This window comes from Pelophylax lessonae, assembly GCF_965119305.1.
Source record: "Pelophylax lessonae genome assembly, chromosome: 2".
Classification (NCBI taxonomy): Eukaryota; Metazoa; Chordata; class Amphibia; order Anura; family Ranidae; genus Pelophylax; species Pelophylax lessonae.
This window is the reverse complement of record NC_138769.1, coordinates 294,834,642-294,978,820: the sequence shown is the minus strand read 5'-3', so window position 1 is coordinate 294,978,820 and position 144,179 is coordinate 294,834,642. Positions and strand designations below refer to the sequence as shown.

Here is a 144,179-nt window from a genome sequence, read left to right as displayed (position 1 = left end):
ATCTTAAATTGTACAAGGCGATCGCATAGGGAGATCAGGGTCCGGAATGGGATGTCCCACACGTCATCCTAGTCCTCATTATCTAGTTCCGGTACATCCTGTTTCCGGTGCAACCAAAGCCCCTCTAAAGGACGCAGGGATGTCATTATTAAATGAGAGTATAAACGGGAGATGGGCTTTTTGTGGCATTCTGTGCGGAGGATCTCTTCTAGGGCCCACTGTATGATTGTACAAGAAAAATGTGGAAATTGAAAAGTGAAAGCGTGAGAGAGCTGAAGGTAATGGAAGAGATAATGTGTTGGAACATTGTATGAGGTAGAGAGTTGTGCCAGCGGAAATAAGGATTGTTGTGAAACTACATGAGAGATAGTTTTAATACCATGTTTGGTTCATGCATGTGGGTCTGGGAGCATGTAAAAGTGGGGTAAGGAAGGATTTAGCCACAATGCAGCATCAGGGGAGGCAGCCGACTTTTGGTAGTTTTCAGATGTCAAGCCAGATTTCCATGCTCCAATAGTGGTGAGCATGGAGGGAGTCAGTTCATAGGGAGCCTGTGGGCCACTAAAAACAAGACACTTGAGAGCTTCCAGCGACTATTGTCGCTTCTAGGAGTGTGGATGAGTTTGAAAGGTCTGGATTAAACCACCATGCAACTATAACTATTTGGATAGCCAGGAAATATGTATGGCAGTCAGGGAAAGCCAGGCCCCCCCTGAGAGTATGGTCGCATCAAAGTACTTAGTTTGTATCATGGTGGGTGTGGGCCCCAGAGGAAAGATGTTAAACAACTGGTTTACCTTCTTAAAAAATGATTTGGGTATCCAGTGTGGAGAGTGACGTAGTAGATATGTAAATTTGGGGACTACTTTCATTTTTATTAAGTTTATGCGGCCCAGTAGAGATAATGGTAGATTTTCCCATGATTTCAATTTGGTTACATAGTTAGTAAGGTTGAAAAAAGACATCAGTCCATCCAGTTCCACCTATGATGTGTGTGTGTGTTTGCTGTTAACCGTACATTGTATACCCCTGTATGTTGTGGTCTTTAAGGTGCCCATCTAATAGTTTTTTGAAACTATCGATGCTCCCTGCTGATACGACGAATTCCACATCCTTACTGCTCTTACAGTGAAGAACCCCTTACGTATTTTAAGGTTAAACTGCCTTTCCTCTAGTTTTAGTGAGTGGCCACGTGTCTTATTGTATTCCCTTTCTCTGAATAGTTTGTTCCTTATGCTAGGGTCGCCAGTACAGTATTTGTACATTGATATCATATCCCCCCTCAATCGTCTCTTCTCCAGAGAGAATAAGTTTAGTGCTTGTAGTCTTTCCTCATAGCTGATGTCCTCCATTCCCCTAATTATTTTTGTTGCCCTTCTCTGGACTCTCTCCAGTTCCAGCACATCCTTCCTGAGGACCGGTGCCCAGAACTGGACAGAATACTTCAGATGTGGCCGGACCAGAGTCTTGTAGAGTGGGAGAATAATCTCTTTATTTCTGGAGTAAATCCCCTTTTTTATACATCCCAGTATTCTGTTGGCTTTGCTTGCAGCGGCTTGGCATTGCATGCCACTGCCAACCTGTTGTCTACCAGTACCCCCAGGTCCTTTTCCATCCTAGACTCACCCAGAGGTTTCCCCCCCAGTGAGTAGCTTGCTTTCTGGTTTCTGGCACCCAAGTGCATTACTTTACATTTTTCAACATTAAACCTCATCTGCCATGTATTTGCCCACTCCATTATTTTGTTCAGGTCCACTTGTAAGGTTTCCACATCCTGAATAGAAGATATTGGCATGCTTCGTTTAGTATCATCCGCAAATACTGAGATTGTACTAGATATCCCCTCCTCTAGATCATTTATGAATAAATTAAACAGGATTGGCCCCAGGACAGAACCCTGGGGGACTCCACTTTCCACACCTGCCCAAACCGAGTACTCCCCATTAATCACCACCCTTTGCACTCTCCCCTGGAGCCAGTTCTCTATCCAGGTACTCACCTTATGGTGCATACCTACCATCCTTAGTTTGAACAGTAAGCGTTTGTGGGGAACGGTGTCAAAGGCCTTTGCAAGGTCCAGATACATTACATCCACAGGTTTACCTTTATCTAGGTGGCAGCTCACTTCATCATAGAAGGTTAATAGATTGGTTTGGCAAGAATGATTTTTCATGAATCCATGCTGATTACTACTAATAATACCATTTTCATTACTAAAGTCTTATATGTGGTCCCTTAACATCCCCTCCAAAATCTTGCAGACTACAGATGTTAGGCTGACTGGTCTATAGTTACCCAGGATATATCTCTGGTCTTTACTTGTTGTAGAACCGGAGTCAAATTCAAGGGGAGGAAATCCTGAGCCTGTCAGGAGATTAACACCCCCAAATATCTGAATGAATCCACCCATTGTAATGGAAAGTTCGGAGAGGCTGTTAATTTAGCCGATGGATCTATTGGGTATAGTAAGGATTTTGACCAATTGACCAGTGACTTTGAAAAAGTCATTCAGAACCCGTAGGGAACCCTGTAGAGATGGCCCCGCATCAGTCAAAAAGAGGAGCATATCGTGAGCGTACAGGGTGACCCTCTCCTCCGGCAAACCAATGCGCAGCCCCTTGATGCATGGTGAGGTACGTAGAGCCTCAGTTACCGGTTCGATGGCTATGGTGAAAGAGAGAGAGGGCAGCCCTGCCTAGTGCCCCTGTGTAGCTCCAGAGGGGGGGAGAGTCCTCCTCCCAGTCTGACTGAAGAAGTAGGATTTTGATACAAAACCTTGAACCAGTTTATGAAAATTAGAGGGAACCCCATCCTGCGATGCGTCTCCCACATGAAAGGCCTATCGACAGTGTCGAAGGCCTTCTCTATATCAAGAAAGGCCACCACACATAATCCAATATTGAGCTGTGGAGCGTGTATGTTCGTGTGCAGTCTGCAAAGATTAATATCTGGATCTGTGGGGCATAAAACCTGTTTGATCAGGGGCTATGACAGATGGCAGCACGGGATGAAGTCTAAGGGCCAGGAGTTTTGTCAGAATTTTGAGATTATTATTTAGAAGGGCTATGGGCCTGTTGGAGGTACAGGATTTAGGATCCTTAGGTGGTTTGTATATCAGGGTTAAGTGAGCATGTCGCATGGAGGCGGCCAGCACCCCACCGGTCAGGCACTGGGTAAAAAGGGAGGTTAGCAGCGGGGTTAATAGCTCGCCGTGGGCCTTATAAAAGTCCATAGGGAGGCCATCGGGGCCCAACGCTTTCACCGGAGAGAAGGAATGTATCATGCTGAGGATTTCGGTGGTGGTAAAAGGGAGCACCAGCGCCTCCCTTTCCTCGTCCGACAACCATACAAGGGCCAAGGGATCGAGCAGATCATATAGGTCATCCAAGCGGAAATCAGATTAAAAAAACACTTGAAGGTCTCCAAAGCCTCAGAGGGGGGGGGGGGGGGGGAGAGACAATCTCCCCCGCACTGTTAACAGACTTGTATAAAGTACTCGAAATTTCTACTTGAGTAAAAGTACAAGTGCTCGATCAAAAAGTGACTTGAGTAGAAGTGGAAGTGCTCGCAGAAAAAGTTACTTAAGTAGAAGTACGAAAGTATTCAACATTTTTTTTACTTAAGTATTGCAAGTAGTTTTTTCAAAAAAATTGCTACTTAAGTACTAAAAGTAAAAAGTACCAGTAGTTTTGAAAAAAAATTTCTACTCAAGTACTGAAAGTAGAAGTACAAGTACTGTGTTATGTAGTTATTAAAGAAAGAAGTCAAAAGTTTGAACATCATATTGTTTTTTATTATCTCAAATGATTTATTCAAATGATTAACCTGTGTTTGTTAGTAGTTTCTTGATGCACTTTAAGTGCTGTAGCACCATTTATTTGTTTGTTTCATATTTTCTTTTTATTGGAAAGATTTGGTATAGCAGCTTTTATTATACACAGCCTTTATTTTCGTATGCGCTGATTTACAAATGACATTATACACATTTTTTTGAGCTTTATGCAACCTGCCATCTACTGTTCTGGCAGTGGTAATTTTTTTAAAAGTAACGAGTAACTATGCAGCACAAAAAAAAAATACTTGAGTAGAAGTATCGAAATCATCAAAAAAATGTAGTGAAGTAAAAGTAGAAGTAGGAGAAAAAAATTCTACTCTAGGAAAGTACAGATACCGCATTTCGGTACTTAAGTACAGTACTTAAGTAGTTCTACTTCGTTACTATACATCTCTGACTGTTAACAACCTCCGGGATTAATGTGAGGGGTTGGTCGTGCTGTGCCAACATGGCCAACAATCGGCCGTTTCTATCCCCTTGTTCAAGCCTGGTGACTTTGGTTAGATGTAAATGTAGTTCTCTCTGGGAGGCGGATAACAAATCGAAATTTAGTGGGGTTGGCTCAGCATTGTAAATTTCAGTCTGTTGTGCGATTGCTTGCTGTAGGGAGCGTGTGGTGTCTGAGAGGTTTCTTTTGACCGCTGCAATGGAAGATATGTATTAACCCCTAGCATAGGCCTTAAAGGCGTCCCATAGCATTTCTGGGGAGGAGGGTCCTGCATTGTGTTACCAGTACTCAGATAGAAGAGGTGGGATTTTGTCCATTAAATCTGGGTGATTAACCTATTGGGGACTGAGGCGGCACAATGGCACGTTTCGGGTGGTGGGGGAATGAAGTCTAATTGCCAGAGGGCTGTGGTCCGGTAGTCCACTAGGTAGGTAAGTCGCCTCCAGAACATCAGCGAGGAGCGAGTGATTGGCAAAGGCAAGGTCAATGTGGGAGGCCGTCTCATATGAGGTGAAGTAACAAGAGTAAGTTCTGGTAGATGGGTGCCTTCATCTCCATACTTCAGTCAGTCCCACTGACAGGGCCCAGTCAGATAAGTCAGAGGAATGGTATGTGAGAGGGAGAAGGGTGGGGGATGTATAAGGCTCCAATAACATATTTCAAAGCCCATAGGTTGAGAACCAGTATTACATATTTTCCCAGGGGGTTCGTGTGGATCTCATCAACTGTACAGAGAAGCGTCTTGTGAATCAACACCGATACCCCTCTTGCATATGTGGAGTAGGTAGCATGAAAAGCTTTTTGTATCCATGACTTTTTAAGGGCCATAAGTTTGCTCCCCCTGAGATGCGTCTCCTGAAGGAGAATTCGATGAGGGGATTCGGATTTTAAATATTTGAAAAGTAGTGCCCTTTTAAATTTAGAGTTTAACCCACGAACATTCCATGAGAGGATCGTGAGGGGTGGAGTATCACATATAGTCATAACGTGCAACCAATGAGGGGAAGTAAAGTCGGATGGTTGGGAAGTTGGAGCTGCATCTCTTAGGCACCAAACCCTGTAAATTACAACATCAGCAAATAGAGGCATACATCAAAACAAAAAAACAAGAACAATAAAAACATGAACCCATTGAGCACCGAAGTGCATACCCTGCCCTTGAGCCGTGCCACCCCAGAACCTAGGAGTGGCAAGACCCAGGGCCTAATACCGATAACAAGAAAAAAAAACTTAACTGGGGATAGTAAAAAACTATGTCCAGGTAGCGTAACTCAGTGTGTCTCAGGGGGGGGGGGGTGCTTAGAGTTGTGGCTGAGGTAACCAAAAGGAATGAGGAGGGAGGCTGTGGCTATATACGCCGGCTAGGCCTCTATCAGTTCCAGGAGAGGGGTGTGATCTTGGGACGGCTGGAGCCTTGCTGCGCAGATAACAGCGAGCATGGGGTAATGATAAGTAGCGGGCCACGGGGGGGGGGGGGATAAAAGGGGAGATGGGGGTTTAAGAACAGGGATACAGGTGAAGAAGCGTGGAGGAGACTGGGGTAGGGGGCTAAAGGAGTGGAAACTCAGCAAGAGGAGAGGGGAAGAATAGAAAGGGAGAGGGGGGAAGAACCCCTAGGGCTGTCACTTAGCTGGTGAGTAGGTATCATATCGGTGTCAAGTTCGTGAGTAAGGTAGGCGGATGATCTCGTTGTCAGCATGTGTCTAGCCATGTGGAGGCTGCCTCTGGTGTCTCAAAGAAGAGGGTACATTCTCAGTCGATGATCTGCAGCCTGCATGGATATAGCAAGCTCAATCTGTTGCCTTTTTCCCTTAGTCTCCTTCGGATGTCTGTGTAGAATCTCTGCCGCTACTGCACCTTCTGCGAGTAGTCAGGGAAGAAGAGGAGTTTGGTATTTTCATACTTCGCTTCTGGTGTCGCCCAGGCTGCTGCCCTAAACCCAGAAGTGGGATGTGATGTACGGGTACCTTGTTTTGCCTGTGCGGGTCACCCGTCCGCAGTACATTGCGGTCAGTCCACATGTTGTTCAAAATTGCGTTGCACCAAAACGCATTGTACTTTGTTACATGCTCGTTATCAAAATGCGTGGGGGTGTCATTAAGAATTAATGGCACCATCACACATCTGCAATAGGCCCGCATGCATTCCCACAATGCACAAGGGCAAAATAGCCTAAATCCCTTACCTCAATATCATTTATAAATTAGTTAAAAAGTAAGGGTCCCTACACTGAACCTTGGGGTTCACCACTAATGACCTTAGACCATTCAGAGTATGAATCATTATTCGCTATCATATGAATACAATCTTAGGCCTCTTTCACACAGGCGAGCCGTTCAGATCCGCCTGAAAAACGGACAGGCGGATCTGAACGGAAGCCCCATGCATCTCTATGGGGCATCGGATGTCAGCGGAGACATGTCCGCTGACATCCGATCCGTCAAATCTGGACAGATGGAAACCCTATTTTCCATCCATCCAGCGGATGGGATTGGGATCGGATGAGAATGGACAGACGGTCCGTGCCCATCCGATTCCCCCATAGAGAACAGCGGGTACCTGACAGCTGTGTCTCTGCACACAGAGCAGAGACACAGCTGCCATCCGCCTGCTCAGTTGGGGATCGGCAGATCGATCCCCCGCTGATAAAAACGGAGTCCGCCGACGAACTTCTATGTGTGAAAGGGGCCTTAAAAAGAAGAAACAATGTCTTCAAAATAATAGACTTCGACTCTTTGAGGACACGTGGATGTAAGTCATCTGGTCAAGGGGCTTTATTCACCTTTATTTTGTCTAAATGTTTCTGGACCTTATCAAATGTGAGCTATTGGTGTTCTTTGAGACAATGTCAATACTATCCTCATTATGAACTTTCAGCATCCCCAATTTCCTTTCTATACACAGAGATGAAGAAATTGTTTGATAAATGTACCTTCTCTTGTTTGGCACATCCTTGTTTTTAACTGTGCATGTGAGCCACATAGATTTTACTTTGATCTGTTTTATACTTACTGCCCATGGGGATATATTTTGAGTAATATATATATATAGTGTGTTTGCTTACAGTCAGTTTGAAACATTCCCTTTTATATTCTGTGTTCTTCAATGACAATAATTCCTCCCAATCTACGTATATCTTGGAGAGAAGTCCTCAGCCTTGAAAAACTTGCTTTCTTACAATTAAGTGTTTTTATCTTTCCAGTATGTGCTTGTTTTTTACAGCTAACATTAAATTAGATCATGTTATAGTCACTGCTATCCATATGTTCCTTATTATGAACACTAGTAATAAGCTCCACAATGTTTGAGATTAGCAGGTCCAACAAAGAATTACTACTAGTAGGGGTTTATAAACTGTACCATAAAATTGTCTTGTAATAGGTTTATACATTTCTGCCCTTTTACTGTCCTAGCAGTGTCATTCAAATTCGGGGTAGGCAAAGTGTCCCATTATTATCACTGGCCCAGCCCTTGCAGCCCCTTATATCTGTGTATGATGTTGAGTCTCCACCTCATCATTAACACCAGGGGGTCTGTAACAAACTCCAATAATTAGTTTTGATGTACGCACACCCATATGCATCTCCACCCTTGATGCTTTATCACCATTAAGCTTTCTAATAACATCAGCAAGGTCCTCATTCACACTCAGTTTGTGATCACTTCTTACAGAGACAGACGCCGCTGCCTTTTCGTGGATCGAGGAGCTTAGTCATTTGTAACTTTACCAGGAGTTAATGCCACGGAAGTTACTTGGTAGTAGCTTATACCTTTGTAGATGTTGGAAAATATGCTATTGGTAACGTACAGTAAAGCATTTAACTTGCCAATTCTGGCCTAGACTGTCATTATAGTTTAAGTAGGGATTTCTCTTGATCACAAGCCTGTGTGCCAAGGGGAGAAATGCTGATTACCCCCTTTTTTAATTAGTTGCCACGAGAGATAGAGTAATATCATTTAAAATTCTTCATATGGATTATTTATTGCAACATAGATTACACATAATATATACCCAGTGTTGGAGCTGCGCTCGTATTCCTGTTATTTTTTCCAAATATTTTGGTCCTGTCCCCATATTAGTCTAGTTTGGTCTGAAATGACTAGTTTTATTCAGTTAATGAGTACCATTTTAATTCCTTAAAGGGTGGCTGTGTGCCTCCTGGGTTTAGTACAAGCACGGGCATTTACAAGACCGACTAGAACACTGATTGGTTTACTGCTCTTTCATGCCAGGAAAGCCATAGTTTACAGTGGGAGTCAGTGGGAGTCAGACAAACCCCTGTCCCTCAATTACTGAAAAGCTTGAGGCTGGGCTTACACTGATGCGAATTGGATGCAAGTTTCCCCGCATCCAATTTGCATGACAGGAGAGTGTAAACGGCTTTTAATGGAGTCGGTTCACGCACCTACTGGGCGGCCGCGGTCCGCATTAGAAAAGGTGCGAATTCAGGCAAAAATTTGAACCTGGTTCACACCTGAATCAGTGAACAGGGAGGACCGAACCCCCTGCTGTGATCTTCGGCTGCATCAGTGTGAACCCAGCCTTAGTGAATTCAGTTGTCTAACTTTACAAATTGACCTATATATATATATATATATATATATATATATATATATATATACACCAATATTTCTAGAGGGTGTCTGAAAAAGTTCCACGAGATATGAGATATTTGGCTAGGATTATTGTTCACAACTGATGCTAGCCCTGACCCTTTTGTTAGGGGAATATTTTGATGATCTGCAGCTGTGGGCTATTGAAGGTAATCCTTGCTTCTCAATTGATGGTTATCTATTTTGGATCTTTTGTATTCTTCTAAGTATTTATAAATGCGAGGGTCCTGCTGTGATATTTGAGTCATTTATTTTGATTTGTGAATCCTTCTCAAATTCAAATGCTCTGCTACTGTATCCTTTAGCTGCTGGTGTCATTGTTCCTCCTTTTTACCCTCCATGTGAGGTTGTTGAGCTTTGCATTGTATTTTTATTTTTTTCTATTGGTGTGTTCCAAGATAGGGAATGCCCAGAGGCTCTGTTGTGTAATTTTGCAGTAATGCAGGATGCAGTAAGTATTTTTGTCATCCAAAAATTCATAATCGGCTGTCGAAAGCACTATACTAAGGATCCCAAAAAATAAGCAGATCGTTCGTAGGACAAAATCTTACTTCTGATTTTCTTATCGTGTGTACGGGCCTTTAAGCTGGATGCTCATGACTACGACATCTGTGACAACATACCTAACAGTGATCAATACAACTAAGACAGGATGGAAAAGGGAGTGAAAGATGTCCCTACTATTGCAGTAGCAAGGACAGTACCCATTTTTTCTTCCTTCCTCCTCTGTATTGACTACTATAGTACTGGTATAATTTAAGGCGTTACGTGCCTATACACTGGAGAGCTTTACTGCTGATAACCAGCTCATGTATAGGAAACTGCTGATTGCCAAACTATAGGATATCTGCTAAGATATTACATTTCTGCAACTAAATATTTGATTTAAAGTCTAACAAATGCATGCAGCTCTTAAATAATCACTTCCAATGTCCACCAAATGGGCAGCAGGGCTGCCATCTGTTGGGGAAAATATGGGGACGGTCCATAAACATGCAAATTAATTGAGGTTACATAGTTAGTCAGGTTGAAAAAAGTCCATCCGGTTCAACCAAAAAAAAAAAAAAAAAAACCCAACCATACAATCCCATATACACAATCATATACCCGCTGTTGAGCCAGGGACCTAAAAAGAAATGTTTAGTACCCATTTATATTATATACACCTGGGAAAGAATCCAGGCCTTTTTTAAAGCAATCTAGTGAGCTAGCCAGAACTACCTCTGGAGGGAGTCTATTCCACATTTTCACAGCTCTTACTGTGAAGAAACCTTTCCGTATTTGAAGATGAAATCTGTTTTCCTCTAGGCGTAAAGAGTGCCCCCTTGTCCTCTGTGGTGACCTTAAAGTGAACAACTCAACACCAAGTTCACTATATGGACCCCTTATGTATTTATACATGTTGATCATATCCCCCCTTAATCTCCTCAAGAGAGAATAAATTCAGTTTCTCTAATCTTTTCTCATAGCTGAGGTCCTCCGTGCCTCTTATCAGTTTGGTTGCCCTTCTCTGCACTTTCTCCAGTTCCCCGATATCCTTTTTTTAGAACTGGTGCCCAAAACTGAGCTGCATATTCCAGATGAGGTCTTACTAATGATTTGTACAGGGGCAAAATGATATCTCTCTCTCTCTCTGGAGTCCATGCCTCTGTTAATACAAGAAAGGACTTTGCTTGCTTTGGAAACAGCAGCTTGGCATTGCATGCTATTATTAAGCTTATGATCTACCAGAACACCCAGATCCTTCTCCGCTATGGATTCCCCCAGTTCCCCCAGTTCTACTCCACCTAGTATGTATGATGCATGCATATTCTTAATCATTAAGACAGCAAAAAAAGAAGAGTTTTAAATTACAACTAAATATAAAGAAAATTGAAAATGTATTTAGTGGTTGCCTTCCAAATGTTAGGGAGTGTTATAATGTGCTGTTGTCAAATCTGGTAGAAGGTTAGCACTTGCATATCTGTTATTTAAACATCATTGCAAATGGAAAAAGATTATTTCTAATACAATTACCACTTATCTAGAAGGAGAAGTCTTGGGTGGCTTTGGCAGCCAAAGTTGCATGTGGTGTCACTCTACTTCTGCGAAGATTCCTGGGGAAAGATGTGTATGCCAAATCTCACAGAAAGACACTCAAGCTCAGTGCAAGAGTATTTCCAGGAGTTTGCTGAAATGAATGCGACATCAGCTTGGCCTAGGCACCACAGTTTTCGGAACACTGGGAAAGGTAATTATAAAATCTAACTTTTTTTCTTTACAGGTGCATGTTGAAAATATTATCAATCAGGAATTTTTAGAGTTGGAAAGGACCTGGACATTATGAGAGGACCTTGCAATTTATAGTAAGGTCTTCTTTAACTAGCAGCATACTGAGAGCAACATGCTGTTAAAGGACTATTATTAAGGAGAAGATAAACCTTTTAAAAGCAAAGAGATATGATTGTGCATGCATTCTTGGATTAAAGGGCAGATTCACACTTAAGCTTTTTGTTGCGGTGCATTAATGTGTGTTACATCACGTTAGTGTGCTTTGCGTTATGGAAGCACATTCATTATGCACTACAACAGACAAAAAAAAAGCACGCGGCCCTTTTTCGCAATGCATAGTATGTGTTGGTTGCTTTTGTTCATTGCATGATGATGCCATTCACAATGAATGGTACTGCAACACACCACACATGGGGCAGTGTTTTGCTGGGCATTGCAGGGATGTGCAGTAAATTGTGCATTTCTGTTGCATGTTTCCACAACTCACAAGTGTGAATGGTCCCAAAATCTTCCTGGCTACCCTGGCAACTCCTGCCTTCCACTATCCAATTTTTGCAGCTGGATTTAGAATAATCATTTATAACTGGTGGATAATAAAGACATATTGATATTATATCCTGTCTTATTTATTTTATGGTATATAGTGTTCCATAGAGTATACAGATCCATTCACACTAATTCCTGCACTTTAAGAAGTTTACAATCTAAATCCCTTCTGTGGCAAAAAAAATAAGTTGGCTAAACCTCAAACTGAATAAGAAGGTAATTCAAATGGAATATTGGGGTTGATTTACTAATACTACAGGATACCTGTTAGTTAGCAAAGTCTATGCAAAATCTGGTGCAGTTCTGCATAGAAACCAATTAGCTCCCAGGTTTTTTGGTCAAAGCTTAAAGGATAAGTTCCCCATTTGTAATATGTTACATGTTACACCCATATTCAGGGTGTAACATGTTACAGATGCACCCGCCCTCCCCCTCATTCCCCATTCTGACCGCTAGCTTGGGATCTTTTCCCGCTAACTGTCACAATCTGCAAAAAACTCTCCGGCCGCGTCATCTATTCACAGTGTTCTTTGAATAGGAAAAGGACAAGGTTAGACAGCCTTTGTGGCTTGTAGTTCTCAATTATCAACCATGATGCTGTTGAGCACTGTGGTAGTTCTCTAAGGCTTCCTGTCACGGTGTAACTGCCTGGCCATATCGGAGGTATGGTCAGACAGATACACAGACAGTCTACGGGACTGTGGAATTACACCCACGATCTGCTGATTGTGGGTGCAATGATTTACAGGTCCATTAAAAATAAAAACACACAAATGCATATTTTGTTACCTGAAAAAAATGTGCATTTATTTTATTTTTTTTATAAAGGTGAACTTATCCTTTAAAAGAGAAGTATAGCTTTTTAACAAAAAAAAAAATCATACTCCCCTAGGTGGATTCAGCATCAGTCACCCGCTGTCTCTGTAGTGAGAACTGAGCTATCAAACACCGCTGATCACTCAGTTCACCCCCTCCAATGTGAGCAGAGCCAGACTGTCAGTCTCCGGCTCTCTGCTCTGCCCTCCAGTGCTCACTGGAGTGCAGGGCTGGGGAGGGGCTGGCTCAGCCTCTTAGGAGATCGCTGAGAGGCTAATCCAGGTGCAGGTCCAGGCTTATGGATAGATCCCGACCATACTTTAGAGAAGCTGAGAAAGAATTTATGAATGAAGATGCCTAATTATAATATATCTGTCCCACTGCTCCTGTTTAGCATTAGCTTGCTATACAACATAATTGATGACTGTCCTTCGGTGACTGCAAGGATATCCCAAGGAGCACCTCTAACTGCTCCATCATTTTCTTTTCCTTCTCTCGCTTTTTCAATCACATGATGCACATGCTTGAGCACGGTATATATATGGACCAAAAATCAGCTGGTTCAGCAGGAACCGTCCGAATTTTGGTTTGTGTGTACTACTGTTTGTTCAAAAGAAGCCGGTTCAACGTCTGGCTTCTGTCGAATACCCGTGCTGGAAAACCAGCATTCGATCAGCGCTTACAATAATTGCAGCGCAGATCTGTGTATGCTGTTGGAGGGGGGTGGGTCCCCACTGTCAGAATACAATAGAACAGCAGAAATGATCCCCACATCAATGTCAGCAATGTTGATGTGGGGATCTGTCAGTTTTTATTTTTCATTTTACATCTGATGCCCAGACTAGCATTAATGAACAAACCTGTGTTGACACATGACATGAACAGACTGGCATTGATGGTGGCCCTGGCATTAACACAAAAGTAACATTATGAATTAAGTGCTGGTTGAATTTAAAAAACAAAATGTGTATACCCAGCTTTAAGGGCCATACACACTATAAGATTTTCTGAAGACTTTTTCCTTCAGATTTACCTTTTCTATGTAGTGCAAGGGCCTGCCAGATGCATACAAATTGAAAGTGTTTAGGTCTGACCTCATATTATATGGTTTTGGTAAGTCTAAAGGAAAAAGTCTTCAGAAAATCTTCATGCTGATGGGAAAAGGTATTTAGCAGTTTATATTTATCATAATAATTGCATTTCCATGTTCTGTGTACTGTGGGAGACCAGATATAGTGAATGCAGGCTCCTGGGTTTAGTAACACTTTAACAACTTGCTTATCGCCCACCGCATATATATTGCTGAAGGCTACCTTGGCTGTGCAAATCAATGTACCTGTACGGCGATCCGTGGGAGCGCTCCTGGGGGCAAGCGTTGCACTCATAGAATGCGTTAAGAAAAAAAATCCTTCCTGACTTTACAACTCCTTTAAGTAATCGCTCAGCAATGCTTCCAAAAATGCTTCAGAGTCATGTGCTGCTGGGATTGAGGCCTCGTTAACACTATTGGGCCATACACACTATAAGATTTTATGAAGACTTTTTCCTTTAGACTTACCAAAACCATATAATATGAGGTCAAACCTAAACACTTTCAATTTGTATGCAGTCTGGCAGGCCCTTGCACTACATAGAAAAGGTAAAGCTGAAGGAAATCTAACCATCTAAAGTTGGATAGTGTGTATCCAGCTTAAGCATAGCTGAAACTTGCGTTCCCACTCACATTTTTCACGTGGAAACGCATGTCACGCATATGACAGCCCTTTCACTTAAATAGACCGTCCTATGTGCAATTCTCCCTCCAAAGAAGCTCAGGGACTGAATTGAGTCAGGAGCAATTTTGCACTTTGCATTTTTTGTGCGTTTTGTTTTTCGACAATCACAGTGAAATCGTACTGCAATCGTTTTGCCATTTTTGCAGTGATTTGGAAATGCCCATATGTGAACAGGGCCTGACAGTTGCTGCAGCCACCAAGTCCGTACACACTGCATACAATAGGCTGTCAGCAATGACAGCTATTCATGCCTGCTTATAGCAAGTGTGAACAGGTGGTGATTGAGGCTGGACGCACTTTGTGTCCACACACCTGTCAAATCCAACAGCAGGAGTAGGTAGGTTCTTGCTGCTGGGATTTGCAGCCTGGCTAAATCACTGTGAATGAGGTCTAATTAGTACTGATTGACTGCTGATTCATTGAATAGACAAAGTTGTGAGCTGATTGGTAATGATGTCCACACTAACATTAATGAACAAACCAGTATTGGCACAGGACATGGACAGTCTGGCATTGATGGCATCCCTGGCATTAACACAAAGGTAGCAACATGAATTAAGTGCCACAAAGGAACCAACCAAAGCAGACACCGATGGATAAAGTGATTTGCATTGATATTAAGGATGAGATTGCTCATCTAGCAGTTGCCTAATATTTGTGGATTGGCCTTTGTTAGGAGGAAATGTATTGTAGAAAACCTGCTTGATTGCTAATGATACCCCTCTGAAAAGCCAACACCTGTATTTCACATCACCCCACCCTTGTAAATTAGAGAAGTTGCTGAGGTGAGCATACATATTAACAGAGCAAGAGGCTACCCTGAGGTAGTGCATGCACAACTGTCTGTTGTCTGTTCTCTGTTTATTTGCAGGTTTAAACAGATGGGCAAATATAGATAGACACCGATGGGCAGACTGGTTTATGTACACTATGGGGTTGATTTACTAAAGGCACATAGACTATGCACCTTGCATTGCAGATTAAATGTAAATGAGATTAAGGTTCACTTTGCAAAGAATACCCAATTGCATGTAAGGAAAATAAAAAAATAACAGCATTTCTGCTTGCACATGATTGATGATGACAGATACTGCAAGATATGTGTTATTCTAAATGAAACCCAGACAAATGTAAAAATGCTCTTTTTTTAGTAGAGCAGGGGGTGGTGATTTACTAAAGGCAAATCCACTGTGCACTACAAGTGCACTTGCTGTAGATCTGAAATGAGGAGAAGCTCTACTGATTTTTATCATCCAATCATTGCTGTAGCTCTAAAATTAAGGGGAAGCTCTGCTGCTTTCTATCATCCAATCATGTGCAAGCAAAAATGCTGTTTTTTTATTTTCCTTGCATATTCCCCTCAGATCTACAGCGACTGCACTTCTAAGCACATTTGCCTTTAGTAAATCAACCCCATTGTCAGATTTTTATGTCTGTTGGTATCTCTGTTACAGATTTCCCCTTCCTTCCTGTATGGTGAAACTGTTCTCAGCATTACAGGAAGTAAATGTAAATTTCTTTAACAGAGCTTTGAATAGCAGTAAAAACCTTGCAGGAGTTTAATACCTCTCTTCGTCTTGTACAAAACCAAAAAAAAAAAACATTTTGGTTTGATATACGCTTTTAAAATGCAACTCCAACACAGCCATCCACTTGCTTAATTCTTTACGTAGTACGTCAATGACAAGGCGCAATTGTGTAGGTCATTACTCTTGATTAGACGTAAAGCCGCAGTATGGCCAAAAACTATTTCTGTACATTTGCACAGTATAAATACATTTCCCCTGAATTATTTGTGTTTCAACTTTGGCTGCTGAAGTGTTTGTTTAATGTCTTTTTTTTTTTTTCAACCCGCAGTCTCGTGTCAGAGCCAAACGTCTGGCACTGAGACATGTAGTTCCTGTTGTACTACGGATGTTACAGAGGATTGTTCGCTCGACACTTCCTCTATGCAGAAAAAGACTTGCATTATTCACAGAATGCAAGGTGTTCTGTAATTTGAGGAGAAAGACTGTGATGTCTATCCACACCTCTTCCGCTCAAAGCCTTAAAGAGGTTGTAAACTCGTTCAAAAAAAATTGTTTTTTTTTACAACCTGCAAGAGAAAGACATAATGAGCTAGTATGCATCGCATACTAGCTCATTATGAAATACTTACCTTAGAACGAGCCCCCGCCGTGCCGCTCTCTTACCTGTATGACGGGTGACATGTTCAGTCGCCCGTCTTCCGGGATCGCGGCATCCGGCCATCTGATTGGCCGGAGCCGCGGTGACGTCACTCCCGCGCACGCGCGGGAGCCGACGGTCACGGCACGGGGCTCTGAAGGAACGGCACGATCAGCCATTCCTTCAGAGCGCATGCGCCAGTGACGTCACTGGCTGCATTAAAGGTAAATATCTCCTAAACCGTACATGTTTAGGAGATATTTACAGTACCTATAGGTAAGCCTTATCATAGGCTTACCTATAGGTACAACTTCCTGAGGAGGGTTTACTTCCTCTTTAAAGTGGAATTGTAATCAGAAAATGAAGTCCTGCTAGAATAGATCATTTCAGGCTGGCCCCTTTTGTAGGTCTAGCTATGTAAAAATTAGAAATAAGTACCTATACTGTTTAAAATCCAGTAATGAACTGTTTAACCCTGCTCTGCACATGCTCAGTTGCTGTCCATTTGTAGGCACTACTGAGCTTTTAGAGACTTGAAATGGAATTAGGCCCTCCTATCCTTTACAGCCAAGATGCTGCGGCTGTACATGCGATCAGCTATGACAACAGACATTTGATGGTTTGACAGTTTGGTTAAGGACACAATCAAATGTGACCGTTTGCATTTCCAACATTCCAGGAATGTAACTGTTTTATGAAACCGGTAAATCGATGGGTTAAGTCCTGCTTTATGATTTCCTGCTGGGGCTCTGGGCTTCAGCAAAATGGCGGCCACCAAGAAGAAGAAACAGGAGCAATGCTGGAGGCAATTTATAACACACACTGATTTCGGTAGCATAATTATTAATGTAGAATGTACAGTATCTCACAAAAGTGAGTACACTCCTCACATTTTTGTAAATATTTTATTATATCTTTTCATGTGACAACACTGAAGAAATGACACTTTGCTACAATGTAAAGTAGTGAGTGTACAGCTTGTATAACGGTGCAAATTTGCTGTCCCCTCAAAATAACTCAACACACAGCCATTAATGTCTAAACCACTGGCAACAAAAGTGAGTGCACCCCTAAGTGAAAATGTCCAAATTGGGCCCAATTAGCCATTTTCCCTCCCTGGTGTCTTGTGATTTATTCGTGTTACAAGGTCTAAGGGGGGAATGAGGAGCAGGTGTGTTAAATTTGGTGTTATCGCTCTCACTCTCTCATACTGGTCACTGAAAGTTCAATATGACACCTTATGGCAAAGAACTCTCTGAGGATCTGGAAAAAAAAAGAAGTGTTGCTCTACACAAAGATGGTCTAGGCTATAAGATTGCCAAGAACCTGAAACTAAGCTGCAGCACTGTGGTCAAGACCATACAGCGGTTTAACAGGACAGGTTCCACTCGGAACAGGCCTTGCCATAGTCAACCAAAGAAGTTTAGTGCACATGCTCAGCGTCATATCCAGAGACTGTCTTTGGGAAATAGATGTATGAGTGCTGCCAGCATTGCTGCAGAGGTTGAAGGGTTGGGGGGTCAGCCTGTCAGTGCTCAGACCATACGCCGCACACTGCATAAAATTGGTCTACATGGCTGTCGTCCCAGAAAAAAAGCCTCTTATAAAGATGTTGCACAAGAAAGCCTGAAAACTGTTTGCTGAAGACAAGCAGACTAAGGACATGGATTACTGGAACAATGTCCTGGGGTCTGATGAGACCAAGATAAACTTATTTGGTTCAGATGGTGTCAAACGTGTGTGGCGGCAACCAGGTGAAGAGTACAAAGATAAGTGTGTCTTGCCTACAATCAAGCATGGTGGTGGGAGTGTCATGGTCTGGAGCTGCATGAGTGCTGCCAGCACTGGGGAGCTACAGTTCATAAAGGGAACCATGACTGCCAACATGTACTGTGACATCCTGAAGCAGAGCATGATCCTCTCCTTTCGCAGACTGGGCTGCAGGACAGTATTCCAACATGATACCGACCCCAAACACACCTCCAAGACGACCACCACCTTGCTAAAGAAGCTGAGGGTAAAGGTGATGGACTGGCCAAGCATGTCTCCAGGCCTAAACCCTATTAAGCATCTGTGGGGCATCCTCAAATGGAAGGTGGAGGAACACAACCACCAGCTCCGTGATGTCGTCCTAGAGGAGTCCTATTGAGTCTCTATGGGGCATCCTCAAACGGAAGGTGGAGGGAGTGCAAGGTCTCTAACAGCCACCAGCTCCGTGATGTCGTCATGGGGGAGTAGAAGAGGACTCCAGTGGCAACCTGTGAAGGTCTGGTGAACTCCATGCCCAAGAGGGTTAAAGCAGTGCTGGAAAATAATGGCGGTCACACAAAATATTGGCACTTTGGGCCCATATTGGACATTTTCACTTAGGGTTGTACTCACTTTTGTTGCCAGCGGTTTAGACATTAATGACTGTGTTGAGTTATTTTGAAGGAACAGCAAATTTACACTGTTATACAAGCTGCACACTCACTACTTTACATTGTAGCAAAGTGTCATTTCTATAGTGTTGTATGTTCCTTGCTACAGAACATTATTTTTTATCATGTTGTCATGGGTAAAGTTCCACTTTAAATCATTTTTAGCCATACTTTGGCTTTATTTTTTATGACTCCAGGGCTAGTTATAGCAGTTTATTAATTCAGTAGTATAACTGCAATTGCTTGCTGTTGGCACCCCAAAACATCCATCAGCAGGCTGGACACTTTCAGCTTCATTCCTTCTGCTTCTTAAAGCAATTGCAGAGATAATGCTTCCATATTATCTATAGCTAGTTCATGTAATACATTTTGTGTTATGGAGTGAATGTTGGTTCTAAAGTTTAACTCCTTTACAACCACTTCACATATATTCGCATTAAGGAAGTGGGCATTCTTTCTGGGCACCACATATATACGTAACTGTGTGCTGCAAGCACACTCAATTGTATCCCCAGCACTGAGACTAAGCTGTCACCAACAGCTCCTGGTCTCGTAGTAACGAACGGGAGTCAGGGGTACCGCCTCCCAATCATGATTAACCAATCACAGTGATCACTCTTGTGAAAACCCACCGCAGTACTGTTTCTCCTCTGTGAAAAGGAGAAAGATACATTGTATATTTTCCCCTTCCTAGAGGAGAGGTTTGTGTAAATTTAAAACTCAAAAAGGCCTGTTTCAAAAGTGGGAGCCAGGGGTACCAGCATTCAATCATGTGATTACTGTGATTAGCCAATCACAGTGATCACTATTGTGAAAACCTACCGCAGTACTGTTTCTCCTCTGTAACGAGGAAAAAGATACATTGTATATTTTCTCCTTGCTATAAAGATAAAATAGGTAAAGGCTTGATGTAGTTTAGTGAGTTTTAGTGTAAGAGGGACAGTGTTAGTGTGTTAAGCTGGGCATAGATGGATCGAAATTATTCCGGTTAGGCACGGGCTGACCAAATTTTAATCCATGTGTGGCCACTCCCACTCAATAGAAGTGGATCTAACGATTGACTTCTGTCGAATGGGCTTGCCTGAATTTTTCTCTATTAGCAGCTGGGGCCAGTGGGATGCAGCTGCTGATCAGTGTATTCTGACAGCGGAGGAATCCCGCTGTCAGAATACAATGGCACAGCGGGGAGGATTCCTCCATCTACCTTGTTTGTGTGAATGAAGGAATCCATTCTTTTTTTACGATCAGCCTGCTGGCTGATTAGAAAAAAAAAAAACAAGACATCTATGCTCAGCCTTAGTGTCAGGGTCAGTAAATTTTAGGAGGAAATTTTTTCCTATATTTAGTGTGAGTGTTAGCATCAGGGTCTGGACAAAATAAAAAAAAAAGTAATATGTGAACTATTGTTTTTTGACCCTACTACAGGTACAAAGAACAAATAACCTAAATGGATCACTGAGATCACCGGGAGTAGGAGAATTTTTGGGGGCATTTTTTTTTTGGTTGTGGGTCATGATAATTGCATAAAAATATTCAACTTAGTTTAATTACTTCAAGTCCGCACTGTTTCGCTCCCTTCCAGTCCAAGCCATTTTTCAATGTTCTGCACTGTCATACCTTGAATGACAGTTACTCATTCATGCAACACTGTACCTAATGATTTTTTTTATCATTTGTTTTTAGAAAGATAGAGCTTTCTTTTGGTGGCATTTATTCAACACTAGGGTTTTTACTTTTTATTATATAAAGGAAAAAAGACTGAACTTTTTTCTAAGTTTCTGTTATAAAAGTTTGCAAATAATCTTTCTTCATATATTTAGGTCAAAATCTACAGAATGTATTCTGCTACATTTCATTTGTGAAAAAATAAAATAGGTGTATATTATTTAGTCTGTGCGAAAGTTATAGTTATGGTATAATATATATTTGAAAATTGATCAGTCCTTATTGACTGCTTATCTCAGTTCTTAAAGACCCTAAAGTGCCAGGACAGCACAAACACCTCCAAATGACCTCTTGACAGTCCAAGGTATTTAAGGAAGTACAATCACAGAGAGCAAGGATTAGTAGGATCACTAAGGCAACACTTTATTACACAAAGCACACTTACATGGTAAAAGCTCTTGGCCCAACCTGGAGTGGAAATATAAGATGGAAAAGCCAGTATTAGAAGAGCTGATCAGACAGCAATACAGCCAGGTGCCAAGAAAACGCCAGAAAGGTTTCGTCATTTTGGATCCCTTCCCTTTGAGTCTGATTGATAAAGGGGGGCGATACTCCTGAAACGCATTGTGGCCCACCTACGTCCCATATACATCCTGACGTCAGTCTCCCTCCTATTAGTGAGCGGCTCCACTTGTGCCCATAGATTCCACCGGTAAGTCTGCCTGTGTGCTTTGTTTATTAAACTGTTGCCTTAGTGATCCCACTAATCCTTGCGCCCTTCATTGTGCATCCTTACATAATCCAGGATCCCTCTCGGATCCATCCTCCGGAGCAACAGAGGATTCCTTGGGTCTACAAGCAATTTCATCCACTCTCTACTTGCACCCCACCCTCCATGTACTTATAAACTTTCTAGCCACACTACCGAGCTCTGAGTAAGCTGTGTACACACAATTTGCACTGTTGTCAGCCCAAGGTATTTAGTAAGAGGCATGGTAAGTTTTTTGAAGTTGTAATTTTTCATCACTATTTTTTTTAAATTGAAAAAAATTAAATTATTTTTTCACAAATTTGTCATTTTAATAAGTTATTTCTCACACGCAGCATAGACATAATTACAATTCCATCCCAAAACACATTCTGTTACTCCTCCCCCATATAAGCATGCCTTATGTGTGAGACTTTTTTACAGCCTTGACACAGGCTGTGTTTTATTGTATTTTAACACACTGAATGCCTACTATAGTCTGGAGGACTGAAGGAAGCATCCAGTTCTAAAGCACTCAGCCTCTGTTTACATCTGTGATTGCTGTGCTTGGAATTTCATTGGTCCTGTACCAGGAATTTGTTGCTACAGACACAGCTGTTCTGTCCACCAGACTTCTATTCTGATTACTTGTGTTTATGTTGCCTAAAATAACATTTTGGGTTTTCTTGATTCACACAAGTTAGTTATATTCAGAGCGCAGGCGCCATCTACTGTCCTTTTTTTGGTATAGCTTCAGTTGTTCTGCATAATTACATGTTGTAAACTCAGAATGTGTTTAATAAAGTTGTTAGTAACCAGGAGCATTCTGAATAGAATCTCTACAGGAAGTGAATCAGCCACCATTTTGAGAAGATACAGCAGGGCAGAAGACATGTTTTTTTCAATTTCTCGCCATCACCCCTGAGAGAGCTTAAAAAGTGAGTTCTTGTTATCCCATCCTGTATTTTAGAGCATTGTTTCTTTATTGTATGCAATTTTGTATTTTATTGATGTTTGTTTTTATCAATTTGTAGTTTCACCTTGCTTGTTCTAATAAATTTGAGATCAAAGAATTATGGTATCTGAAGTTTATGGAGCAGGAAGGTTTAGCTCTGTCCTAGAGACAGAACAACAGCATTTACCAGGCTCCCTGGTGCATGCTCTGGGATCTGCCTACAAGCCTCTGATGCAGGAGTACATATTGGTACATCAACTCACCTCAGTGCTGCTTCCGTTTAGCCGTTTATATACATGGTTGGGACGGGAGGAGGTTATTTTTTAATTTTTTTACTATTATTTTGTGCTAGTTTTCCATTGATAATACAACATATTCAGTAATATATGCATTACCATTTAGCACAAAATGAAATCCCAGTAGGGACCTGTAAAGCATTGCACCCACAATCAGCAGACCATGGGTTTAATGCCATTGTCCTGCAGACTGTCTGTATATCTGTCTGCACTGTCCGATACGGCCAGGCAGTTACACTGTGACAGGAAGCTCAAAGGCTGTTTGTACTTTTCCCATTCACAAAACTCTGGCCGACCACGTTTTTTTGTTTCAGATTGTGACAGCTAGTAGGGGAGAAGATGCCCCACGAGCTGTCAAAACAGGGATTTGGGGGAGTGCATATGTATCATGTTGCACCCTGAATATGGGTGTAACCTGTTTCATGGTGTAGTGATGTGATAATTTCTTTGCCCATCTTTCAAGTGTGTGTTCCTGTTATGCAGTGTTTGTTTTGCCCTTTTTCAATATGGCAACGGTGTGCTCTTTATCTCTCTGCAAGAAGGATGAGGTCATCAAAAAGGGCAGAGCAAGGAATGATGGGTAAGACTGTGAAGAAAAGAGACATGAGGAGACAGACATGTTCCTGCTGGAGAACAGACTTGTAAGTGCTGTAACATCCCCTCACTGAGACACACAGAGACACTGCTGATGATTTCATGTTCCTGAGGAAAGTATCTTATGCTGTATGGTTCACTGAATGTTATTTCTTCAATACATGGACATTTAAACACTCTGCTGTGTGGATTACTGTCTATATGGATATGTTTTCTCAATTGGGATTTCACTTGCTAATCACAAGCCCTGATTGAGTGGAGGCACTGGCACTTACTATAAATCCTGTCCTGATCACACAGATTATATACTCTGCTCCTAAATACTACACAGGTGGCGTCATCATACCCCAGTAGCCGCCAAGAGTGATTAAAATAGCGCTACATTTGGAGGCACTGCTGAGATACAAATCTTGGATCAGGACATTAAGGAACGACCATGTCATTGTTATCTACAGAAGCTGTGAGGCAGTGGGCCCTGGAAGAGGGACTGCCACCTAAAAGGACATTTGCTATTTCATATGTACCTATCCGTGTGAGCATCCACAAACTGCAGGAGGCGCTAAAAGCAAATGAAACCTTGCGGTATGCCGCTCCTGTGGATAAAAGAGAGGAAGATGAGAGTTATGAACTGTATACCCATTATCTCTGTCTCAGTGAGGTGGATTTAAATCCAGTTAAAGGGCCCTTTTGTATATATCCGAAAGGGGCTGAAGAAATTGGTTGTGCTGTAGTATTTCCAGTAAGTTCACCTCCAGTAAGGCGGAAGTTACCAGCCCTGCCTGATAAGTGTGAACCATTGAATACAACTGCTGCATCAGGAGAAACTGTAAAGCTGACTGCTGCGGCTGTTAAGCAGGAAACAAATATTGAGCATCTGTTGCTAAAAGTCACTGAAGTCATTGCCCAGAATTTACATGCTGATTCTTATCGCAAATTAAAGGCTTTTTCAGGAGTGCTACCTGTCCCTGTTGGAGAAGAAAGCTTTGAGGTGTGGAGAGATTTTGCACAGCAAGTGATAGAGGAATGGACCTGCTCAGAGGAAAAGAAAAAACAGCGCATCATGGAAAGTTTAAGACCACCAGCATCCATTATCATCAGAGCTTACAAGGAGACTCATGTGAGTACCAGTGCTCAAGAATATATTGATATTTTGACAGATGCTTATGGACTGCACCGTGACCCTGATCAGATGCTTGCTGATTTTAAACAGACAAAGCATAAAGAGGGAGAGGATGTTTCTGTGTTTGTGAGGAGACTAGAAGTACTACTGGGGAGGTTGCTCACTGACAAGGTCATCTCTCCTACAGATGTTGACAGATTAAGGACTGCTCAAATAATAAAGGGGCTACTGCCGCATCACCCAATATCACCAGTTCTAAGAGTGGTTTTGAGGGAGAGGAACTTTACTTTCACTGAAATTATGACTGAAGTAAAGAGACAGGAGTCTTATATTATTTTTAGTACCCCTTCCAAGAGCAAAGTTAAACAGAATTCTGGGGTGGAGCCCACAAATGAGACTGTTGCTAAGAACAAAGAAGTGGGTAGACTCCCACAGCCTAGAGCTCTATCTGCTGATAAAACCTCCAGTGATAAGCCTCTCTTCCACATTAAATGTTTCCGCTGTGGACAAGCAGGCCATACAGTTCGTCAGTGTCCACTGCTTACTGACAGTTCTGAAATTCACAGTAAAGCTGGACATATGTACCAAAGAAAACATGGAAGATCAAGAAAACAAACGTTTACCAAGCTACCTGGGGTAGGCCGCAGATGTACTTTCAATTTGTTTGTTAATGATATACCCACTACTGCTCTGTTTGATACTGGTTCTCAGCTGACAATCATATACAGGCCCTTCTATCAGCAACACTTAAACCACCTCCCTTTGCAACCTGTGGACACTTTGCCTGTTTATGGTGTGGGAGAAAATCCTGTTTTTATGGATGGTTGCCTAGAAGTCGAGCTTCGCATTCCTGGCGTGATAGCTGAGGAGGATCCCCCACTTAAAGTTATTGCTTATGTGAGCCCTCCACCTGGGGGTAATGAGTATGCTCCTATGATTGTGGGTTCCAATGTTGAAGCTGTTGAGGCTGCTTTCATACGGTTTCTTCAGCCTCAACAGGGAACTCCCCTACCTTCACTGCCTGTTGCTCCAGAACTTCAAAATATCTGCCAAACTTTTGCTCCTGATCTTCCTGGAGGGTGTGTGGGAAATCCATGGCGTCCCATAGAGCTTCCAGCAGGGGGAGTGAGAGTGTTGCGGGTTTATGTGGAAATCTCACCAAGTGCAAATGGTAGTTTCTTTTTGCTAGAGACTGATACAAAAGAGGCTGCAAAGAATGGCTGGGAGATAGTACCAGAAAGGAAAGACTATCGTGTAAAATGTCCAAGAATGGATGTTGTTACTGTTCGGAACATTACCACACACCCAGTTATAATACCAGCCTGGAAAGAGGTAGCCTATTGTTACCCAGTGGAAACCATTAGCTCCTACACTGCTAAAGTCAAGGAGAAAGAAACCAAATTAGACTTTCACTTGAATGATGCTGATAGTCCTGCAGAGCACCAACAAGCACTAGGAGAGCAGCTAATGGAATACAATGATGTTTTCTCTACCGATGACATGGATGTTGGGTGTGCAAAGAGTATTCAGCACAGTATTCGCCTAACAGATAGCACCCCATTTAGAGAAAGATCCAGGCGCATACCTCTTAAAGATCTGGATGATGTTCGAGAGTGCTTGCACAAAATGAAAGATGAAAACATCATTGCTGAGTCTAAAAGCCCGTATGCATCCCCAATAGTGGTAGTCAGAAAGAAAAATGGTGGAGTGCGAATATGTGTTGACTACAGGACTCTAAATCGGCGAACAGTCCCAGATCAATACACGCTACCTCGCATTGAGGAAGCTCTTGATGCCCTGCAAGGCAGTAAATGGTTCACAGTAATGGACTTAAGATCTGGTTATTACCAGGTACCAATGAGTGAGGAAGATCAAGAAAAGACGGCTTTTATTTGCCCCCTGGGATTTTTCCAGTTTGTTCGCATGCCTCAGGGCATTAGTGGTGCACCTGCAACCTTTCAACGTCTAATGGATCGGACCCTGGGAGACCTTTGTCCCACTCAATGTATCGTCTACCTTGATGACATAATTGTCTTTGGCTCCACTCTGGAGGAGCATGACCAAAGACTGTTTAAAGTGCTAGATCGTTTGGGGAAAGAAGGTCTGAAACTTTCACTGGACAAATGTAAGTTTGCTCGTTCTTCAGTAAACTTTGTGGGTCACATCGTATCTGCAGAAGGGGTAGCAACTGATCCTGCTAAGGTGGAGGCTGTGGTAACCTGGCCCCGTCCCACAAATCTGACAGAACTGAGGTCCTTCTTGGGATTTTGTGGCTATTATCGTCGATTCATTAGAGGCTATTCCAAGACTGCTCGGCCTCTTAATGACTTGCTCAAAGAAACCCCTGGCATGGACACAAACCGCAAAACTCATTTCAGTGAGAGATGGACTTCTGCTTGTGAGGAAGCTTTTCTACAGCTTAAGAAAAGTCTTACAGAAGCACCAGTGTTGGCTTATGCAGACCCACAAAAGCCATACATTCTGCATGTGGATGCCAGCTATGATGGATTGGGAGGAGTCTTACATCAAGAGTACCCAGGAGGACTTAGGCCTGTTGCTTATATAAGTCGCAGTCTAAGCCCAGTAGAAAAGAATTATCCTGTTCATAAACTGGAATTTCTTGCCCTGAAGTGGGCTATTGTTGAAAAGCTGCATGATTACTTGTATGGAACTCAGTTTGAGGTGAGAACCGACAACAACCCCCTGACTTATGTTTTGACTACAGCAAAGCTAGATGCCACTGGTCATAGGTGGCTTGCTGCCTTGTCTAATTATCAGTTCACTCTCAAGTACAAGCCTGGTCCCAAGAATATTGGGGCTGATGCTCTTTCTAGGCGCCCTGGATTACCCATGAACTTGGAAGAAAGTGACTGGGAGGAAGTACCTGGGCCTATTGTGGCTGCCTATTGTGCTACAGCTGCTGTACAAGGAGACAATATTGTTTTCTCTGACCTACGAGCTATTGATTCCCTGGGAGCTGGTGAAGAGTGTATTCCAAACATGTATTGCTGCCCCACTGCTTTAGGGGTGCCAGAAAACATCCAGCTGCAAAAGAAAGACATGATCCTTCTACAAAAAAGAGATCCAATAATCAGACATGTCAGAGAGTCTGTTTTCCGCAAAGATCCTAACTACATGAGAAAATACCTACCTGAGCAGAGTACCTACTATTTTAAGGAATGGGAGAAGCTCAAAATAATTGATGGACTTTTATACAGGGTACATTTGTTTCATGATCATCCTGGAAGGAGACAGCTAGTGCTGCCTCAAGTCTATAGAAACTCTGTTATGAGAAGTTTGCATGATCAACATGGGCATCTAGGAGTTGAAAAAACCTATGGATTAATCCAAGACCGATTCTTTTGGCCACGAATGAGGGAAGCTGTTGTGGACTATTGCCGCCGTTGTGTGAGATGTCTGCAACGGAAAACTCTGCCTACTCGAGCTGCTCCTATGGAACACTTGAAAAGTTCTGGTCCCATGGATTTAGTGTGCATGGACTTTTTGTGTATTGACAATGACAGCAGTGGTGTGGGAAATATTTTGATTGTGACTGATCACTATACTCGCTATGCTCAAGCCTATCCCACCAAAGATCAGAAAGCAGTAACTGTAGCCAAAGTGCTGTGGGAGAAGTTTTTTGTTCACTATGGATTGCCAAATCGACTTCACTCTGACCAGGGGCGGGACTTTGAAAGTCGCCTAATTAAAGAGCTGTTAACATTGCTTAACATCAACAAGAGCCGCACCACCCCTTATCATCCAGAGGGTGATGCTCTCCCTGAACGTTTCAATCGTACCTTGTTGAACATGTTGGGTACTCTCCCTAATGGTGCTAAGCAGACCTGGAGCCGACATGTTGGAGCTATGGTACATGCCTACAATTGCACCAGACATGAATCCACTGGCTTTTCTCCTTATTTTCTTATGTTTGGGAGAGAAGCCCGTCTCCCTATTGACATTCAGTTGGGCGTGTCTACTGATGGAGTGGAACAGAGAAATCACTATCAGTATGTGGCACGACTTAAACAGAGTTTGAAAGAGGCCTATCAGATGGCTGAGGAAAATGCTGCGAAATTAAATGCTGCCAATAAAAGGCGTTTTGATTCCAAAGTTCGTTACAAAGACTTACAACCTGGTGATAAAGTGTTTCTCCGCAATTTGGGACCCTCAGCCAAACATAAGTTAGCTGATCGCTGGAGAAATGAGTTGTTTGAAGTTGTGGAAAAACTGCCTAGGATTCCAGTATACAGGATTCGAGGACCTGAGGGTCGGATCAAAGCCTGGCATAGGAATCATTTGCTTCCGGTACCACAAAGTGCAACTGTTGATGAGGAGCCACAATCTGACATTGCTACAGATTCTAATGATGTGCCTTGTGGCAACAGCGGAGACCAGAGTGATGACAGTGACTGGTTTACACCTCCACCAGAGTCTCCTGCACAGGTTCCTTCACCTAGCATTGATGGGGGCCTTCCTCAGAGGGGAGGTTTGAACCCAGCTACTCCGGCTTTTGAACCAACAGCCCAAAATTTTATGCCTACAGTTCCAGGCATAGTTGGAGCACCAAGTTTTCCCACTAATGCTGTCCCAGAGTTTTCTGGATTTATGCCTGAGGGGTTGAGGAGAGGAGATCGTGTTCGACGTCCTCCACCGGTGTTTACTTATGACACTTTGGGAAGACCCTGCTATGCTGTGCAGAACTATGTACAACCTCATGTTCTGACGGACATGATTGCAGCTCATTCTAGACTGGTTAGCATGATGCCTATTTGTTTTTAACCATACTTTCTTTGCAGCTAGCTCTGTAATAGATTGCTTCTGGAGAAGTGGTCTGCAGAAGGCGACAACGATGTTAATTTTTGTTGTTATTTTATGTGTATATCCTTGCCGGGTCGGAAGGATTTTCAGCAGGAGGAGAATGTAGTGATGTGATAATTTCTTTGCCCATCTTTCAAGTGTGTGTTCCTGTTATGCAGTGTTTGTTTTGCCCTTTTTCAATATGGCAACGGTGTGCTCTTTATCTCTCTGCAAGAAGGATGAGGTCATCAAAAAGGGCAGAGCAAGGAATGATGGGTAAGACTGTGAAGAAAAGAGACATGAGGAGACAGACATGTTCCTGCTGGAGAACAGACTTGTAAGTGCTGTAACATCCCCTCACTGAGACACACAGAGACACTGCTGATGATTTCATGTTCCTGAGGAAAGTATCTTATGCTGTATGGTTCACTGAATGTTATTTCTTCAATACATGGACATTTAAACACTCTGCTGTGTGGATTACTGTCTATATGGATATGTTTTCTCAATTGGGATTTCACTTGCTAATCACAAGCCCTGATTGAGTGGAGGCACTGGCACTTACTATAAATCCTGTCCTGATCACACAGATTATATACTCTGCTCCTAAATACTACACAGGTGGCGTCATCATACCCCAGTAGCCGCCAAGAGTGATTAAAATAGCGCTACAATGGTATAAAAGGTGAACTTATCCTTTAGACTCCATTCACACTAATACGACTTGTCAGGCGACTTGGTCAGCCTGACAAGTCGCGGACCGCCGCGGTCCATTGTGTGGTACAGGAACGGTTCTAATAGGAGCAACACAAGTCGCTCCGACTTAGAAAAAGGTTCCTGTACTACTTCGGGGCGACCTGGAGCGACTTGCATAGACATTCATTTTATGAAGTCCGTGCAAGTTGCGCCGAAGTCGCGCTGCACGCGACTTCACAGGTCGCCCCCGAAGTCGTGCCGCTGCAGTGTGAATGCGGTGTTAACCACTACTCTCTGAATATGGTGTTTTAGCCAGTTTTCTATTGATTTTAAAGCCTGTAGACAAGAAATCAGATTTGTTTTACTTTGAGTGATAAAGTGGTTGTAAAGGCAGAAGGTTTTTTACCTTCATACCTGGCTTCTATGCATGAAGATTAAAAACCCTCTGTGTGCAGAAGTCACTCCAATACCCATCGTAATCCAGCGATGTGCACAAGTGTCTTAGCTCTCTGGGGACTCTCACTTTTTGTTGGTCGAGACAGCAGCCAGAGCAAGTGGTTTGTTCTGGGGGCACAAGGGAGCAGCCAGGAGCACTGAAGGAGGAGCCGAGAAGAGGATAAGGGCTTCTTTGTGCAAAACCATTGCACAGAGCAGGTAAGTAGAAAATATATAAAAAAAATATATTTGTTTTTAAAAGCTTGACTTTAATTTCACTTTAAGATTTGTATTGACCTTGGTCATGAAGGGGTTAAAGCGACCCTGTCAGGGTATCAACAAAGTAAAAAAGACACAAATCTGTCTCCTTCAGAAACAAATAAAAGTCTGCAGCTACAAATAATACCGCAACAAAGTCAGCCGGAAGTGGGAGCAGGTACCTGTCAAAACCAGGTACCCGCTCCCCCCGAAAGGTGCCAAATGTGGCAGCAGAGGGGGGAGGAGACAAACAAGCACCTTTTGGGTGGAGCTTCACTTTAAACTTAAAGCAGTATTAAACCTAAAACTAAAAAATATTGCTGCTTACCAATCCTTAGATGTGATAGCTTCATTTTTTTGTCTGATTTAAAAGCCCTCAAAGCTTTTAACCTTGTGTAGAGCATAAGGTGGGGTCACTGCTATGTAAATCAATAATGTATCGAAAAAAATAATAATAACCTGGCTCTGGCTGTACTCCAATAACTACAAAATATTATGATCAAAAATTACAATTTCCAAGAACAGTCTGGCACCATTAAGTAGCCATATCAATATTCCTAAATCTTCATTAAATACAAATTCCAAAAAAGACACACAACAAACACAAACATCATCCTTAATAACACAATTGGCCAGGTGGTTCATGCATGTTTCCCCTTAACGGTGTTTATAACACATAGCAGTTCAAATGGTGGATTCCAGCCATGGCCTAGGTTTATAAAGGTGATTTTTAAATTTTACGTTTTTAAAGCAAAGATGGTCTCAGGTTCAAGCATCCACAGAAAGCTGTATACTTAGCCAACCAAACTTCAAGATATCAGTCTAAAGAGAGCTGGAGCAAGTAGGTGAGTGAAGAAGAAAGCCTAACCAGTTTAGCCAGTCAAGCTGGCTACAACAGAGACATTAGCCTCTGGGCTACAGCTGGACTCCACCATTTAAAATATGTGTTATAAACACTGTTTAGGGGAAACATGCCTGATGAGGGTTCAAACTAAGTTTCCTGTATACAAGGAACTACCTATGTGATATACATTTACAACACAGGTGGGGGCATGGCTGTTGTATCCCCCTTTTTCACACAAGCATCTTGGTGGACATTTATTGCTTAGTTACACTGCCATTGAATGTGCAACCTCTTTTGAAGTTGTTCAGTGTTTATACCTGTTATCTTGTTATTGTACAGTATCTCACAAAAGTGAGTACATCGCTCACATTTTTGTAAATATTTTATTATATCTTTTCATGTGACAACACTGAAAAAATGACACTTTTCTACAATGTATAATGGTGTAAATTTGCTGTTCCCTCAAAATAACTCAACACCCAGCGATTAATGTCTAAACCGCTGGCAACAAAAGTGAGTAAACCCCTAAGTTACAATGTCCAAATCGGGCCCAAAGTGTCAATATTTTGTGTGGCCACCATTATGTTCCAGCACTGCCTTAACCCTGTTGGACATGGAGTTCACCAAAGCTTCACAGGTTGCCATTGGAGCCCTCTTCCACTCCTCTAGGACGACATCACGGAGCTGGTGGTTGTGTTCCTCCACCTTCCATTTGAGGATGCCCCACAGATGCTTAATAGGGTTTAGGTCTGGAGACATGCTTGGCCAGTCCATCACCTTTACTCTCAGCTTCTTTAGCAAGGCAGGTGGCGGTGGTGGGCGGTGGTTGTGGTTGTGGGGATCTGCAGGCAGGGGGCTTATGGGAATCTGTAACAAGGGGGCCCCCCAGATTCCGGACCCCCTCCCTATGTGACTGAGAATGGGGTACATTGTACCCCTACCCATTCACCCCAAAAAAGGCAGTGTAGTGTAAACAATGACAAGAGACGGTTTTGAAAAATCCTTTATGACGATGCGTGACAACACAGGGGGGCGGGGTATCCGGGTGACATCATCGGGTGGCTACGCCCCCTGGCTATATAAGAAGCTGCAAAGAGCGGAGCCGGCATACTCACGGGAGACATCATTGGAGGGAGAAGACTGAAGGGAGAAGATTGGAGGAAGATTTTTAATAAAGGACTTTTCAAAACCGTCACTTGTCATTATTTAGGGAACCATTGATTTTCACATTAAAAAAATGTATAACGTGGCCTAACATTATATAAGCAACATTATGCAACGTTAAGCAGCTTTTAGCAGCATCAGATGTTTTTACAGTTCTAACGCTAGTCCTCTAGAATGCACTGGCCCTAGGTTTTTTTTTGCAGCTTGAAAATGCCCTTGCCACTTACAGCTGCAAAACGTCTGTGTGTGCATGAGGCCATAATATAACATGGAGTGCTCCTAAAAGCAGCTGCAAAAATGCCCTGTGTGCATGAGGCCTTACAGCAACAATCCAAGAGAAGTAGGGGAGCTGAATATTGGAATAGCATAGTACCATTACATTGGTTGTAAAATCATTAGTAGCATTTATAGGTGTGGCGGTCCAATAAACCCAGACAGGGATGTTAAAAGGGGATCAAATGTGGAGGTCCTTCTCATCTGCCATTTAGGCTCCATTCACATATGTACGGCCACGGGTCACAGCATGGGGTCTGGTGCGTCCCTGTTCACCAATTCAGGTGTGAATCACGTCCAAATTGTTGCCTAAATTTGCAACAGATTTGAACCAGAAGACGCACAGGACCCTTCTTCAATGCAGACTGTGGCCGCCCGGAGAGGTGTGAACTGGTTCTATTGAGAGCCGGTCACACTCTCCTGTCATGCGATTTGGATGCGGAGAAATCCGCATCCAATTCACATATGTGTGAACCCGGCCTTAAGCATTAGGTACTCAAGCCATTCTCTTTAACCCTACCACTAGTTAATTGTCTGTACCTCATTAGATAACAATTTAAAAAAAATGGTCCTGCTGTGCTAAATAGGATCTGTCACATGCATCAAGTTCTAATTAGTACCCTTGAATGCTCCCTCCAAATGATAATGTTCCCAGTGCTAATGGATGCCCTCCAACACCAAATGAAATATGAAATCTTTGTCTTTATGGTGAAGTGAGTCTCCTAGAAAACCATGCCTCCTAATCAAATTAGCTACACTATTTATATGAATTAGTCACACCCACACTTCACCTGCCACTACTTAAAGCTAAACCTAACTCACCTAAACAAGATTTTGTTATTTTGTTCTTCCCTTCTGGAACTCTGAGAACCTCTGCGCACACATGGTTGATTTCCGTCTATGCAAACAAATGCCACCAAACCCATCTACTGGAAGCTAGCAGCACTTGTTTGCATGCATGGAAACCCACCTCACATACACAGATGCACTTTACTAGCTCTAAGTCTTTACTAGCTCCCAAATACCTGGAAGAAACCAGCGGCACATCCACGCACACACTTTTTTTTTAAAGAATAGTGGCATGGAAGAGGGGGGTGGACATGCAAGCGTGGTTTGGTTTTACTTTACCCTCTCTTGTAAACTTCTCCCTGGGTTGACTTATCTGTATTTAGCACTGCCCCCCTAGAGGGCTGCTGGATATTACACTTTAGGTTTTCCCCTGGGTTACCCGTAGCAACTGTTTGCAGAAAACGTAACACTTTAAGTTCTTGGCTCAATCAAAGATTGGTCCAGGAGATGTTGTTTTTGTGGTTTTATTTACGTTGGGATGGGAGAAGGGATGAGTGGGATAATCCAACTGTTAACTATTCACAATGCTAAGGACTTTTAACTTGAGAATGCGGCAAGGCCGCTACATCATCCTGTCCCTTGAATGAGGAAGAGATAAGTGGTACTATAGTATTTCTCTTTAGGGCACTCCCCTAGTACCCTCTTTCTCTCTGTGCTAGCTGACACCCATCCACTGACTCTACACTCCAGAGTGGTCCCCTTCCTGGGCAAACCCCTGGGCAAGTTCCTCTGTACTCACGACACTGTTTTAACAGATTCTCCAATGCCCCAATTCCTGTAGTCAGCTCTCCTGGACCTCTGGGTTCAGCCTCGCACCACCAGTACACCAGGCCGACTGCCTGTGACCACCATCAACTGCTGCAGAAGAGGAGTCAGCCACCACCCTCCTTCTGGGACTCTGCTTCCCGCCAAAGACGTCTACCTCATGTGCCCGTGGCTTTTTATACCCTGTCCCATAATGCACCACTGTCTGTGCCAACCCCCTGGGACAGTACCAAAAGCCTGTGAGTCATTGGTCAGGTTTCCTCTAGCATCCAACATGCCTCCCCATTGGATCAGCTGGGGACACTCCCTAGACCAGATGAATCACACACTGGGCACACTAAGCAGGCCTAACTACCATTCCTGCCTCCTGATAAGCAGAGTGCACAATATTTTGCCTGCTGCTCTTCTGGTAAGCAGAGAAAGCCAAAACTACACTCTCTTACCTAGCACCTGACTAGGAGGGTGCTACATGTATAAAGTTGGTAAATAGAGAGGGGTGAAAATCCCCTGGGGCCACTTTTCTGGTTGTTCCTGTGGGCCAGACATTCTTGTTTCCCTACTGTTTGTTATAACCTCAATAAAGAGAAACAAGAAAGTTGCTGCAGTCTAAGTGGCAAGACATCTGATATGCACATACGGTACTTGTTATGTCAGTAATGAAATACCAGGTTGGAAAGCAAGGACAAGAATGGCAGCCGTGTGCTTGCCACCTGTACTAATAAGTCAGCAGCTTCCATACTTCTATAGAAGACCAGGACAATGGGCAGGAGGGAGGGATGCATCTTCTGCTGTCACCGACGCTCTAGTGACTAACATTCTTCTTTCCTTATAGGGTCTTCAGATCACCTAACCAACTGACTGAATATTCCAGAAGATTAACTGTCACAAGACAGGAATTTAACCAATTAAAATAATGTAAGTGTTAAACAGCCCATGCAGTGCACAGGCAGGAAGTGAGCGGGGGCCTCCTGTCTATCCCGCTCTCAGTCTTGCTTGTTCCAGTGTCCTCTCTCTGTTCTTTTCAAAAGGCTGCTGGTGAGAATAACTTAAACCAGTATGGCGCACCATTAAACCTTGAACTTTGTTGGTTGGATGTCTGGTGGTCATTGCTGACTGGAGCAGGCAGTCTTCCAGGGGGTTTATACATACAGAATGCATAATAATTTATTTGTTATTAAGAGATCAATAGGATTTGGTAAGGAGGTTGTGTGATCTGTGGTGGAGGATTCACGCCGAGAAGCATTTACCTGTTTTTCTTGTTCTTTGCACCCATTAGAAGAGATTTGTGTAGCACCCCCTGGCATTGCTAGAGTTAGAAATTTTGTGTAGAGTAGGTAAATTGTCGGGCTTGGCTGGCAGCCAAGCCTGTGTGTTAATCTGGGTCAGGTGAGTTACTCAGGGCATCTCTAGTGACTCCCCCTGCTTGCTGGAAATTTGGAGAAGATTTTAGAAGCAGAGAGATGGGAGAGATCTAGGAGGAGCTGTCTGGAGTATTCTGAGGGCCCTGGCCAATCCCCAACAGATGGGTTGGCAAGGTGTAGGCCCCCTTAAATTCTCTGGGTCAGCCCAGCTGGGCAATGTGGAGTTCAGGTGGAAGATGGAGTGTTAGGCTGTCGGAGGCCTTTGAGAGTAACCTCCTAGTCTCGGGGAGTGGGTGAACTCAGGCATGGGCTCAGGTACGGAAGGGACTCCTCTTCCTGTCACAAGCAAGTAGAGGACATCAGGAGGACACTGCTGGGCAAATATTCAGGGAGGAAGACAGCCAAGAGGGCTGGTGAGTGTTACAGTTACAAGACTGAGAGGCATGCCTGAAGAGGCTGGGTGCAAGCAGTCTGGGGTGGATGCAGATTTAGTCTGGGAGGACTGTGGAGAAGTAGCCAGGAGGGCTACTGAAAGGGGCAGCTGCACCTAGGTGGGCTGGCAGTGCCTGAAGAGGTGGTACTGGGAGCAGTAGTCACAGGAGTAGACAGCTGGCACCAAAGACCTCTTTTTTTTTTGCTACACTTCCAAAAGGGGTCCGCAGTCCCTGCCTGCAAAGGGCATTTACTCTGGATCTGACTGAGATTGTGTTGGATCAATTTGTCAGTGTTAGCTGGTCCTGGGAGATGTAGTTGTACAAGCAAGATTGTGCTGGAGGTAGAAGGGAAGTGTGTATATACTGGATGCATATAGTTTGTGTCCCTGAAGACTTCTGTGCTGATCAAGTGGGCATCCCATAATAATTCTTACCCCATCCAAGTTCAATTTCCCCTAATTTTTTTTATTTTTTTTGGTTTGCAGAAGCACTTTTGGAAAGAATCTTTCACTTATCTATTTAGTGATCAGTGTATAATGACAGCAGATAAGTCCCCCCTGTCAGAATACAATAGCACAGCAGTGAGGATTTCACACAATTGAGGTTGCTGGGGGAATCTGTTTGCTTTTTGTTTTGATAAGCCATTGGCTGAAATTTTTTTAAAAATCCATACAATGGTTGTAGAAAAAAAATTAGCCCCTTTTAAACTGATCACATTTTCTTTATTTGCAGCCTGAAATGAAGACAGATACTGTTTTTGTTTTATCCAGCTGTATTTATCCAGTACAACTTATAACATCCAAGTGAAGGATATAACACCAATATAATCAAAAACAGAATCACTGAGTTAGAAAACGGATCACCCCCTTGTGACAGTATTTTGTTGAACTACCTTTAATTACAGCCTTTAGTCTACTGGGATATGTCTCTACTAACTTTTCATATCTAGACTTTGTAATATTTGCCCCATATTTCTTTGCAGAACTGCTCAACTTCCGTTAAATTTGATGGTGACCATTTGTGGACTGCAGTCTTCAAGTCATTCCACAGATTTTCAATAAGGTTTAAGTCTGGACTCTGACTAAGCCATGCAAGGACATTCGCCTTTCTCCTTCAACTACTGTGTGGTCATTTTTGTTGTTTGCTTTGGGCCATTGTGATGTTGGAAGGTAAACCTTCTTTGCATTGGCAACTTTCTGGCAGAGGGCAGCAGATTTTCCTCAAGAATTTGATGGAATTTTGCCCCATCCATTTTTCCTTCTATCCTGACAAGTGCTCCAGCCCTGCTGAAGAGAAACACCCCCCTACCAGGATATTACCACCTCCATGCTTTACTGTAGGAATGGTGTTATTTGGATGGTGAGCTATATTGGATTTCCGCCAGACACATTGTTTGGTGTTGAGGCCAAATCATTCAATTTTAGCCTCATCTGACCAGAACATCTTTTTCCATGTGGCCTCAGAATCTTTAAGGTGCATTTTGGCAAAGCTCAGTCATGACTGCATGTGGACTTTCCTAAAGGAGTGGCTTTTTTCCTGCAACCCTCCCATACAAGCCACATTTGTGAAGCATTTGTGATATTGTTGTCACATGCACACAATGATCACTCTGTCATAAATTCCTGCAACTGCTTCAGAGTTGCTATAGGCCTCTTGGTATCCTCTCTGATCAATTTCCTTCTGACTCTTTTTCATCCAGTTTGAAGTGATGTCCTGATCCATAGAGGGTCCATGTTGTACCGAATACCTTCCACTTATAATAGACTTCACTGTGCTTCTAGGCATTAACCACCTCAATACCGGGCACTTTTCCCCCTTCCCGCCCAGGCCAATTTATAGCTTTTAGCTCTGTTGCATTTGGAATGACAATTGCGCGGTCATGCAACATTGTACCTAAACCAAATTTATGTCATTTTTTTCCCACAAATAGAGCTTTTTTTATTTTTTTGGTGGTATTTGATCACCGCAAGGTTTTTTCTTTTTTGCTAAACAAAGAAAAAAAGACCGAAAAGTTTGAAAAAAAAAAAGTTTTTTTGTTTATGTTATAAAATTTTGTAAATAGATACGTTTTTTCCTGCACTGATGAGCACTGATGAGGCCGCACTGACAGGCACTGATGAGGAGGCACTGATGGGGTGGCACTAATATGCGGCACTGATATGCAGCACTGATGGTCACTGATATGTGGCACTGATGGTTAGCACTGATATTCAGCATTGGTGGGCACTGATAAGCGGCATTGATGGGCACTGATAGGCAGCACTGATGGGTACTGATAGGTGGCACTGGTGGGCACTGATAGGTGGCACTGATCGGGACACTGATGGGTGGCACTGCTGGGCACTGATAGGCGGCACTGGTGGGCAATAATGGGCACTGGTGGGCGGCACTGATAGATGGCAATGATGGGCACTGGTGGGCAGCACTGATGGGGAGGGCACTGGCGGGCTCCCTGAGCCCTGATTGCCATCCCTGGTGGCCATGGTTGGCATCCCTGGGGTCATGGGTGGGCATCCCTGGTGGTTATAGTGGCACCCCCCCCAGTGCAGACCCCCCCCCCCTGTCAGGAGAGCCGCAGATCGGCCCTCCTCTACTGGTGCCTGTCAGGCATGAACTGAGGAAAGCCGATCAACAGCATGTGACCAGCTTTGATTGGACACAGCTGGTCACATGGTAAAGAGCCTACGTCAGAGTGACACACCGCAGCACCGATCGCCTCTCTGCGCACCCCCAGGGGGAGCGCAGAGTGCATTATCCTGCCGCCATCATGTGACGGCATGTCAGGATAATACAACCACCTTCCTGCTGTCAATTCCCTATAGGGTGGGCAAGAAGTGGTTAATAAAGCCTTTGACATTATTTTGTATCCATCTCCTAACTTGTGCCTGTCCACAACTTTATCCCGGAAATCTTTTGACAGTACCTTGCCACCCACAGTTGATTGTTTGCTTCAGTTCCACTACGAGGGACTGAAATGCTCCAGAATAGCTCTTTTCGTGTTAAGTTAATCAAAATGACCACAGCTGATCACAATTGAAAGTCAATGGCTTTGTATGCCCTCGAGAAGGTGATTAGCTACACCTGGTTGAGTCATTTTTAGGAGGGGGTGATCTTTTTCCAACTCAGTGATTGTTTTTCAGATTTTTTTCCCCCTACTATGTGGTGTTATTTCTTTCACTTGGATGTTATAAGTTGCACTTATACAGCCAAATAAAATAAAAACTGTGTCTGTCTTCATTTCAGGCTGCAAAGCAAGAAAATTTGATTATTTTAGAGGGGGCGATTCTTTTCTATACCCGCTGTATATAGCCAGCCAAAATCTCCAACAGAGTAAAGTCTCCTACTGACTAACCCGATCATCACTCTGCACCAAAGACTTGCTTCCCATCATGCCACCTACAAGAGACACATTTCTATATCCCAGAGTCTCCATGTTTGAGTATATATAGCAATATATACATAAAGGTAAGGTATGTCTGGAGGGAGCCTATTCCTCCATAAAGCAGAGTTCCTCCCAAAAGGGGATTCCCTGCTTCTTTGCCTCCCCCCTCTGCTACCACATTTGACACCTTTTGGTGGAGCGTCAAAATCAGGTACCCCCTCCCACTTCCAGGTAAGATCGCTGCAATAATTGTGCCTGGATCTACAAAATTTCTGGCCCCTCCTCCTTCCCCCCGCTGCCTTCTGGGAGACACACAGGTCCCAGAACACAACAGGACCAGACAGAAAGTGCAGCGCAACTCGCGAATGTGCAGAAGGAAATAGGCTGCTCACTTCCTGTTTTCCTTAGTGAAGATGCCAGTGCCTGCACCCGGAGCCGATGGATGGATCAGCTTGGGGTGCTGACACCGTGATATCCCTGGACAGGTAAGTGTCCTTATATTAAAAGTCAGCAGCCACAATATTTGCTGACTTTTTTTTCCCCAGGCTGGAACTCCTCTTTAAACTTATAGAGCTGTCTGTACTAAGCTAGCCATTCACAAACCTGAAATAACATACATAGAAAAGTAAACATATAGGCAACTTGTATTTTTTAACCTTTAGCATTGCATAGATTGCAAGATACGTAAAGCCATTCACAACCTGCAGAGAAAGAGAACAAAGCCATACTACAAGAGTGCAATCAGAATTGTGTTTGGTTATAGAGTTCAAGTCTAATTTATAAAAGCTGTCAGAACTTAGTGGCATGCCTAGTTGTTACACTTCCTGCTCTGTAACTGCTACCCCTCTGTCTCTGTCACCTAGCAACCAGTGTAAACAAAACACACAAGTGCATAAAGTCTCCTACTGACGGATCCTGTCATCGCTCTGCACCAAGGACTTGCTTCACATCATGCCACCTACAAGAGACCCATTTCCATATCCCAGATATGAAAATGACAACTCCTTCCAGGGAAAGGAGACACAGGTATGATTTTGTCACCTGCTAGCTCATCTAAAAAGAATATATGCAAAGATCTGGCTGAAAGTGACACCTACATGTAGCTTGTACTGAATGCTCAGAGGAAATCTATTTTTTTTTTTTTTTTGCGCTGAAGTAGAATGCAGGAAGGTAGAAAAAACCTTGTGCCTATTTCAGGTTAGTAGACCTTTTTTATGTTCCCTAGACCCAAAGTTGGGCTTTAAATGTAATGTAAATGTACTTTTAAGTGATTGTAAACAAGAGGAGGAGGTTATAGGCGCAGGGGCTTGGTCATAATACAGAATATGCAAGAAATATAGTTATAAAGTATAAATCCATAGCAATTTCAAAAATGTCCAAGGCACTAGGGTAGGTTTCTTGGTGGTGTTTAGCAGACTCTATACAGATATATACAGACAAAAATAAAAGCAGAGAAGGGCCTCTATGTGCAGTAAGATGTTGTATTTTAAAATCCCCACAACAGAGCTATTTACAATAGATAGGTAAAAAACAGGCACATCAATAACTGTAGGTCCGGAATGCCAGTTTAAGCGGGCCGTGGGAGCTGCTGGTACCGCCAGTTGCAATGGGACAGGAGTCCCCGTGTGGAGGAGAAAGCGGATTGAGCGCAATATGAAACACAGCCAGGAGAAGGATGACGCGGGCAGGGCTCAGGACCAGCGCCCTGTGATTGTAAAGTCTCTCTCTTTTTTTTTTATAAAAATAACAAACATGTTATACTTACCTGCTCTGTGCAATAGCCCGAATCCTCCTCTTCTCGGGTCCCTGGCTGAAGCTCCTGGCCCTTGAGCCAAGCTGCAGCTCAGTCACAGAGTTGTGGTTCGGCCTCATTCGCTAACTGAGTTTGATTGACAGCAGCGGGAGCCAATGGCGCCACTACTGTGTCTCAGCCACCCATTTAAGAGGGAGAGTCCTGGATGACCGAGCCATTCGTGGACATTTCTGGAGCAAGATGGGGCCCAGGTAAGTATTAGGAGGGCTGAGAGGGGCTGCTACACACAGAATGCCTTTTATGTTAATGCATTGAATTACAACCACTTTTAGTACAGTTTTAATTTAACACCTCCTTTCCCAATCTTCTGTTGTTTGCAAGAGTTCGCCAGCGTCAGGATCAGGAGAGGTAGGAAATTGGCTGAAAAGGCAATGGAAAGGTATTGACTAGTATGACAGATTAAGGGAGAAGGGCATTCCTCCCAACTTTTTGAGATGGGAACGAGGGACACCTATTAGTAGAAGTATGTAGGCATAGGACACACGCTGCCTTGCCCCCTAAAGGAGAATTATACAAAAAAAATGATTAGTTAAAACCCATAAGTGTTTTTTTACCACTACTATTCCTTTATAAATGTAGCAATTTATAAACTGGATTAAAGGGCTAGCACTGGAAACACTTTTTGACAGTTAAAAAGTGCATTTTATATACAACTATATAGATCAGACCAAAATGAGGAACAAATAAGGAGGAAAGAGGGTTAGAGGGACATTGTTCCAAATCAGGGACAGTTCCTCCAAATCAGGGACAGTTAGGAGCTATGGGAGAATGGGCTTGAGGCTAAAGTGCTGCCACGGTTGACAGTGGTGATGCCAGTGGAAAATGTGCTGTAATAACTGGGACAGCATGCAAATTCTGTTAAAATGCATGATTGGGGAAAAATAAAAAATAATTATGCAGCACACCTCTGAAATACATGCACATTATCCCATGTTTTATTTATTTAAAACCCTGTAAGAACAGAACATTTTTGTTAGAAATCCAGTGTGCTCCTAAATTCCTGTTTGGGCTGACAACATGGTACCACTGCCACACTGAAATTCAAAAATTCAAAGCAGTGTTGTCAGCATTCCCCAGTTATTTTGTATAAGACCACAGAACATATCTCTTTCCCTCTTTATCACCATAATATAGGGGGGGGGGGGGTTCTGTAGTTTACAGAAGAGTACTGAGCAAGGTTAATAGCACTGTTTGGAATTTCAGAGCCAAAGAAGCTGAGAGCACAAGATGTTAGGATCTCACTGGATTTTCGGCTGGACCAGAAGATATTTTTTTGTACATGCAGTGATTTTCAAGTTATACAACATGGGGGAATGTGCATGTTCTGCAGAGATGAATTAATTTGTGTTTTTTACCCAGGCTTACACTTAAGCAGTGGAAAAGCTCCAGATATATTGTGCAGTAGTGGCAGCAAATATGGCAATAGGGGAAAGTGTGTTAAATTAGAGGATGTGCTGAATGTCAAGCTGATAAATGCATCCTTCATTTGACACACTTTCTCCTATTGCTATATTTGCTGCCCCTATTGCACAATCCCTTAAAAAGCTTCTCTGCTGTTTACAGAATCCATGTGCAAGGCTGTACAAACACACCTCATTTCCAGCTGTCATTATAGGACATCCTTCACTGTCAACCCCATCTTTTCACCCGTGGCAGCACTGTATTGCCTGTACTTCCTAGTTACCTTCATACCTGTTACAAGGAGGCAGAAAAACACAGTAAAAACTATTTCCTGAAAAACTGGTAACAGGGCCAACATGTTGATGTGTATGGATTATATTTTGGAGAATAAGAATATTGTTTAGTGTTGCTTTACAGAGTAACATCATTTTCGTTGAGAAAAAAAAAAAAATTCCCCTCTGGGGGATATACAGTATGCACATTGCAAGGGTTTTACCAAACTGTAAAGTTCTGCCTAGCAGGAGGAGCCACCGCCAATCTGGAGAAGTGGGCAGAGACGCTGCTCACGCACAGCCAATCTGAACCGGGAAGGAGAGTCTATAAATGACTTCCACCTCCGGGAGGGGCTGAGAGGGAGACACATGTGCGGAGGAGCAAGATGGCGAGTACCGGAGTGAGCCGGAGCGCAGAGGCTATCCCACATGTTGGCGGAGAACTTGCGAAGCAGATCGGAGAGCCGAAGACATCCACCCTGTGGCATACAGGGGTGTGGATGGTGCCCAGCAGACTGGTGTTGTGCACTGGAGGAGGCATGGAGCACTTGGGTCTGGTATGTAGTCAGTGTCTGAGTGTTACCATGCGGATGCAAGCTGGGCCAGTGTGGGCACTGCGGCAATCTGCTGCTGCCGGCAGAGCAGGGTGAAGGTCGGCCCAGAAAATTGAGTGTGACATGGGAGACCGGGGTCACTCATGCTCTGTCGGCTGCGGAGTCGGGGCCTCTCAGAGGAGTGCTGCGGTTCATGATGCAGTTGGAGTCCATGCAGTCTTTCAGTGATCCAGCGTGCACATGGAAGGAGACCCGAATGTCTGAGTCAGGATACATGCAGGTAGTACGGGCCGGGAAGTGGCCACCTGATGCATTGAAAACTGCAGCAGCAGAGAAGAAGTCTGCTCCCATACAGGCAGAGGGAAGAAAGTGGCCAGTGGTAACCGGGGCTGCTAGTGTGAGTGTGAGCAGCGAGGAAGAGGCCGGGGTCATTGATGTGGGGTCTCCAGGCTTCCAGAATCGGTTCGGATTCTTGGAGGAGGGACTGGATGTTTGGAAGTCTGAGGAAGAGACTGAATGGGACTGGGGGTCCGGAGATCAGAGCAGTCCAGCTCGTTTTGATATACCTGATGAGGAGACTAGGGATTCCATGGTGCGAGGAGAGTGCGCCAGGAATCTGGGGTTCTGTGAGGCCTATGTTAATCGGGCCCCAGACCTAACCCCACCTAAGAACTATGCCTGGGCACGGGATCAAAATGAGGCCTACCCCTCCCTCATCAAAAGAGAGGAGACCCCATACTCCCCAGCTGGGAGAGGTAATCGGAAGACCCTCCCCAGTTTTTCCAGGATGCAAAGGGGGATACAGAGGAAGGTGGCCTTAGAGTATGGGTATGATTATCCCTATGCTCCACGGGAGGTCATGCTAGAGATAGAGGCCAAAAGAGAGTCCTGGTGCGATGAAGCTATATGGGACTTCCTCTTTGTACCCAAGTCATACCGCAATCAGCCAGGCTGGACTTGTGGAAGACTTTCCTATCTGTGAAGGCTCAATGGAATCATGGGCAGGCGATCTATTTGGATTTGGGCCAGGAAAAGGATGGGAAGACTTTGCGAATTCCCCATCCAGATTTCTACTGCTGAGGAAGATATACAAAGTTCAATTAAGGCTGGCTAGCCTATGTTCATTGTCTGGAGAAAAAAAAATATATACTACAGCAAAGGAACATTTAAATCCAGTTGTTGTTGGGGCTTATGCCCTATGTCCATTACCCCTTCCCTTTCTATCCCTGCAAAAAAAGGGGTTGGGGGGCAACTTAAGATACCACTGGCTAGTGGACCTATACTAGAGGGCCGACCCTCTCAGGAGAACTTAAAGATTGACAATTGCAGTTCCGGAGATCTTTTGGGCCATCGGGCCGGGATCAAGGATTACAATGTACTCAGAGTTCCAGGTGAACTACTTTTGGGCCAACGAGCCAACAAAGGAACTCAAGGGGGGGGGGGGGTAACTGCCTGGAAGAAGTGAGCGGTGCCCTTGGAATTTTCGGTTGGAGGTGCCCTGATGCCAGGGGCCCCTGAAGAAGCTATTACACATCCCTACAGGGCTGATAAGTTGTCCAGGCTCCGGCAACACAGTGTTTGTTGGGAAGTGGGTGCTGAACACTATGGTGGAGAGAATGTTGCAGACACCCGTTTTCGGACTCTTAGTAGATAGTCAGCAACAGGGCTCAGGATCGCCTTTGAGGAGTGTTGTTCGTTGTGTCAAGACTGACAAGTAGATGCCTGTTAGATTGAGTCAGGCAATGCTGGATGAGAAGGCCGCCCCCACGGGGAGGGTCTTCTCATCAACAATAAGTTAGGCAAATGTTGCTTCAGTGTAAAATATGCATAAGTGTCTAATCTCTTTGTTCCTTTTTAGGTTGACCAAAACAATTAGAGATAGTTAGTTAGGATGTGTTTGTCCACCAGAGCAAAGTTTTGCTTGGTGGGGGGTGCATTGCTTCAAATGCACCCTGAAATTGTATTATACCTGTACAAACAAAATATTTATATTTTTTTACATAACTTATGCATGTACATTTGTTTTTCTCCCTTCTCCCCCTTTTCCAAGTTTGTGGGATACCCCTCAGAATTTTTCCAGTAGGGATTTTTGTAGGGGGCGGCTGCCCCAGATCCAATAGGGAAATGGCTCATTTTTGGTGGTGGGGGGGGGGGGTGGATGTAGCACCCTCCAAGATAGGTGCTAGGAACAAGCATAGTTTTGATCTGCCTGCTTATCAGGAGAGCCTGATCTGTTAGTTATGCCTGTTGCATGTGTCCATGTGTGATTCATCTGGGCTGAGAGAGTGTCCCCACTGTATCCAATAGGGGAGCCTGTTGGACAGTGGAGGAAACCTAGCCAATGACACACAGGCTTTTGTGGCTGTCACAGAGGGTTGGCACAGGAGTGGTGCATCCTGGGATTGGATATACAATCCAGGGACATATTTGACAGGGCGTCTTTGGGCGGGAAGCCAGGTCCCAGGAGGAGGGTGGCGGCTGTCTCTCCTCCTGTCAGTGTGGAAAGTGGTTACAGGCAGTCGGCCTAGTAGACCAGGAGGGTGATGCTGAGCCAGGAAGTCCAGTGGATGCTGACCAGTGGAGCTGAAGGGAAAAACAGTGTCCGTGAGTACCGGGAAGCTTGCCAGGGGTCTTCCCAGGAAGGGGATCGATCCAGAGGAGAGTCAGTGGACAGGGGCTAGCACACACAGCAAGTGAGAAAGGGGGTGCCAAGTTGAGACCCTGAAGAATACTTTTAATAGGAGCATATTGAGCTACCTTCACTTCTGTGGCAAAGGTGAAGCAGTAGCCTTGCCGCATACACTGCAGCTAGCTGTCCTCTATATTGTGCATAGTTCAAAGTTGGAGTCTCCCACTTATCCCTTCTTCCATCCAAGTTCTAAAATAAAACACCAAAAAACAAATCCCCTGGACTGTTCATTGTCTGAGCCAAGTCTTAAAGTGAAAAGTTTTACAGACTGTTGCTATGGGTAACCCAGGGGAATCCACACTCGGCAGCTCCCTAGGGGGCAGTGCTACATATACAATTGTGACACCAAATCATATTGTAATTGAATGTTATTAAAAATTACCTTACCTCTAGCTGTTCCGTACACAGAATGTGTACTGACCACACCCCAGAAACATAATTTCCTGCTTGTGTGATTGGCTCACCAATTTTCCCAGAAGTCTGCACTAAGATACAAGTCAGATTTCTGGCATCCCCTGCAACAAAAATGTCATTTTTGGTGAGATACTCCCAATAGGAACACGTCTAAAGGGATGCAGGCCCAGCAGCTTCCCTCATTAGAGCAATGCAGTTGCCACAGCTGATAATTATGAAACCACTCCCATTACACCCACTCAGCACAGGGGCATAGGGGAACTAACAATGATTTCTTTAGAATAACAAAAGGTAGGAATCTGCAACAAAGTTTGTTAAAATCCTAGTAATGTACAGAGATCACCCAGAGTGGAATGTTTTTTTCTCAACAAAAGTGGAGTTCTGCTTCAAAGCTAAATCGGTATGATCTTTATTGTACATTTGTATTGGTCCAGCTTGGCACAACGTAAATATACATATCTCATACCAAGTAGGCCACTGGGGAAGCTGACAATCACTGTAGTAGTCCATGCTACTACAACGATAACTACTATCTTTTGGATTCCGCTTAGGTTCCCCTCTGCACACTGACCACAGTGGGTTACTCGCTCAGTACTGCCACTATTCATAGAACACCTTGTTTTTTTTTTCCAGCGAATATAGCAATATAAAGTATTTTCTGATTGGATAAAGTGGAGAGGAGAGATGGTGACATCATGATCACTACCTTGTCCAACCAGAGAATGCTGATATTCATTGGAATAAAAACTACAAGGAAGGGAATTTACGATAAATGGAGAAGACAAAATCTGGAGCAGCCGGCATAACAACCAATAAGCCTTAAAGAGATTGTAAACCTCCGAATTTGTTTTTTAAAAAGCGAACACCTGAAAGAAAAACACATACTAGCTCATACTAGTCTAGAAAATTGAAACTGAAAATAGTTGACGCTCACAAACCTGGAGAAGGCTATAAGAAGATAGCAAAGCATTTTCAGATGTCAATATCCTCTGTTCGGAATGTAATTAAGAAATGGCAGTCATCAGGAACAGTGGAAGTTAAAGCAAGATCTGGAAGACCAAGAAAAATATCAGACAGAACAGCTCGCAGGATTGTGAGAAAAACAATTCAAAACCCACATTTGACTGCACGATCCCACCAGAAAGATCTGGCAGACACTGGAGTTGTGGTACACTATTTCACTATAAAGAGATACTTGTACAAATATGGTCTTCATGGAAGAGTCATCAGAAGAAAACCTCTTCTACGTCCTCACCACAAAAATCAGCGTTTGAACTTTGCAAATGAACATATAGACAAGCCTAATGCATTTTGGAAACAAGTTCTGTGGACCGATGAGGTTAAAATTGAACTTTTTGGCCGTAATGAGCAAAGGTATGTTTGGAGAAGAAGGGGCACAGAATTTAATGAAAAAAGACCTCTGTCCAACTGTTAGGCATGGGGGTGGATCAATCATGCTTTGGGGTTGTATTGCAGCCAGTGGCACAGGGAACATCTCACGAGTAGAAGGAAAAATGGATTCAATAAAATTTCAGCAAATTTTGGATGGTAACTTGATGCCATCTGTGAAAAAGCTGAAGTTAAAGAGAGGATGGCTTCTACAAATGGATAATGATCCTAAACACACCTCGAAATCCACGGGGATTACATCAAGAGGCATAAACTGAAGGTTTTGCCATGGCCTTCACAATCTCCTGACCGCGTCATCACAACCACAGAATCGGAATCCGCCAGATCCCTGGACTGACACCTGGCTCAGCCTCTCAGTGACCCGGCCGTTCTCTGCCCCTCCACAGCCCAATGCTCCAGTGAGCGAGGAGAGGGCAGAGCAGAGAGCTGCTGACTGACAGTCAGCAGCTTTCTGCTCGGGGAGCTGTCAGAACTGAGCGATCAGCGGTATTCGATCGGTTCTCAGTGCAGAGGCACCGGGGGACAGATGCAGCCTCAAACCGAGGCTGCATCCACCTAGGTGAGTATAAATTGGAAAAAAAAGGAAAACCCATGCTTCTCTTTTAAAATATTTTAGGGTTTTTTTGTGACAGAGCCCGCTAAATTTATTAACATTGTACAATGGGGTTGATTTACTAAAGGCAAACCCACTGTGCACTACAAGTGCACTGCAAACGCACTTGGAAGTGCAGTCGCTCTAGATCTGGGGGGAATATCTGAAATGAGGGGAAGCTCTGCTGATTTCTATATATCTAATCATGTGCAAGCAACAATGCTGTTTTTTATTTTCCTTGCATGTCCCCCTCAGATCTATAGTGACTGCACTTCCAATGTCTCCCACTAAAGTATGAGTTGGCATATAGGGACATTGCCTGTAGCAAAAAAATTATTTAGATTTAAAAAAAATTGTCGTGCTGCAGTCATGGTATAGTAAATGGGTATAATTCATGATGGCCAAAATATGGGCAAAGAAATAGGACCCCTCCCCCCCCCCTTCCATTATCACTCTTTTTGTTTTCATTCAGTTTGAAAAATTAATTACGTTACATTAAAAGTAGGCTTTACTTTAATGAGAAAACAATTTTTATACGGTTTACATCTACATTTCAGAGTTTATGCTACCAAAAACCATTTAATTCAACAAGTCGTGAAGATCCCTGGAACCGTCTTAATGCAACTCCAACCCTATCAAGTACAAGACGGTCTGCTTATTACAATGATCCTGAGGTAAGCAACCTATAATGACTAACAAACCCCAAAAAGATTTTGCCTTTACTAATAATATCTAAGAGCCCCGTAATTAATGACCTTAACTTCTCACAGTACATGGGTACTATGCTACACTTACAAATATTTTCCCAGTTAAAGGAGTTCTATGGTCACAGCATACACTTTCATTTTATAACATTAGCATTGTAACAAGAATACAAACAATAGGTATTTTTGGCAATCCAATATAAGCTTAAATGAAAATTTTCCTCATGTGGTGAGTTCTGCCTCTTTCCCAGCCATGTCTTTCCACAACTTCCTGGACTCCCTGCGTGTTTTCTACTGACTCCGCCTCCTGACACGCCTCCTCCCAGCTCCATATAATTGAGAAGGCACGCTCTGTGAAATGCGTGACACAGCAAGGCCTACTCACAGGGCATAGTGATTACGTGTGTCACAGACCTCAAGGAAGTAAATGTGTGGGGATCTTTGCAAAGTATGTTTACAAACTTCAAGGTCATGTCATATCGTCACCACCTGTGGAAAATTTGGCATTTCATTTGGAAATCAAGGTCCCAGAGTAGAGAGGCACAGAATCCAAGTTGCATAGGATCCAGTGTGAATTTTCCACAGTCAGTGATGATTTGGGGAGTCATGTCATCTGCTGGTGTTTGTCCACTATGTTTTATCACGTCCAAAGTCAGCACAGCCCTCTACCAGGAAATTCTAGAGCATTTGATGCTTCCCCCTGCTGATTAGCTTTATGGAGATGCCAATTTCATTTTCCAGTAGGACTTGGCACCTGCCCACACTGCCAAAAGTACCAATACCTGGTATAATTATCATGGTATCACTGTGCTTGATTGGCCACCAAATTTGCCTGACCTAAACCCCACAGAGAATGTGTGGGGTATTGTCAAGAGGTAGATGAGAGACACCAGACAAAACAATGCAGACGAGCTGAAGGCTGCTATCAAAGCAACCTGGGCTTCCATAACACCTCAGCAGTGCCACCACAGGCTGATCGGCATTAGGAGCCCCGATCAAGTATTGAGTGCATAATATACTGTACGTGGACATACTTTTCATATATATATATATATATATATATATATATATATATATATATATATATATATATACACACACGTACAGTATATTCACACTTATACACACATACAGTATATATACACATACAGTATATACACACTTATACACACATACCGTATATACACATACATACACACCAGCACTGTTCATGAAAAAGTCAGTCTGACCTAACACTTTGCTGCTGCCTCCCATCTCCTGGCATGCTGAGACTTATAGTGCCCCAGCAGCCCACAGACACATGAGATGGTCATGCAGAAGAGGAGGGGGTGTCAGTGTGTTAGTAAGCAGGTAATGAGTATTGAGGTTTAGCAGAGATCGTGGGGAGCACAGACTGTAATGTCCCTCGTCCAGGAGAAGCAGGCAGTGCAGTTGCCTTCAGACAAAAAAAATTGATCTAACATCTTCTAAAACAAAAAAACCCTTGCTTGAGGAAGCACAGCCACTCCTCCCTCCTTTGTGTAGGGGGGGGGGGGCACTAGGCATCCCCCGATAAAGGCAGAAAATGACCAGCGCTATGGAGTGTGAGGTGAAACATGAGCGACTATCAGGTGTAAGCAGCCAACAACCAAAACCCCAAAGGGGTCAAGATATAAGTGAAGTGCAGAGAAGGGGTTGAAAACGGCGCTACCTTTATGCAATAAATAGTGATAAAGTGCAATCACTTGCAATCAAATGATAAATAAGGGGGTGTATCCCATAAAAACCATAAAAGAGGTAAAATGGATATATACTGTGTATTGGGTGAGTTCAAATAAGGTAGATAAAAGGATAAATTATCCTGATGTGTGATAGATACAATCCAGAAGGTGCTAAAGTGCAATAAATAAATTTATGACATAGACAGTGATTTTTTGTGATAAACGAATAATTAAATCAATACAGTGCAGAAGTAAAATGAAAACATGTGTTGGGTAATGTTCCCGGCACTGTTGCTATAGTAAGCGTAACATGCCAATAAAAAACAAATAAGTGAATAAAGGTGATGAATAAACCAGGGAAAAAATCCCTTAAGGTAAAATGGCAGCTGCAATCACCTGTGTAACCACTAGGTGTCGCGCTGTGTATACAACCTGCCGTGTATAGAAGTCAGGCCAATGTAAATCTCCTAGGGTCCCCTTCCACGGTCAACAAGGCACCAGTTGGCGTGTTTCCATATGGAAAAAGAAAGAGGGGAGCCCCGTGAAGTATTAATCACAAATGATAAGGGAAAAACGTAGCATCCACTCACTGTGAGAGCTGCCTCGGATCAGTAGCAATCGCCGGGAAGCTTCCGCGTTCCACGGCGGTAGAGTCTCGAAACCGGAAGTGACGCTATGATGCAATGGAGCCGCCCTACGCGTTTCGTCATCGACATCTGCTGGAGCGGCCGCGCAGCTTACCTACTCCTGGTAGGCTGGAATCTGTCCCACACTGCAGGCTGTGTTTACTCCTCCCTCTCCTGCCCGTTCCAGCTGCTGGGATCTCCTGTTTTAAAGTCAAATAAGGCGCGTTGGGAAAGGGGGCAGGTACAGTGCCTTTCCCATTGGCTGAGGAGGCAGCAGGGAGTAGGAGCAACTGTAGCCTTGGGATTTTTATAGATCATGCACGATTAGAAACACTGGTGATTAGGGTGTACCCAGGCACATCCGGCACACTCCCTACTCACGCCTATGTTCAAGATCGTTCAGTCTAATAGGAGTAGGCTGGAAATAATTTTTATACAATGTGGAAATGGATATATGGTGTTATATATTGAACATAGATACACTTTAAAACTTGATGTTAGGCCCACATTCCATGTATTATAAAAAACACAAAGACATGAGCTATTCCAACCTTCCCATTGAGGAAAACTATGAAATAATTGCTGTAACATGCCATATACATAAACATATTTTCAGTAATGTGTTTTACTCCTATCTTATAGTCTCCAGCTGACAGCTTAGACTTCAATTTGAAATCCATGTACAACCATCATGAAGGCCTCTTAAAGAACCGCAATGAAACGCTATTCCAAGTGGAGACATTCACAGACAACCATGGGTAAGTCAAAAATAATAACTAACAAGGTCTGTACACAGAAACTGCTAATATTTATTACCTGGGTAAAGGTTTCAACTCTACATCAAAAAGTGAATTCATCAAGCTCTGATAGCAGGTAAAGAATTAAAGTATAACTAAAGGCAATTTTTTTTTTTTTTTTTTTTTTTTTAGTTTTGGAGATGGATTAGAACGCCTGTCAGTTTTTATTGCTGTCTGTGCCCCCATTAGGGAGATTCACCCTCTCTATTTGTCCTGTTTACCATTATCACCAAAAGTGAAAGTAAAAGAAAATCCCACATTTTGGGTTGTCCCCAGAAAAGTAATAGAGTGGAAATCTTGCAATGGGGACACTAGTTATGGTGATCTGGGGGTCCCCAAGGAATTCCCTAACCACTTAAACACCAGGCCTTTTTCTGACATTTGTTGCCTAAAATCAGTATTTTTTGCTTGAAAATTACTTAGAACCCCCAAAAATTATATTTATTTTTTAGCAAAGACCCTAGAGAATAAAATGGCGGTTGCTGCAATATTTTGTGTCACACTGCATTTGCTCAGCGGTCTTTCAAACGCAATTTGTTTGAAAAAAAAATACACTTTAATGAATTTAAAAAAAAAAAACGTAAAGTTAGCCCAATTTTTTTGTATGATGTGAAAGATGATGTTACACCGAGTAAATAGATACCTAACGTGTCATGTTTCAAAATTGTGCACACTTGTGGAATGGCAACAAACTACGGTACTTAATTTTCTCCATAGGCGACACTTTTTAAAAATATTAGTTACAGAGGAGGTCTTGTGCTAGAATTATTGCTCTCGTTCTAACAATCGCAGTGATACCTCACATGTATGATTTGAATACAGTTTACATTTGCGGGCGTAATTTACGTATATGTGTTGGCTTCTGCGCGCAAGTACGGAGGAATGGGGTGCTTTAATGTTTTTTTTTTTTCTTAAATTTATTAAATTTTTTTAAATTGTCCCTTTAATTGTTTTTATCACTTTTATTGCGATCACAAGGAATGTAAACATCCCTTGTGACAGTAATAGGCAGTGACAGGTACTCTTTATGTGGGGATCTGTGGTCTTTTAGACCCCAGACCCCTCCTCTGCACTTGAAAGTATTCAAAACGCCAAGATCTGCATTTTTGAATACTTTTGATTCTTGAAAACTGGCGCTGTTGGCTCCTGAGTAAACCGGAAGTGATGTCATGATGTCTCTTCCAGGTTACTACATCCAAGACCGAACAAAGCTGGAAGTCTCCAGCCAGCCGACGGACGTGTCCGCTAGTCTCTCGGGTCTCCCAGTGGGACGGGAGAACCCGGGCAAGCGGCCGAAGGTGGCAGGAGGGGGGGGGGGGTGTCCCCTCCCGCTGCTTGTAATAATAGCTGAGCGGCATGCTTAGCCACATTGGTAGTTATTACAAGAGAGCAGACCTTCAGCTCTAAAAAATGGTACAGGGATGATGCTGCAGCTGCAGGCATCACCCCGGTACAACCACTTGAAGCCAAATGATGTACAGGTATGTTATGTGGCAGCAGGTGTTTAACTTGCAAGGATTTCCTCTCACTTCCTGTTTGGCTATGGCACAGGAAGTGAAGTCTCTGCAATGGGACACATATAGAAAAAAAAAAATCTTACAGGGGTTATAACTATCTATATCTATCTATCTATCTATCTATCTATCTATCTATCTATCTATCTATCTATCTTATCTATCTTATCTATCTTATCTATCTTATCTATCTTATCTATCTTATCTATCTTATCTATCTTATCTATCTTATCTATCTTATCTATCTTATCTATCTTATCTATCTTATCTATCTTATCTATCTTATCTATCTTATCTATCTTATCTATCTTATCTATCTTATCTATCTAATACTTTTGCCAGAAATGCAAAGTGTGCTTGTCACTTCTTGTGAGCTGACCTGGAAGCATAAACCAATCTAATCTTCCTTCTGTAAACTATTAATCCCCTCATCCCTCATGTAATGAAGATAAACAAAGGAAGACATGTTTAAAGTCCAGCCCTGGGTGACAACCATGGCTCCCCCATAGACATAGTGGAGAAATCAGAGCTGTCTTTAATGCAGGGCAAAAGGGGCAGCTGCCTCAGGCCCAGTCATTGTTGTGGGGCCAAAAGCAGCTGCCCCTTGAGCCCACACTGCCTGCAAATAGTTGATAAGTGGATTCAGGAGGGCCCAAGAAAATGTTTGCCCAGGGTCCAATAGATATTAAAGACGGCCCTGGGAGAAATAAGCATAGCCACCTAGTAACAGAACGTGTGGTATTTGCAGTATTACCAGGTGAAAAGAATTAAAATAAAGAAAAAAAAATCCAGATAAAAGAAAACTAATCTCGTCACCTCACCTAAAGACTGTAAGCTGTTTTTTAGTTTAGACCCGCTTTGCGCCGACAGAATTATGGAGATTGCCATTGCTGATCATCTTTGCAATAAATGCAAATGAACTCTGCTCTATAACACTGAAATAATGGTAAACACTGCATTCCAAACCTAACAAAAACAAATCTCAATTTACACAATCCCTTACTTCTCTTTACTGCTTCACTGAAGTAGGGTGGCACTGCCACCTGTCACTACACAGTGACACTACACTTCATTTGCATTGCAAAGTGCAAAGCTAAAGCTGCACTAGAGCTCACTGCTATTGTCTATACTGTATCTGAACGTATACAGACATACACCTGTTTACATCCATATGAGTTGACCTGCATTCATTCTGCTCTTGTGCTGCTGATTACCCATTAGTGATCTTTTATCACCCCCTTAATCAGCTATTAATGTGCGGCAGAAAGAGAACTACCTGGGCCTTGTCAGGCTGAGGCCATTCTGCGCCTGCACTGCTGCTGCATGAATGAATTATTCAGGAGGAGATAGGGGGAGAGGAAGTAAAGGGTTCATTCATTCATACCATACTGTGATTTGTATTTGTGAGCGTGTTCCTAACACATAGCAACCAAAAAACAGGGGTCTCGAAAATTCCAAACAAAGTGCCAGTTTACTGTCCTTAGGGGGGCCGAATTGTGGCTTGTGGGGGTACAAAATGCCCCAGGCTCAACATCAGTGAGAATAAACATGGCCTCAGGGTTGGTGGTCAGGAGGAAGAGGAATAGTACCCCATCATTGCTATCAGTAAGAGGAATACTACCCCATTGATGGTGTCAGTGGGAGAACTACTGCCTTGTAACACTGGGAGGAATAGTGCCCCTAAAGGTTAGCAAAGGGCCACAATTGGCCCACGGGCCGCAGTTTGGAGACCACTGCTCTAGTTATTAGTACGTGGCACTTTTTATCACTATCTATACACCCACAGCACCATTCTGTGGTGGTGTAATCGCTAATTTATCTCCCTTATTAATGCAGTTCAGGCCAGCACATTACGTTGCATTTGGCCAGCACTGAAAAAAAAGTATAACATGCACTACTTTTTTTTTAGTGCAACAGGTTCAAATGCACACATAAATGCAACACACTGCAAGGCAAACCAAGGCAAAAAAAACAAGCAAACAAATGAAACACATGTAAAATGCATGCCAACGCATTACAACACATTACAAAAAACACAACACACTCCAATGCAACGCGCATGCCTTGTGGTGTGAATGAGCCATAAACATCAATAGTGTATATTCAGCAGCAATGGCGCAGGCGCAGAATGACTGAAGGCTAAGGTAATTCAGCAGCAGTCACATTGTTAATGTTTACATGATGACCCTGAAATCACTAGGTAGTAGCACATAGGGTCCATTTATGTTGTGCACATATCAACATTAGCACAAAGGTTTACATGGATACAGCCCTAAAAAACGGCCTAAGGGCCAGGTCACGCCATAGAAACGCAGTCCGGATGCGTTCCAGATGCTTTTTTGCATGACCATTTTTGATGCGTTTTTGGTGCATTTTTTAACCACTTTAGCCCCGGAGGATTTGGCTGCTCAAAGACCAGGCCCTATTTTGCGATTCGGCACTGTGTGACTTTAACAGACAATTGCATGGTCGTGCAACACTGTACCCAAATAAAATTGACGTCCTTTTTTCCCACAAACAGAGATGTCTTTTGGTGGTATTTGATCACCTGTGCGATTTTTATTTTTTGCGCTATAAACAAAAAAAAGAGCGACAATTTTGAAAAAATAACAATATTTTTAAAAATGTTTTAAATTTAATAAATCTCAAAAAAAATGTAAAAATCAAAATTTAACATTTTAGGCCAATTTGTTTTCTGCTACATATTTTTGGTAAAAAAAAATCGTAATAAGCGTATTTTAATTGGTTTGCGCAAAAGTTTTTGCGTTTACTAACTACGGAAAAGATTTATGTAATTTTTATTGTTTTTTTTTAACTAGTAATGGCGGCAATCTGTGATTTTTTTGCGGGACTGCGACATTGCGGCGGACAGATCGGACCCCTGACTGACATTTTTGACACTTTTGGGGGTACCAGTGACATTACTACAGTAATCAGTGCTATAAATATGCACTGTTACTGTAAAAATGACACTGGCAGGGAAGAGGTCAACTTTATTGGTGATCAAGGGGTTAAGTGTGTACTTGGGGCGTGATTCTAACTGTTACTGGGCGTGGCTAGTGAAGTAATCACAGAGACATACGATCCTACATAGCAGGATCGCATAGCCTCTGTCATTACTTCGGGGAGAATGACAGACGGCTTTGTTTACATCCGCCGTCTGCCTTTCTCCCTCTCCTGTGGAAGATTGCGAGTGGCCGGCGGATATCGGAGCCTGCCGGTCACACGCGCTGGCAAGGCAGGGAATGAGCGGGGGCAGGAGCGCACTGCCGGCGGCGCACGCTAGCCCCCTACAGGCTCGCTTTGCCCAGGAGTGGCTGACTGCTGCAGTAAATACTTGTGCGGCGGTCGGCAAGTGGTTAAGCAGGCTAATGCATTTTTCCTCCCTCTTTTTTTCTTAACCTTAAATAAGGACATGTGTGTTCCAGGACATTTTTGGTGCGTTTCTATGTTGTGGGGCGTTCCTGCGTGATTTTGATGAATTTTACAGTGTTCCAGTACAGTCCAGTGCAGGAAAAATGCAGCACGTTCTACTTTTTTTTCTAGAACTGGAATGCACTGGAACTGCAAGCACTGGTGTGAACTATGCCATTGGAAACCATATAACCTACTTTCCATGAGTTTTTGATGCAGAAAAAAAATTGCACTGGACTGCATGTTGTGTGAACTGGGCCTAAATCAATAATGTTTTACACCATGCAAACCTCGTCTCCCTTATTACTGCTGAAAGGAGAGCTTGCACACTGGAGGAAAAAAAAAAAAAAAAAGGAGTAAAGAGAGATAAAATTTGAATTTTGATCAACTTAGAGATAAGTGGTCAAAACCATCTGTTGAGTGCTTATCCCTTAGGGCAGGGGTAGGCAACATTTCAGAGGTTGTGATCTACCTGTACAACATGGAGGAAGTCTAAGATCCTTGGGGGTGGGGGTGGATATGTTCTGTGTCATCATCATCCTTTAAAAAAATAAATAAAAATACATAGTATCACAGTAGTATCTTCTCCCCCACTTTAAATCACTCCTCTCCTCATAGTAGTATCTTCTGCCACCTTGCCTCCCCACAGCGATGTCCTCTGCCCCCTTTCACATCACCCCCCCAGTAATATCCTCTGCCCCCCCTAACCACACACACACACACGGTAGTGTCCTCTGACCCCCCCCTCCCCAAAAAGCAGTGTCCTCTGCCCCCCACTGTAGTGCCCTCTCCCTCATAGCAGTGTCCTCTGCAACTCCCCCACTCCAAAGTTGTGCCCTCTGCCCCTCTATAGCTGTTTCCTCTGGCGCCCCCAAAGAAGTGTTGACAGCACACAGCTGTAGGTAGCTCTCTCCTATCTTACAGCAGCTTTACATCACAGAGGAGTAAGAGGCAGCACAGTGCTGGATAGAGGGTGGGACCGGGACCTACTTTAGTTAACATTTCATGTTAACAAGCCAATGATTGGGGGGTTGGACCTAGCAACCAATCACCTGCAGGTTAACTTGCAAAGTTAACTAAAGCAGCTCCCAGTCCCGCCCTTTATCCAGCACTGTTTTGCTTCTCCTTCTGCTCTGGCAGAGACTAGGAGAGGCATTGGCACAGCCCTGATCGTTATCTACCTGTCACCTTCCTGCAATTGACAGGTAGATCCCAATCGACAGGTTACCGACCTCAGCCTAAGGCTAGCCATACATTATACAATTTTCTGTACAATTTTCTTTAGATTTACCTTTAACTATGTAGTACAAAGGGTTGCCTTATAGGATACAATTGAAAGTGTTGTTTAGTTTCGACCCCATATTATATGGTTTTTGGTAAATCTAACAGAAACTTGTACAAGAAAATTGAACATGTATGGCCAGCCTTAGGGTGTGCACAATGGTGAGTAATTTACAAAATTGGTGAAAGTCTTGAAAATTGTTTAAACCCATTTTGAACTAGGCACTTTATTTTCAAGGATTTGGTCTTGAGAGTTGAAGAATTGTTTCAGAATGGATACTCAAAACACATGCAGCAACCACAGCTATAAACTGATAAGCTGCAATATACAAGAAATTTAGTTTTTGCGTTTAGATACTTTTATATTGGTTGATTAGATTCTAGCTTAACCCCTTTCCACTGACTGTACACCTATATGCAGCCTCACAGAAGTTGGTCTTAATCCATAGGGCCGCATACAGGCATTCCTGTGTTTGTGCTGGGAGCTTGAGTATGATGTCAGTAATGTGAAAATACATTTGAAAAGAAAGTATTGTGTTAATGTCTTGCAGAAGGATATTGAAAAACCGGGTCAAAGAATTATCCACTTCTCAGGAGGAAAAAGCAGGGTTTAGACAATCAGTGAGTCCACAGAAGATCAGCATATACAGCATTGATGGAGCCATCAGTAAGTAACACAGACTTCAATCACTATGCACATACACTATATTACCAAAAGTATTGGGACACCTGCAGCTAAAACAACTTCGACTCTTCTGGGAAGGCTGTACGCAAGGTTTAGGAGTGTGTCTATGGGAATGTTTGACTATTTTTCCAGAAGCCAATTTGTGAGGTCAGGCACGGATTTTGGACGAGCAGGCCTGGCTCACAGTATGTAGTCATTTGGATGTGCAGATGGGCCAGTTATGGCGGTAGATAGGGACATGGTCAGCAAATAGGCAAGATGCAGAAATGTAGTCATTAAATAGGCCATAGCCATTACCAGGCAACACTGCACTGGTGTGGTGGTGATCAGGAACACTGTTGCTAACTTACACTGATCTGGTGTGGTAGCAATCAGGAACACCGATTCTAACTACACTGGTCTGGTGACACTGTGACTGGTATGGTGGTGATTGGAGAGACTATGACTGGCTGCACTATTAAGGGTCCTTTCACACGGCTAGGTCCGTTTTTTCATCCGCTCAGGCACTTTTTTTTTTAAACGGACACGGATGACACTTTGGAGTGTCCGTTCCGTATGTCCGTTTATCATCCCATCCGTTTGCGGATGATAAACGGACATAATTTATGTCTATGGGATTGTGGATGTCAGCGGATGACACCGTTTTTGCATCCGTTCCGTTTTTTAAACTGAAGAAAAATAGGGTTCTCTTCCGTCTCAAAAAGCGGAACTGATGGTCATCTGCTGACATCCGCAATCCCATTGACATGCAGGTAAAACTTGCATAAAAACGGTACCCGAAGTTTAGCTTTAACCACGACATTTTTTACGATTCGGCGCTGCGTTAATTTAAATTGTGCGGTCGTTCGACGCTGTACCCAAATAAAATTGATGCCCTTTTTTTTCCCCCACAAATAGAGCTTTCTTTTGGTGATATTTGATCACCTCTGCGATTTCTATTTTTTGCGCTATAAACAAAAAAGCGAAAATTTTGAAAAAAAAAAAACCCAATATATTTTACTGTTATATAACATTCACAATAAAAAAAACTATTTTCAACGTTTTAGGCCAATTTGTAGTCTACCACGTTTTTGGTAAAAAAAAAAAAACAATAAGTGTATATTGATTGGTTTGCACAAAAGTTATCACTTCTACAAACTAGGGGAAAGATTTATCATCTTTTTTTTTTTACTAGTAATGGTGGCAATTAGCAATTTTAGGGTGACTGCGACATTGGGGCAGACAGATCAAACACCTGACATTTTTTGACACTTTTGAGGGGACCAGTGACATTACTACAGTAATCAGTGCTAAAAATATTCACTCTTACTGTACTGACACTGGCAGGAAAGGGGTTAACACCAGGGGCGATCAAAGGGTTAAATGTATGCCTAGGGGGTGTTTTCTAATTGTGAGGGGGATGGGCTTCTAAAAATAAACACAAGGACCTGTGTTCCTAAATAGGAGGAACACAGAAGTCCTGTGTTGATTGCTGACGGATCAACGGGCTGCCATGGTTTAAAAAAGCAGACCACTGTTCTGTCTTCCCAGGGAGTGATCGCGGGTGCCCGTCGGCAATCATGGCTGCCGGCCCCCAGATCAGCGTCCCCTTTCGCGAATGGCGGCACGCCCCCACACTCGCTCCTGAGGTACGACGCTTTGTGCAGCTGAGCCACCTTGCCGCAGTATATCTGTGGCAGGTGGTTAGCAAGAGATTAAAGAAGAACTGCATATCTCTCACATAATTTGTAATAAAAACATATTTGCCACTCTGAAGCTTCCCTTCAACCATTTTGCATATTATTTTATATATACTGTGTTTCTGGTCTTGCCAAATATGCTGCCGAAATCTTCAAAATAAAATGGGCAGCTGAAGTTGCTGCCATTTTAACTGTGGGCAGCTGCTGCCTGTTCACTTCCTGGATTTACACACACACAACACTGCTTGTCTGCACATTTCTCCTCTCTTAAATGACTCATAGATCTTTGCAGTTTCTGGTTATCTCCACCCTCTCATCCAGCCCCCTCCAGCTCTGCAGCTCTCATAGGCTCTCCTGTGACTCATCCCTCTCTCCCTTCCTGGCAAACTCTCAGGAGAGTGAGGGCTGTGCATGATGTCATTAGCCCTAGGCTAATTACCAGACAAGAAAGAGGAAGTGGGCTGTATAAGGTATTTACTGGCAGAAAAAAATGTTTTACTATCCAAAATTAAAACAAGAGAAGAGGATTTAATAGATGAAAAAATGACTTTAGGGCTGGTTTAGGAAAACTTTTTTTTTTTTTCTTAAGGGGTCCAGAAGAAAACGAATAACATTTTCTGTCTGAAACATGGTCATTGATAGTGTGTTAAGCATGGACTTTTCTTTTTTTCTTACTCTTTAGCAAGTCATCACTCAGCTGCAACTAATCGAGGCTACTCTCGGAAGCAAGATGGTGGATACTACAGCATCTGACTTGATTGCTCTCATGTTCAGTAAAATATCGGTGTTATGGTTGAAAAATAAATTTCAATAAACGAGTGCATGAATTAGTGATTTCTCTAACTTACATTTTTACACAGTCTATCCTACTGGCTCCCAATCGTAATTCGGGACTGGGAGCTGCCAGTGACAGCTCAAGATTGCTGTGCTAGGAGCACAGAAGCCTACGCCACCATGGACGCATATGAGGCATGTAGGGATTAAAGCTCACCCTCCTTGCAGCTGCACATATGCGTTGTGATCAGCCAAAGGTAAAAGGTTATTATTTAACACTTTCCTTATACAGTAAAACCTTGGTTTGAGAGCGCTTTGCAAGACAAGCAAAATTTTCAAATAAATTTTGACTTGATATACAAGCGATGTCTTGATATACAAGTAGCCTCAAGTCACAGCTGAGTATAAAAGAGAAGAGGGGCGCCTCTAAGTGTAGCAATATGGTTAAATTTAATGAAGGTACAACATTTAGCAATTCACATGGTTGATGATTGGAACAGGCACATCTAAGGATGCCGGCATCAGTGGTAAAGCTGTCCACATAGATCATTCTCCGCACCATCATCTACGTCATCCTTTCCATGCTGCCCCTTGCTTTCAGATCGCTTTACTGCAGGGTGGTCTTCCCGGTCAGGATTACAGACTGGCAGCCGGCGGTGCAGAAGATAGTCTATGTGGACAGCTTTACCCTGGATGCCTGCATACTTAGATGTGCCTGTTTTATTCATCAACCATGTGAGTTGCTAAATGTTGTACCTTCATTAAATGGGAACCATATTGCTACCCTGTAGCTCCTGCTGGATTTTGCTTCCAATCCCCTTGTGGAAGCAGCTATTTGTGGATGGACATTGTATGGTTACACAACCTATCGCAATGCTATAATCTTTTTATATGGACTATAAATTGAAGGATTTATGAATAAATGGTTGTGGAACGAATCATCGGAGTTTACATTATTTCTTATGGGGAAATTCGCTTTGATATAAGAGTGCTTTGGATTACAAGCATGTTTCCGGAACGAATTATGCTCGCAATCCAAGGTTTTACTGTACATACATATTTATAGGGTTCTTTGCTGCTCTGTGAACCCATTTTTTTTTCTGTAGTATGCACCACCCTGGTGGGCAGGTACTGTCCAGGATTCCCTATGCACTGGACTGACCTTTCTAGAACACGGTTCTGATTATATTTAAAGAAAATGGCAAGTATGGTATGGAAATGTGAGGAGGTAAATCCAGTGTAACACTTTCATTCACAACAGGCTCTGCTGATCCAGGTCCACCCATCTTGCATCAAGCAACTCCAGTTAACCTCACATATCTATCCCCTTTTCTGAGGCCACTTTCACACTGGTGTGCTTTTTCCATGCTAAAACACACCTTTATAGCACAAGAAAAGCAAATGAAAAGGATTCCCTTTTATGTTATATGTAACTGTTCACATTGCTGCTCTGCATTTTGAAAAGTCCTGCATGTTGCATTTTATGGTGCACTTTTCAAAAGCACTCCTCCCATTGATTTCTATGAGAAACTTACCTACAATGTAAAACTGCGGCACTTTTGAGTCACATGTCCAACTCTAAAAGTTGCATGCTGGGAGCCAGGAATCCAGCAAACGCACTTAAAATGTGATATGTTTTTGCACAACACATACTGCATTTTTAAACGCACTAGTGTGAAAGTGGCTTTAGTGTCAGATTTTGCATGTGTTTTTATAGTTCAACACTCATTTCAGGGCGGAAGATGTTCAGCTCACCTGCTCTGTCATTTGAATGGTGCAGTTAATGCCTGGTTCAGCAGTGAAAGGATGCAAGGTCAGGTGTAATGCCTGATACACACAATGAGGAAACTGGCTTAAAATAAATCGCATTCAGAGTGAGCATTCGATAATCTAATTGTAAGTACACAGCTTGCAACATCTGCTCACGACAGTTCAGATGAAATTTTTGAAAGTAACATAAGTGAAAATATTTTGCGTTTGATAGCTAAACAAACAATTTTCATGTAATTAGTATAGCATTCATAAACATAAAATTAGGTGACAAAGACCATGCTTGATCAGAAACAAAAGCACAACACTAAGGAAGAAAATGGTAATGAAAACAATTATCGTTTAAAAATGAAAAATGTTCTTAAACACACACACACAAAAAAAAAAAAAAAAAAAAAAAAAAAAAAAAAAAAAACTTACCGAAAAATCCTTTTCTCTGAAGTTCATCAACAGACGCAGCTCCATCTTCTTTAGACCAATGGGTTATGCTCCTCCAATCAGGAAAAGGCACTAGGCAGGAAAAAAGTTTAACCATGCCTATGGGGCTGTCCCTGCAGGCATAACCCCACACACTCTGCTATCAGCAAACAGTTTAGTTGCAAGCAGTGTTTAGAATACAAAAAACCCCCATTCACTCAGAAGTAGAGGGGCGGGTGCTGCGTCTGTCAAACTTCAGAGAAAAGGGATTTTATGGTAAGTTCTTACAAAAATCCAGTTTTCTCTACCGTTTATCGACAGACGCAGCTCCATCTTCTTTAGACCAATGGGATGTCCCAAAGCAGTATAATCATGAGGGGTGGGAAGACAATGCAAGAAGATGTAATTCCCCAAAGGCTAAACCTAGTCAATCAGGTAACATGGAGCTCAACCAGGAACAACTGGAGCTCACCTTGAGAAAACATACACCCTCAAAGAGAAAAAAAGAAAAAAAAAATCTCTTTAAACAGTAGCCTGCAAAACCTTGCGGCCAAAGGAAGCATCCAAAGATGCCAACACATCTACTTTGTAGAATTTTGTGAACGTATGCACAGACGACCAGGTTGACACCTTGCAAACAAGAGGCACTCAGCACTCTAGTAGAATGCACCTGCACTGGGAAAGGAGGAACCTGAACCTTCAGTGAATAAGCATGAACTACCGTCTGCCTGATCCATCTGGATATGGTCGCAGCAGACGCAGTCAATCCTTTACGAGGTCCTTCTGTAAGAACAAAAAGAGTGTTTGATTTTCCAAAAGACTCAGTGGCCTCCAGGTAAACCCTGATCGCCTGCACCACAGCCAAAGAATGCAATGCCATTTCTTTTGAATGCTTGAGCTTAGGACAAAGTGAAGGTAGCACAATGTCTTCATTCAAATGAAAATCAGAAACCACCTTAGGAAGAAACAACTGATTAGGTCGGAGTACCACTTTATCTCTGTGGACCACCAGATAAGGTGAACGGCAGGACAACGCCCCCATTTCAGATACTCTGCGGGCAGAAGCAATAGCCACCAAAAAGGCAACCTTCTGAGACAAGGCAAGCAGAGGAATCTCCCCAATGTTCTTAAAGGGAGGTTTTTGAAGAATAGAGAATACCAAATTCAGATCCCACGGAGGTAGCGGGGATCGCCTTGGGGAAGCCATATAGCAGACCCCCTGAATAAAAGTGCGAATCAGGGCATGCGTAGCTAAAGGGCGTTTGAAAAACGCAGCCAGAGCCGACACTTGGTCTTTGATAGTGACCAAAGCCAATGACTGTTCAACACCTTTTTGAAGAAAAATCAAAACCCTAGCCACCGAGAACAAGCGAAGGTGCACTTTCAATGATTCACACCATGAAATGTACGATTTTAACGTACGATGATAGATCTTCCTGGTTGTGTAAAATGAAAGTGTGCTTATTCTGTGTGAGTAAGATTCACATACAAGTGAATTGTGCAATGAATAAATGTGATGAAAACCACATACAATTTTTTCAAATAATTGGCTCTAAAGGGCCATGCAAAATAATGAACAGTGCAAAAACAAATGAACATAAAATGGTGCACTTAATTAAATGGTATAACAGTTCATAACAAAAAAAGATTCCTCTTGCTGAAGTGTAAATGAGGAGATCAACCACAACCCGTGAAGTAAAAAATCCTAATGTACAAAAGAAGATGTGAAGAGAATTCAGGTGTCCCTCCACCAGGTGAAATTCCTCCTTACCTGACGGAAGAAGGTAAGTGCTATACAGGTGATCCAAATATCCACAACGTTATATTCTTGGCTTAAAACACCTTCAAACGTGAACAACCTCCAGTGTAACACAAACAAGCTTAGCCTCTTACCGGATTTTAACTGCAAACAGGCTCAACAATCACTATGATATGACTGAAAAGCGACACTCTCTCCTCTCCCAAGGCAGACAGATGGCTTGACAGTTCCACAGTGGGCTCCGATTAGCATAAAAAACATAAGGAGGCTAATAGTGTATTACCCTTGGTGTAATTTATTAAATATACAAGTTGCACTTACATGGATTAAATATAACGCAAGTGGTACAGATCGTATAGCGGAGAAGTTTCTTGTGAGACTCGCGTTTTTGTTATGAACCGTTATACCATTTAATTAAGTGCACCATTTTATGTTCATTTGTTTTTGCACTGTTCATTATTTTGCATGGCCCTTTAGAGCCAATTATTTGAAAAAATTGTATGTGGTTTTCATCACATTTATTCATTGCACAATTCACTTGTATGTGAATCTTACTCACACAGAATAAGCGCACTTTCATTTTACACATTTATATGTATTTTTCAGTTGCAGCTATTCATCTATCAGCACACCCTTTTTTCTCTAAATACATAAGATCTTCCTGGTTGTCGACTTCCTGGCCTTCAGTAGTGTAGGAATCACTGAATCCTCAATCCTTCAATACCTGGCTTTCAACAGCCACGCCATTAAAGCCAGTGACTGTAAAGCAGGATCGAAGATCGGTCCTTGAGACAGCAGATCTTCCCTGAGAGGAAGTCTCCAGGGAGCATCGGCAAGCAACCTTATCAGGTCTGCGTACCAAGACCGGCAAGGCCAGTCTGGGGCCACCAAAATGACCGTAACCCCTTCCACTTCTATCCTGTGGAGAAGCCTCGGCAGAAGTTTTAGGGGAGGGAATGCATAAATCAGCCGATACTGACTCCAAGGAGCCACCAGTGCGTCTGAGACCTGGCTACTGTTTCTATGCATATACATTTTAATTTCACGTATATATTCCAGCATTTGTATTGCACTTGCATGATCAATGTATGCCACTGTATATTACTAATGATGCCACAGAAGTGGGTGGGGTGGTGCTCCAGTCACTCCCCCCGGGGGAGGGACACTCCCACTTGGGGGTAGTGGCTGGGTCACTACCTCACTACTTAAATCAAAGAGACAGTCATGACACAGTGGCTCTGAGGAAGAGGCTATGCCTCGAAACGCGTCAGTCATCTCATCGGTCATGGACGATTATATGGACTAAACACGGACAATTGAGCAAATCAGCTTGACACGCCTTATGTTTATCTACGTCTGTGAGTAGCCATTTTTTAATGTTACATAAATAAAGCCTTTTATTGAGGATAATGCGCTAGGTCGGTGCGCCCTTTTTTTGTTCTTTTTGCTTGTAGTACCGGTGGACGACCCCAGTCCGTTAAGGGCAGCCAGACAGTAGCCATCTAAGAAGCCATTTGTCAGTCCCGTGAAGAGTGTGGTTGAGGGGCTTGGATACCAAGCGCAGGAGAAGGGTGGTTTCACCTTATTGTTTTTTGGACCTGGCTACGAACCTCTGAACCTTCTTGTTGAGTCGAGAAGCAAACAGGTCGACGTTGGGTGTCCCCCACTGGACACACAGGAGATGAAAAAACTTCAGAGTGTAGGGACCACTCCCCCTGATCCAACACCTGACGACTCAGGTAATCCGCCTGTCAGTTCTCCACACCTGCAATGTGCACAGCAGAGAGGGTTGGAACAAACTTTTCAGCCCAAATTAGGATCTCAGCCACCAAGACATTCTTGGTGCCCCCATGATGATTGATGTAAGCTACGGCCGTGGCATTGAATCCAGGACCGGACAATCTTGCAGACGATTTGTCGAGTGGCTCAGGCAAAGTTTTATCGCTCTGAGCTCCAAAATATTTTTTCGAAAGTTTTGGACTCTTCTACTGTCCAGGACCCCTGGGCGCAGAACTGCCCCAGCACTCCTTCCCAGCCTGACAGGCTGGCGTCCATGGTTACCACCTTCCAATACAACGGAAGGAAGGACTTGCCCTGGCGTAGGGCTAACGAGTGAAGCAACCATAGAAAAGCAGTTTTTGTGTTGTGACTCAACCGAACCAAAGCATCCTAGGACTTTGGATCTTTGTTCCATTTGACGAGAATCTCCCTTTGTAAGGGTCTCGTGTGGCACTGAGCAAACGGAACCACCTTGAAGTTTGACACCATCAGACCCAAGGCCCACATGCAAGTCCAGAGAGGACAGATTGCTTGCCAACAGCAAACGGATTGCCCCCCTGCAACTTGTGCAGCTTGTCCAGAGGAAAAAAGACCCTCGCCCTCGCCAAAGCGGAATCCAGAGTCAGGCCCAGATAATCCAGTCTTAAAGAAGGTATGAGGGCAGATTTTTTTGAAATTGATGTTCCAACCAAACTCTTGCAGAGTCTGTACAGTGATCGTCAAATTGCCCAACAGGGCATAATGAGAGTCCGCCCTCAGTGGGAGATCGTCCAGGTATCCCAGTACCGAAATCCACCCGTTGGCGCAGTAATGCCAACACCAGAGCCAGCACCTTGGTAAAGACCCTGGGGGCAGAGGCGAGACCATAGGGTAACGCTACAAAATGATAAATGCTCCTCTCTTACAGCGAAGTGAAGAAAACGCTGGTGTCCAGCGTAGATAGGGACATGTATAGAGGCCAAAAGTCTCCTTGGAGTAGAGACGCCACTTCTGTACCTCGGTTCAACTTGAGGTCCAGAATTGGACGTACATTGCCTTCTTTTCTAGGCACAGTAAACAGGTTTGAAAAGAATCCCTGAAAGCTTTCCCGAGAGGGAACCATCACAATCACCCCTTGCTCCTGCGTGCCGAAGGCATAAAGGGGCCATCGGTGTGCTGAAAAATTAGAGCCCAGTCTATTATGCGGTGGCTCGCCCTTAGAGGATTTCAACAAGGACCCAAATAGACGCCTGATCTGGGGCCTGATCGCAGTCGTGGGTCAGCGGTAAGCTCTATCAGCAGTTCGGACAGCTCAGTTAGGAGCTTGGACAGCTTGACATAGTACACGGACAGCCGCAAGCCGAGGCCTCAATTTTCAGCCCAATTCGGCCACATGAAGCGATCAGTCGGCATCCGCCGGTCAGCTCAGTCAGGCACTTGGACAGCCTGACATGGTACTCGGGACAGCCTGGCATGGTACTTGGACAGCTGCGAGTAGGCCGCAAGTCGCGGCCTCAATTTTTTTGGCCCAATTCAGCCACATGAGGCGCAGACCCGCGGATGAACAATCGCTCCGCCTCAAGCCTATAACCGCTGCAGGGAGCCCAAAAGACATCCCTGCCCAGTCACTAATCCCCAAGGGGCCGGGGAACTTGCTCAAAGACCCCCAGTGCAATCCGGACAGCCCGGTCAGCAACAACCGCATCCATTCCCCCCTTACTGGAGCAAGTGGCAAAGCCAGCTCCTACCTAACCATGGGAGAGGGGGGGTCAAGGATGGGGCCAAAAGACCACCGTGACTGTTAGAGGTGCTGGGGGAATGGAAAGGAACCCGGGGGGTTCAACCATCCCAAGGAGGGGCCCATGTCCACCCTGAGACTGCCAGAGGTTTTGGGGGGACAATCTACTCACCATACCAGGTGGGCGCCACACCAAAACAGAACACCTCCCATCTAGGATGGGGGTGCTGTCAGCCAGGGGGAAGCTGCGACTAAAGGCGTTACAGGTCCACTCGCAGGCTCGTCCCCATCCTTCGGGGCACAGTAGTGGCGAGGCCTAGTTCTGGACTATAACCTGCTCACGCTTGCTGGCTAGGCTGGGAGACCTTAAGGATCTAGATTATCCAGTGCGAAACCACAGCTGGCTGTTCCTTGTAGTTCCTCTGGATCTTGGTCCGTCAGGAACTAACTTGTGTAAAAAATACCAACTAATACAAATTTCCCTGTTAAAAGCCAAGACCGAAGTCCCAGCAGGGAGCTAGGTCCTATTCCTAAAACTAGGCAGAAACAAATGGATTGCTGATAGCAGAGTGTGTCTGCAGGGACAGCCCCATAGGCGTGGTTAAACTTTTTTCCTGCCCAGTGCCTATTCCTGATAGGAGGAGCATAACCCATTGGTCTAAAGAAGATGGAGCTGCGTCTGTCGATGAACGATAGAGAAAAACAGTTTGCATATCACTTGACTTTTACAAAGGGGCAGAGCACCAAAATGTGTATGGCAGCCCACTTTACTCCTTGGCATTGGTTGCAGTAGTGAGGCTGGTACAGGACGCGGTTCATGGCATGGTTTTTTAGTGGGTCCAGCTTTCCATCACCCACCTTATCGATCCATCAGTCCTTGCTTCTATGGAGTGGATGTTCACCCTCTACCTAGGAGCTGCTCTATCCCTTGCCTCAGTGTAAGTTTAGATATGAGTTGTGTAAATAAACTGATACTTTTTACTGATCCAGCACCTTATGAACTTTGTTTCCTTTGCATGGAATTTGACCTTCCAATAAAGATTGAGACCCCTTTTTTTTGTGAAGAATATTTTGTTGTGGTGATAGCCCTGTGGGCTATTTTTTTATTCTTTTAAGAAAATGTAGTTATCACTAATTTTAATAAATCTGTAAAGCAATCAAAAGATCAATTGTGTAGGTTTCCGATATTTTTTCAGATAGCATTAAACAAAATATGTGCTATCCAACAACTAGTAGCAAACAACATTGTAAAAAAAGAGATTATGGTCTCATATCACCTGATATTTCTAAGTTCATAAATGCGGACATTATAATTTGTAACACATACATTACATCACTTCTGATTGCACGCTGTAGCATAGCTACGTACGCAGAAAGTTGTAGTCGGTCGTACCAGAATTTTCATAACTATAGTAACCTCCCTCGTATTCCATATAAGACTAGCATGCAAAAAAACAAAAAAAAAAACAAACGATTGTTCATCCGATTTTCTTATCGTGTGTGCCTAACTTAAAGTGATAATAAAGTCTTGTTTTATTTTGTTTAAAAATAACAAACATGTTATACTTACCTGCTCTGTGCAGTGGGATTGCACAGAGCAGGCTAGATCCTCTTCTCGGGCCACTCGTCAGAGCTCCTGGCCCCTTTCTTTACCGCTGAGTGCCCCCATAGCAAGCAGCTTGCTATGAGGGTACCCGAGGTGAGCTGCTGCTCTGTGTCTATTCAAACATGGAGCCATGGCTTGGCCCCACCCCCTCCCTCTCCTCATTGGCTCACTGACTTAAATTGACAGTGGCGGGAGCCAATGGTGCCTGCTGCCATCTGAGCCAATGAGGAGGGAAAGATAGCCGAGGCTCTCGTGCAACATTGTTGGATTGAGATGGGGCTAAGGTAAGTATTAGGGGGGCTGCTGCACACAGAAGGTTTTTTTTTTTTTATCTTAATGGATAGAATGCATTCAGATAAAAAACCTTCTGCCTTTAGAACCACTTTAAGACTTGATGGAGACAGGTATGTGTGGACCAACCCCCCCCTCCCCCCCCCAAAAAAAGGATTCCTTTTATCCAGACAGTCCTCATTCATAGGAAAATACTGCTGCAAGAGGCAGCTGGTGCGTACAGGCACACTAGGTTATGTATGTGTCTTTTTGGTCCATAAACAGGTGTCTTGCCCTGGTGTCTGATGCAAAGTAAGTGGGACACTGTCTTGTTGAGGAAGGCAGAGAAATCATAGCCAGGAGGCTGAGCTGTTATAGTCTGTGTGGTGACAGACTGAAAAAGAAAAGGAAAAGCACCTTTTCCCTTTTGCATTAGAGCCAGCTTCTGCTCCTTGGAACAGCTTGCCCTAGTGGATAGACTTTTTAACTGATTTAATATCATAATTTCCACATGGAGATTTGAGGTCTATTTACCTGAATGCACCTACTGCCCCCTGTTTTGGTGACAGACTGAATCAGGCCTTATTCTGCACTGTCTCTGTGTGGGGGGCTGCCATCTTGGTAGAGACAGGGCTTTGTTTCTTCACATCAGAACCTTCAGCAAGAAGAATAATAGGCAGCAGAGAAGTGACATCACCAAATCGTACTCAAAACTTCTTTTAACTAGCAGTCAGAGACAGCAGTGCCTTAAAATTCATACTGCAGAAATAGAACCAGGAGGCTGTGGGCACAGAAGTACCTAGGCACACTCACATACCAGGAAACACATTTCTAGTTTTCAGAAGGAAGTCAAGACAAAAAAGGTACATTTTTTTAAAATGTACTGCTCAGGCATAACAATTCTCAATATTCCCTATTACATGGCAAATCTTCAGTTTTTGAATTTAGTTCCACGCAAGGTTTGCCATGATTTACCAAATTTTAAAACTTACACGCACACTTAGCAAAAATAATTTTCACAATAGTCTCTACAAACTGTGTTTCCATATTTAATAACAATATTATTCATAGTGCACAAAGGCATGGATAAAGCTAATTTGTGTCCCTAAAAAAGGTTCTAAAATTGTCACAGAGAAGGAAATAATTCAAGCGCAGTTTTGTCAATAACATTGCAAGAGTAAAAAGTGCAAAAATCTATTAACTTCTTATCCTGTTATTATACCAAACTGCAGAACACTGTCTATTAAAAAAAAAAAAAAAAAAAAAAAAAGGAAATCAGCAGAGCATTTAGACAGAATGTCTCCAACCGGCCACATTATACTCTTCGTGTTATACTCCCAGCACCACAAACTACTGCAGTAACGGGAAAGTATATATACAGTCAAATGTTGCAATGATGCCATCTGTTCCTGGGTTATTTGCTCCTGGTCCCAAATTCCTGGGGGTGCAACATAGAGATGAGTTGGGAGCACCATTTCACTTTATAAACAGTACATAAAAGGCCATGGCAAAACAGGACAGAGAGACAGCCAGATGTAGACGAGAACCGATGACTGCAGCTAGAAAACAAACATAAAAGATGAGTTACATTGGGATACCATGCTTAGTTATTTCAACTGTATTTTCACAACATCCGAATAAAAGTCACTAACAAAAATTTTATTCCATCTGGCAGCTCCTAATACAGTATGAAACTTGTACTGAGAGAAATATACTCACCTCCACTGAAAAAATAGAGCTTGTTACCTGGTTATTAGGCTAGGAATTGGCAGTAATACTTTGAGTCATGCATTAAGAACACGTATGCAGATTTGGCATTTACTTAATAGATACTTGTTCCAGTCAGTACTAAAGCCACAAAATCAAAATGAGGGCCCAGAAATTTTTAGAAGGATGTCAGCAAATGCAGCCTGCATATTAGGCTGGGTTCACACTACGATGTACGATGCCATGGCTTGCTAAATGTGGCAATCAACCCCTGTAAACAAAGTCAGAATACTTGCTGTGCCTGGATTAGGAAAGTTGTGACAACTGACATACAGGGCTGGTGGTAAAAAGGCAAGGGGCTGTTTTTAGAGCAGTTTGACCAGTATCCTATGCGGTGTAGGCTCAGAAGCTGCAATGCATGCGTACTGTGCTTGGGTGCTAAAACTGGCACACCAGACTAGAGGGCTGCATTGGGTTCGGGCTCCCGCGGAACCCAATGCAAATCTTGCAGGAGTGGGTGGTTTTACCTCTGCTGCGGGCGGGAGTGGGTGGTCAAAATTTTTTGCGGAGACCCGCGGGGAACGGTGCAATTCGGTGTAACGTATTTTCCGACGTATAAGACAACTTTTTTGTAATAAAAAAGATGCCCCAAAAATCGGGGGTCGTCTTGTACGCCAGGTACTGTAGCTTCAGCTAGTTACAGAACATCCCTATTAAAAATGTTAGCCCGCTGGATGTGTATACAGAACCTTTGGCAACTTACAGAACGTCCCTGTGCTGTAATACTCTATGTACCACTATGAGCCAATCACGGCAAGCAGTGTATTCTATTAATGCATACAAAGCCTGCTCGGATTGGCTGAGTCAGAGAGGCACGCTTATGCAAACTTTGCCAATCCGAGCAGGCTTTGTATGCAATAATAGAATACGCAGCTTGCCGTGATTGGCTCAGCGTGGTACTTAAGAGTATTACAGCACAGGGACGTTCTGTAAGTAGCCAAAGCTTACTGTATATACATCCAGTGGGCTAAACTATTAATAATAGAGAGGTTCTGTATGTAGCAGAAGCTACAGTACATATTAGGGCACATCCAGCAGCTAAAATATTTAATAGGGACGTGATGGCTTCACTGATGTTATGAAATGGTGTTGCCTCAGAAGAGGGGGTAGTCTTATACAGTGAGTATAGGGCAAAACCGCAGGAGTGGACACAAACCATTGCGGGTGCGGGCGGGAGTGGAACACAAACATTGCGGGTGCGGGCGGTCCTGGTATATACATTCAGCGGGTGCGGGTTTAATAAAACAGTCCTGCGCAGGGCTCTACACCAGACTACCACTTTTTCACTACGTCATTGCTATATGGCGCATTAGGTGAAAACAGCCTAGAAAAATGGCCCAAAGCACAGCTAAGACCATTGGGTGCAAAACTGCCACAAATCACAGGCACTCACCAATCCAGCTGAAGGCCCAACAGGCCCAATCTTTACCCAACACTACTACTGGGATTACATTGTCAGTTGCTAAGGACACATCAACCACCCGCACAGATTTCTGGGTTGCCGACAGGAGTAGAGATAGCAGCAGAGAGGAGAGAGCTGGGAGGAAGTGGGAGCTGTGCTCTCTCCCTCCTGTCTGTATACAGTGCAGTCTGATCTTACTGTGCGGGGTTTGGTTACCGTCCCCTATCTCCTCACCAAACTGCTCTTGTCTTGACAGCTGAAACTGTGTGTAGGAGGCGGTAATCAAACCCTACATGGTCCGATCTGACAATGTTCTCTTTTAACTTCCGAATACAGACAGAAGGGAGAGGAGCTGGAGAGGGGGGGCGAGCACAGTTTACACCTCCTCCCGGTTCCCTCTTCCTTTCTGCTACTGTCACTACTCCTGTAGTGATTATAGGGATATGGTTGAATGAGAAGTTTTGTGCTAGAAGGGGGAAAGAGGAAAAGAATATGTGCAGGGGGGGGGGGGGGGGTCAGGGGATGGGATTTGTGCTAGCAGGAGGGATGCCCTTTACAGACACACACAGGGGCCATCAATTCTCAATGTCATTCCCACGCATCTAGCAAATGCATGTGTTTGCGCCCACTAAAATGCATGGTACCGAAGTACCATGTGTATTGGTGTGGTGCCTTTTAAAAAATTATTCCAGCACCTTTTTTGTGTATTTCACACGCACAAAGCAGCTCATTAAAAAAGGAAGTGCTGGAATGCGCAAAAATGTGAGCAGCTCCTGGTGTGAACGAGCCCTCGGACTAGTGTGCCCTGAAATTATGCACAATTTTAAAGGGTGCCTTGACTGAAAGGTTGAAAAACGCTGCATTAACCCAACACACAAGAACAGCACAATGTAAATAGGCTCCAAATTATGGAAACTCATGCATCATCGCCTTTGTCTTACTACTTTATTAATCAAATGTCCAAAACAAGATTACAGCACAAGAAGAGAATAATCTTAATCTGCAAACTTCCCAGATGAGAAACTGAGCCAGTAGTAAAAAGCAAGGATGAAAGTGATGGCTTCAGAGCTTGCATCCTCAAAAACTTGTTTTCAACATACGTTTCTTTGTCTTTATTCTGAAATCCATCTATAGAAATTTAGAGGTGCAAATAAATGATCTTTGTTTGCTATTGCAACAAATAGACAAACAACAAATGATCATTTCTGAATTACCTGTACTGCCTACAAAAAGCAATTCCAAACATTAATTTTCAATTAGACCTTTGGAAGATAAGGAAGAACATGGTTGGTTGGTAAAGGCAATACAGACAATTCTTCTCTCAGACAGGTAATTAAATGTGGCTTAGTTTAATCATTAATTAGGCAATTTCTTAATGGTAGAATAACTTAGTAACAGAAATTCTGCTTGAATAAGTACTGTGACACTTTCCAGGAATTACCAGTGCTGTAATGTTCACTTACCTTTATAGAAGACTCCCCATACACCTTTCTTTTCAGACAAAAGCCAAGTGCGTAATCGCGGAACCTTCCTGAAATAAGCGCAGGTGCAGATAAAGAGCAAAGAGAAGACCAGAATTCCGTCCAGAGAGTATGCTAACAAGAAAGAAAAATACTCATTTTACTAGAAATCATTAAAACCCCAGCACAAGCTTTGCTCCAGGAAGCATCAGAGAGTGGAGTATTGCAAACTTAGCTACCTATTTAAAACAACAACTGTGGATCTTTTTTTAATAGTTTATTAAAATTTAGAGTTGGCCTTTAAGAGCATATTCAAATTGGAGATTGGGGGGGGGGGGGGTTAGGAAAACATTCAGTGTCTGTATTGTAAAAGGTTCTAATGGGATGTTGTTGTTTTCCCACTGGAGAATCTGCCAGGGGAGGCTATTAAGTGAAAGGCTAAACGTGGTCCAGATGTTGTACACAACATTCTAGTCGGCAGGACATGCCATACTAACTACAGAACAGAGAAATTGTATACTAAGCTTTTCAACCTTGGTGGTTGGGAGATGTTTGACAGGTGCCGAAAGTACCAATTACTAGCAGGTGATGTGCTGAGTTATCTAAAAAGACAACGCAGAACTAGCTCTGCACTTATTGACCAATACTGCAGATCTTTTACTTGAAAATAATATTAACCACTTCTGGCCCGTAAGGTTTTACCCCCTTAATGACCAGGCCATTTTTTGCAATTTGGCACTGCGTGACTTTAACTGGTAATTGCGCAGTCATGCAATGCTGTACGCAAACAAAATTTATGTCCTTTTTTTTCCAACAATTAGAGCTTTCTTTTGTTGAGATTTGATCACCTCTGCGGTTTTTATTTTTTGTGATATAAACGAAAAAAGACCAAAAATCTTGAGAAAAAATTAAATTTTCTACTTTTCCTTATAGAAAATATCCAATAAACTCAATTTTTGTCATACATTTAGGCGAAAATGTATTAAGCTACAGGTCTTTGTTAAAAATAAATAAATAAATAAATCTCAATAAGAGTATATTTATTGGTTAGCATCTATAAACTATAGTGTATATACAGGTCCCTCTCAAAAAATTAGCATATTGTGATAAAGTTCATTATTTTCTGTAATGTACTGATAAACATTAGACTTTCATATATTTTAGATTCATTACACACAACTGAAGTAGTGCAAGCCTTTTATTGTTTTAATATTGATGATTTTGGCATACAGCTCATGAAAAACCAAAATTCCTATCTCAAAAAATTCGCATATTTCATCCGACCAATAAAAAAAAAAGTGTTTTTAATACAAAAAAATCAACCTTCAAATAATTATGTTCAGTTATGCACTCAATACTTGGTCAGGAATCCTTTTGCAGAAATGACTGCTTCAATGCGGCGTGGCATGGAGGCAATCAGCCTGTGGCACTGCTGAGGTGTTATGGAGGCCCAGGATGCTTCGATAGTGACCTTGAGCTCATCCAGAGTGTTGGGTCTTGCGTCTCTCAACTTTCTCTTCACAACATCCCACAGATTCTCTATGGGGTTCAGGTCAGGAGAGTTGGCAGGCCAATTGAGCACAGTAATACCATGGTCAGTAAACCATTTACCAGTGGTTTTGGCACTGTGTGCAGGTGCCAGGTCGTGCTGAAAAATGAAATCTTCATCTCCATAAAGCTTTTCAGCAGATGGAAGCATGAAGTGCTCCAAAATCTCCTGATAGCTAGCTGCATTGACCCTGCCCTTGATAAAACACAGTGGACCAACACCAGCAGCTGACATGGCACCCCAGACCATCACTGACTGTGGGTACTTGACACTGGACTTCAGGCATTTTGGCATTTCCCTCTCCCCAGTCTTTCTCCAGACCAGACTCTGGCACCTTGATTTCCGAATGACATGCAAAATTTGCTTTCATCCGAAAAAAGTACTTTGGACCACTGAGCAACAGTCCAGTGCCGCTTCTCTGTAGCCCAGGTCAGGCGCTTCTGCCGCTGTTTCTGGTTCAAAAGTGGCTTGACCTGGGGAATGCGGCACCTGTAGCCCATTTCCTGCACACGCCTGTACACGGTGGCTCTAGATGTTTCTACTCCAGACTCAGTCCACTGCTTCCACAGGTCCCCCAAGGTCTGGAATCGGTCCTTCTCCACAATCTTCCTCAGGGTCCGGTCACCTCTTCTCGTTGTGCAGCGTTTTCTGCCACACTTTTTCCTTCCCACAGGCTTCCCACTGAGGTGCCTTGTTACAGCACTCTGGGAACAGCCTATTCGTTCAGAAATTTCTTTCTGTGTCTTACCCTCTTGCTTGAGCAGTCAGGTCGGCAGTCTTACCCATGATTGCGGTTTTGAGTAATGAACCAGGCTGGGAGTTTTTAAAAGCCTCAGGAATCTTTTGCAGGTGTTTAGAGTTAATTAGTTGATCCAGATGATTAGGTTAATAGCTCGTTTAGAGAACCTTTTCATGATATGCTAATTTTTTGAGATAGGAATTTTGGTTTTTCATGAGCTGTATGCCAAAATCATCAATATTAAAACAATGAAAGTCTAATGTTTATCAGTACATTACAGAAAATAATGAACTTTATCACAATATGCTAATTTTTTGAGAGGGACCTGTACTGGATTTTCTAGATTGTAAGCTCTAACGAGCAGGGCCCTCTGATTCCTCCTGTATTGAATTGTACTGTAACTGTATTGTCTTCCCCATACTGTAAAGCACTGCGCAAACTGTTGGCGCTATATAAATCCTGTATAATAATAATAATAATTTTACGCAACGTTTTCTTTCTGACTGCCTATCATCTCATTTCTTGAAGTGCTAAAATGGCAGGGCAGTGCAATCCCCCCCCCCCCCCAATTACCCCTTTTTGGAAAGTAGACACCTCAAGGAATTTCCAGAGAGGCATGTTGAGCCCATTGAACATTTAATTTTTTTTTTTACACAAAGTTGTCATTGAAATGATATATTGCTCACGCATGCCATGGGTATATGTGGAATTACACCCCACAATATATTCTGCTGCTTCTCCTGAGTATGGGGATACCCCATATGTGAGACCTTTTGGAAGTCTAGCCGCATACAGGACCCTAAAACCAATCACTGCCTTCAAGTTTTCTAAGGGCATGCAATATTCTTTTTTTTCCTTCAGCCCATAAACATAGCAGATTCCTCCATTCGCATCGATCGATGTGGATGATGAAACCTCTGCCAAGAAAAGTGTTAAAAAATACATGGCGAAGCATGGGGGAGATATGCCCTCTGTGTCCACCCCATCTCCTATTCGCCATGTATGCTCTTATTTTCACTGCGGTGATGATATCACCTCCTACAGCGCTGCAATCTTTGATTACGTATATGAGAGCAGACGCTGCTGTCAGAATAAACAAATCAGTGCTGCAGCTGATGGGCGTACCTGCAAGACAAACAATGGTTAACAATAAAACACAGTAACACTAAAACATTACAGTATAACAGTATTGTATAAAGTACCCTTTACTAATAACCTACTAGTGTGTGGTAGCGACAGAAACAGTCCCCAATGCAGAGACCAGGTTGGCCAGGACAGGGGGGGACAAAAATAGCTGGTGTCACGCCTATATCCACGATTTCTACAGACACAACATCTTCTTTGGGGTGTTCTTTGGGTTGGGGTACCAAGGGGGACATCCAGAAAATGCCTCTCATGCAGCCTGCTCACTGCATCTGGATTGTTAATTTGGGCCACAGCACCTTCTGGATACGGAAGGGCTGTAATGATCTCTTCCTGGAATTTTAGGAAGGATCTACTTCTGCCTGACGCTTTGTATAGCACATAAGCGTTCAGCAGAGCCAATTTTAATAAGTATACAGAAATTTTTTTTCTACCAGCGTCTGGCCTTACGAGCAATTAAGTACAGCGCCATCATCTGGTCGTTGAAGTCCACCCCTCCCATGTTAAGGTTGTATCTGCGTGAAAGGAGGAGAGAACAAAAACATTCCGTGTGTCCCTCCATTTTACTGCAAGCAATTTATTACACTTCAAGCAGGCTCTCTCCCCCCGTCAAAGTCAAGAATGTACAAGCCGTTGGGTGAAGCCCAGGCAATTAGGTCACACGATGCCACATGTGCCAATTCCAAAATCAAAAATGTGACTAAAAAGTGGCACACCTGTGTAATAATTGTCCACGTATAAATGGTACCCCTTTCCGAATAAAAGGGTGACATCAAGTCCCAAACAATCTCGCCACTGCTCCCTATGTAGTCTGGGCAGTTGGGGGACTCCACATTGCTATCTTTTCCCTCCTAAATCCAGAAACTACATGTATAGCCTGTTGCCCTGTCACAGAGCTTATACATCTTGACCCCATATCTGGAACACTTGCTGGAAAGAAACAGTTTGAAAGCAAGGCGGCCAGAAACGCAGGTGCTGGGGATGATCCTGCTAACGCTGCGTTTTGGGAAAACTATACTAAAATATTGGGGACGCTAGTATAGTTCTGATCAGGTCAAAGATATTGATCCGTTCAGACACTATACTAGTAATGGAGGTGTTTAGTGAGCGTGTGTCACTGGCAATCAAAGGGTTAAAATGTATTACTATATATGTGGCGGGCACTCTGACGCTGTCCTGGATTGACGCTAACTAATGTTAATGCTAACTGATGTCACCTGTGACACTAATATAGTGATCAGAAAAAAGATCTGTACACTATAATAGTGACACTGTGACAGGGCAATGAATGGGTTAACTGGGGGTGATCAGGGGGTTAAATCTTTATTAGGGGATACATGGCGGGTACCCTAAACCTATCAGGGACTACCACTAACTGCCTCTCACACTAACTGAAGTCACAAGTGACACTAATACAGTGATCAGTAAATTTATCTGTATACTGTATATAGGGACACTGACAGGGAGTGAAAGGGTTAACTGGGGTTGATCAGGAGGTTAAATGTGTGCCTATGTGTACTGGTTATCAGTGTAATGTTTGTGTACTCACGGTAGATGTTCTCTCTTCTCACACTGGAACCGAAAAGGGCTCCAGGAGAGAAGATTGCATCATATCCTGTGCCTCGGTTTACACAGGCACAGGACGCTCTGCAATTGGCCAGAATCGATCACCAGGTCCAGGCCAAAAATCATTGGCCTGGACCTGATGACTGATCTGTTCTGAATCAGAACATCACAGGGGCACGTGGGCACCCCCCCCCCCATCCCTGCGCGCGACTGACGTACGGGTACGTCGGTTCGCACAGCCGAGCCACCTTGCTGCAGTATAGCTGCGGCGGGCAGTCAGCAACTAGTTAAAAAAATAAAAATTTTACTTTTTACTACTGAACAGTATACATAAAGAAAATATGTGGTAAAACATTATTCATTGCCTTTAGAATGTAAATATTACAAGAGGCTTTAAAACATTAAACATATTCAGGAGCTGGTCAGTCTAGCCCAACAGCAGGCAATTTCAGATATTCAGTTTAATGGCCCCTTTCACACATGGGAGTCCATCGGCGGACTCCGTTTTTCTCAGCGGGGGATCGATCCGCCGATCCCCCGCTGAGCAGGAGGGTGGCAGCTCTGTCTACACGCTGTGTGCGGAGACAGAGCTGTCAGGTCCCCGCTGTTCTCTATGGGGCAATCGGATGGGAACGGACCGTCTGTCCATTCTCATCCGATCTGATGCAGCGCACCTACTGTAAAGCTGTATGTAAGAAAATATTGGAAAACTGTATGTAGCCTCAGATTTAAAGTATACAGCGATGTATTGTAGCAGTGGGATGGGATTTTCTTGTCCCACTCCTCGAACAAGATCGAATCAGGTTGAGCGCTGCTCAACCATTCACAGGGAGATTTGTATACTATGAATGAATACAAGGCTTCCTCTGATTGACTGAATTGAAGATTGTGAGGTCATTTGCGTGCCTCTCTGCCTCATTCAAGCAGTGAATAACCCTTAACACCCTCCCACCCCCTGTATAGACAAATGACAGCGGGCAGGATCCCCTCTCATTTTGGAACAACATTATCAGACGTCACTCCAGTCTCACTGTGGGGGTGCCGTATCCTGGGGACAGGACGCAACCCCGATTTCGGTAAGCAGTCAATAATCTGGCACTTTACCCATGCAACGAGCTGTGTCCAATCACAGCCGATCACACAGAGCTAAAAGCGGAAAAGTGGCCTGGGCAGGAAGGGGGTAAAAGTGCCCAGTATTGAAGCGGTTAAAATAAGCCATCGCTGACCTATGTAGCATTGTAGGCATTGTGTAAATGTCCAAAGTCAGGCCAGAGTCATATTTTTAAGGGTCTTACAGAGCCCCACATTCTAAAGCCGGTGCAGCTATGAACCAAGCGACATGTATATTAAAAAAGAATAGCGCATATTTGATAGTCATTTCTTTTGCATGTGTGCGCTATTCTTTTTTAATATACATGTTGCTTGGTCCATAGCTGCACCGGCTTTAGATATACATGTTCAGGGTTTGCTCCCCCAATTTGTTGCTTGTTTATTATGTATTCGGTCTGACCAGACTTCTGAGGTTGAGCACCCCACCCCCCACACACGCCTGTACTCTATCAGCGTCCACTATCAAGTAGATATAGGAGGAGTCCCTTGTAGTGCATTAGCCCATCTCTCCCAGCAAGGAGTGTTGTCTCCAAGGGTTAGAGAGGCTGGATTCACCCCTTTTTTATGGATAGTGTAGGACCCACTGATAATGGGGTACTTTGACGTAGTGGTGGGCTTGAGCACGATATGGCCATATGGTGGGACCAAATCCACATTAGTACTAATATACCTATGTTGGAATCCTCCTGACATTAATTACAGGTAGGATCATCTCATGTATTCAAAGCATCTAAGTGTGTATAAAAAAAAAAAACGAATAATTTATAAATAAAAGGTAAGGGGTGAAAATATATTCCTGTGTTTTCTTTTTGGTATATTGATATCTTTACCATAAAGTTAACAATTAGTCTACTTTCACATGGTCCGCCTCCGCGCTGCTCATCGGGGATCGATACGCCAATCCCCGCTGAGCAGGCGGATGACAGCTCTGTCTCCGCTCTGTGTGCGGAGAGGGAGCTGTCAGATCCCCGCTGTCCTCTATGGGGGAATCGGATGAGAACGGACCGCCTGTCCTTTCTCATCCAATCCCATCCGCTGGACTGATGGAAAAATAGAATTTTTGTAAGAACTTACCGTAAAATTATTTTCTCTGAGTCCTCTGACAGTCGTGGTATTAGCCTTCACTAATGGGTAATGGCGCACTCTGCAGGAGCAGGCTAGGCAGAAATTATCAGGTTAATACAAAAAAACTTTTGTACCTCAGCACGCCACTAGGGGGCCATCCCACAGCCATTACCAGCAACCCAATCTGATATTACTTCAGTTTCGTAGCAAGCAGTACCGGAAGGCAACAACCCCCAGATCCAAAAACCAGAGGGGTGGGGGCGGCGACTGTCAGAGGACTCAGAGAAAATAGTTTTACGGTAAGTTCTTACAAAAATTCTATTTTCTCTTTCGTCCTCTGAGAGTCGCCACCCGATGGTATTAGCCATCACTAATGGGACGTCCCAAAGCAGTGCAGGTATGAGGGGGTGGGAAAGCAATGCAACCAGATAAGAAGGTAACAAATAACCGGGCCAGTAACAACCTGAGCCCACAGAAAAAACTGAAAACAAACCCAGAAAAAACACCCCAACAAGGAAAGACATTAAAATTAATGTCCCCTCAAACAACTGCCGCACTCAAAACTTTGCGGCCAAAGGAAGCATCCGAAGATGCCAAAAGTCAAGTTTGTAAGACTTTGTGAAAGTGTGCACGGACGACCATGTCGCCGCCTTGTACACCTGAGCCACAGACGCCAGATGACGAAAAGCCCAAGAGGCACTAACAGCTCTCGTAGAATGAGGAACCTGACCCTTGATAGAATAGGCCTGAACAAACGTCTGTCTGATTGATTTAGAAATGGGTCGCCGCGGAGGCGGCCGATCCCTTCCGAGATCCCTCAGGAAGAACAAATAGAGAGTCAGACTGCCGAATCGACTCCGTGGCGGACAGGTAGACCTATACCGCCCGGACCACATCCAGAGAATGCAAGACAAACTCCTTAGGATTCTTGGGCCATGCGTACAGCGATGCAACATGATATCCTCATTAAGGTGGAATAAGAAAACAACCTTGGGAAGAAAAGATTGACTCGGTCGCAGAACCACCTTATCTCTATAAAGTGCTAGATAAGGAGAACGGCAGGACAAGGCCGCTAATTCAGACACTCTGCGAGCCGACGAGATGGCCACCAGAAAGGCCACATTTTGTGACAACACAGACAGAGGAATCTCTCGGATGTTCTCAAAAGGAGATGTTTGTAACACCAACAAAACCAGAGTCAGATCCCAGGGAGGCAAAGGAGCCCTCCTTGGGGGAGCCAAGTGCCGCACCCCTTGAATAAAAGGTGCAGATCAAAGAATGTAAGGCCAATGGTCGATGAAAAAAGATGGCCAAGGCCGACAACTGGCCCTTGACCGTAGTCAGCGCCAGACGCTGATCAACTCATTACTGTAGGAAGGCCAAGACCTTCGCCACCGAGAAGGAACGAGGAAGAAGACCATTTTCCTCGCACCAAGCGATATACGCTATCCAGGCGCGGTGATAAATCTTCCTGGAAGCAGCTTAGCGAGCCTTTAACAAAGTAGGGATGACCGCCTGCGGAAGGCCTCTATCCCTCAGGACCTGGCATTCAACAGCCATGCCGTTAAAGCCAGCGACTGTAAAGCAGGATGGAAGATCGGTTCCCGTGACAAAAGATCGTCTCGCAGCGGAAGCCGCCAGGGAGGATCGACGGCCATCTGGACGATGTCCGCTTACCGAGACCGTCGAGGCCAGTCCGGGGCCACTAGAATTACTGACAACTGTTCCGACGCCACCCTGCGAAGGAACCTTGACAGCAGTTGAATCTGAGGAAAGGCATAGACCAGCCGGTAGCGGTGCCAAGGCCCCACCACGCGTCCGCGGCGTCCGCCAGAGGATCGCGAGTTCTGGCCACAAACCTTTCCACCTTTTGGTGAGACGGGACGCGAACAGATCTACGTCCGGGGTCCCCCACCGGGCGCACAGAAAGTGAAACACCTCCGGATGCAGGGACCATTCCCCCTGATCCAAGGTCTGGCGACTCAGATGAACAGCCGATATCGCCGGTACATGCGATTCGGCCCAAGACAGGATCTCGGCCACTTCCATGGCCGCCCGGGCACTCTTTGTGCCCCCCCTGGTGATTTATGTATGCCACGGCTGTGGCATTGTCCATCTGTATCCGGACCGGACACCCCTGAAGCTGAGATGACCACCGGAATAGGCAAAGCTTTATCGCCCTGAGCACCAGAACATTGATCGGCAGCAAGGTCTCCCCTGCCGACCAGATCCCCTGGGCACAAAGTGTGCCCAGAACTCCTCTCCAGCCCGACAGGCTGGCATCTGTGGTGAAAATCGTCCACAACAGAGGCCGGAAAGACTGGCCCTGTGTCACAGACGGCGACTGGAGCCACCACAAGAGATCCGACCTCACCAGGCAACTCAAGGAAATTCTCCTTTCCAAGGACTGAGGTGTCCAGTCCCACCTGTCCAGGATCTCTGCTTGCAGAGTCCTGGTATGAAATTGAGCAAATGGAACTGCTTTGAAGACTGAGACCATCAGGCCCAGAACTCGCATGCAGGTCTGCAAAGAGGAGAGATCGCTGAGTTTGTCCTCCGGAAGGCAGACCCGAGATTGAGCAGAATCCAGGACCATCCCCAGATGCTGAAAACGATTTGAGGCAGTCAGTGCTGACTTCTGAAAATTGATGGTCCACCCAAATTCCTGGAGTGTCTGAACCGTCACTGCCAGATCACTCGACAAGGTCACCCATGATTTCGACCTGAACAAGAGGTCATCTAGGTAACCGAGGACCGCAATGCCCCCCAAAAAAGCAGTAAAGCTAGTATCGGAGCCAACACCTTGGTGAAGACCCTGGGAGCCGAAGCGAGGCCGAAAGGCAACGCCACAAACTGATAGTGCTGCCCAGCCAACGCAAAGCAGAAATATCTCTGATGACCCTCGAAAATTGGGATTGGTAGATACGCATCCTGCAAAACTATTGAAGCCAGGAAGTCCCCGGATCTCAATGATGCTACCACCGACCGGATGGATTCCATCCTTAACTTCTGCACCCGCACACAGCAGTTCAGAGATTTCTAGAATCGGACGTACCTTGCCCTACTTCCTGGGCACTGTGAATAGGTTGGAGTAAAAACTGCGAAAACGTTCCTTTGAGGGAACGGGTACAATGACTCCTTGGGTAAGCAGATCCTGCATTGCCCCCATGAGAACTCTGAGACTATCGGGAGACAGCTTGAGATTAGACGGGAAGAACCTGTCTGCGGGGCGAGATCGGAATTCGATCTTGTACCCTGAACGAATCAGTTCCGGAACTCACCTGTCCTGAATGATGGACAACCAGGGTTCCTGAAAACAACGCAGACGTCCCCCCACCCCGACAATGGGTGAGGGCGTCCCTTCAGGCAGAGGTGGACCGGGCCGCCGAGCCAGACTGTCTGGCTTTTCGCTTACCTGTCCATGGTTTCTTCTGGCCACCCGGGGGGGGGGGGGGGGAGGAAGGGTTTATCCTTCTCTTGCGTCCCGAAGTACGTTGGGTCTTGAAGGAGGGTCCCCGCCGCGCGCGGGGGGGGGGAACTTACCCTCGGTGATCTGGGGCAACAGAGTACTCTTACCTTCTGTGAGCCCCTTAATCAACCCGTCCAGAGTTTCCCCAAAAAGACGACCCCCCTCATAGGGAAACTCAGACACCGTCTTTTTGGAAGCGTGGTCAGCCGACCAGCTCTTTAACCAGATAATGCGGCGGATCGCGATCCCCACTGCCGACAACCGTGCGACCAAGGGAGCTTCATCTAAAGCCGCGTTGCACAGATACATCCCAGTTTGGATGAGCTGATCAACCATTGCAAGGACAGTCGGCGAATCTGCCACCAGGGTGCTGCGAAGCCCCTTGCCCCATACCGTGAGCGCCTGAGAGGCCAGCACAGAAGCAAAAACAGGTTTTAACAGGGAACCCGCCACCATATAAATGTGACGGGAGAGTGCCTCCACCTGTCTATCCGCCGGATCCCAGAAGACCGGGGAATCCTCCACTGGCATCAAGGTGGACTTATTCAGCCGAAACACAGTGTGATCTACTTTTGGTAATACCGTCCAACGTTTTTCTACTGCCTCCGCGAAAGGATAGCGGGCAGCAAAGCGCTTAGGCACTACCAAAATGTGCTTAATACGCCGCCACAGGTCATTTACAATCTCGTGAAATTCCTCCGGGCAGGTAGAAGCCTGACCAGACTTATGGGGTCAGTCGAACCCGAAAGCAGACCGCTTACGTGACTGAGATGGCTCATCTTAAGGAACAAGAGCTTCTTTAATGGCGCTAATGATAGCGTCCACCGTAGCACGTTACCGCGCTACCGAGGGAGGAAGACTCCTCCTCATCCCACTCAGGAGGATTCAGGTGTACCTGAAGCCCCCACCAGGTCTGCGGGGAATTTGTTTTCCTGGGAGTCCATTTTGCCTTAAAGTTAAGAGAGGGACGCTGGCCCTTTAAATCTGTTATTCTGCGGACCCCCCCCCCCCCCCTGCAATCTGCACTAACAGATGAGGCTCCTTGTGAAAACACTCTAGCAAAAAAACTGAATTCGATTTGGTCTAATAATGGCCGAGATATGAGCAAAAATCCCCATCCTGTCAGCATATATTTTTTACACAGGAGAAAGAGGAAGTGACCTCACATCGCTAGAGGCCAGCCCTAAAGCCAAGAGAAAAGGTGTCTATTGAAAGCCTATGACAAAAGTCACAGGGAAAATGGCCGCTGCCCTTACTAGGCATGTCGCCCACATCTAAGATGGCGCCCGACCGGGATTTAAAGCAGAAAACTCACATGGCTGAGGTTTCACACAGAGCTGAGAATCTGCATACCACTAAAGTGGCGGCCGCTCCAAACGGCTGCAAAATAAATGCACCAAACACATTTCTGGCTATTAGCAGGGACTCCAGGGAGACCCCCACAGCATACCCATACAGTGCCCCCAATGGGGGGAGGGAGGGGGGAACCCCAACCCGGCCAGAAGAGGGATCCTACAGAGACCGTCCGCCCTGCTATCCCCAGACATCCCCAGGGACAAGGGGGTTCAGTATTTACCAGTCCAGCAGCGGGCACTGCTCAAAAAACGGGAGACCTCCCACCCTAAGTGGGGGTGCCGTCAGCCATGGAAGGACGCTGGCAACATGCGGGCGATCCGGGTTGAGACATCCTCTACCAAGCGCAGCTCAGCCGGCTCGTCCCCATCTGGAGGGGCACTGTCGTTGCGAGGCCTGGGCGTAACAGTGACCTGCGATGCTCGTTGGCAGGCTGGGACTCCATAAGGATCTATATTACCGAGTCCAAGGCCCAGCTCTGCAGTAACTTGTAGTCCTCCAGGAAAGGAATCCCTGACTAACTAGTGATAGTGAGAGAAAATAAAATCTAGTGTGGAAAGAAAAAACACTGAAATTCAGAAAAAAATATAAGAAAGCCAAGACGCTAGGTCTCAGCAGGGAAAGACCTAAGCTCTGCTCCTGACGCTAGGCAGAATGAAACTGAAGTAATATCAGATTGGGTTGCTGGTAATGGCTGTGGGATGGCCCCCTAGTGGCGTGCTGAGGTACAAAAGTTTTTTTGTATTAACCTGATAATTATCTGCCTAGCCTGCTCCTGCAGAGTGCGCCATTACCCATTAGTGAAGGCTAATACCATCGGGCGGCGACTGTCAGAGGACGGAAGAGAAATAGGGTTTCCATCCGTCCGGATTTCATGGATAGGATCGGAATCAGATAGCAGCGGAGCTGCCCCATAGGGATGCATGGAGGATTCGATCAGGTCCGCCTAAAAAACTGACAGGGGGATCTGATCGGATCGTTCATGTGAAAGGACCCTTAGACTTCAAATGCTTTGAGTTTCATCCAATGCAAAAACATCAACATGATTGCAATTTAGTAAAATAAGCAATGCAATATATCAGTGCGACAAAACATATTTAACAGTCCCTGATATGGTAAAAGGAAAATGCCTATAAAAACAGAGACCCTAATTCTTGTTAGTTTGTCTGTAACCCTTGACAGTCAAAGAATGGCAGAAGGTCAGCTGCAAGAAGAAGCAACAAAAAGAGCAAAGAGTCAACTTACTATAAACTTGAAAGCCATAAAAACTGACAAGGAACTGGCTTTGCAGCCATGTGGGTTGTATCAATTATGAAAAGGATAAGTGCATTTTCCTCTACAAAGTGTACATTCCCCCACAGCAACAGATGTACCTTCAAGTAGTTGAAGGCTTAGCCACAATGGCCGGCTTGCACAAACTATACATAGTACAAAATAACCCCCCCCCCCCCACAAAAAAATTGAAATTGGTTTGAAATAGTACAATCTCAGCCAAAGAGTAAATTGACAACATACCTGGTTGAGGTGAGGATGGGGACTGACAATTATTCTATAGTAGGAGTGCTGCTACTAAACCCTGCGCCAGCCACTGGCGGGCAGGGTGACAGTGACCAAGTCTTTTACTGTAAGACACCAAATACATTTCTACAAGCCAAGGCATAATAAAAAATAAAAACATTTTTTTTTCTTTTACACAAAACTGCAGTTCCTGTTTGAACTGGTTAGGAACATTCATCAATGATATTTCAATATTTGCTTTCTCGGTCTTCTGTTCCTCAGAACACAGTCCACATGTTCAGTACAATCACAAGCCTTGCAATACATGCTACTGAAGAAGTGTTTCCCGTGGTACACAATCAACAAAATCTTTAAACATCAAGGAAAACCAGTTCAGTGGAAAAGGAAATAAAATGCTAGAAAATTAAATACCTCTAAGAGTCCTTTCACACGAGCGGTCCACTCGGGGGACATTGCTTTGCTCAGTGGGGGATTGATCCGCTGATTCTTACTGAGCAGGTGGATGACAGGTCTGTCTCCTCCCACTGTGCTGAGACGGACCTGTCCCTTTTCATCTGATCCCATCCAATCCAATCCTCCAGACAGATGGAAAATAGGGTCACCATCTGTCTGGATTTGATAGCAGTGGGTGTCAGCCGACATGTCACTGCTTACATCCGCCGCTCCAAAGGGGTAAATTGTGGGCCCAATCAGGTCAGCCTGAAAAACTGACAGGTGGACCTATTCGGAAAGCACTTGTGAAAGGGCCCTAAAGGGTAAAAAGACTAAGAACCTAATCTGATGTCCTCTTGTGGAAACATTACATCTTTGTGCAAGAAGCCCAAGCAGTTACTCTGACAGTCGCCAAAACATGTAATACAGGTGAATCTTCCAGGTGTGTTTTAAATAACAGTTAAACATTTACCACTAGTGCAGGGCTTGACAAATTTGCTTTGAATCTAGGAGCCAGCTAAAAAAAAGTTAGGTGCCAGTTTTTTTTTTAACTCACAAAGACCGCTGCCCTGTATGTTTGTAAACACAGGACTGTGTGCTGTGATTGGCTACAGCCGATCAGCAGGTCTAAGCCATAAACCATTGGCCGGGACCTGATGACAAAATCCCGCTGTAGCCAGTGTCAGCAGGGAGCACCCGCATGTGTGCCCCTAACCCGGAACAGGCTGGACGATGCACATATATGTTATCCAGCCTGCTCGTGCCACCTGCCTGCAGTAAATGTAGCGTGGACGGGCAGTCAACAGTCAGTATTTATAAGGGGGAAATTGCGCTGCATTTGTATAATTTTTAGGTTTTTGAGGTGTGGGAACACACCTTATATAAGTGAACCCCTCTTAGAGACCCGTTGGTCTCAAAGTGGGGGGCACTTATATAAAACACCACATGGTCCTAAATCATAACTAGAACTCCATCCTTCTCCCCCAGGGACATGGGCTCCTTCCAGGGACACACTGCTGCTGCCCGCTATGACCGAGGATTCAGCAATTAAAAGGACAGCCTGGCCCTTCCATCCCACAACTTCCTTCTCTAGCCTGGGAGAAACCAGAGACAAGCCAGGCTCCCTGCAAGGACATATACACACAGGGGAGCCAGCAGGAACTACAGTAGCATGGAGGAGATCAGAGAGGAGCTCTGACAGCTGCCCAGGCCAGGCACCTCTCCTCACCCTGGGGGTCAGGTGAGCAGAGATGTGGGGAGCATTGAATGCAGCCAACACGAGCTACACCGGCCAAACCCCTCCCTGGGGATGTCGCCTCTCACACAGCTCCATGTCCCAGGCCCGAGAAGACACGTTCTCCACCACCACCGGCGAGGACAACTGAGGTCAGCCACTGACAGGGTACCGAGCTGCCGCCGTCCAGTCCAGACCAGCCCAGCCTGCCAAGCCAAAAGTGAAGGCAGCAAGAGCTGCGTTTAGCCCAGCTACCTGATGCCTTGCCTGACTGACAGAGGCCAATCACAGACGGCAATCCCAAGGCCCGTCCAACTCCAACCAGCGCTGGGAATACAGGAGATGGCCAATGAGGTAGAAGGAGAAGGAACTTGACGGGAGATTCCTGGCGATTGCCATGCGTTGCGGCCAATTGTTTGCACTCTATGCTCACGCCTGGTGCCAACAGTAAATGGGCTGAGAAAGGCCAGGAGCCAAGATGCAATTTCTTGTCACAATTTGCGACCTGGCGTGTGGGATTTGTCGAGCCCTGCACCAGTGAATGTTTGTTGAAAGTCAAATTCGCTGCTTTATAAATATTCCCTTTAGTGCCGGTTCACACTACTGCGGTACAACTTTGGGGGCGACCTGTGAAGTCGCGTGCACCGCGACTTGCACGGACTTCATATAATGAATGTCAATGCAAGTCGCTCCGATGTCGCCCCGAAGTAGTACAGGAACTATTTTCTAAGTCGGAGCGACTTGAGTCGCTCCTATTAGAACGGTTACCGTAGCACTGCATGGACCGCGACTTGTCAGGCTGAGGGTTCGGGTGTAAAGAGTATCCCTGACTCATGTCAAGTATATTGAGAAGCCATGAAACATTTCAGTATCTCACAAAAGTGAGCACGCACCTCACATTTTTGTAAATTTTTTATTATACCTTTCATGTGACAACACTGAAGAAATTACACTTTGCTACAATGTAAAGTACTGAGTAGAGAGTGTACAGTACATGTTGGCATTCATGGTTCCCTCAATGAACTGTAGCTCCCCAGTGTTGGCAGCACTCATGCAGCCCCAGACCATGACACACCCACCACAATGTTTGACTGTAGGCAAGACACACTTGTCTTAGTACTCCTCACCTGGTTGCCAACACACATTCTTGACACCATCTAAACCAAATAAGTTTATCTTGGTCTCATCAGACCACAGGACATGGTTCCAGTAAGCTACGTCCTTAGTCTGCTTGTCTTTAGCAAACTATTTGCAGGCTTTCTTGTGCAATCATCTTTAAAAAGCTTCCTTCTGGGACGACAGTCATGCAATTTGATGCACCCCCCACCCCTTCAACCTCTGCAGCAATGCTGGCAGCACTCATACATCTAATTCCCAAAGACAACCTTTGGATATGACGCTGAGCACATGCACTTAACTTCTTTGGTTGACCATGGCAAGGCCTGTTCTGAGTGGAACCTGTCCTGTTAAAAGGCTGTATGGTCCTGGCAACTGTGCTGCCGCTCAGTTTCAGGTTCTTGTCAATCTTCTTATAGCCTAGGCCAGTGATGAATACCGGTTTTGAGAAGGCCGGCGCCTCCCAGCCACCTGCCTTCTGAAAACTGATCCACCATAGATTGCTTCTCAGAGGGACAGCAAGGGCTGCTACATATGCAAATACACCCCAATCCAGCTGCTCACCTTTGCACCTCAAAGCCCCCCTCTTTGCTTACTTCTACATTACCTCCTCTTCTCACTATTGCGCCTCCACAGAGCTGCTGATCTCTGCACACTGCCTCTTTGCCCACCACCATACTGCTCACCTTTGCACTCCAAATGGTTAACCCCCCCTCCATCTGCTCACTGCTGACCTAGTATTACAGAAACCTGAATGCTGTACCTGATGGAACATCCAGCACGGCAGTGGCAAGCAGATTTCAACCCTGCTTCTGTTTGTTGCATCCACTCCTCTGGCACCATTCAGGAGATGATGGTGGGTGGGAACTGGGGGAGGGGAGGGGCGGGGTTTGCATATGGTCGGTCGCGTGATTTACATATGAATGCAGTGCTATTTATATATAAGTAGTGCTGTTAACACGGGAATGTCCTGCACCTCTCCTACAGCTGTGACACCCCCCTTGTCTCTGCCCTCACCTTCTGTAGTCGGCAGCAGAGAGGACAGAACTCCTTTGCCAGATCCTGTACTCCTCTGTGCAGCTGCAGAAAGGCTCCTCTTTGCCCACCCCCCCTTCCCAGCAGTTTGCAGCAGAGAGGAGGGCAGAACTCCTCCTGCAGATCCTGCACCTCTCTGTGCAGCTGCATCCCCACCTTGCCTTTACCTCCCCTGGTCTTAGCATTCAGCAGACCCTGGAGGCTGACTCCAGCCCTCCTCTGGTTCTCCTGCAGACTCGGCACTTCTTCCCAGATCCTACCGCATCTTCTTCTTGGCAGCAGCACAAGGTAAGGGGGTGCATTGTGATGTAAGGAAGGGTGGGAGACTTTTGACTTCTGATGGTGGGGGGATTCTTGAAATCCCATGTAAGGGTGAAACGTGGCGTGGGGTGCTCTGGACATCTAATCCTACAGATATAACCGACCCTTTGAGGGCAACCATAATTCTGACGCGGCCCACGATTAAATTGAGTTTGACACCCCTGCACTACTTCATCAATTATAAAGATTGGCGCGAGTGCTTTTCGTTTCCATTAATGGCTGTGTGTTGAGTTATTTTGAGGGGACAGCAAATTTACACTGTTATACAAGCTGTACACTCACTACTTTACATTGTAGCAAAGTGTCATTTCGTCAGTGTTGTCACATGACAAGATATAATAAAATATTTAAAAAAATGTGAGGGGTGTACTCACTTTTGTGAGATACTGTATATGTTTTTCTATTTGATCTGTACTGCATGAAAACTCTTAATAAAATTTACCAATAAGGAAAACCCCCAAAAAGAACAAATCAAACTTTATAGAAAAATGGTTTCTCTGAATGTTGTACAAAATACATTAAAGTGGTTGTAAACCTCAGACAAGAAATATGAACAAAGCATTTCCCTCTATAGTGTGTACTTGTCTCTATCCAGAGCACTAAGTATCATTTCTGTCTGCTGCCTCATTTCTCTGCTATAGCCATGAACCACTTCTGATGACAGAATAATTGTGGCAGGGGAGGGAGCTCCAGTAATTTGACAGCCTCAGCTCTGTTCCTGTGTTCTGTGTGAAGGAAGGGGGGGGGTGTGTTCCTACCCTCCAATCAGCTTTTAGAGCTCTCCTCACTGCTGTAACTTCATCTCTCTGCCCCCTGCTTTTCAGAACAGAGAGGTCCTATGTAAATTCTGCACTTTGAATAAATATAGGGAAAGACAGCTATAAACAAACAGGTAGAACTTATGTAGAAGGATTGTTTTCATCTCTGTATCACCTGAGGCCAGTCACTTCAATATATGTAAAGGTTTACAGCCACTTTAAGGACTTGTTCACACCATGTCCATTAAGCTGAACTGATCAATGTGAGGAAGAAAAGAAAATGATTGTTTTCTATATGCTCTGTCCACACCGTACAGGTGCACTGTACTGAAATCAGCTGAAACTGAGTCTAAAATCAATCAAAAGGGAAATTAAGGCTATTCGGCTGGTTGCAGATTTGACTGTTTTGATCAGGTCACACATCAGTCGAATAAAGAAATCAAAGTGTGTATGGCCATCACAAAGCATACATGCATAGATTTATCTTGTTCAATTCGCAGGCTGAACAAGAGAAACCTAACAGATCCATTTATCCATGCTAAACAGCACCCTAAATATCCAAACAGTGAATACATCTGAGTAGAGGCAGTCACTGTCTGGTCGATGATTTTCCACCAAAGGAATCATCCTTTGTTTTTTTAACTGAAGCTTGTTGAGTTGGCCAGTGCCAATAGGGCCACCTGTGGCATGAATTCGGACACATTCAGCAGGAATTGGTCAGAATTCAGGGTGTGTACTTGGCACTTTTTTATGCTGAGCAGCATTGCCTGTACCTGTATCTATTGTATACCAGCATGTTGAGCACGTTCAACGTCACCTATGAATCGCATGATTGCTATTGCGTTAAAAACATTGAAATGTGGCTAGTTCAGCAGAAACTGGCTGACTTTTGATCTATCTATGAGCAGGCTGGTTGTACAGAAGGCAATCTATCGCTTGACTTCACTACAGCCAGCCTGTTGGGTTTTTTAGTGTGATCACTGCCAGCAGGTATCATTGTATTCTGACAGAGGGGAAACCTCCCACTGTCAGAGTACAATAGCTCTGCAGGAAGGATCCCCCCATCAACACTAATTGTATTGATGGGGAAATCAAGTGTAGCACACTACAGGTAGGTGCTAGGTAAATGTATAGTGGGCTTTGTCTGCCTAACAGCAGGGCCATGATTTCTTTTTGGTTATAATGTTGTGGTTTCCAGGTGTGTCTGCTGAAGGGGGGAATCTCCCCACTGGCTCTGTGAGAGGCTTCTCATAGGGCAGTAGAGGAAACCCAATCAGGGATACATTCAGGCTTGTAACTACCTTAGAAGGCAGATTCTGCCGCAAAGGATTCTGGGAGTGGGTATAAGTTTGAGGGAGAGCATGACTCATGGTCTTTGGCGGGAGCAGAGTCCCCTCCTGTCAGAGGAGGTGGATGTCTTGGGTGTCGCCTGAGTATCCAGAGAGTGCTGAGTTGAGCTGAGGGGATCCGGTGTGCCGAGAACCAGCAGAGAGTGAGAGGGGTCCAGTCCCAGGAAAGCCTACACAGGTCGTGAGTACTGAGGATTGCCCCTGGGGGTCTGCCTAGAGTTAGAGGAGACCACTCCGGAGAGGGTTCTGGGATCCAAGTGTCAGCTAGCTGTAAAGGGGGTTCCTGGTCAGAGGACCCTGAAGTAATAGAGGGGGTACCTGGGTTGAGGACCCTGAAGTGGTAAACGGGGCGCCTGCAGTTTGGGCCCTGAAGAGCTAATGCACAGTGTGAGTGTATCAGTTGAGAGTTGCAGCCATACAGGAATACACAGCAACCTACCTCAAGCCAGTGCAAGGCTGGAGGGAGTAGTCAGTGACTTTGCAGTGCTTCAATGTTCCACAGTCCTGAATCTGCTAGACTTAAGTCGGGGTTCCAGCACAGCTTTCAGAGATACAGTATGTTCAAAGCGTCAGTAAGCGTTGGATATCGTCAGCTGGCGTCAAGAAATGTACATAGTCGAACCAAAGGAGTATCCCACTCATTCCCTTCTCCCATCCCCCTAAAAGTACAATAAAACAACCAAACAAAGATGCCGGAGTTGTCAATGTCTCAGTTCTCACACCCAGGGCCGCAGCTCACATGGGCTGGAGAGGTAACCGGTAACCATGGCAGGCCTGGAAACCTTGCTACACAAGCAATTTTCTTTCCTTCCTTGTATGGATGGCTTAACGTCTTCCAGTCTGGGCCAATTCTGGCATTCCTTTCCTACATGTAAAAACATCATTTTTTTGCTAGTAAATGACAGAACCCCCAAACATTATATTTTTTTACAGAGGCCTTAGAGAATAAAATGGTGGGTGTTCCATATTTTTATGTCACACGATATTTGCGCAGCGGTTTTTCAAGCGAAAACATTTTGGAAAAAATACACAAGTGGATTTTAACCGGTTGCCGACCACCGCACGACTATTTACTGCGGCGGTCAGCCCCGGCCAGGCAAAGTGACGTATATATACGTCACTAGCCTGGGAGCCAATAGCGGGCGGGCGCCGCAGTTTAGAGTGACACAGGATGTCTGGCGCTAAATTTATTGGTCTTGTTCTGACGTTTGCGGCGTTACCTCCCATCTGTGGTGTGATCACTGTTGTAAACTATGGGATCCCATACAACCAACCTGACTGTCCCTGCAACCCCAAAATAAACACATGCTTCAGTTACGAACACAGTGAGTAAGACCCCGTTCACACTGGAGCGACCTGTCAGGCGACATGGTCACCTGACAAGTCGCCGTGGGTCGCCTGCCTTAGAGCAGCACAGGACCCGTTCTAATAGGAGCGACACAAGTCGCTCCGACTTAGAAAAAGGTTCCGGAGCTTCTTTGGGGCGACCTGCATTGACTTCAATGATATATGCGCACCGCGACTTCACAGGTTGCCCCGGCAAGTCGGGTCGCCCCAGTGTGAACAGGGTAAATCCTCCATCCTGGAGGATCTTATGGTGTGCTTGCAGCTGCCAGCAGGAAGGAGAGGAGGCAACCTGGCAGCACTGTGGGAGTGGGGGTACACAAGGGGGCCTGAGCAGCAGGGGGAAATGTATGTGCACAGGGCAGATGATTGGTGCAGTGGGGGGGGGGGGGGGGGATTACTGGAACCGATCCCCTATGTGGCTCCCTGTAGCAAGTGAAATCCGGCAGGAGGGCAAGGCGAAAAAGCCAGCTTTCAGCTGCTGCAGAGAGAGCCATACAGGGGATCAGTTCCAGTAATTGCCCCTCTCTCTCCTGTGCAATCACTCTTCCTTGCCCACATGTAATTTACCCTGCTGGCTGGGCCGCATATAGGAGGACCAGTGGTACTCCCTTTTCCATGGCCCTGCATGCAGAACCTATCTGTGCGTTCACGTTTGCACGTGAGAGTTTTAAATATTTTTAATTCAATATTTTTTAACACTGTACATTTAACCTTTTCTTGATCAACTTTATTGCTATTAAAAAGGAATGAACATCCCTTGTGTCATCATGGGCTCTGACAGGTCCTCTTTATGGAGAGATCTGGGGTCTATTATTCCCCAAATCCCTCCTCTGGCCTCCAATGCAGCTTGATCGGCTGTCTCCCTGGGCAGTAATGGCCAGGTAAACAAAGAACTGAAACAGGAAGTAGCGAAATCATCATCGCTTCCAGTTTCTGACCTCACACAGTGGGAGGAACAATATCTGTCCCACTGTGTGCCTGGAGCTGAATGCTGCCAGTCGTATCCTTACCAGGCTCTCCGATCGCACAGGAGATCCCAGTAAACACAGCAGCGGGAAGGGAATGGGACTCCCTTCCACCTCCTGTAAAAGTAATCCAGCGACTTGTTAGCCACTCGGATTACTTTTATTTTGTGCAGAATCGCTGGGGCTAATGAATCATATTTCAATGATTGCTGCAGTGATGACTGAGATATCACTCTTCCCATCTGAGGACATTTATAAAACGTACAAAGGAGGGGAGAGGTTAAGACAACAAAGTACAAGCAGAAAGATTTCCTGTCAGGTTGTCATTGCTGGACCCAAAGGGGGTTGTGACGTCACTATCCTAACCTGTCAGGTGCTAAGTGGAGTGCCAATCTTCCTGTGAGGCTGATTTACTAAAGGAGTTGAGAAGAATTGCACAGTACATTGTAAATCTTCCCTTTAATCCTCCAGTCATGTACTTGGAACAGTGATCAGGAATCTTCTTTTCACAGGACTAGATCATTGAACTGTCACACAATCTGTCATATGTATGTTCTCATTCCCACACTGGGACCACTCACACCGGTGTCTTGGGATCACACTGGGACCACTCACACCGGTGCCTTGGGATCACACTGGGACCACTCACACCGATGTCTTGGGATCACACTGGGACCACTCACACCGGTGTCTTGGGATCACACTGGGACCACTCACACCGGTGTCTTGGGATCACACTGGGACCACTCACACCGGTGTCTTGGGATCACACTGGGACCACTCACACCGGTGTCTTGGGATCACACTGGGACCACTCACACCGGTGTCTTGGGACCACTCACACCGGTGCCTTGGGATCACACTGGGACCACTCACACCGGTGTCTCGGGATCACACTGGGACAACTCACACCGGTGTCTTGGGATCACTGGGACCACTCACACCGGTGTCTTGGGATCACACTGGGACCACTCACACCGGTGTCTTGGGATCACACTGGGACCACTCACACCGGTGTCTTGGGATCACACTGGGACCACTCACACCGGTGTCTTGGAATCACACTGGGACCACTCACACCGGTGTCTTGGAATCACACTGGGACCACTCACAGATCACACTGGGACCACTCACAGATCACACTGGGACCACTCACAGATCACACTGGGACCACTCACACCGGTGTCTTGGGATCACACTGGGACCACTCACACCGGTGTCTTGGGATCACACTGGGACCACTCACACCGGTGTCTTGGGATCACACTGGGACCACTCACACCGGTGTCTTGGGATCACACTGGGACCACTCACACCGGTGTCTTGGGATCACACTGGGACCACTCACACCGGTGTCTTGGGATCACACTGGGACCACTCACACCGGTGTCTTGGGATCACACTGGGACCACTCACACCGGTGTCTTGGGACCACTCACACCGGTGCCTTGGGATCACACTGGGACCACTCACACCGGTGTCTCGGGATCACACTGGGACAACTCACACCGGTGTCTTGGGATCACTGGGACCACTCACACCGGTGTCTTGGGATCACACTGGGACCACTCACACCGGTGTCTTGGGATCACACTGGGACCACTCACACCGGTGTCTTGGGATCACACTGGGACCACTCACACCGGTGTCTTGGAATCACACTGGGACCACTCACACCGGTGTCTTGGAATCACACTGGGACCACTCACACCGGTGTCTTGGAATCACACTGGGACCACTCACAGATCACACTGGGACCACTCACAGATCACACTGGGACCACTCACAGATCACACTGGGACCACTCACAGATCACACTGGGACCACTCACACCGGTGTCTTGGGATCACACTGGGACCACTCACACCGGTGTCTTGGGATCACACTGGGACCACTCACAGATCACACTGGGACCACTCACACCGGTGTCTTGGAATCACACTGGGACCACTCACAGATCACACTGGGACCACTCACAGATCACACTGGGACCACTCACACCGGTGTCTTGGAATCACACTGGGACCACTCACACCGGTGTCTTGGGATCACACTGGGACCACTCACACCGGTGTCTTGGAATCACACTGGGACCACTCACAGATCACACTGGGACCACTCACAGATCACACTGGGACCACTCACAGATCACACTGGGACCACTCACACCGGTGTCTTGGGATCACACTGGGACCACTCACACCGGTGTCTTGGGATCACACTGGGACCACTCACAGATCACACTGGGACCACTCACACCGGTGTCTTGGAATCACACTGGGACCACTCACACCGGTGTCTTGGGATCACACTGGGACCACTCACACCGGTGTCTTGGGATCACACTGGGACCACTCACACCGGTGTCTTGGAATCACACTGGGACCACTCACACCGGTGTCTTGGGATCACACTGGGACCACTCACACCGGTGTCTTGGAATCACACTGGGACCACTCACACCGGTGTCTTGGGATCACACTGGGACCACTCACACCGGTGTCTTGGGATCATACTGGGACCACTCACAGATCACACTGGACCACTCACACTGGAGTCATGGGATAACAGCACTTTCTCCTCACACTGACTCAAGCCTCCCACACACATCGCCCCCTTTGTGAGCTCTATACAGCAGCGGCTGAATAAAGATGTAGTGTTGCAGCTAATTGTGTGTATATTGTAGTCATACAGCGGGGTGCCACCACCCATAGCAATGAGCGGCCACCCGAGTGAGAAGCAATAATAGCACACCCGGCTCTCAGCACAAGGCTACCCGCCGTCCCCCGACCCCTGAGCCTCCCTCTCACCGTTAGTCATGGTGAATATGGACACAGCTTGGCTGCCAGCAGTCTTCCTGGTACACCTCACCAAAACATCCAGAAGTGACGTCACGGCGACACGTGGCTACTGCGGTCACGTGACACCGATACCGAGCAACCTGGGAGGAAGCGGAGATGAGATGAGAGCGGGAGGCTTGAATGAAGAGCGGGATGGGAGAGGTGGCTGCAGGGCTGTGCTCAGCACACCTTCACTGGGTCCTAATACCAGACACAGGGCTTGTTTTACTAAGGCTGGGTTTGCACTGTATTCCAAGCGGCTCGCAGCAGGGGGTCCAGTGCGTACCTGTGCACCATTTAGAGACGATTCATAGATATGCGATGACAGACATCTAATGCGATTTGCAGCGTGCTGCTCTAAAAATCACATGCAATGTCTGTGCGATGCAAATTCAGCCATACATATTGTATGGCTGAATTCACATCACTTTCGGACACAACTCACACAGGACCCTTTTTTTGGGTCCGCACCAGAATTGGATCGCATGGGTGTTCACACCTATGCAGTGGCGGCTGGTGCTCAAAATGTTTGGGGGGGGGCGCGCAAAAAAGAAAAATGTAATAGGTATTGCTTCGCAGCAAAAAAAACGCGGTAAAAAATTGCGTGACTTTGAGGTCATGGTACAGGCATGGCACAGGTGATGGTATAGGCATGGTACAGGAGATGGTATAGGCATGGCACAGGGCATGGTACAGGTGATGGTACAGATGATGGTATAGGCATGGCACAGGTGATGGTATAGGCATGGCACAGGTCATGGTACAGGCATGTCACAGGTCATGGTACAGGAGATGGTATAGGCATGGCACAGGTGATGGCACAGATGATGGTATAGGCATGGCACATGTCATGGTACAGCCATGGCACAGGTCATGGTAAGGGCATGGTATCGCTGCAGCGGCTTCAATCACTTACCTGCTCTCCTGGGTTGGCTCACTGACTCCACACTCACGCTGCCTGCGAGACGTCCACGGTGGCTGCTCCTCTCCTCGAGTCGGTCCTCTTCATGCTGACGGTGGCGGGAAGGTAAGCGGCTTCTCCCTCTCCTCTTCTTCTGCGGCGACGGGAAGGTGTACAGCGCCGGCTTCTCCTCTCCTCGACCTCGAGACTCCTCTTCGTTTGCGGCGGCGGGAAGGTGACCGGGCGGTGACGGTGAGTGACTGATGCACGCACCGGCACCGCCCCCAACGAGGTCAGCAGGGATGTCCTGAATCATGATTGGTCCAGGCTGGAGTCTGGACCAATCACATCCAGGACATCACAAAAGGGGGAGTGTCGGAGCGCAGTGCTCTGCGCCCAGGTGACCCCCCCCAGAAGGCCGCCAATCGGCGCCTCTGCTGGGTGGAAACTGCCCCCCCCCCCAATAGCCACCAGTGAGTCCGGCGCCCCTAGTGGGCTAAAAATTGAATTTTTTTTTTAAATACTTTTTTTTCTTTTTTTTTTGAGGGGGGGGCGGCGCCCCCGCGCCCCCTATCGGCCGGCCGCCACTGCATCTATGCGGTCCGATTCATGTCTGAACTGACAGTTCGCACTGTGATATGCAAACTGATCTGGGGGTGTCGTTAACTTTGTATTGACACCCCCAGCAATTCGCATATGGCAGTGTGAACTGCCTGCGAGTTTAATGCGATGTGGGAACCCGCAGTGGATTCGCGGGGTTCCTGCATCGCAAATGAGTGAACCGGGACTTGCGTTCTGAATTTTTGACTGAATTCAGGCCTGAAACTGACCTTTAAATTGATATCGGAGAACTGGAGAAAGTGCAGAGAAGGGCAACCAAACTGATAAGATGCATGGAGGAGTTCAGCTATGAGGAAAGATTAGAGGAACTGAATTTATTTTCAACTCCAAACGCATCCATGGTCTAGTTTGAGCCAGGAGGGCGGCTATGTAGTAATCTTTTAGAAGAACATGACCTACACCCCCTGCTCTCTTATTCGGGACAAGTTTGCTAAAAGCGCATCTCGCTCTTTTCCCCTGCCAGAGGTATTTGTTAAGCAGAAATTGGGCTCTAGTAAAGAAAAGAGTGGGGATCGGGATCGGCAGAGTGCGGAATAGGTACAGCAGTTGGGGTAGAAGCATCATCTTGAATGCCGCCAATCTGCCGGACCAAGAGATCGCCGTCTTCGCCATGCTGCGAAGTTTTGGTTCAAGGGCAGCTAGGAAAGGGACATAGTTGGTCGCATATAGACGTCCAGGGTCAGGGGTCAGAATGATACCTAAATATTGTACACCGTCGTCTTTCCACTGGTAGGGGAAGGATTTTTGTAATTCCCGTCGCATGTCTGAAGGTATACCTAGAGACAAAATATGTGATTTGGTATCGTTCACTTTGTAATACGATACACTGTGAAACAGGGACAAAGCTGAATGAACCGCAGGTAATGATTTGTCAACATTGGTGAGAATGAGAATGACATCCTGAATTTATTTTCTCTTGAGAAGAGATTAAGGGGAGATATGATCAACATGTATAAATACATAAGGGGTCCATATAGTGAATTTGGTGTTGAGTTATTCACTTTAAGGTCAACACAGAGGACAAGGGGGCACGCTTTATGTCTAGAGAAAAACAGATTTCGTCTCCAAATACGGAAAGGTTTCTTCACTGTAAGAGCTGTGAAAATGTGGAATAGACTCCCTCCAGAGGTGGTTCTGGCCAGCTCACTAGATTGCTTTAAAAAGGGCCTGGATTCTTTCCTGGGTGGACTTAATATAAATGGTTACTAATTAAGGATCGACCGATTATCGGCAAGGCCAATATGCACTTTCCCCGATATATCGGTATCGGCCCCAGAACTGGCCGACATTGCCAATGTTTTGGTGACGTCATTCTGCCTTTTTAGGCTGCCTTCCTCACCTTTGACAGCCTTGTCTGGAGTCCGAACTAGTCTCGCTGGAGTGTATCACAGCCATACACCCACTCACAGCAGCCGGTGCCAGCCACAGGCACTGTAATAGCGAGCCAGCCATCCACAGGCCCTGTACCAGCCAGCCACCCACCACGGGGTGCCAGCCATCCACCACAGGGTGCCAGCAAGCAAGCCACCCACCACAGGGTGCTAGCCAGCCACCCACCCACCACAAGGTGCCAGCAAGCCAGCCAACCACCACAGGGTGCCAGACATCCAGCCACCCACCACAGGGTGCCAGCAAGCCAGCCAATAAATAAAAATTAACATGTTCAGTACCAGATTTGTGTCAAAAATTGTCTTTATTTCTGAAAACTTTAAATGTACAAAATATCGGCGGATACCGATATGCGATGGCCAAAATATCTGTATCGGCAACAAAAAACCGATATCGGTCGATCCCAACTGTATACCCCCAGGACTGCCCATGGGTGTAGCCAGAAGTTTTTTTTCTGCCTAGTGTCCTACTCCTGTAGGGGGTAGTATAACTCAACGGTTAAGAATGACAGAAGCTGTGTCCATCAATGAACATCAGAGAAATGTATTTTACGGGAAGTCAAAAATCTAATTTTTTTAAAGCTAATGCCGTCCCCATTTATAAACCCAGTCTGGCTCACCAGGCATATGGCAGTTACGTCAATTCAGCCTATTTTTTTACCCATCTCACCCTGAATCAATGATTGTGAGGATCTGTGGGCAGCAGGCTTCATGAAACTTGAAAGCCATCTTTAAGGGTGTTTTCACACTAGCACTTTTGGTGCGCACCCGGGTTCGATTGACATCAGATTTCGGTTCTTTTTGATGATGTGAGCACTGTCTTTGAACTCGGGTGCGCACCCGCGAACCGTACCCGAGTCCATTTAAAAATGGTGGTCTGAGGTACGGTTCATTTGAACTCCAGTACGGTTCGCTTCTGATGAGAACGCAATCGTACCAAAGCAGGCAATTCTATCCATTTTGGCACCTTCTCGTTTACAGCGGTTGCCAAGCAACATGAGTACGCGCCGGCTGCAGCTTGATGACACAAGTGTACTGCGGTTCGGATAAAAAAATCAAATGTGAACACAGTCCAGCAGGGGGAGGGGGGAGCAATCGAACACGGGTTCGGACCAGGCAATCGCACCAAGTGTGAAAACACCCTAAAAATAAGGGACCCCAGATACTGCGTTCTGCACTTGAATGAGTAAAGGGTACGTAGTATCCCTACTCATTCATAAGAAAAGAAACCTTAAATAAGCAAACAACGCACTTTGACAAGTCCTTATTTTAATACTCTATCTCCCTGGGCTTAAACGAGGATCTAGAAATCAGAACTATTCTATAAAGGAGAATGTGAAGACAAGATGAAGGCATGAGTATACATATATGTACCAGCATGTGTATATTTCCTGGCTATAAAATCCTTCTTGGCAATCTTTTGCATATATCTATCATTTTTTTTCTTTAGAATTCTTCATATTTTATGTGTATATATATATATATATATATATATATATTTTTTTTTTTTTTATGCATATGCGATGCATGCTAGTACATTATGACTTACCCTACAGGGGGTCCTACTTTTATTTTAGTGCCAGTTTTCTACCACTTTAAGGCTACAGTCACACCTGTGAATTGGCCTGACAGCAGGTACTGTACATATGAGAACACCAGTGGGGGGTTCTGGCGATTAGCTGCGGGAGGCAGCTTTACTGCATATAAAAGTCAGCAGAGTCACGTACTGAAATGGCACGGGAGGTTGGTTCGGCGCAGCTTGGTAACGTAGGCGCCTCAGGAAGGGGACGAGGGGCCGTGTTCGGGCGCTGGAAGGGAAAACGTGTGGGAGGAACTGGCCCAAGTGATGTAAGGCAGCATTTATTCACTTTCCTGGCACCAAAGTCTCAAAACATTGTCAAGCTAAGCCTGTGGACAAGCAAACTTCTTGCTTTGAATTCCTAACATATTCTATCAAAGATGTCTCGAAAACAAGGTGAGATAAAGGAGCTTAGGAGTCCATTCGGGATCACTGACAAGAGACCTGAGTGCTGATCCACTGTGATACATAGGGGAGATACTGGCTTCTAAACTATAATCATCTGGTAAGAGTCTATTTGGTTTCCTTTCCACCAAGTGTGAAGAGGCGCACTATCCCTCCCCCTATATAGGGAATCATCACTATTTTGCTGGTAAGAAGCAAGCCGTTAAGGTAGTGGGACTCACGTACACATATCCAACATGTTCGGTTGTGAATATCATCATGAGAGCTCACTTCATCACTTGAAGATCATAGCTTTTTTTTGGTTGCCAATAACTTTAGAATTTTGGCTACTGTGTTATGGGACACTTTTGTGGACTTCACTAGACCCTATGTGAGGGTCTCTATGCACTTATATTTAATTTTGGGTGTTTCAATCTTTTGTGTTTTGATTTATTGATTTAGAATTTAACACTCAACGTTCACTGTTTGTAATTGTATAGCATCACCACACTCCCCTGGAAGGGGATTTTGGATATTATTTGCTCAAGGCCACATCTACACATTTTATTTTGTTTTGCCACTTTCATAGGTGGTATACCTGTGGTCTATATCACTTCACTAGTGGTAACAATCTAATTTAATTTAGCGCACCAAACCATGTTTCATTTTCTAATTTCTCCAATTATATAGTTGAATCTTTGGTTGCAGCAAATTTAAATATCAGCACACCTTCTTTTCACATTTTTCATATATTGCACTGAGTCACCTTCACATGTATCCTGGATTTAGTTGTGCGACCTCATAATCGCATCATATCTGATTCAGCACATTGTCACTTTTTTAATAAATTTGCACACCTAATCAATATATATACGCCTTAGGCATTTAACATAATTTTTAGTCCCTTCCCAGTGACTCTCTGGTACCTGCACGCTGTAACTTTTTCAATAATTTTAGGGTGTTACTATATGATTAACCCTTCTAGCCACCAATTTCATCTTTTTTTTATCATTGTACCATTTTGGTTATTATATATATTTTGCTTTTTATTGATTAGTATTTGTCTTGTATCTTTTGATCAATTGATGTATTTATTACACCACTTTTTACCCACTTGTATTGGGGTTACCTTGTTATATCATTTATTGATACTATACCTTTCCTATTTCAACTCACTGAATTTAATTCATATTATTCCCATTTTATTACCATCTTTTATTGAGACATTTTGTGCTATTGACACCTCACCTGTATTTGGCTTGAAGACTATCAGTTAGTCATACCTATTACTTATTTGCATCTACTGCATTATTTCTTGTACACTACTCTGTGATCCCATAATTACATTTTTTGTAGCAGGTTGATTCCCTCTACTTTATTAGTCATTAGATTGGGGGGGGGGTTTGTGCTATCTTGACATTTCAGGGCCTCCGAAATGTAGCGACAAAGTGCAATGAGAAATTTACGCTCTTTGAAATTCTGAAGGTGGTGATTGGTTTTTGGGGTCCCGTACACAGCTAGGCTCCTAAAAAGTCTCACACATGTGGTATCCCTGTACTCAGGAGAAGCAGTAGAATATATTATGGGGTGTAATTACACATATACCCATGGCATGTGTGAGCAATATATCATTTCAATGACAACTTTGTGAAAAAAAAAAAAATTAAATATTCAATGAGCTCAACATGCCTCTCAGGACATTTCTTAGTATGTATACTTTCCAAACTTTTGCGCAAACCAATAAACATACGCTTATTGAGATTTTTTTGTCAAAGACATGTAGCTAAATACATTTTGGCCTAAATATATGACAAAAATTTAATATATTGGATATTTTTTAAACGACAACGTAGAAATTGTCAATTTCTTGCAAAACTTTCGCTCTTTTTTTATTAATATCGCAAAAAATAAAAAGCGCAGAGGTGATCAAATACCACCAAAAGAAAGCTCTGTTTGTGGGAAAAAAGGACATCAATTTTGTTTGGGTTCAGCATTGCATGACCACGCAATTGTCCGTTAAAGTCACGCAGTGCCAAGTTGAAAAAAGTGGCCTGGTCATTAAGCAGGAAAATCCTCCGGTCTGAAAGTGGCTAATAAAAGCATTGGGAGCCTGCCAGATCCTGCAACTACTTGCATTAATCAATATGTGGCACATGATTACATTGCTTTCAGTAGGGTTGGCTTTCGCATCTAATCATGGAAAACCTGCCCTGGGATTCTCACATGTACTTGCTGTTCACCCAAAGCACAGGTGTGAATGTGGCCTTACACTCCACAGTTTCATTTGTATCTATATATTTGTTAGGCTCCGTTCACATGTTAGCGTATGGATCACGGGCAGAACCGCCGCGGTTCCACCCGCGATCTGGAGATTATTGCAAATAGCGGGACGCCTGTGCGTTGCCCGTTGATTTGCAATAGACCCCCAAACGCTGAGCGATGTTGCCGCGATTTCTGCCTGCCGAATCGCGGTAACATCGCGCAAAAAAAAATCGTGGGACGCAATACGATCCAAAGAAGCTCTTGCACTCTTTTGGTCGTAATGCGTCCCGCGATTTTTTTTTTGCGCGATGTTACCGCGATTCGGCAGGCGGAAATCACGGCAACATCGCTCAGCGTTTGGGGGTCTATTGCAAATCAACGGGCAACGCACAGGCGTCCCGCGATTTGCCATAATCTCCGGATCGCGGGCGGAACCGCGGCGGTTCTGCCCGTGATCCATACGCTAACATGTGAACGGAGCCTTAGGGCTCTTTCACACGGGCTTTCCGTATGTCCGCAAATCATCCTATTTTTTTTCGGATGATTTGCGGACATAATGTAAGTCTATGGCATTGCGGATGTCAGCGGAATACCATCCGCTGACATCCGATTTCCTTCCTTTCAGTTCTGTTCCGTTTTTTCGAACGGAACAGAACCCTATTTTTGTTCCGTTCAAAAAACGGAAAGGAAGGAAAATCCCCATAGACTTACATTAGGTCCGCATATCATCCGCAAACGGATGGGATGATATGCGGACCTACGGAGCGGATGACAGAAATGTCATCCGCTCCGTGAAAAAAAAAAAGGACCGCAGCGGACCTTTCACACGGAAAGCCCGTGTGAAAGAGCCCTTAGACTGCTGCATCAGACTAATAGTTGCTACTTTGTTTCCTTCAATCAATTACAATGTCTATAGGTGGAAGGTAATTGACTCTTCCCTACAAGTGAAACATGGACTCCCTCTAGTGGCAAACACCAAGGTCAACACTTTTCCATGAATGAAACTCCAGTGTAATAAATGAAATGTCCACTTTGGAAAAACCCTTTGAAATGTAATTGTACAACCACCCCTAGAAGTTACCTCCAGAAATGTCTTGCTGTTTATGCTCCTCTATCATTTTGACAAGACATTTACCAAGAAACCTGAACGGCTCTCCCACCGCACTTTCAACTCCCAAACACTAAAGGACTGTGATGCCCCTATGTAAATCCAGGCTTAATAAAGAGGTAAAGTGACAGTAAAGTCAATTACCAGCCAACAAAGCTTTTTGCTCTATCCAAACCCCTCATTACACTCACACTTTCCTCAATGCTAAACAGAATCCCCCAAACTTCTAACCCCCATTCGAAAATTGCTGGCGGAAAGACCCCCCCCCCCCCAACCCAGAAGGGCCTAGTCTCAGATCTCTGCATTTCACTTACTGACACAATAGGGCTTTTGCGCACTTCCCTATGTTATGAAGTGGGAACATGACCTCAGCACAGCTCTAGACCAAGCTACCTGGAACCAAATCTGGCTAGACTCCTCAAAATGCTTGCAGAATATTTTGGCCTAAGAGAATGCCTGCAAACTGCTTTCACAATGGTACATGACCCTGGTTCGCATAGCCAAGTTTGTCCCCCATGCATCCTCTTTATGCCTCTGCGGGTGTAGGGAACAAGACACTCTTTCATATTTGCTGGTCCTGTCTGAAAATATGATTCTGGATATGAGTTTACACTAAACGTCTCCCTGGCACGTAATCCTTATTGCACAAACTGATCCTGATCCTCTCCAAAACCTAGAAGCGGCTGGTGGGATTTGTTTTCCTGACAGCACAACAAACAGCCAGAGCCTGGCAACAACCATTCCTTACTTTTGCTGAAGTTAAACAGAGGCTCATGAATACTATGGTCCACGTTACTCCCCAACACCCAAACTCTTCAAGATTTGGGACCCATGGATAACCTACAATGACCATCTAAACAGTGTCAGGACCTGGACTTGAACCTCTGCTGTGTTTGTCAATGTCTGCTTGCTGAGCCATCTGGAATGCTGGACAGTTCCCTGGACAATTCCTTGAATGATCCTGCTGTGAACCTTGAACTCTTTGCTCCTCCAGTGAACTTCCTGATTTAAGCCATGTCTCTACACTTCCTGGTTGCCAGAATATTGTGCCTTCTTCAGACAATATCTCACTTTTGTCTTTCCTGCTGCAGTCAGTAACAAATGGTAGCGAAGATACAGACAGCTGGCTTGCTCCTTGACTACACTTCTGCTTAATCCTAACCTGCAACCATTCATTACCAACCTTTGGCTAGTTCCTCGACTAGGCTTCTGCTTGATCCCTACCTGCTATATCTGCTACAGGACCCTGGCTTGCTCACCTCCTGGTAGGGTGATCCTGAGGACCGCAACCTGGTACATGCAGCAAAATCCATCTCCACCACCAGGAGCGCTGGTGAATATCGGTTAGTACTTAGAGTCCATACCTCAGTTGAGCCTGCATCATCTGCCAGGGTGACCTGCCTGTGTTCCTATCCTGCTGGTTCCTGTGTGAGCTTCCACTGCTATAGCAACTGCACTTCAAGCCTGACCCCTGATCGTGACACTTAGACTGCTGTCAGGGACCATGAACCAGACAGAAAATGCAGTTAAATCAAACCTTTAACCACTTAAGCCCCGGAGGATTTGGCTGCTAAACGACCAGAGGGTATTTTGCGATTCGGCACTGCGTGACTTTAACGGACAATTGCGCGGTCGTGCGACGCTGTACCTAAACGAATTTGGCGTCCTTTTTTTCCCACAAACAGAGCTTTCTTTTGGCGGTATTTGATCACCTGTGCGATTTTTTGATCACGCGCTATAAACAAAAAGAGAGCGTAAATTTTGCAAAAATAGCAATATTTTTCCCCTTTTTTTATATGAAATTCCCCCCAAAAAAAATGTAAAAATCAAAATTTTTTAATATTTTCGGCCAATTTGTTTTATGCTACCTATGTTTGGTAAAAAAAAAAATCGCAAAAAGCGTATTTTGATTGGTTTGCGCAAAAGTTATTGCGTTTACTAACAAAGGGAAAGATTTTTGTCATTTTTGTTGTTTTTTTTTTTAACGCGTAATGGCGGCGATCTGCGATTTTTTTTGCGGTACTGCGACATTGCGGCGGACAGATCGGACCCTTGACTGACATTTTTGACACTTTTGGGGTTACCAGTGACATTTCTACAGTAATCAGTGCTATATATATGCACTGTTACTGTAAAAATACAATGGTAGTGAAGGGGTTAACTTTATTTGAGAGGGAGGGGCTGTGTGTGTCCCTAGGGGCGTGATTCTAACTGTGATTGGCTGTGGCTTCAACTGTATGCAGAGTGATCAATGGATCTACATAGTAGATCCATGTGATCATCTCTCATACAGAGAGGAGAATGACAGGCAGCTTGTTTACACAAGCTGCCTGACTTTCTCCCTCTCCCCCCGCCGATCGCAGAGTGGCCGGCGGCGATCGGGTCCGCCGGTCACACGCGCGGGGGGGTCCGTGACCACGCGGGAGCGCGCCTCCGGCGGCGCGCGCTCGCTCCCTAAACCCTCACAGGCGAGCGACGTAGACCTACCTCACTTTGCCTGTGAGGGGCTGACCGCCGCCGTAGATAGTCGTGCGGCGGTCGGCAAGTGGTTAACATAACAGTAAAAATAATACAGATCAGGAACGTGGTCAAAAACAAGCTAGGGTTAGGAAGCCAAAACAGGTAATCAGACAAACCGGGATCAGGAAGCCAGGAATTAGCATAGTCAGAAGCCAAAGATCAGGAACCAGAAGAAACAAGGCAGTTTAAATAGCAAAAAGGGGCTGGCTGTAGGCTTGACTAATGAGGCAGGTAATGTTAACCAGGTGAATCACTGTGGAAACAGTCAGTGTCAGGTAATTGACAGCTGAGCAGCCTTGAGCACTGAGAAGAGAGCCGCTAGAAGCCCAGCCCTGACAACTGCACACTACTCAGCTTGACCCCCTGCATGGATCATCACTGCTGCTACACTTGGCTGGTTGGTCCCCACAGGAACCAACCTTCTTCCTCCCTTCCCCAGGCAAGATATTTAATTTAGTTGCATAATAATTCTGCACACTAATATTTGCCCAATAATTGTGCATACATAGATATTCTCCTAAGAACGCCAAAAATATCACTTTTACTTCCTTAAATATTCAGGTTTGAGGTTTATTTACATTTTGGATTGACCAAGAGAACTGTAGTTGTTCCAAAATTTAAATTCATCCTTTAAAAATACAACTTGCCTAATAATTGTGCACACGGCGTATATACAAACCCCGACAACCCACTATACATAAAGGCCTTGACAAACATTTGTCTTGCTGGTGTGGGGGTAGGGGAAGGTGTCAGGGATATATTGAGGGCTGGGAGGACATTTGGGAATACCCAATGCAACAATTAGTCTCTACCAGGGATAAATTAAGTCAACTTACTCCCCAAAAAGTTCAACAGGATCTTCCCATCACACCCATATAAATGTTGGCATTGTTCTGAGGACCCAGCCTTATTCCTACATGTGTTTTGGGACTGTTCAGTCATCAGCCCCTTTTGGGCAGATATATCCAAGTGTATCCGTTTAGTTACTACCGTTTCGGTACCCCATCTATTGAGGTCTGTATGCTAGGTCTTTTTGCTAAGCACCTCCAGGGCCATGAGAACCCTGATAAGGCTGTTACTATTTTAAGCTCATGAGACTATATTCCTTAAAAGAGAAATCTCCTCAAGCCCCTATCTCTGACTTCTGGAAGTTCCAAAGTTAATAAAATGGTGGGACATTTGGACTATCTTAGGAGACTGGTTCCCATTACCCCATCCCCCTGGATACTTTTGTAACTGTTCCTGGATAATTACCCCATCCCCCTGGATACTTTTGTAACTGTTCCTGGATAATTACCCCATCCCCCTGGATACTTTTGTAACTGTTCCTGGATAATTAGCTAAGAGTCCAATTACCCTGTGAGACTGGTTCTCCCATCAGGTTCCCCGTTAACTCTTAGGCCCCTTTCACACTATCCGTCGGACGGATTCAGTTTTTCCCAGCGGGGCATCGAGCCACCGATCCCCCGCTGAGCAACAGGACAGCTGTGTCTCCGCGCTGTGTGCGGAGACAAAGCTGTCAGTTCCTCATGCATCTCTATGGGGGAAATCGGATGGGAATAGACTGACGGTCCGTTCTCATCCGATCCGCTGGACAGATGGAAAATAGGGTTTCCATCCGTCCAGATTTGACGGATCGGATCGGGTGTCAGCGGACATGTCTCCGCTGACATCCGATCCCCCATAGAGATGCATGGGGGGACCTTTCAGATCCGCCAAAAAAACGCACAGGCGGATCTGAACTGTCCGCATGTGTGAAAGGGGCCTTAAGCAGTGGGATAAACTATGGTTGCCTTCAGGCATTGGTAGCCAGACCAATTGCTTTTATTTGTGTTAAGTTGTATTGTTTTTCAAGCCTGGGTTTGCCCAATAGGCTTTGTTTTGTAGGACTATATCTTTCTAATTCAATAAAAAGTATTTAGAAAAATTCCTGGCTCAACACCCTCAGTTGGAACAGGGAATCTGCTAGGAAAGGAAAGCTCTACAGTATAGTAAAACAGACACCACTCCAAAAAGAGCCAGCAAAGGATTAGAGGTAGAAACATAAATAGCAAAAGGGGTGGAATAGCACTAGAGCTACAAATGTCTGAGTAAAAACAGCCATGATCAAATTTTATGTTGCGCATAGCACAAGCAAAGCAGGTTTGTAGGATTCCACCAGCACAAGGATGACATCTAGTGTTCTTCCTGGCATCATAAAGGTTGTCAAAATTAGGGAATGGTCTTAAGGAAGGTGTCAGGTGGTGTTGACAGTAGGCTTTGCAGTAGCAGAGGGCTTTAATACAGGCCAAATGCCAACTTATTTGCACTAGATTTCCAGTCAGTCCAAGTATTCACTTGAAACCTAGGCAAGCAGTAGAATTTGCTGGCCGTGTGGTCTGGGGATGTGCAGTGTCCCCTGGAGCAGGAGCAGCAAGAATGGAGAAGAGGAGCCATGGGCAGAGCTAAACATTTGTTGACAGCTAACCCTGTCTTTAAGTCAAATGGTGCCCTCAGAAAAATGTACTGTAGGGAAAGGTGTTTAACAAATAAAAATGCCAATCCATAGTAAAAGAATTGAAGAATATGACAGGACTGTGCAGCAGTAAGTAAGAACACTGGTCCCCAAGCTAGAATAAATAAAAAGGAATTGGTGGAAAAATGTTACTAAGACAGCAGAAGCCTCAGCCTACTCAACATACAGGGTGGTCACTCTGACTCTACAATCAGGGAGCCCAGTTTGGTAATGAGCGCAGATTAGACTGTTGCCATGAATATTCAGATCTGGTGGTGCAGTATGACATGTGCAGAATAGGGTGGCAATACTAGGCAAATCTGAATCTGGGAGTCTGGTATAAGCACTGATCCTGGAAATGAAACTGTATAAAAAATGGCAGCAGCTGTGGACACAAGATTTCATAGCTTGAAAGCCCTGGTCCATCTCAGATGCCTAGATATGTTCGCAACCTTCTCCTGACGCCAATCACTAAATGTGGCTGTACACTTTGCTTTGCCTAGCATTAAACCTCCTAGAAGTGGTATCATTACCCATAAGTGAAGATTAATGGGCTGTGTCCCCCAATGCTTTTAGAAATGTCTACCTCGACAAAGAGGAATGGGGTAGAGCTAGCTTTCGCTCCTTTCAGGGGATCGGAAGTGTACCTTTAATGGAAGCGGGCCTAAAAGTAATGACCCGTTGGTATCTCGTACCCGTTAGACTACACAAGCTGTATCCCTCTTCCTCACCTCTTTGCTTCAGGGGATGCCAGATGCCTGGTTCTATGCTACATGTTTGGTGGGAGTGCCCTAGACTACAAGGCACTTGGAATATAATTTATATACAAAGTTACCGGTCACAGGATCCCCACCACTGCCCCTGTTCTTCTCCACTCAAAACTTCCTGGCATTCCGAAACACACCCAAACATTGGTTCGCTTTATTCTCCTAGGTGTCAAACTCTCCATAGCGGGATCCTGGAAACTACCCAGGGTCTCCATCAGGAAGATAAGGAATAAAATCACCTGGATTATGACCCAGGAAAAGACGGTCAGCGTCCTGTCCAATACGGTACCCAAATTTGAACTGATCTGGGAGCCCTGGGCAACATACATAGGTATCTCACTGGTCCCCGGAGTGACCTTAAGTTAGATTTTCTTGCTGTCAGCTCCTGAGGACTGGCTGTATCCTCTTCCTCCTGTCCTCTCCTTCCTTTTCTCTTCTACCTTTGATCCTATGCTACCTAGCCCTACTATGGGCCCCTTCTCTAAGATTATGAGAGGTAACTGATCTCAATAGCGATACATTTGACATGGGAGATAGCGCCCTCGTAGGCTGCCGAAATGTATGTGGTGTGTTCAGCCATTTCTTGACCTATATCTTTCAACTTCGCACACATATGCCTTTCTTTCGGGAAGGGAGCTAGTTGGCAGATTCGATTTACTAGAAACCACAATGTTACTTTTTAATTGCACTGTTTTTTTTCCCATTGCCCATATAATACCTGGTGTTTTCAATGCTGTATTGTCCTTAGGACTGCTATCACATTGTCATGCTGACCTTAACCTATTGATCACCCTGTACTATTTTTATTGCTTTATCTCCAAGCCATGTTACTCTCTCAACATTTTTGTTGTATTTTGATGTTATGGTCACTTATTTTTCTTGAATAAAAATTATTGAAAGTAAAAAAAAAAAAAAAAAAAAGTCTACCTCCTGGACCCCCACAGTGCTCACTGGTCCTTCTGATAACATCCAACTCACTACACAGCAAAGTAGTGAAATGGAGGTCTTCAGAGAAACCACTGAGTGCTGTGGATGACCAGGAGACACTTCCCTAAGCGTCAGGTTCTACAAGACTTCAGCCAGGGATATATCTGTTGCAGTGGGTACCTGAAGTAGGAGAGGTATTCAATATCTTTTATTGGGAGATTGTTTGCTGACAAGGTTTGATGTGTTCTCACAAAGCAATGTTACCTTTTACCAGAATATTGTACATTGTGGGGTGGCCTAGTGTACCCAAGTTTTGCCAATAGAAAAAACAAAAGCACTAAACAACTTTGTATGTTCACTTGACATTTTTGAGTTTGACTGGATATAAATGAAGAATAAAATCAAATAAACAGAGAAACATTTTTCTTGTACATAAAATTTTATTTAATACAATTAAGGCCCATAGGAAAAAAAAAAAAAAAAGGATATGCAACTCTATTTGATAAAGAAAAAAACTCAAATTTATAAAGTAAAAATATTGACTGCCAAAAAAAAAGTAAACTGGGGGGGGGGGTTATTTACAAAACTGGAGAGTGCAGCTCTGCATAGAAACTAATCAGCATCCAGGTTATTTTGTTAAAGCCTAATTGAACAAGCTGAAGTTAGAATCTGATAGGCTACCATGCACAGCTGCATCCGATTTTGCACTCTCCAGTTTTAGTAGATCAACCCCTGTATGCTTTTTTTTGTGTCTCTAATTTTGGGTTTCTGACTGTTAAAGGAAACTTGTCATAAGAGACACATGGAGGCTGCAATTACTAAACTCTACTTTTGAAAAGGTTAGCTGCCTGGTTGTCATGCTGACCCTCTTGCTTTAATTTTGCCCTTTTCACATAAAGGAACAAGTTCACCAACTAAGAAAAAGGGGAACAAACTCTAAAAACCCTTCCCAGCTACCAACCCTGCTGCACTTAACTGATCACATGCCACTCCCTCGCCTCCCCGGCCAGTCACTATGATGGCCTGCACACTCAATCATCCGTACACAGCCCTGGCACCTGTGTAGCATCATAATGTAAGCAACAGTGAGCCGTGACTGGTCAATATGTCCACGTGATTAGCCTCACCAATTAAAATTTCCGCTTCCTCAGACACTAGGTCTTTAACGAAAGCATGTTGACCAGATTTTTATGGTCATTGAGGTCAAATTGACCAATCACTGCTCACCATTATATGCAATATGATGTTACACAACCCACTGAGGCAGCGTAGTCAAGATTTTGATTGTGTGGTCCATTCTAGCAGCTGGATGGAGTGGCGGGTGAGTGGCAATGGACCAGCTAGATGGAGTTGGGATTAGGGAAAGGGATGGGGAGGGTTTTCAGAGTTCCTTTATCTTTTTTATGAAAGGTTAGCTTGCCTTATTAGTGTGTAACTTAATGCACTAAGGTTGGTGGGTGTTCAAAACAGCCAGGAAACTAGTATATTTAAAGAGGAGGAGGAGAGCAGAAATGGCAGCCCTCACATTTCCCTCTTGACAAGACAACTTTAAAATAGCTTAGGAGAAGGGCACATAAAAAAATGTAAGTGCTTTTATTACTCTTGAATACAAATAATTCCCTGCAGTTTAATGTATAATAAATTTTCCAATAAGTAAAAAATAAATAATTTAGACAAAATTCTCATTTTTTGTAATACGGATGGTCACTGGACATTTATTATACATTACATATTTGCTTAATTTTAAACACCAAAAATTCTATCAACTTGTTTTAATAAAAGTCAAAATGCTAAAGTTCTAAAGATGCCATTAGTCCATTGTCTGCAGTTTGGGACTGTGATTATATTTTTGTTCTTGATGAATGTCAAGTTCCTCCATTTCTTGGGGGCTTGCTTCGGAAATCGTGCCACATTTTTATAAAAGGCTCCCTCTTTTTCCAAATGAGCTCATGTCCATATGAGGCATACCAGCTGTAAAAATGTATTTAAGAATAGGTTAATAAAGTCAGATAGTATAAACAGGAAAAGTTTATTGAATGTAAAAAAAATGCTCAACATTAGAACACAATCCTGTGTACACCAAGGAAGGGAGAGTCTTTTTTAAATATGTAATTCACAGCCATTGATGCTTAAAGTGGTAATAAACCCAAAAGCAAACATATTGCAGCTTCCCAATTCTTAGATGTGATGGCTGTATTAGTTTGAATTGAGGCTATTTTCATCTGGTAAGCCAGGTGTTTTTCACAAAACACAAACTCTCCAGCAGAATGTATCCATTTATATGGATGAAACAAACCACCTAACACTGGCAGGGGTGATCAAAACGATTAGGTTTTTAGCAAAGGAAAAAATGCTTTGCTGTAACTGCTTCTAAAGAATGAGCTGGAGTTTGGCTTCAATTTGTAAGTGGTTCTAAATCTAATACATTTATTACCCTTCCCCCAGACATACAATGCTGCTGTGCCTTATGTGCTCATTCCTCCAGGGTTGTGCCTCACTAATGTAGGTGGTGTAGTACTGGCCAGATCACCAGGCCAAAAAATAAAAAAGGAGGATGATGCAGCCACATCTATCGATTGGTAAGCTGCAGTATACAGTAATACATTTTTTACTGGGTTTATTACTGCTTTAATAAATGGATGAACGCACAAATGAATCAGTACAAGAGTGTTAGAAGTCAGAAGGCAAGAGTACATATTTATTTTTGTACAACTCCTTATGGGGGAACCAGAATTTTTCCCCTCCTCTCATAATGGCAACATGTGGTTTTGGTAAATATTAAAGCAAAACTAAAGAAAGTGGGTTAAAAATAATAAAATGATGATGGCAAACTGGCTCTTCATCACCAGATGAGCAGTGTACTTGCTGAGCGCTAAGAACTTCTTAAAAAGGCATTTTGCAAATCAGATCACAAAGTGGTTAAGCAGGCATGGGAAGTCGTGCTCTCACTAATAAAATAAAAGGCTTTCCAAACTACTGAGATTAACAGCTGTGACAATGAAAGCACTTTCAACAGTTTGCTTGAGGCTAGTCTCAAGACCTGCATAGCTCTGATTTTCCAGATTCTGAGGAACCATCCACTAATTTAATGTCAGGAGCGAACTGGGAGCTAGGGACATTTGGCAGTCCAAAGACTGAATCCTCCTGTAACTGTTCCATTCCAAATGGATAAAATGGAAAGCCAGGTGTCGGAAAACCTTTTTTTTTATGCATATTCCATTGTTATTGTCATGTTTCAATAAAAACTGTTTATATTTTTCTAACAATGTACTGACTCCATTGTAGCCCCTTAAAGTCCCACATAGGGGTTTTTTTTTTTCCTTTTTCCATTTCAAATGGATATTCCTCAAATGGCCTGAAATGAAACTGTCCACATGGAACGGCCTCAACTGTGGCAACTATCTTCCAAAGCAGTTTAATGCAAAGACGAACTGATGGAGACCTGTGACTCCTTAGCACTGAAACTGGATTTCTCGAAGAAAAAAATCCTTTACAGAGGAAAAAACTAAACAAAAACCACACAATCTTACACTGAACCATATCCAGGGTTGGAGCTAGGTACTCCAAGCTCTGGAGCCAGCACAAAGCCTGATATCTCCAGATTGAGGATCCAGCCAAGAACTTCTGGCATACAAATCATGAGCGGCACGGTCTGCCTTACCCGATACACCAAATATTCTCTGAGCAACAAGTCTTCCAGATACCCCAGTATGCACACTCTTTAAGCCTTTATCATGCCCAGCCCTGGAGGTCACACTTTCAGGAATACCCAAGGAGCTGGCAGGGCCACAAACTGAAAGTGCTGGTCTTCCACCACAAAACAAAGAATTTTTAATACACTGGAAAAAAATTGTCACATGGAAATATGCGTCCGTGATGTCTATTAATGCAGGGAAATCCCCCTGCTGGAGTGAGGCCACATCTGAACACACACAGACTCCATGCGAAATAACCGGACCTTTAGAAACTTGTTTAACTAATTTTTGTAGGCTGTGTGTATGCTAAACAGGCTCAGAAAAACCTCACAATTGTGGGACCCTCCTTCCCAGTATACAATTGTCAGCTTTGATTATTTAAAGCTGGCATTACTGTATGCTGCAAGGGAAGGTCAGCAGGTGTATCGGTCAAAACAGCAATTTCTAAATAACACTGCTCAAACGTGAATATGCAAAGATAAAATGTAGCATATTGTTACTTTTTGTATTGTGTTCATTCATCTGCATATGAAAAAAGTATCAACTTGTAAAGAGATCTGCAAATTATGTCAGTTAAAGCAACCTGACAAGAAAAAAAAAAAAAGATTTTAATAAAAATGTTCCTGTTTAACCCCTTATTAAAAAAACTTAGTTTATGCTAATCATCCCTAATTAACTCATTCTCTTTCTCTAAACTATTTAACTGCGGATTTTGTTTGTATCCATTTTATTAACCATTAATATTTATATTGGTTTCCTAATGTTTTTACACATTTAACATATTTACACATTTCCCATTTAAAATAGCGCTTATGTGCAGTAACACCATTTATTTCTAAACTAAAAAACTAAATGAAAAAAAAAAAAGAATTATAAAAAGGAAATAAATATGTGAAAAGTGTGGCGTGCATTTGTATTAAGCCATTTTACTCTGATACCATTAACATCTAATTCTAATGGAACCAATTGCCTTCAGAAGTTACCCAATTAGTAAAGTACACCTGTGTGTAATGTAATCTCAGTATAAAAATACAGCTGTTCTGTGAAGCTCTCAGGGGTTTGTTAGAGAACCTTAGTGAACAAACAGCATAATGTAGGCCAAGAACACAGCAGACAGGTCAGGAATATAGTTGTGGAGAAGTTTAAACAGGGTTAGGTTATAAAAAAAGATATCCCAAGCTTTGAACATCTCACAAAGTACTGTTCAATCCATCATCCAAATATGGTGAGTATGGCACAACTGCAAACCTACTAAGTAAGACATGGCAATCCACCTAACCTGACAGGCCAAGCAAGAAGAGCATTAATCAGAGAAGCAGCCAAGAGGTTCATGGTAACTCTGGAGGAGCTGCAGAGAGCCACAGCTCAGGTGGGAGAATCTGTCCAAAAGACAACTATTAGTCATGCGCTCCACAAATGTGGCCTTTATGGAAGAGCGGCAACAAGAAAGCCATTGTTGAAAGAAAGCCATAAGTCCCGTTTGCAGTTTCCGAGAAGCCATGTGAGGGAAACAGCTAACATGTGAATGAAAGGTGCTCTGGTCAGATGACACAAAAAAAAAAATAGATTTTTGTCTTACCGCAAAATCCTTTTTTCTTATGTTCATCGACGGACACAGCTTCAGAATCTTCTTGACCACTGGGTTATGCTGCCCCCTACAGGAGTGGAACACTAGGCAGGAAAAAGCTTTACAATGCCTATTGGCTGTCCTAGGAGGTATACTCCCACTTCCTGCTATAAGCATTCAGTTTTGTTGCAAGCAGTGTAAGAAGAAAAATAACCCAACTTAATAGAGTAGGCGTCCTTGCTATCAATAGAGGTCAGAAGATCCCCTTGATGAAGGGATGCCCCTACCGAATGCATGGACTCCATCCAGAACTTCTGTACCCGCACAAAGCAGTTCAGGGATTTGAGATCCAGGATTGGACCAACTTTGCCTTTCTTCCTGGGAACTGTAAACCGGTTTGAATAAAAACCCAGGAAACATTCAAAGTTTGGAACTGGTACAAATCACTCCTTGCAGTAGCAAATCTTGTACCACCCCGAAGAGGCCAAGCAAGCAGTCTGGGGACAAATGTATGTTGGAAGGAAAAAACCTCTCTGGAGAATAGGACCAAAATTCGATCTTGTACCTGAACCAAATTAGCTTCTGGACCCACCTGTATTGAATCAAAGAGGTCCATGGGTCTGGACAAAAAACTAAGATGTCCCCCCACCCCAGATACAGGTGAAGGCACCCCTTCAGGGAGAGGAGAGCTTGTCTGCATGTCTGGAAGGACCTGCTCCCGGCTTACCAGTCAGGGCCTCTTGTAACCTCCGGAGATGTTCCAAACGGATTTGGATCCCTGAGACCCTGAGGGATGAAAAAAACAAACACTTATGAGCAAAGAAAAAAGGACCACGTCTGCGACGAGAGTCCTTGCCCCTGGAAGGAAAGTACTCTTCCCTCCTGTGACTCCCTTAATGATTTCGTCCAGGAAAAACCCAAACGGGCGATCCCCCATAAGGAACAATGAAAAATCAGAGAAAAAGATTTTACGGTCCAAAAATCCAATTTTCTCTTTAGTTGACGGACACAGCTCCAGAATCTTCTTGACCACTGGGACGTCCAAAAGCAGTGTCAAAATGAGGGGTGGAAAAAAACATAGCAGAAAAAATTCCCAAAGGCTAAACCTAGCCAACCAAGTAACATGGAGCTCAACCAGGAACAACTAGAGCTCACCTGAAAAAACAATACACCCTCAAAGAGGACCAAGTCCTCTCAAACAGTGGCCTGCAAAACCTTGAGGCCAAAAGCAGCATCTGCAGATGCCAAAAGCAGCATCTGCCAACACATCTACTTTGTAGAATTTTGTGAAAGTGTGCACAGACGACTAGGTGGCAAACCTGCATCACTGATGCCTGATGGCAGAAGGCCCAGGAGGCACTAAGCGCCCACATAGAATGCGCCTTAACAGGGAAAGGAGGAACCTGACCCTTAATCAAATAGACCTGCACTACCACGTCTGATTTATCTGGAAATGGTCGTGGCAGAAGCAGCCAACCCTTTGCGAGGTCAATCCGTTAAGGAGAAAAAGTGAGTCTGATTTCCTACACGACTCAGTTGCCGCCAGGTACACCCTGATCATGAACCACATCCAGAAAATGCAAGGCAATCTCCTTAGGATGCTTAGGGTTAGGACACAGGGAAGGCAACACAGTCTTCATTAAGATCAAAACCAGAGACAACCTTAGGAAAGAACGACTGACAAGGGCAAAGTACTACTTTATCTCTGCGAACCACCATAGAAGGTGAAGGACAAGACAAAACTGCCAGCTCGAAAACCTTGCGTGCGAAAGTAATCTCCACCAAGAAGGCAACCTTCTGGAACAATGTAAGCAGACGTATCTCACAAATATTTTCAAAAGGCGGTTTCTGAAGAACTGACAGTACCAAATTGAGGTCCCACGGAGGGAATGGAGAACGAACGAACAGGTGGAGCCAAGTGGCGAACCCCCTGAACAAAGTGTAAGCCAAGGAATGCGTAGCCAAAAGGACGTTGAAAGGAAAATTGCCAAGGCTGAAACCTGGCCCTTGATGGTATGCAAGGCCAGGCACTGTTCCACACTCTTTTGAGGAATGCCAAAATTCGAGCCACACAACCCCCTATTATCCTTCAGCACCTGGCTTTCAACAGCCAAGCTGTTAAAGCCAGTGACTGTAAAGCAGGATGGAAGATTGGCCCTTGGGCCAGCAGGTCTTCCCTGAGAGGGATTCACCAAGGGACATCGATGACCAGCCGTACCAGATCCACGAACCAAGACTGGCAAGGCCAGTGTGGGGCCACGAGGATGACCGGAATTCCTTCTGCCTTGATCCTTCGCAGAAGTCTCGGCAGAAGTTTGAGAGGGGGAAAAGCGTATATCAGATTGTACTGGCCCCAAGGAGCCACCATTGCATCCGTGGTGTCGGCCAGAGGATCCTAAAACCTTGCCACAAATCTCTGTATCTTCCTCCACCCTGTGAAACTGTGCAAACGAAACCGTCTCGAAGGTAGACACCATCAGGCCTAGCACCCTCATGCAAGTCCTGAGAGAAAATCCACTGCTGGACAACAGAAGTCAAATGGCATCCTGCAGCTTCTGGAACTTGTCCAGTGGGAGAAACACCCTGGCTGAGGCCGAGTCCAGAGTCAGACCCAGATTGTCCAACTTGGTGGACAGCAACAGAGCAGACTTCTGAAAATTCAGAGCCCATCCGAACTCCTGCAGAGTCCGCACAGTGATGTCCAGGTTGTCCCGTAGAGCAGTCGGAGACTCTGCTAATAGAAGATGATCATCCAGGTACCCCAGCAAGGCAATCCCCCACTGTCGCAACAATGCTAACAGCGGGGCAAACACTTTCGTGAACACCCGAGGAGCTGAGGCGAGACCAAAGGGTAACGCCGCAAAGTGATAATGCTCCTTGCCCACAGCAAATCAGAGAAATAGCTGATGTCCATATCGGGATATGGAGGTAGGTGTCCTTGCATTGTAAGAAGAAAAATAACCCAACTCAATAGAGTAGGCGTCCTTGCTATCGATAGAGGTCAGAAGATCTCCTTGATGAAGGGATGCCGCTACCGAATTTTGGGTACCCACCTGTATTGAATCAAAGAGGTCCACGGGTCCGGACAAAAAACGAAGATGTCCCCCCACCCAAGATACAGGTGAAGGCACCCCTTCAGGTAGAAGAGAGCTTGTCTGCATGTCTGGAAGGACCTGCTCTCGGCTTACCAGTCAGGGCCTCTTGTAACCTCCAGAGATGTTCCAAACGGATTTGGATCCGTTTGAGACGCTGAGGGATGAAAAAAAACAAACACTTATGAGCAGAGAAAAAGGGACCACGTCTGCGACGAGAGTCCTTGCCCCTGGAAGGAAAGTACTCTTCCCTCCTGTGACTCCCTTAATGATTTTGTCCATGAAAAACCCAAACGGGCGATCCCCCATAAAGGGGAGACTTGGTAAGGCCTTCTTGGCAGCTTGGTCCGCAGACCTGCATTTCAGCCATATCACGTGACGAAGGACCACTGCTGTCACAGACAGCCTAGACACTAAGGGAGCCACATCCAGAGAGGCGTCGCAGAGAAACTGCAACCCCTGGATCAACTGATCCGCCAGCTCCACAAAAAGGCAGAGGGAAGCTGTACCCCCCCCTCCACTCCGTCAAGGTCTGGGACACCAAGACAAAGTGTGAACACCGGTCTAAGGACTGAACCAGCCATAATAAATATGTGCCGGACCAAGGTCTCAGCCTTCCTATCAAAAGGGTCTGGAACCAGGGTGGATTTGTTCAGCCTCGAAACCGGGGAATCCACCACAGTTGGTACCGTCTTTTTTTTTTTTTTTTTTTACAGGGACTCTTAAAGGGGTACCTTCTGGCAAACGCTTAGGAACCACCACATTGCGTTTAGGATAACCCCACGGATTTGCGACAATTTTGTCAAAATAGGCGGAAAAAGGAAGAAAACTTTTGCCGCTTTAGAGGATTTTCGGGTACCCAAGGTGATCTGACGCAGCTGCATCCCCCCATTTTTAAAGTTTCCCACACTGATGCAATCGCTGCCTCCACCAGCCCTTTATGCGTGGCTGTAGTGGAAGAAGAATCATCCTCTATCAGAGCACTCAGGGTGTGTGGACACAGACCCAGCAGGGTGACTATCGTCTGTGGCGTCCAGATCAGACTCAGAATCTGAGGAGACAGAAGAGGCAGGTGAGGGCGGTGGACGCTTATTGCTGGTCCTTTTTTGCAGGACCAAATCAACCTTGGACACTAAGGACTCCAGAGCCGCCACTATCGCAGACAGGGTGGACATGGACCCAGAAGGGCCCGCCGCCTCTGAGATGGGATTAGGGGGTGCAATTTGCTCCAGGGATTCGATGTTAACCAGGGAATCACATAGGCAATCTAAAAAAAACACTGCTAAATGACCCCTCTCCCCCCGCTGCCGCGCAAGTGGCACTACAAGTCCCAGCACAGCTGAATTGCTGCTATAGCAGAGAGAGGGAGATCTGCCTAGGGCACCTGCAATAACTCACCATCCCCGGTCAGCACAGAGCAGAGCGCTGGAAGCTGTGCACAATGTGGCGATCAGAGAGAAAACAGGAACTCCAGGAGTCAGCACTAGAGGTCCACTGCCACAGTCACCTCCCACCAGGCTCCAAAAACATGGCCACTGTTCTATTCAATGGGAAACCACAGGAAAATGGCCACTGGACTACACAAACATGGCCGCCAAATACACAGCAAGCCATTCATGGCAAAATGGCCACTCCACGCGGCTCCCTGGACCCACAGGGGCACCAAGGGACATCTGTATTGTAAAGGTGGGCCCCTGCAAGAGCCCCCACCAGGAAAGCCCCCCCAAGCAGCTGCTGGTAGCGCACCCCCCTGGCCCTCATTGCCCACTTGACACCCCCAAAACACACCTGTGTTAACTTCATGTACAAGGGATATAGTTGTTTAATATACTGCCATCTTGTGGTCATTTCGGTTACTGCATCTTTTTCAGTGTTCCCTCCTATTCTATGATGTATTTCCCCTTCCTGTTTAGTTAGTGTGTAGGAGAAAATAAAATACTGAGTGCAGAACTACGTCGTGTCTGTGGAGTTTATCAATGGTAGCAGAGGATGGTTTCCAACTATAGAGTACCACCTAAGTTTGACGAAATCAGACCATACGAGTGCTGTAAAAATGAAATTAGTATTTGGAAACTTGTTACGGATTTGGACAAGAAGAAGCAGGCACTAGCGGTGGTGTTAGGGCTCGAGGGGCGAGCCAGAGAGACCACTTTGGAAATACCCGCGAGCGATCTGAATGAAGACAATGGTATGGAAACCTTTGTTAGCTAAGCTGGACTCTGTATTCTTGAGAGAAGAAAAAGACCGCGCTTATGAAGCGTACTCATTTCGACTCGATTTCCAAAGACAGCGCGATGTCCATGGCAGACTACATCATAGACTTTGAGCAGAGATACAACCGCATGAAGAAATACAACATGACCTTGCCTGACGCTGTGTTAGCGTTTAAACTACTGGACACAGCTTGTCTTGAAGAGAAGAGTAGGCAGCTAGCACTTACAGCGTGCACGGATTTAACATTTGCATCCATGAAGTCAGCGTTAAAACGGATTTTCGGAGGAAAAACCAATGGAGCAAGTGGAGGCAGCTTGACTCGAGATGCAGCGTTTTTCACGGAGCAGAGGCCACCAGGTAAATTCAGACGGAACAACAGCCAGTCACAGAATAGACAGTGGCAGCCACAGCAAGGTACAAACCCGCTCGACAAATATGGTAAGCGAACAAAATGCGTAATTTGTCAGAGCACGTACCATTGGGCCAAAGACTGTCCTCAGAGAAATGAAGTAAAGCTAGCAGAAGATGAAAATGTCGAAGAGTGTAACATTACACTGTTTACAAAAGTTATGACGGACTCGGAGATCTTCCTAACTGAATCACTGGGATCAGCTATCATTGACACAGCATGCACACGTACTGTTTGTGGTGAAAAGTGGCTGGATAGTTACATGAAAGACCTGAGCCAAAGCCAAATAAACAAACTGATGCAAACAGAATCTTCAAGCTGTAGACCTTTCAGATTTGGTGATGGTCGGGTGGTACACTCCTACAGAAAGGTAAAGCTTCCCGCTAAGATCGGACCAACAAAATGTCACATTGAAACGGAAGTTGTTCCTGTTGATATCCCTTTACTGCTGAGCAAAATGGCTCTAAAGAGAGCAGGAACTGTTTTAGACATGGAGAATGACAAAGTTGTCATGTTCAAGCAACCAGTGCCTCTTGAGCTCACTAGTTCGGGACACTACTGTGTCGACATTAGAGATGGGAATACTGAAGTGGACACCAATGAAAGTGAAGTTCTTGTCATCACAGCAGAGATGTCTACAAAAGAGAAGCGTAAAATTCTCCTGAAGCTTCACAAACCGTTTGGCCATGCCTCTGCAGACCGGCTGCAGAGGCTTATCCTCAGCTCTGGAAATACTGACAAAGACTATCCAGTTATTCTGCAAGAGATTATCCGTGACTGTGAGGTATGTCAAAGATATAATAGGACCAAGCCCAGGCCTGCTGTGGGTTTTGCCTTTAGCCTTAGAGTACAATGAGACGGTGGCAATGGATTTACATGAGCTGGAACCTGGCATATGGTACCTCCACATCATCGACCATTTCACACGCTTCAGCGGTGGAAACATTGTGAGAACAAAGAAAGCCTCTGAAATTGTCAACTCTTTCATTCACTCGTGGAAAAGTGTTCATGGTGCCCCAAAACGGATATACACTGACAACGGTGGTGAGTTCAATAATGAGGAGATAAGAGAGATGGCAGAAAAATTCAACATTGAGATGAAGACCACAGCGGCATACAGTCCTTGGAGCAACGGGCTGCTGGAGAGACACAACATGACTCTGACTGAGATTCTTCTGAAGGTGAAAAGGGAAAACGGGTGTGGCTGGCAGACTGCTCTAGACTGGGCTTTAATGGCCAAGAACAGTATGATTAATGTGCATGGTTATAGTTCACACCAGCTGGTGTTTGGTCACAGTCCTAATCTTCCCTCCATTTTGGTTAATAAACTGCCTGCTCTAGAAGGCACTTCTATGAGTACTAGAGTAGGACAGCACCTAGCAGCATTGCATGCTTCCAGAAGAGCAGTCACAGAGGTGGAATGCTCAGAAAGAATAAAAAGAGCTTTACGAAAGCAGCTTAGGCCTACAGATGAAAAGTATGAGACAGGAGACAGAGTGTACTACAAACGAGCAGACAGTACAGAGTGGAAAGGTCCTGCTGAAGTTATCGGTCAAGATGGCTCTGTAGTGTTTGTCAGACATGGTGGTATCCTTGTCAGAGTACACCAGTCCAGGCTGAATAAAGTTAATGCACAGGATGGGGATACACTTGTATTACCGGATATTCCTGGAGATAGTACAGAAAAAGAAAATGTAATACACGCTGATATGTCAGAAAATTCAGATGATGAAATGAGTGTTAATAGAGAAGTGCAAATCCATGAAAACACAGAAACAGATGATAGAGAAGATGTGAGACAAACTAATGAGAGGGATGCTACTAATACAGTGGGTTCCACGGGTGTCAAACTGAAAACAGGTCAGACAGTGACATTTACAAACAGAAATGATGAGACAAAACACACGGCCAGAGTTTTAGGCAGAGCAGGGAAAGCAAAAGGGCAATATAGAAACTGGTACAATGTGCAGTATCTTGAACCAAATGGCAACGAGGGTCAAAAGGAAGCTTTAGACATGTCACAAGTTGATGATCTTCTCACTGAATGTGAGAACACCGATGGCGATGTACTTATTACCAAAGACATCTCTTTTGATGCTGCTAAACAGCAAGAGATTGACAACTGGCAAAATAATAATGTTTACGAAGAAGTCACAGACAAAGGTCAAAAATGTATCTCTACTAGATGGGTCTGTACGTTAAAGGAAACTTCTAGTGGTGTTGTTCCCAAAGCCCGCCTTGTGGCGAGAGGTTTTGAAGAAGTCAATATGCATGATTTACAGAAAGATTCTCCCACATGTGCATCAGAATCACTCAGGCTCCTGTTAGCTGTTATTTGTCAAAACAAATGGCAAGTGAACTCTACGGATATTAAGTCTGCTTTTTTGCAGGGAATGGAACTCTCAAGAGACATTTACATTCGTCCCCCACCAGAAGCGAGTGTGGACAATGTGTTGTGGAAACTAAAGAAATGTGTGTATGAACTTGCAGATGCTTCCCTCTACTGGTACAACAAGGTCAAAGAACTCATGCTGAAAAGTGGGGGTAAAATGTCACGGGTTGATCCTGCAGTGTTTTATTGGCAGAATGAGCAGTCTGAGGTAACCGGAGTACTGGCATGCCATGTGGATGATTTTTTTTGGGTAGGTTCAGAGCATTTTGTAACCAATGTCATCCCTGTGCTTAAATCTGCATTTCACGTGGGTCGTGAAGAGTGTGAGAGTTTTTCATATGTGGGGATGAACATTGCTACTGTGGGTGGTGTAGTACAGGTGCATCAGCACAGTTATATTGAAAACCTACAACCAATTCATTTGCAGGCAACACGTGCTGTACAGAGAGAGGCCCCACTGAATGAGAAAGAAAGAGAACAACTCAGATCCAAAATAGGACAGGTTCTGTGGGTTGCTAAACAAACAAGACCAGATGTTATGTTTGACACATGTAGCCTAGCATCCAACATTAAGAATGCTACTGTTCAGTCCATACATGAAGTGAACAAAGTGCTCCGTAAACTTAAATCAGAGAAGGTAACACTTAAGTTTCAATACTTGGGTAACAGTGAGGATTTGAGTTTGGTAGTATTCAGTGATGCTTCACTGGGCAATCTTCCAGATGGAGGTACACAGGGTGGGGCTCTAATTGCCCTCATGGAAAAATCAGGAAAGTTCTCCCCACTGTTTTGGCAATCTAAAAAAAATTAGACGTGTGGTAAGAAGCACACTGGCAGGAGAAACCCTTGCCATGTCAGATGGTATTGACAATGCTATGTTCTTTGCTATGCTCTACTCTGAACTCACTACTGGTAAAGCTGATCTTAATGCTCTTCCTCTTATCTGTGTTACTGATAACCATTCCCTGTTTGACGCTCTTAAGTCTACAAAACAGGTCACAGAGAAGAGACTAAGATTAGAAATAAGCGGTGTCAAAGAGCTCATACATGCTAATAAAATCAAAGAAGTGCATTGGTCAACAGCCAAGTCACAGCTTGCTGACTGTTTGACAAAAAAAGGTGCTTCCTCTCTTATGCTTCTTAAAGCGCTGTATGAGGGTGTATGGAAACTGTAAAATCTGGTCCATTGAGCATATATCTTGGTATTTTTATTTTGTTTGTTTAAATACGCAAACTCACTTGAATGCTACTGTGTTCTGAAAATCATTTTTGTGTGACAATGTTTTATGTCAAACTCACCCGTTCTTTTTTTTTTTTATCTTAAGAAGAGAGTGAGATTGTTAACTTCATGTACAAGGGATATAGTTGTTTAATATACTGCCATCTTGTGGTCATTTCGGTTACTGCATCTTTTTCAGTGTTCCCTCCTATTCTATGATGTATTTCCCCTTCCTGTTTAGTTAGTGTGTAGGAGAAAATAAAGTACTGAGTGCAGAACTACATCGTGTCTGTGGAGTTTATCACCTGGACAGGTACGGCCGCCCCCTGGGGAGAACAGGAGGGGGGAGCTAGGTGTGAGCAGATGGGGGTGGTCCACAGGGAACCCCGACACATGGGGGGCCACTGTGTGGGAAGGAAGGGAACCCGTGGCTCCGACTGTCCCAGGGAGGGGCCCACATCCACCCCAAAAGGCCACCAGGGAAGGGGGGGGAAACTACTTACCATACCATGGAACCGGGTGGGCACGGCTCCTGGCAGACCACCTCTCTGTCAGGGGTGCTGCGTGTCAGGAGGCATGGTGCGACTCAGACCTGGACCAGGTCGTATGCGTCCTCACAAGACGTTTAACTCGCAGGCCAGCCCCCGTCCCGTGAAGCTATGTCGCAGCCGACCTAGTGTGGATCGAAGGTCTGCATGCGCTCGCTGGCCGGACTGGGGAAACCATAAGGATCTAGACTATCCAGTCCATCGCCCAGTCCAGCAGTTGATTGCAGTTCTCACAGGAATAGAAAATATTGAGGAAAAAATCTGTTTAAAAAAGAAAAATGCAAGAACCAGAGATCCCAGCAAGGAACTAGGTCCTTACTCCGGACTAGACAGAAAAAAAAAAAAATGTCTATAGCAGGAAGTAGGAGCATACCCCCTGGGACTGCCCCATAGGTGTGACAAAGCTTTTTCCTGCCTAGTGTCTTACTCCTGAAGGGGGCAGCGTAAACCAACGATCAAGTAGATTCTGGAGCTGTGTCAAACGCAAGACAAAAACTTTTTGGCCTAAAAGCAAAACGCTATGTGTGGTGGAAAACAGTGGCAGCAGCATCATGTTGTGGAAATGCTTTACTTCAGCAGGGACAGCAAAGTTGGTCAGAGTTGACAGGAAGATGGATGGAGCCAAATACAGAGCAATCTTTGAAGAAAACCTGTTAGTGTCTTTTAAAGATTTGACACTGGGACAGAGGTTCACATTCCAGCAGGACAACGACCCTAAATATACAGCCAGAGCTACAATGGAATGGTTTAGATCAAAGCATATTCACATGTTAGAATTGCCCAGTCTAGACCTAAATCCAATGGAGAATCTTTGGCAAGACTTGAAATATGCACTGTTACTTGAAATTTAAACTGTTATACAAGCTGTACACTACTTTACATTGTAGCAGTGTAAATTTGCTGTCCCCTCAAAATAACTCAACACAGCCATTAATGTCTAACCCGCTGGCACCAAAAGCGAACACACCCCTAAGTGTCATTGTTCAAATTAGTTTTTATTAAACACATCAATTAAAAAACATAAAATTTTTTGCAGGCAGATAAATTTTCTGCATTGAGAACAAGATCCACAACAGTGGTCTACATCGTAGAATGCATTAACTCATAAGGTAATACCCTTTGGTTTACATAACAGTGAAATGTACAGAAAGGTTTACAATTCAATATAGATCAGAAATAGTATACTTCGCATCAGGAGATTCCTGCCGACGGATACCCGAATAGTCAAGGTGCCGGACAACAGGGTCAACTGAAATTGTAGTTCGTTTGCATCGTACATTACTTTGCGTTTTTGCTCAACATGTTTCGCTTTACCACGAAAAGCTTCATCTGGAGCACACTATTCGACTCATCTGTACATTGTGTGGTAGAACATATATCTCAAATTCTTTAAAGGTTAACGAGGAGGACTACTGTGTATTCAAAAAAGCTCATCTATTGGTAAACAGGTATTCACATAAGGATGAGAGTAATCACCTCATGTAATGTATCAAACATTCAGCGATAAGGAGCCTATAGTGTCGGGCTGAGCACCCAGACTACGAGTATACGATGCGCGTGATGAGTTTATAGCGAACGCCACAGAGAGTCCTCCCCGGGGCGGCGGTTCCCCATCCGGGGAGGACTCGGAGGAACATACATTCTCGGGGCCTCTGTCTGGGGTCGGGGAACATACATTCTATGTGGGGCCTCTGTCTGGGGTCGGCAGTCCTGTGTGTCTGTGGTGTCCCCTGGTCCCGGTCCCTGCGGGGGCTTTTATTCTCTCACAGCAGCGCTGTGTGGGGTTTTGGGGGTCCCTCTCCTACTGTCACTTTAGGGTGCTTGGGGATGCAGACACGTGCGGCGACCGCTGCGGGGTTAAAAACCACCGGTCCGCCATTTTAAGTGTGGGCAGCATGTCTGGCTTCACTGTGGGCGCTCATGCAGCATGCTATGTAGTGTATTTTCGCACCTTACAGCACCATCTTGTGTGTGGCAAACGATCGTTCCGAGCACGGCGGCGGCCATCTTGCCAAAGCCTCCCATTAGTTTCAATAGACATCCATTTTCCCTTGGCCTGCAGCCTAGTTCAGCCTCCAGCGGTGACATCACTTCCTCCTTTCTCACAGGAGCGACCGAAGGAGCTGGTAACACTTGTGTGGGGTTGTCCTGCCTTGTGCAATCTCCTGGTCAGTTTTGTCCCTGCGGGGGGTCTGTGTGTCACAGTCTTATAGCGGTGTGCTTGGGGGGAGTCCGCAGCACACTTAAAGGGCCAGTTTCAAAAAAATTCTCTTTTCGGTTATGGAATCCCAGGACAGCAAATTCCCGCCAGCTTTGGTGGGGGATTCAGGGTCCTCTGAATCCCTCTCCGTCACTAATTTGGCTGCTGTTGTGGCAACTTTGGTGTCAAAAATGGATGTGCTGATGTCTGAACGTGCTGCTAGGAAAAGGCCTAGGATTTCCTTTTCTTCTGATTCTGAATGTGACATGGTTGCTGTAGGTAGCGTGGCCCTTTCAGTGTCTCGCTCTTCTCAGGACCCGCAAGAGTCTGAGGGGGAGGCGGAGGTCGCAGGGGTGGATGACTCCCCCCCTGGGTCGCCCGAGGAACGCGCAGCTATGGATGAGTTGATCCTAGCAGTGAAGGAAACACTACATTTGGAGGATGAGCCCACTCCTCCGGGCGGTGTCCTCTTTTGGTACACACAAGACCCGCAAGACGGCACAGGTTTTCCCTTGCCCCTCAGAGTTTCACCATAAGGTGAATGAGCTATGGCGTAATTTAAAACAATGTTTTTCAACCTTTTTTGTGCAAAGGCACACTTTTTTCATGAAAAAAATCACGAGGCACACCACCATTAGAAAATGTTAAAAAAATGTAACTCTGAGTATATTGACTATATATAAAGTAATTATCTTGAATAGGCATCAAATAAAACACAAAGAAACGATTTTATAATTAATTTGTTATGAAAAAATAAAGTATTTTATAATTTTTCATATTTCTGTTTACTTACTCTGAAACCTGGGCCTGTTTGGCTGAACACAAAGCTGATATTCTGGCTGGGACCATAGCACCATAGCACTGTTCGATAGCTTTTCACCACACACCACGCACAGTGGAGTTGGTTTGTTTGCATCTCCGGTGAAAGTAAATCCAAATGAAATATAGCTTTCGCTATATTGCCTTGCGCCAGAGAATTTGCTTGAGCTAACCATCTTTGCTTTCTTTTGATCCCCACTCATACTTGGGCTCTCATCTGGCTCCGAATTTTGTTCAGAGTCCAGTTCTTTCCTTTTCAAAAAAACGTGTCCATCACTGCAGTATCTCACTGTCACTCAGTACTTACTGCGCTTGTCTCCTCCAGATAGCCGCTGTCCGTCACACTCATCACTCTTCTGCGCATGTCTCCATCCAGATCCATCAGTCAGCACTCTTCTGCTCATGTCTCCTCCAGATCCATCGGCGCTCTTCTGCTCATCGGCGATCTACTGCAATGTCTCCTCCTGTCCTCTTCCTGTCAGTGTAACAGTGACACCGGAGCGATTTATAGTCCTTAACATGCGTTTCGGATGAAATTGGAATTTTTCCCACGGCACACCAGGCAATATCTCACACTAGTGGTTGAAAAACACCGATTTAAAAAACACACCTTCGTGGTGCCTAGGAAGTTTCAACTTCTCTACCCTTTTGCGGCTACTACGGCTGCGCGCTGGTGTGTGCCTCCTCAAGTGGATCACACGGTGGCCAGGTTGAACAAATCTACCCTGCTACCCACTGAGGACTCCCCGGTGTTTAGGGATCCTACTGATAGGAGACTGGAGTCTCTTGCCCGTCATTCCTACATGGTGGCGGGTTCCATGCTCAAGCATATTTTTGCCTCTGTGATGGTGGCTCAGGCTGTGGTGGATTGGACCAAGGTGCTCAAACGCACCCTCATGGCCGACTCTGCTCCTCCCACTACAGTGGAAATGGTGGAGCAGATTCATCGTGGGGTCATGTATTTGTGCGATGCGGCTCTGAATGAGGCCCCCTTGGCGATATGCCTGTCCAGTGTCGCTGTGGTTAACCGTCGCTTGATCTGGTTAAAATGCTGGTCGGCTGACCAAAAATCCAGGAAGACGGTGGCTGACATCCCCTATGAGGGGGTCTAGCCTTTTTGAAGAATCCTTGGACGAATTGGTTAAAGGAGTCACTGGGGACAAGAGCATTCTGCTGCCCCAGAATGCGAAGGGCAAGTTTTTCTGCGGTAAGCGGGGCCCGTCCTTTAAACCTACTCAAGGGTCCTTTCGTGCCTTCAAGGCGCAGAACAAGGGTAAACCCTTCAAGGGCCAAGGTGGCCAGAAAAAGCCCTGGTTTGGCAAACAAAAATCCGGCCAGGCCTGTGCGGCGGCTCAGTCCGCCTCTACCTGAAGGGGCGCCCTCACCCGTTACAGGGGTGGGTGGAGGTTTGCGCAGTTTCCTCCAACCTTGGCTGCTCCCAATCATGGACAGGTGGGTTCAGGAAATCATTCGGTCAGGGTACAAGATCGAATTTCTTTCACGGCCGGCGAACAGATTCTTTCCCTCAAATCTTCATTTGACCCCAGGGCTGTTACAGGACCTACATCAGGCGGTGCAGGATCTTCTCACTCAGGGGGTGATTGTCCCGGTGCCTCATCGGGACAGGTTTTGGGGTTTCTATTCGAATCTGTTCACTGTGCCCAGAAAGGAGGGCAAAGTGCGTCCGATTCTGGACTTAAAAGCGCTGAACCGCTATGTGCGCTTTCGAAAGTTCCGCATGGAAACGCTCCTTTCAGAGTGGTGGCCTCCCTGAATCCGGGAGAGTTCCTGGCCTCCAAAGATCTGAAGGATGTGTATCTGCACATCCCCATTTTCGAGGATCATCAGATGTACCTCCGATTCGCTATCGCGGAGGATCATTACCAGTTTCTGGCGTTACCTTTCGGTCTCGCTTCGGCTCCAAGGGTCTTTACCAAAGTGTTGGGGCCTGTTGCGGGCACAGGGCATCACAGTCTTCCTGGACGATCTCCTGTTAAGATCGAGTGCCAGTCAGAGCCTGCTGCGCGATCTGTCCACTACGGTCCAGACGCTTCAGGAGTTCGGTTGGACGATCAACAATCAGAAGTCGACCTTGTTGCCTTCGGTTCTTCTCCAGTATCTGGGAATGGTTCTGGACTCTGCTCAAGCAAAGGTTTTCTTGCCGGAGGACAAGCTCCGGACTCTACAGAACGAGGTCAGGTCCCTCAGGGTCAACGAATCCTCGTCACTCCGGACCTGTATGCGGTCCCTGGGGTTGATGGTGTCGGCCTTCGAGGCAATACCATTTGCTCAGTTTCACACGCGAGCTCTCCAAGCGGAGATCCCCGTAAGGTGGGATAGACTACCTCAGTCCTTGGACCTGAGGGTGTCTGTGTCACCAGACCAGAATGGATCTATTGTGGTGGCTTCAGTCCCCGGCTGTGTCGGACGGGAAGTCCTTCCGGCCAATTCCATGGACGGTGATCACCATGGATGCCAGCCTGTCGGGCTGGGGTGGCGTTCTGGGCAACCTGTCTGCCCAGGGCACTTGGTCGGTGGAGGAATCCTCCCTTCCGATAAACATTTTGGAATTGAGAGCGATCAGGCTGTGCCTGCTCCATTGGTTGGATCGTCTTCAGGGCCGTCCTGTATAGGTGCAGACAGACAATGCCACTGCGGTGGCTTACATCAACCACCAAGGGGGCACCAGGAGTGCCCGGGCAGCCCAGGAGATGACCGGTATTCTTTATTGGGCCGAGACTCATGTCCCGGCGATATCGGCAGTTCACATTCCGGGTGTGGAGAATTGGCAGGCCGACTATCTGAGCCGCCAGACCCTGGACCAGGGGGAATGGTCCCTACACCCAGAGGTTTTTCACATGCTGTGTGCGAAGTGGGGATCCCCGGATGTGGATCTGTTCGCGTCTCGGCTGAACCACAAGGTGGAAAGGTTCGTGGCAAGAACACGCGATCCTCTGGCAGACGCCTCGGATGCGCTGGTGGTGCCTTGGCATCAGGATCAACTGATCTATGCCTTTCCTCCGTTTCAGTTATTGTCCAGGTTCCTTCGCAGGTTGGTCTCGGAACAATCGCTGGTGATTCTGGTAGCGCCGGACTGGCCTCGCCGGTCCTGGTACGCGGACATGGTTCACCTGGCCGCAGAGCCTCCGTGGCGGCTGCCAATGCGAGAAGATCTACTGTCTCAGGGACCGATCTTCCATCCTGCTTTACAGACGCTAGCTTTAACGGCCTGGCTGTTGAAAGCCAGGTCCTGAAGGACAGGGGTCTCTCTTCATAGGTCATTCCTACTTTGATCAAGGCTAGAAAAGCCTCTTCTGTTAAGATTTTTTACCGTACATGGAAAGCTTATTTTGCCTGGTGTGAGTCCAGGGGTTTCTCTCCTTGTTCCTACTCAGTGACGAGGGTATTGGCTTTCCTCCAGACTGGTGTGGACCAGCGCCTTGCGTTGGCCACGATTAAAGGCCAGGTATCTGCCCTGGCTGTTCTTTTCCAGCGCCCTGTGGCGTCTCATTCCTTAATTTGCACCTTTATCCAAGGTGTGCGTCACTTGGCCCCTCCTAGTAGGGAGCCCTTACCTCCATGGGACTTGAACTTGGTTCTGTCCGTGTTGCAGCGTTCCCAGTTTGAAAACATCAGGGAAATCTCGTTGCCTATGCTATCTAAAAAGGTGGTTTTCTTGGTAGCAATCACTTCTGCTCGCAGAGTGTCGGAGTTGGCGGCGTTGTCTTGCCGCTCCCCTTACCTGGTGGTTCATAGAGATAAGGTGGTCTTGCGACCTAATCCGTCCTTTTTGCCAAAGGTGGTTTCGGAATTCCACCTGAATGAGGACATTGTTTTGCCTTCGCTTTGTGCGAATCCTAAGCATCCAAAAGAGGTTGCCTTACATTCCTTGAATGTTGTCCGGGCGATCAGGGTTTACCTGTCCTCGATTGAATCCCTTCGTAAATCGGATTCTCCGTTTGTCCTTCCTGAGGGACCTCGGAAGGGTATGGCTGCGTCTGCAGCAACCATTGCCAAATAGATCAGACAGACCATTGTACAGGCTTCTTCGTTGCGGGAACGGGTTCCTCCCTTCCCTGTCAAGGCGCACTTTACCAGGTCGGTGAGTACGTCATGGGCCTATCGGCATAAGGCTTCGGTGGTCCAGGTGTGCAAGGCTGCGACTTGGTCGTCGGTACACACTTTCTCAAAGTTCTACAAACTTGATGTTCTGGCATCAGCTGATGCATCCTTTGGCCGCAAAGTTCTCTGTGCGGCAGTTCCATAGGGAACCCTGGTTTTGTATGGGTCCCTAGTTGTTGGGGTTGTTTTTCCCCTTGGCTATTTGTTTTCCTGGGTTGTTGCTCATGTTGAGCCCTTTTTTGTTACCCAGAAGGTTACCTTCTTGTACATGTAAGGTTCCTTTCTCTGATGTGGGTACTGCATTGCCCACCCCTCATGTCTACACTGCTTTGGGACATCCCCATAAGTGAAGACTGTGTGAATGGGCGGCGACTGTCGGAGGACGTAAGAGAAAACGGAATTTTTGTAAAATCTTTCCCGTAAAATTCTTTTCTCTGAGTCCTCCGACAGTCGCCACCCCCCGCCCCTCTTTTTGGAGTCTTTTTTATACACTTTCACTGCTTGCGCCCAAACTGAATTGGGATGGCTATTGCAGGGGGGTATTGGACTAGTAGGACAGCCCCCATGGGTGTGACTATGTAGATTTATTGTTCTTTTACAAGTCTTATGCCTAGAAACTCCTGTGGAGATGAAGTCAATACCCCATAAGTGAAGACTGTGTGAATGGGCGGCGACTGTCGGAGAACTCAGAGAAAGGAATTTTACGGTAAGATTTTACAAAAATTCAGTTTTTTTCAGTTGAACTTCCAGTGACCATTCACACCTGACACCTTGTAACACTAACGAGTCACATGACACCAGGGAGGAAAAATTGCTAATTGGGCCTGATTTAGACATTTTCACTTAGGGGTGTACTCACTTTTGTTGCCAGTGGTTTAGAAATTAATGGCTTTGTGTTGAGTTATTTTGAGGGGACAGCAACTTTACACTGTTATACAAGCTGTACACTCAATACTTTACATTGTAGCAAAGTGTCATTCCTTCAGTGTTGTCACATGAAAAGATATAATAGCATATTTACAAAAATGTGGAGGGGTGGAGGGACTAAAGTCTTTTATGATATTAAATCTGTCACCTTTGGAAGGACGAAAATATGTTCCGGTCTTAGACTTAAGAAAACAAGGTGTTTTTCCAAGGGACCTCTGCTGACCAGCCGTTGGAACCAGAGAATCCTGTGCTCGCTCATCTGCACAGAAAGGCGGGCAATTCTTGAGATTTGGCAAAGTGCAAAGCCAAATAGTAGTGTAAAGCTGAAAGAAACAAGGCCCAGCTGACTTAAGAACAGAGGCGCCATAAAGGATGGAACTGGGGTTCCTAGCCTTATGCTTAGTCTAGAACACAATGGTCTGACAAACTGCCATAGACACAACCACAGATTGAATAGTAATGCTCATCAAGGCAAGATAGCTTCAAGAAAGGCTTGTTAGCATTTGCCTACTGGGACTTTGAACACAGGATTATCCTTCACAGGGTCAGAAGGGGCCTTGTTAAGAAATGAGCAATTCCTGTGGTGGATCTGGCCATTTCTTTCCTCAAGAAATTATAGATGGGTGAAAAGTTTGGGAGTAGCAAAAATCTTCTCCAGGTGAGGCCTGCCTTCATACAGGACCGGCTTAAACAGTGCGTGGCGTGGGAAGATCTTAGGTGGTGTAAGGAATTTTAGAGACCCTCATACTGGATGCCTTTGAGTGAGCAGACTTATTTCTATTTTATAAAAACAGGAATGCTTTATTGAACGTTTAAAACAGCAGCATAAAATAGACACATATACAAGGTACATCAGGAAAATAAAAAAGCTACTAAACCCAACCATACATTGCCAAGAGCATTTGTCAGTGTCCCAGAAGACTGCAGGGAGGGGGGGGGGGGGGAGGGAGAACTGTTGCAGAGCACCACAGGTCAAAAATCGGGAACCCGCTTCCTACCGCTCCTCAAAAGTCTCAATTGTTTAAGAGGAGCAGGGAACAAGTCGTTAAAGGGGAACTTCCCTTTTTGGTTTTTAGATTCAAAATAGGCCAAACTTAGTTTGGGATCTGTAAAAGGTTTTGGAGTAAAAAAACGCTAAAGCCTTTCCCTGTTTATACAGGGGTTACGATTCCTTGATCCAAAAGCAAGAAGTTCCACCTACCAAGGGAAGAAGCAAACAAGTTGGAGAACATGAAGCATAGAGGAGGCAAAGTGCAAAACTCCAGTTTGAAGCCCAAGCTCACAACACCCAAGAGCCTGAGATTTTCTGTGCCTGGCTCAGGAGGGAAGATTGAAGGGTCATAGTCAATACCCCTGCTGTCCTCAACAAGGCCCAAATACTGCCCAAGAACTCTGACACTGATTCCTTTCTAGAAAAGGATAAAGCTGGTGCAGCTGACAGTCAAGCCCAAAATAGAAGAAAGTTATAAAGGCAACAACTGTCAGAGGAGAGGGTAACTAGAGCCCTGAAAAGATGTAATACAAACCCCAAGGAAGCTTAAAACGCAGAGCCTGGGGCGTGGCCAAGCAAGGCGTGCAGTAAGAAGTTTCTTTGAGAGCTCCGCCCGGTATCCTGCAGAATCCTTCATCTAACACCGCCATCCTGCCTTGTATCGCTCTGGGACCAACCCCACCAGCTGCCCATGTCTCTGCATCCTCTGGCTGGCTATATGTGTGTCCTCCCAGGGCTAAAAGAGGACAGGACCCTCGTGTTCCGCCTGACACACCCTGCCAAGATGTCAGCCCCCCGCCCCGCTCAACTAAGGAAGCTGCTCAGCACCTCTTCTCCAAGGCTGGCAAGGATCCTCAACCACCACAGCCGGCTGCTCCTGGAAGCAATGACTATCAGGATGACTCAGGGGACCTGGATGCTACCCCCCTGCTGCTAGCTGACACTCCAGCTCGGTTACATGCGAGTACATATTCTGCACAGCTATATGCCTCTAATATGGCGGTGGCTGGCCTGCAGGCCAGCACAGAGCCTGAACCTACTCTTAGAAACATCCTGGCTGCTGTCAACATATGCAACACGTTCATTGAGGACCTTGACGGGGAGGTGAAGGGCATGAAGATGAAAATCTCACTTGTAAGACACGACATACAGAAATTGCAAAAGCGAACCTCTGCATTAGAGGGCGCCTCAGTACATTAGAGGATGATTGGCAGCTTCTACTAATGCATTTTGGTTGGAGGATATGGAAAACCGCCTTTGCAGAAATGTGCGTGCAGTCGGTTTTTCAGAGAGGGCCAAGAGCAAGAACCCTGTAGCATTTATAGAAGCATGGCTGACTAATACCTTTGGCCATGACGCTTTTTTATCTATAATTGCAGTGAAGAGAGCTCATTGGGTTCCGGCTTCGACTTCTCAACTATAAAGATAGAGATGCGATCCTGTCAAAGGCCAGAACAGCTGAGGTTCTTAAAGTGGATGATGCGAAAATCTCATTGTTTCCGGATTTCTCAGCGGAAGTAAAGGGGCTAAGGGCAGAATTCCTGGATATCAAAAAAAGGCTACATACACTTAATGTGCTTTATGCTGTACCCGGCAAAGCTAAAGATCATAGCTGATGGTTCTTCACATTTTTTTTGATAACCCTATCTGTGCTATGCGCTGGCTTGACAGAGGAACAAAATCTGGCCCAACACCCACCATAAAGATGGTGAGCTGTCCTTTCTTTCTTAAATCGTTGCTTCTTTGTTTGAATTGAGCTATGTGGCAGAGAAGGCTATGACTGTTATGTTTTGTTTTTTTTCTTCATGCATAGACTGCACCTGTTCACCTAACCTGTTTGGTTGGCATTAAACTGCCAGAGTGTTCTACAAGTTCACCTTAACACTTTAAGCTGCTTGGAATATTTGCCCTTAGGCCGCACTATGGCCCCCCACAAAATGGTCCTGAGAGGACTCTACTCCCCCTCATACTAGGGGGTATTTTTTCTCTCGCTGATCTGTTTTTCCTTTTTTTTTTGGGGACTGGAATGTTTTTATCCATTGCTGACTGTTCTACACCAGGACAATAGATGGTGCTCCAAACATTTTATATCTTGGAGAGATATGGTATTCTACATGCCAAGTATTGTAAAGTTAACATTATGGCGGTTGTTTGAAAATATAGGTTATATTTTACAGGTTAGGCGGGTGCCTTTTGCACCACCCCCCTATTTTCTCCTTATAAGCAATATGCTGGCTAACTCTACTCAGGGCCTGCTTCTTCTTTCTTGGAATGTGAGGGGCTTAAGTTGTAAAGTTAACGAGGGGCGGTTTTCCAATAACTTACTAGTTTTAAGCCGCATTTAGTGTGTCTCCAGGAGACACATTTGCAGCCAGACTCTGTCCTCCTGCTATGCTCTCACAAAATTTCTTGTTCGATTCCACTCTACATACTCCTCTTTTTCCAGGGGAGTGGGTGTGTTGATTTCTAATAATATCTCCCTTACTTGCCTGGAGCAGCAGGTTTACAGAGATGGTAGATTTGTCTTTTGGTTTTGTAAACTTAAGGGCTTCTTGTGTATTTTTGCAGCCATGTATGTTCCTCCACCCTTCTCTTCAAACCCTCTTAAGAAACTGGCACACCCATTTATTGATCTATTTGAGATCTACGCCTGCCGCTTCTGGTAAAACACCATTTGCCTCCTTGCTTTCTGAGATGGGTCTGCGGGATGTCTGGCGAGAACGAATTGCCGATATGAAGTGTTACTCATGTCATTCTGCCTCTAATGGTGGACTATCTCGAATTGATTTAGTATTAGAGAATAATGCCCTGCTCCCCTATATAGTAGACTCTGCATATGAACCCCGCCTTCTATTGGAGCATTTAGCTACTGCGGACTCACCCATTCGTCCTTTAGGCCAAATTCACCAGTTTTGGTTAACACTACTCCCTACCCCAGATATATCTCCAGTGCGTTGGTAAAGTTTATCTAATTTAACATGCATTGTGCTAGTGAGGCTGTTATATGGGACTATGTTAAGGCATTCTTACGGGGTCTGTTTATTCTGTTTATTATTTACTGGTATTAGAACGTAAAAAACTAGAGAGAATGGGAGAACATTGTTCGTACTGAATTACAATGTAGGGAGGAGGCATTGGTGGCCAATCCCACAAAGCAGTTGGGTTGAGGCCCAATCCTTATACAATTCAGTAGTGTTGTCGTCAGCAGAGAAAAAGATACTTCCATCAACAGAGTTACTTTGAGGAGGGGGGAGAGCACAGGCCACCTGTTGGTTCTGATAGCTGCAGCACAGCAGGAGGATTGTTCTATTACTGTGATTCAGTCTTTGACTAGTAGTGTGTATACATCTAGTTCTGACATTTTGGATATATTTCAAGATTTCTACACGGACTTGTAGGTCTCAACAACCCATACAACACCTCTTGACTTCACGCTATTTTTACAAGATTGTACCTGTACCCAGGTGTCTTTTGATGAACGAGCTGCCCTGGACTCCCCGATCACTATTGGGGAATTAACTGAGGCCCTTGTGGATGCACCCAACCACAACTCACAGGGCTCAGATGGCCTTCTGGTGGAAGTGTACTCCAAGTATGGTCCGGTCCTTCTCCGTTCTGCTTTTACGTTAGGTGGCTAGAACAGGTCATCTACCTGATTCCATGAAGGGGGCAATAATAGTGGTGCTCCCTAAGCCGGGTAAGGACATACTCATGCTGGACTCATACCATCCTATTGCTTTAATAAATACAGTTGTTAAGCTCCTTGCCATGTCCTTGTCAATAGGCTGTCTGGGGTAATTGGCCGTCTGGTTCACCGAAACCAATCTGGGTTAATTCCAACACGATCAACGGCAGATAATAGAAGACAATTATTTCTAAACATACAGATACCGGTGGATAATCCTGGGAGTGGGGCCATTCTATCTTTAGACGCTGCCAAGGCTTTTGATTGCGCTGAGTGGCTGTACCTCTGGGAGATTCTGTATCCATTTGGCTTGGGAGACAACTTTATCAATTGGGTGAGGGCAGGGCTGCTGTTAGAAAATACGGGGCCCCATGCAGCCTACCTGGCAGGGCACCCTTAAATTTGTCAAGATAATATTTTCACTAAAAATACACTAAAATTATTATTACCGAACACAAACATAACAGAGAACCTGTGAATTCGCTCTGAATTGTTTTTTTATATTTTTTAAAAAGTTAAAAATATGTTTACACATTTTATTTTAGAATTTGTACAAACTAAGGAAGGTAGGTATGGACCATAAGGTGAGTACCTGGATAGAGAACTGGCTCCAGGGGAGAGTCCAGAGGGTGGTGATTAATGG

The 144,179-nt window shown here is 44.8% G+C and overlaps 3 protein-coding genes across 3 annotated transcripts in view; 1 reads left to right on the top strand and 2 right to left on the bottom strand.

Annotated features, from left to right (window-relative positions):
- The first annotated feature begins 40,429 nt into the window (after positions 1 to 40,429).
- On the top strand, positions 40,430 to 61,890 carry CFAP276 (cilia and flagella associated protein 276). Its single transcript, XM_082244332.1, has 5 exons — positions 40,430 to 40,556; positions 49,233 to 49,349; positions 52,348 to 52,463; positions 59,263 to 59,378; positions 61,758 to 61,890. Exons 1-5 carry the CDS (start codon positions 40,482 to 40,484, stop codon positions 61,826 to 61,828), a joined length of 495 nt encoding a protein of 164 aa, XP_082100458.1. The 5' UTR covers positions 40,430 to 40,481; the 3' UTR covers positions 61,829 to 61,890.
- A 10,369-nt stretch (positions 61,891 to 72,259) lies between these two features.
- On the bottom strand, positions 72,260 to 100,788 carry TMEM167B (transmembrane protein 167B). Its single transcript, XM_082244743.1, has 3 exons — positions 100,676 to 100,788; positions 75,800 to 75,931; positions 72,260 to 72,726 (listed from the first exon to the last, which is right to left on the bottom strand). The coding sequence occupies exons 1-3, from the start codon at positions 100,683 to 100,685 to the stop codon at positions 72,644 to 72,646; spliced, it is 225 nt and encodes a 74-aa protein (XP_082100869.1). The 5' UTR covers positions 100,686 to 100,788; the 3' UTR covers positions 72,260 to 72,643.
- Positions 100,789 to 117,342: 16,554 nt separating this feature from the next.
- PARL (presenilin associated rhomboid like) overlaps positions 117,343 to 144,179 on the bottom strand; it is a 118,563-nt gene continuing 91,726 nt past the window's right edge. The window contains exon 11 of the mRNA XM_082247396.1: positions 117,343 to 117,627. Within this exon, the coding sequence (XP_082103522.1) occupies positions 117,522 to 117,627 (106 nt within the window). The 3' untranslated portion in view covers positions 117,343 to 117,521. The remainder of the gene's footprint in view (positions 117,628 to 144,179) is intronic.

Bases quoted from the DNA above. Each gene is read 5' to 3' on its own strand.
- CFAP276 (XM_082244332.1), top strand. From the start codon at position 40,482: ATGCCACCTACAAGAGACCCATTTCCATATCCCAGATATGAAAATGAC. The intron at 40,557-49,232 runs GTATGATTTTGT...TCTACATTTCAG, and splicing joins TCCAGGGAAAGGAGACACAG to AGTTTATGCTACCAAAAACC. The intron at 49,350-52,347 runs GTAAGCAACCTA...CCTATCTTATAG, and splicing joins CTTATTACAATGATCCTGAG to TCTCCAGCTGACAGCTTAGA.
- TMEM167B (XM_082244743.1), bottom strand. The intron at 72,727-75,799 runs GTAAGTGAACAT...TTTGTTTTCTAG, and splicing joins ATGGGGAGTCTTCTATAAAG to CTGCAGTCATCGGTTCTCGT.